The sequence below is a fragment of the Pistacia vera genome, unplaced genomic scaffold (assembly GCF_008641045.1).
Source record: "Pistacia vera cultivar Batoury unplaced genomic scaffold, PisVer_v2 Contig337, whole genome shotgun sequence".
Classification (NCBI taxonomy): domain Eukaryota; kingdom Viridiplantae; phylum Streptophyta; class Magnoliopsida; order Sapindales; family Anacardiaceae; genus Pistacia; species Pistacia vera.
Window position 1 is genome coordinate 545,910 of NW_022196154.1, and position 144,179 is coordinate 690,088.

The 144,179-nt window shown below is 34.9% G+C and overlaps 6 protein-coding genes, 2 long non-coding RNA genes, 2 other non-coding genes and 1 pseudogene across 13 annotated transcripts in view; 5 read left to right on the forward strand and 6 right to left on the reverse strand.

Moving 5' to 3' along the window:
* The first annotated feature begins 13,228 nt into the window (after positions 1-13,228).
* On the forward strand, positions 13,229-29,312 carry LOC116137903 (exportin-7-like). Of its 2 annotated transcripts, none has more exons than XM_031423597.1 (24): positions 13,229-13,426; positions 13,646-13,907; positions 13,999-14,159; positions 14,314-14,379; positions 16,037-16,154; positions 16,311-16,420; positions 16,539-16,634; positions 17,772-17,895; positions 18,606-18,673; positions 20,125-20,211; positions 20,546-20,698; positions 20,801-20,896; positions 21,061-21,120; positions 21,225-21,343; positions 21,453-21,540; positions 23,544-23,648; positions 23,736-23,840; positions 23,925-23,977; positions 24,183-24,246; positions 24,362-24,496; positions 25,476-25,588; positions 25,669-25,762; positions 26,693-26,912; positions 28,769-29,312. In XM_031423597.1, exons 2-24 carry the CDS (start codon positions 13,667-13,669, stop codon positions 28,936-28,938), a joined length of 2,646 nt encoding a protein of 881 aa, XP_031279457.1. In that variant the 5' UTR covers positions 13,229-13,426; positions 13,646-13,666; the 3' UTR covers positions 28,939-29,312. The 2 variants fall into 2 exon arrangements, with proteins under 2 accessions (XP_031279457.1, XP_031279458.1); XM_031423598.1 differs by having other exon boundaries at positions 23,739-23,840.
* Positions 29,313-30,959: 1,647 nt separating this feature from the next.
* LOC116137884 lies at positions 30,960-59,398 on the forward strand (annotated as a pseudogene).
* An 11,477-nt stretch (positions 59,399-70,875) lies between these two features.
* LOC116137897 lies at positions 70,876-71,558 on the forward strand. The gene is made up of 4 exons (XR_004129244.1): positions 70,876-70,931; positions 71,067-71,132; positions 71,343-71,411; positions 71,532-71,558. It is a non-coding gene; the product is annotated as an uncharacterized LOC116137897 (long non-coding RNA).
* Positions 71,559-71,805: 247 nt separating this feature from the next.
* LOC116137895 lies at positions 71,806-72,478 on the forward strand. Of its 2 annotated transcripts, none has more exons than XR_004129243.1 (3): positions 71,806-71,889; positions 71,963-72,054; positions 72,159-72,478. It is a non-coding gene; the product is annotated as an uncharacterized LOC116137895 (long non-coding RNA). The 2 variants fall into 2 exon arrangements; XR_004129242.1 differs by having other exon boundaries at positions 71,806-71,866.
* Positions 72,479-95,358: 22,880 nt separating this feature from the next.
* Positions 95,359-97,277, reverse strand: LOC116137885 (zinc finger MYM-type protein 1-like). Its single transcript, XM_031423585.1, has 2 exons — positions 96,284-97,277; positions 95,359-95,528 (listed from the first exon to the last, which is right to left on the reverse strand). The coding sequence occupies exons 1-2, from the start codon at positions 97,275-97,277 to the stop codon at positions 95,359-95,361; spliced, it is 1,164 nt and encodes a 387-aa protein (XP_031279445.1).
* Positions 97,278-104,176: 6,899 nt separating this feature from the next.
* LOC116137920 (protein LAX PANICLE 2-like) lies at positions 104,177-111,626 on the reverse strand. The gene is made up of 4 exons (XM_031423616.1): positions 110,532-111,626; positions 110,333-110,383; positions 110,061-110,133; positions 104,177-104,455 (listed from the first exon to the last, which is right to left on the reverse strand). The coding sequence occupies exons 1-4, from the start codon at positions 111,290-111,292 to the stop codon at positions 104,294-104,296; spliced, it is 1,047 nt and encodes a 348-aa protein (XP_031279476.1). The 5' UTR covers positions 111,293-111,626; the 3' UTR covers positions 104,177-104,293.
* Positions 111,627-119,777: 8,151 nt separating this feature from the next.
* Positions 119,778-125,859, reverse strand: LOC116137924 (putative pentatricopeptide repeat-containing protein At5g13230, mitochondrial). The gene is made up of 4 exons (XM_031423619.1): positions 123,060-125,859; positions 122,682-122,744; positions 122,505-122,555; positions 119,778-120,413 (listed from the first exon to the last, which is right to left on the reverse strand). The coding sequence occupies exon 1, from the start codon at positions 125,663-125,665 to the stop codon at positions 123,170-123,172; it is 2,496 nt and encodes an 831-aa protein (XP_031279479.1). The 5' UTR covers positions 125,666-125,859; the 3' UTR covers positions 119,778-120,413; positions 122,505-122,555; positions 122,682-122,744; positions 123,060-123,169.
* Positions 125,860-126,058: 199 nt separating this feature from the next.
* LOC116137929 lies at positions 126,059-126,140 on the forward strand. The gene has a single exon (XR_004129250.1). It is a non-coding gene; the product is annotated as a small nucleolar RNA SNORD36 (small nucleolar RNA).
* A 3,312-nt stretch (positions 126,141-129,452) lies between these two features.
* Positions 129,453-131,615, reverse strand: LOC116137908 (protein TIFY 9-like). 2 transcript variants are annotated; one of them, XM_031423603.1, is made up of 7 exons: positions 131,334-131,615; positions 131,065-131,239; positions 130,863-130,950; positions 130,660-130,771; positions 130,502-130,559; positions 130,169-130,203; positions 129,453-129,924 (listed from the first exon to the last, which is right to left on the reverse strand). In XM_031423603.1, the coding sequence occupies exons 1-7, from the start codon at positions 131,440-131,442 to the stop codon at positions 129,920-129,922; spliced, it is 582 nt and encodes a 193-aa protein (XP_031279463.1). In that variant the 5' UTR covers positions 131,443-131,615; the 3' UTR covers positions 129,453-129,919. The 2 variants fall into 2 exon arrangements, with proteins under 2 accessions (XP_031279463.1, XP_031279464.1); XM_031423604.1 differs by lacking the exon at positions 130,169-130,203 and having other exon boundaries at positions 131,334-131,612.
* Positions 131,616-135,933: 4,318 nt separating this feature from the next.
* On the reverse strand, positions 135,934-136,006 carry TRNAV-UAC. The gene has a single exon. It is a non-coding gene; the product is annotated as a tRNA-Val (tRNA).
* Positions 136,007-142,182: 6,176 nt separating this feature from the next.
* LOC116137891 overlaps positions 142,183-144,179 on the reverse strand; it is a 2,232-nt gene continuing 235 nt past the window's right edge. The window contains 1 exon segment of the mRNA XM_031423586.1: positions 142,183-144,179. This exon segment is cut by the window's right edge and continues 235 nt beyond it. Within this exon segment, the coding sequence (XP_031279446.1) occupies positions 142,293-144,179 (1,887 nt within the window). The 3' untranslated portion in view covers positions 142,183-142,292.

The following is a 144,179-nucleotide window of genomic DNA, read 5'->3' on the forward strand; positions in this document are numbered from 1 at the left end:
GTAAATAACATCATAACTCATGTAATGCAACTAAATGCATATGAAGCATTTAACGTGTAGCCGATCAGACTTTTCTTAGTGTCCTAAGCACTTCATATCATCTAGCCTCAAATTCATCTAGAGCTCATATCATCAGGAGGCATGCTTACACGTTATTTAGCATCTAAAGCATATATTCATCTTTCCTTAACCGGGATATGATGATATGTTTACGCAGTTTCCATCATGTCTATATGCATCTCTAACATCTTATGGCATGGAAATACATATTTTAGTGAGCTTAATACTTTTAATTCATCTAGGGATTATCAATCCATTTACATTACCTCTTGCTCACATTCATCATTTTAAAATATATATTACATTGCATCTTCAAGCCATTTCATAACATTAATCATGCATTTGCATCCATGACCATGTATATCTTTCAAAGATCATCTAACTAATGGTTCAACATTAGTACATGGCTTAATTACAACAATACATTAATAATCAATTCATAATCATAAGAATTGATCATGTTAAATCTTAAACTTTAATAACCAGAAGTTTATTCTTCAGGTCATTTTGCATCTATTTCTCAAACGAATTGGCTCTTGGCATAAACATAAAAGTTATAAGGTTATGTCTTAAATTTCTAATGCTTCAAGAATCATCTCATTTTGATTTTTATAACTCAAGTTATGTTCGAAATACTAAAGCATGTTTAACATAACCCCTAAGCTTACCAAATCTGAATTTTCATATTAAACTATGCCACATCAATTCCTATTGACAAGTAACCAATAGGTCAACTTATGGATCAAATAAACCTCCTCGTAATAGTCTTTAACATCTTAAAGGAAGTGTAAAATCTCATTCCCATAATCATCCATTATTGTTATAACATTGTAAGCTAATGCAAACAACACATCAACACTTCTAATAGCAATCATTCAATACCATGTGGCCTCCAATACTACAATTTTTGCCACAATCAGTATCCACACTTCATTTTCTTCAATCAAACATCACAACTCATAAAACATAAATAGCAATAACTTCATGTATAATGAATTCAAGGCAATAAGTAGAATAAATGAGTTCAACTACACTTGCCATCAACTAATTCTATGCCTTAAAGCNAGGGCCCTTGTAATTATTGTCCAAATATGGGATATTTTGGTAATTTAATTTTTCTGTAACTAATCATAATAGTTACTAATACATTCTCAATTAATTGCAACTAATTTAGCAACTAAAGGATAGTTGCAAAAAAAGGTTTTTTTGTAACCAATAATGTAGATGCAAAATAAAATATTTTAGATGCAAATTGTCAAATTATGGAGGGAAAAATGGTCAACCAAAAATTGTAACTAAATTTATTAGTCACTAAAGCAACTTGTTCTACAACTAACAAAATAGTCGCAAAACATTAACTTTAGACGCCAAAAGTTGGAACATGTGGACCCCAAAATTGAGTTGCTCTTTGTCCGACTAATGGCAATTCAGTTGGTAAATGTAGCCTTTTTGCAACTAATTCTGGTTAGTTGCTAAAAAAATGGTTGCAGAATGTCATTTTTCTTGTAGTGAATAGATTTGTTTGTTTACGGGATGATTTTGCAATGAATATTACTTTGCATACTAATGGATTTTACTAACCAGTGTACTAATACATAGTACCTGTACTATGCGTATGGTACCCGTACTATAATTAGTAAAATCTGTTAGTGCACATAGCATTACCCTTTTGCAATTACAAAATAAAACTGCTCTCTATTTTCAGTAAAGGTATAAAGTAATACTGTATACACAAACTTTTCATACAAACTCATCCATACAAATTGATGTGTCTATTTTGCATGTTTGACTTCTATTTAATTTATTCAATTTATCTCTAATTTAAAATCACCTAATTATGTTTTAATACATTAGTTTGTATGAATGAGTTTGTATATGTAATATTATTCTAGTTCAATAACACTACTCTTACAAAGGATTATACAAAGAAACTCTACAAAGTGACATGGCAGGTGACATGGCAATGCCATGTCATCTGCCACATCATCACTTGCCACGTCATCAGAAAATAATTTAATCCAAAATGTATCAATCTTCTTCTCCACGCTTCTCTTTCGCGCTCTTTCTCCATTACCGTGTTCAACTCTGCTCTTCTCCAGGTCCATCATTGTCTTCATCTTCATCTCTCTTCTCCATCTCCTTCTCCATCGCTCTCTTCATCTTCGCGCTCTTCTCCATCTCCTCTCTTCATATTCATCGCTCTTCACCATCTCCATCGCTGTCTTCGCGCTCTTATCTCCATCTCCATCGTTGTCTTCGCGCTCTTATCTCCAGCGAGTGTAATGCCTGAAGCGAGCCATAGAACTGCTTCGAGGGGATAAGCGAGGTTGAGGTTCGCACGCGGTAAAGACCATACAGGGGTTTGATGCTCACGAAAAGTCTTTAGTTCGCAGGTCCTTTTGATTTCCCACTTGCTTTGTGGGAATTGAAATCCCTGTTTGCTGTGCTACCTCGTGACCTGTGAGTGAGCCTACACTCTCTCTATTCAATGAAATATTTCATATTGATTTTTAGATATTCTTAAGCCAATGGCTGATTTGTTTTTGATTGTAAACCTGATGTAGAGTAGGTCTAACAGCAGAGCAAACCATGTATATTATTTGCATTATTGCTCAATGAAGTTAGACCATTCCGGTAGTTTCAGTTTTACATTTTGTGTGCCAACTTCTCTGCAGTGCTTTTCCTTAGAATTCTGCAGCTCAAAAACCATAACCAATTATATATATTTAATCTAAAATAAACAAAAAGTAGGAGCAAATTAAGTTTGAAACGTTCAAGGATGTATTAAACATAGTTAATAAAACCTTCATAATCTGAGAATTTTTGGGTTGCTTAGGATTTTGTTTTTATCCTCCTTAAATGGTGTTTGTATCTGTAAGTGTTTCGTTGCACATCATAGTTGCTTGTTATTGTTCATGTTGGCCTATAATTGTACTTCCACTAGTGAGAGCTAAAACTTTTGTTCCTTTGTGGGACAGTTTTGCTCCTCTGAGTTTTGTTCTTCTTCTTCTTCATGTTTCTGCCACATATTTTGTAGAATGACCTTATATTGATGTCTAAGTATGTTGTATAACATCTGAAGCAGATAGATTTTCTTTGTCTATGACATTACTTGCAGCTCAATTATGGTCATATGCCTTAATTCAATTCTCTCTTACATTTAATATATTTATTAAACAACATAAACTTGTAAGCCATGAATCAATTTCAAACATCTGAAAATGTGGTGGTGCAGCGATGTTTAAAGTGGTGGCAGTGGGTAGAATGTTTTAGAAACTGAAATTACTTTTGCTCTAGGAATTGGGTTGAATGTGGTTTTGCTCTAGAAGATCAATGAAGTACTAATATTATTATTTTTTAATTGAATGAATTTTACATATTTATAACATAGAATTTTTGTTTTTTCGTATTTTATTTAGGGTAATCTGTTAACATCATAATACTAAAGATGGAAGAATGCAGTAAAACTAAATCAGAGAACTCTTCTTCTCAATTCAATGCCGTTGAGGTAATTTTCTTTGTAATCTCTTTTTATTGATTAATATAATAATTTTTTTATGGTATTATTTCTACCTTTTTGTTAAGTATTATTATATTCTAATTCTGGCTATTATAATATCTAATTAGGAAGAAATAGAAAATGCAAGAAATGTAGAAGAGGAATTGGAGCTTAAGCCTGGAATGAATTTTGATTCATTTGATAGACTTTTCCAATACTATAGAAGCTATGGGAATAAAATGGGTTTTGAAGCTATTATAAGATCTTCAAACAAAGGAGATGATGGAAAGTTGAAATATGCAACACTTTCTTGTGCTTGTAGTGGGAAGTCGACATGTATCTCTAGAAATGCTTTTAAAATGCATCCGGTGACGAAAACTGATTGTAAGGCCCGGATTGGTGCAGCTTTACGTTCTGATGGAAGTTGGCAAATAAGTTCAGTTGTCCTTGATCATAACCATGAACTCAGCAGTCCTAGCAAAACTAGATTTTTCAAGGCCAATCGAATAATAAAACCATACGTCAAAAGGAAACTCGAAGTAAACGATAGGGCTGGGATTAGACCCAATAAAAATTTCAATTCCTTTGTAGTAGAAGCTGGTGGTCCTGAGAATTTGCCTTTTCTACAGAAAGATTGTAGAAACTACATTGAAAAAGTTAAGAGGCTACGACTTGGTGTTGGAGATGCTTCTGCAATTCAAAAATATTTTTTGAAAATGCAAAATGAGAATTCAAATTTCTTCTACATAATGGATTTAGATGAAGAGGGTTGATTAAAGAATGTTCTATGGGTGGATGCAAGAAGTAGGGCTGCATTTAAAGAATTCGGTGACGTTGTGACATTCGACACTACATATTTGACCAATAAGTATGATATGCCGTTTGCGGCTTTTGTTGGTGTTGATCATCATGGACATTCAACATTATTTGGTTGTGGGTTAATCTCTAACGAGGACACAAAGACATTTGTATGACTTTTTCAATCTTGGCTTGCATGTATGATGAATTATGCTCCAAAGGCAATAATCACTGATCAAGATAAGACAATGCAAAATGCGATTGAGATTGTGTTCTCGGGTACACGACATAGATGGTGTTCGTGGCAAAGTTAAAAGGTTATACCCAATATGATTCTATGAAGTTTTCTTTAAAAAATGCAGTGTATGATTCATTGACACATGAGGAGTTTGAAGAACGCTGGAATAGGTTCATTGAAGAACACAACCTTTAGGCCAATGAATGGTTACTTGGATTGTATAATGAAAGACGACGTTGGGTGCCAGCATTTGTAAAAGATACTTTCTAGGCATGTATGTCTACCACTCAACGTAGTGAAAGTATGCATGCATTCTTTGATGGATATGTTAATTCAAAAACCACCTTAAAATAGTTTGTGGAACTATATGAAAATGCATTGCGTGATAAAATGGAGAATGAAACGAAGGCTAATTTTAAATCTTTCAAATCATGGATCCCTTGCATAAGCAGTTATGGTATTGAGAAACAATTTCAAGATGCATATACCATTGCGAAATTCAAAGAGTTTCAACAAGAGCTTACTGTTAAGCTCTATTGTGAAATATCTTCTTTCAAAGAGAATGATTCCTATATGGAATTTATAATAAAAGAAGATGTTCAGGTTGGAGAGACTCATCGTCGTGTTCCTTTTGTGATATGTTTTAACGAAGCAACTTGTGATGTTTGTTGCAATTGTTAATTGTTTGAGTTTAAAGGAATCTTATGTCAACATGCAATTGTGGTGTTGATTCACAAGGAAATTTCTCATGTACCAGAAAAGTACATTTTAAGGCGATGGAGGAAAAATATAAACAGATGTCACACCAGGGTTAAAATAAGTTATAATAATTGGAGAGTCGATTGAAAGTGATGGCTCTAATGACAATAACGATGATGATGATGATCAAGAGATGAATTGTGAAGAGTTAGCTGATGATGGTGATGATAAAGTTGTACCCCAAGTAGAATTCAAAAACGATGATGAAGGAGGGAAAAGTGAGGAACAACCACCTAAAAAACTCATGAAAGTTATAACAAAGGCACGACCGACCAGAAGGGATTCTGATGCTGAAACAGTAACAGAGATGACTGAAACCCTAAAATCAACAAGTGATATGATAAACCACCATCGAATTGTATCAAGATTTGGTACACCAAATAAATTAGATACAACAACTTCTTTCCTAATGTAGCACCCAAATTCTTTACCTCTTACTAAAATCTTCCCTCTGTATTCAGAATCTATGGCAGCTATGCTAGTTCCAAAAAGCCATAATTTTATTATTCTCGATCTTAAGTTTAATAATCATCATCATCCATCTGTGGGGTAGTTTAAAGTAAGAGTTTTTGGTAAGGGTTCTTATCGTGTGGTCTATCTTGCACTTCCCAATATCCATAATCTACCTTATTTTGCTATGAAATCAAAAAGATTGGAACATTCTTCTTCACTCATNAAAAAAAAAAAAAAAAAAAACACAAAGGCAATGACTGAAACATTAATTGATGTTTTGTAAAAAGTTGGATGAAGCTAAAGCAAATATTAAGAAATAAAATAAAAATAAAAAGAGCTTTAACTTTTTTTTTTAACAAAAGGAGAGAATAGTAGGCAAGAGAAACACCATTCATGAACTTCCAAGATAGTATACATTATTTCTTTTGATGAACATATAAAATTTGGTTTCTTTAGAATCTCTTTTTTCCTTATTAAGTTTAAGTTGTTTAATAAAAACCAAGGTGTTTTGTAATACATTTGCAATGATATCAAGTGTAGAACTAAAGCATCAAGAATATCTGATGTGCTTCCATGTCCAACAACTACAAGAAGTCCAGACCCTCTGAAATTTTATCAATACACGATTAATAAAAAATTAAATAGAAACCAAACTAGGAAAACCGAAGTAGTTAAGGAAACTATCACCGAAACTCCATTGGCTTCAGGCTATATATATATAACATATAGAAACTCCAAACTCACTTTCACGTTCTCTTTTCACCTCGCATTCTTTTCCTTAGTGTATATATATATATAACATATTAGAAACTCCAAACTCACTTTCACGTTCTCTTTTCACCCCGCATTCTTTTCCTCAGTAAATTCGATTGCCAAAAAATAGTAGTTTTCATCCAACACCAAATAAATTAGATACGACAACTTCTTTCCTAATGTAGCACCCTAATTCTTTACCTCTTACTGAAATCTTCCCTCTGTATTCAGAATCTATGGCAGCTATGCTAGTTCCAAAAAGCCATAATTTTATTATTCTCGATCTTAAGTTTAATAATCATCATCATCCATCCATGGGCTAGTTTAAAGTAAGAGTTCTTAGTAAGGGTTCTTATGGTGTGGTCTATCTTGCACTTCCCAATATCCATAATCTACCTTATTTTGCTATGAAATCAAAAAGATTGGAACATTCTTCTTCACTCATAAAAGAAAGGAGAATTATTAAAAAGCTTTCTGGTATACCAGAGATTGTGCAATGTTTAGAAACGAATGTATATTGTGAAGACGGGCTTGGGTTCGTTTACAATCTACATCTTCACTATGCAACTGGAGGTACTTTGCAAGATTTGACAAGGAGGAATGGTCGTAAGTTAACTGAACTTGAAGTTCAACACTATACTCGTTTAATGTTGAAGGGCCTTTACAACATTCATGAAAATGGGTATGTGCATTGCGATCTTAAACCAGCCAATATTCTTGTTTTTCCTCGAAAAGATGGGATAAATAATGTTAAAATTGCAGATTTAGATTAACGAAAGAGCCTAATGAAACACTAGATCCAAATTGTTACAAGTTTAGGTTTAGAGGTACACCTATTTATATGTCTCCACATTCTGTTGCATTTGGTTAGATTGAGACAACATTGGACATATGTGTAAGTGGACATATTTGTAAGTGGCCCAGTAACTACCACTTAGTTACGAGCAGTTTCAATCCACTTCCATTGGGAAAGACAAAATGTGAACTTGATTCATCATCTATTGTGGTTTCCAGGGCATGTTGCATGCCATTCCTTCATTTTATGGCTCGCTTCTCTTGGTCGGCTTCGCATCATGGATCATCTTAGCTCTCACAATGTCATTGCATCTTCTATGTGCCTTTTGTGTGGGTCTATTGTAGAGACTTATGAGCATTTGTTCTTTAGTTGTGACTTCTCTTTTTATGTTTGGCAAGAGGTTATTATTAGGACTCTCATTGCCTATCTATCTTTCTCTTGGTTCTCTTTGCTCTAGTGAGCTAGCTTGCATCTCAACTTCAAAGGGGACTTCGGACACCTTCTTTTGCGGTTAGTCCTTTCTACTACAGTTTATTTTATGTGGTATGAATGGAATAATCGTGTGTTCCATCAGTATTGCTGTTCTCGCAGAGATATTGTGTCGGCTATATGCGATTTAGTTCAGGCCAAGGTTTTGGGTTTAGCGCCCAAACATGAGATATCGGCCTAGCTTCGTTTGATATGACACTTACCTACTTAGTTTTTTGTGAGGAGCTTACGTGCTCTTTTTGTGCCGTTTGTGGCTTTTGTGCATGTTTCCATGTTTTGATTGAGACTTTTTGTCTTCACTTGGGGTATGCCCCTCGTATCTTTGTATATTGATTTTGTCTCATTTATTTAATTCTTACATTATCCAAAAAAAAAAAAAAAAAAAACATAAAGACACCGACAGAAACATTAATTGATGTTCTGTAAAAAGTTGGATGAAGCTAAAGCAAATATTAAGAAATAAAATAAAATAAGAGAGCTNAAAAAAAAAAAAAAAAAAAAAAAAAAAAAAAAAAAAAAAAAACATAAAGACACCAACGGAAACATTAATTGATGTTCTTTAAAAAGTTGGATGAAACTAAAGCAAATATTAAGAAATAAAATAAAATAAGAGAGCTTTAATTTTTTTTTTTTTTTTTTTAACAAACACCATTCATGAACTTCTAAGATAGTATACATTATTTCTTTTGATGAACATATAAAATTTGGTTTCCTTAGAGTCTCTTTTTTCCTTTTTAAGTTTAAGTTGTTTAATAAAAACCAGGGTGTTTTGTAATGCATTTGCAATGATATCAACTGTAGAACTAAGCATCAAGAATATCTTATGTGCTTTCATGTCCAACAACTACAAGAACTACAAACCCTCTGAAATTTTATCAATACACGATTAATAAAAAATTGAATAGAAACCACACTAGGAAAACAGAAGTAGTTAAGGAAACTATCACCAAAACTCCATCGGCTTCAGGCTCTATATATATAGAAACTTCAAACTGACTTTCACATTCTCTTTTCACTCCACATTCTTTTCCTCGGTAAATTTGATTGCAAAAAAATAGTAATTTTCATCCAACCCCAAATAAATTAGATACAACAACTTATTTCCTGATGCAGCACCCTAATTCTTTACTTCCTACCGAAATCTTCCCTCTATATTCAAAATCTATGGCAGCTATGCTAGTTCTAGAAATCCATAATTTTATTATTCTCGATATTAAGTTTAATTAGGCTCAATGCTAACCAATTGTGCCTCCATCTCTGCTAGCTTCTCAAGACCATGTCACATAGAGGAAGGACATTTCTCCCAGTATCATATCTTTTACACTTTTGAGCAGCTAGGTTGTAAAGAAGGGTGACAGTAGGTACGTGGCTTTGTTATATCACGTACCTACCAAACATGCTTTGGTTTGATGAACGAGGGACCTCAACAATCTCTAGTTTCTATCCGCCCTTCTAAGGCTTCGGTGCATGCTCTTCGGTCTTCATCTCATCAATAACGACTAGTAGGTTGTTGTTAGGGATTGTAATTGGTTTGTGTGCGAAAGATGGAGTAGGTACCTACATTAAAACATGTGATAATCAGTACAAGATTGTTATCGTTAAAGAAAATGAGAATTTAAGTAAATGGAAATTTGAATTTTAATGTCTTACCGAATCTCCCTTCTTTATAGAATCTTGAATTATTTGCACTTCTTGTGGAATGGAACTAACACCTCCATGGAGTGTATGAAATTCGATAGTCACATCATCCCTAAACTCACGGGCCTCAATGCGGACATCATTCACCTTAGTTGACAACATGTCAACTTCATCCCATAGGCCGCGTAACATTGGGCCGGTAGTAGCATTGACATGTGCATGAAAACAATGAAGTGTTACATTGGATCCGAATAGCACAACAAAAACATAACAACGTGACAATGAATAATTTAAAAAATCAAGGGTGTATGGAGAATAGGAATCTAATGTGGGGGCCCCATGAGTTAAATAGTATTGATAGTGTTAGAATGGTATCATTTTGGGCGAGGCACTCTGAAACAACCAAATAAGTTAGGCTCGTGGCACAAGTTTTATCATTGTTTAGCTTTTTTCAGAATTGTTTAGATGGGTTTTTGGACGTTTTTATTATTTTTAGGGGTGTTTTTGTAAGTTTTTGGACTTTTTAGATTTTCTTGATAATTGTTTAATTTTGCTTTTTCTTTGATTTTTTGGATTAGGTTTCTTTAGGGGAACTATTTAAAGGTTGATTCAATTGTAATAGGAGGTCGTTTTGATTATTATATTGAATGAAATATTAAGAACCTTGTGTGGTTTTTTTTATCCACTCTAGTATCCAAATCTTGTACAATTCGATGATGGTTTATAATATCACTTGTTGATTTTAGGGTTTCAGTCATCTCTGTTACTATTTCAGCATCAGAATCCCTTCTAGTCGATCGTGCCTTTGTTATAACTTTCATGAGTTTTTTAGGTGGTTGTTCCTCACTTTTCCCTCCTTCATCATCGTTTTCGAATTCTACTTGGGGTACAACTTTATCATCACCATCATCAGCTAACTCTTCACAATTCATCTCTTGATCATCATCATCATCGTTATTGTCATTAGAGCCATCACTTTCAATCGACTCTTCAATTTTGTCGATGATGTGTTGACCTATGTTGTGGTCGTAATATATTCCAACCTCTTGGTACCACTGCTCCTCACGTTGCATTCAAAACAAGCTCATTTGAACCTTGGAAAGTATCAACACTTAGCATCATCAATAATGCTATGACAACTATTCAGATTAAAACAAATAAATATTTAGCACATACACATTTCTTTTGATTGACCTTGCTTAAAACCTCTTCATTATTGGGTTCTTGACTTGAGCTCCACTTCAGCATATAAGGAATCTCTTTATCCGTATGCACTTGGGCAAATTTCCTTGCATTAGACAAAACATCGTAAATCTAGACCTACAAAATTAATGACAAAAAAATCAATAAGAATTAAAAAAATACATGTAAATACAACATTAAAAAGCAAGGGTTGTGCATTACATACCTAAAAGGTGTATACCAAACCGGTCAAGTTGTATACCAAACCGGTCAAGTTGTATCTCTTCGTGCCATGATTGTCTTTCTTACTTTTACGCTCTTCAAACATATTGAAACAACCTCTGGTCACTTTTTCGAGACTCTCTAGGGTCTCCTCCCATGCAATTCTATCCCACATATATGAGTTAAAGTAACCCAAGTCGCTGACCCATAACACTTTCTAATACCTAAGAACCTTCCTTTTAGGTCTACACAGTATAAAACACTCCAAAACATATATAAGAACCAATTTTACTGCATCTTTGGGTGGGACTTTGGTGAAGTCTTCCCTTTGAACCACTTTTCATAATCCTAATTTTCCATGACATAAATTTTATGTACTTGTCTCTAGTTGTATTCTTCGTTTTAGGGTCCAAGTTAGGTGGTTCTCCAAACAACAACCCAATCACAATTGCAAACTCATGGGGAGAAAATTAATTGTCCTCCCACCAACTCTAAACCACATCTCATTAACCAATCCAATTATTTTTACCTCCCTCAGGAGTATGTTGTGGCATAACTTCCCCAAAAACTATATCTCCCTCATGTCCAACAACTTCCCTTTTTTTTTTTTTTCCAGTGGAAAAAGGTAAGATATATAAAAGGAACCTAAAAAAATGTACAAATATAAGGGGCATACCCCAAGTGAAGATGTACAAACGTGTTTGCCTAAATAGGTTCAATTTCGCATCCATTAACTTTGTCCTAATGTTTTCAAACACTACAAGAATGCATTTGTTTGTAAGTATTGCCTGATAGTGGTGTGTATCCTTCAAAGTAACCAAATTCTTACTAACATTTACCATCGTAAACTTGCATCATCATACATTGCAATATATCACAAAAAAATCCCTCAATAAACCTTAACCTATAATTGACCAATGCCTAGGTGTTAGTCAGGTTACATTAAGGTACCAGTGACAGTATTGGTCAGTTCACAATTACGTATCACTAACCGATACTCATGTGTCGGTCAATTTGATCCACGGAATCGGTGATTGTATCCAAATGTCGATCATTGGTACCTTGAAGTGAACTAACTGACAGATAATTGTTGATAACCGATAACTAAATGTAAATTGACTGACACTAAGGTATCGATTAGTTATAGTTTAATGTAACCTGACCGACACCTAGGTGTCGATTGCTATCAGTGATTTTGGGCATATGACTCTTTGATCGAATATCACTAAGAGCACCTTGGTGTCGGTTAAAATATGCAAGCAGTGTCTCTTACCACCCCATCCGCCATCATTCAACAAAAACCTTCCACAACCACCACAACAAATCATCCAAACCAACCCAAACAGAGGAGAACTTCACCATAATCTCTAAATCTACAATTTCATGATGAAATTAAAAATTAAAAAAAAAAAAAAAAAACTGACTAGCCTTCAGATTTTATGATCTAGAAACTTTGGCCAAGCTTTAAACGTCAAATACCAGATTTGGATGAGATACGCTGGGTTTGGGATTGATTGATTTGAATTTGGTGAGGAGGGAAAGATTTTGCAAAGGGTTAGGAAGGGATAGGGTTTGGGTTTGGTTGAATATGAGTTTATGTATGTAGGGGCATTTTTGTCCAAAAAATATGGAGAATTTTGGTTGGGCTAATCCATGAGATGATTCCAACACTTGGGCTAGTTTTCATTACCAACCCCAATTTTAGATCACTTTCTATAATTTCTTTAAATCACTAGATAGTTTTTTTAGAGCATCCCTAAATGACTCTTTATATAACCCAAACTCTTTATTATAAAGAATTTATCCATAAAAACAAAATCTAACAAACTCTTTATTCTTTAAATATAAATTAAAGAGTGAGTTTGACTCTTTACATCTAAAGAGTCAAATTTCCTTCTCTATTCTAATTTTAATTAATAAATTACAAGTTTCTATATATTTTATTTATTAATTTTCTCTTATATTAAGTTTTTTTTTTATGCATTGACTCTCCACATCTAGAGAGTCCATTGAATTTAAATAAAAAATTTGTTCTTCATATTTAAAAATAAATAAAAATATTTTTTATTTATATAAAATATATTCTTTAAAATAAATATCACCATTAAACATGTCCTTCTTTCGTTAAATTATTGATAGTTCTATGTTAGATTGACGACATGGGCTTTATATTATTTCAACCCAACAAAATTCTAAGGAAGTCAATTTAATGCTTCCATAGCGTGCACGTCCGGTAATCTCATCAGACGGTGATTAAACAAAACAACACATACACCCTTCAAACGGTGATTAAACAGCGTCACACATACACTCGCGTCACACACAGCTCAAGATTCGTCACTCCAAGAAAGAAAGAAACACAAAGAACAAAGCAACACGTTGCTCGCCATTGTAGTCTCCCCCTTGTAATAATAATAACACAAAAAATCTTTAAAAAATTAAAAATTAAAAATCAGTGCATATATTATTTTTATTCTTCTCAAAATCAAAATCAAAATCAAACTCAAACTCAAACTCTCTGTGTTGATCTCAGATCCGAGGTACTGCTCCGCTCTTTTTTTTTTTTTTTTTTTTTTTTTTTTTTTCTGTTTTCTTTTTCTTTACGACAAGATCAACGTTCACAAATTCATCTTCATCATTTCTCGAGACTTGAAATCAATTCTTTTTGTTTTATTTATTTTTCTGTTTTTAGATTTTTTTTTCTGCAATTTATTGATATTTGCGATATCGAAATGAATGATTAGTTTGTGTTGTTGTTAGATTATACAATTGGTCTTGGATGGAGAGCCTGGCGCAGTTAGAGGCATTGTGTGAGAGGTTATACAATTCGCAAGATTCCGCGGAGCGAGCACACGCGGAGAACACTCTGAAGTGCTTCTCGGTGAATACGGATTACATTTCACAATGCCAATACATTCTTGACAATGCATTGACGCCGTACGCATTGATGCTCGCCAGTTCGAGTTTGTTGAAGCAAGTCACTGAGCATAGCCTCGCCTTGCAGCTCCGTCTTGATATCAGTAATTGATTTAACTCATGTTAGTTTACTTGCTTAATTGAACGCGGAATTTTGTTTTATTTTGTTTAATTTAATTTGTTGTGGGGTTGTAGGGAGTTATTTGATAAACTATTTGGCGACAAGAGGACCTGAATTGCAGCCGTTTGTGACGGCATCGTTGATTCAACTCTTGTGTAGACTTACCAAGTTTGGTTGGTTTGATGATGATAGATTCCGGGACTTGGTAAAAGAGTCCACGAATTTCTTGAGTCAGGTGATGTACTACAACTGGAAGTATGCAAGCAAAAAATGTTCACGAGCTGTTTTTACTTCTTATCATGCCAGTGTTATTTCTGCCATTTTATTTCAGAATCGAACTGTTTAAGTGTAGAAAATGATGCTTACAAGTTTTTCTATTTTTTGGCCAGGCGACATCAGATCACTATGCCATTGGTCTGAAGATATTGAATCAGCTTGTGTCTGAGATGAATCAGGTTACATTTTCCTCTTGTGTGCTATGTATCCCTAAGGTGATATGGTTAATTTATATTGTTGGGTCACTTGGGTGGTGTTAATATGTTTGTGACTGTCATGAATGATTTCATGGAAATGGTAAGGATGCTGGAGAAAATGTAGACCATACTTTTTTTTTTTTTTTTGTCCTTAAATGGAAAAGATGTTGTGGGTTGCCTATAAATATGTATTCTTCTTAATCATTTTGAAATCAAGTAACTCCTATCATCTTTTGATTCTATATGTTAAAAATAATAAAAATTTAGGTATTAAAATATCTTAAGCTAAAGCATTGCTTTTCTGCTAAGGTCAGATTGGTTGAAATCAACATTCCTTTGGGCATCAATGAGAAAAGAATCTTGAGATTGTTCCTTCTTCTTCGTTCATTTAAATTGGGACAAAGTTCTGTGATATGTTTAGTTTTGATAGTTGGGGGCATTGGTTTTTTTTTTTGGCCTTCATTTGTGGTTGCCATTTTTGGGCTTTCTAGTATACACCATATATAGCCTCTTCTTGTTTTCTCGTGTTTGTGTTTCTTTAGTGGATTGCTTGTCCACTTTACTATAGCTCTTTTTATTAATACAACTTTCATTTTTTCTTATTAAAAAACAAATTAGATTAATTGAAGTCAACACAAATTCAATCAACGAAGCAAAGAAACTAGAAAGTGTGCTATTCTATATAAGCACAAATCTGATCAATGCAGCAAATCAAGAGGGGTGACAGACACAAAGAACATAAACGTAATGGAGGCATTCTCCCCAAAAAATGCTAAAAATGGACGAAAATTAAAATCACCACAAACATGAGCATAATGTATAAGCTTTTAAATTTTGTGGGTCACACCCCTTACATCATTTTTTCTCTATCACCCAACACAAAGGGAGAAATACATCATTTTTTCTCAATCACCCAACACAAAGGGAGAAATGGAATTCCATTTTTTCTCTAATCCTCTCTTTCTTCTATAAATTCTCATCATTTGCCTTCTTAACTAAATATGTCAAACAAAGTATCAGGTTTTTTGTCTTGTTATACCATAGATTTTTGAGTTTCAATCATAGTTGCATTCTATAGAATGTAAGAACCATGATCATTACTATCAATGAAATCCTTTTTTATAGTTTTTATTGATTAAGCTTTTGATCCAAAAACCAGATTAAACTTCTTATAGTCTTTATAGAGAGCTTTGCAGCATTTGGGGAAGGAAGTGAAGGTCTTATGGAGTTGTTGTGTGATGATACTCTTTTGGGTTATTTGGTTGGAAAGGAATAGAAGGATTTTTGATGAAGCTAGGAAGGAAGATGCTGAATTTTTCTGGGGGTGGGGTTCATCTCCTTGTTTATCTTTGGGTGCTGATTTCTATTGCTTCTAAGATATTTAACTGTTTTTTATTCATTAAAGCTGGAAAGCTGTGGTTAGGTAGTTGGTTTTGGTTGTTCCTATATTGCTTGTAATGGGATTTTCAATCTTGTGGACTGCTGGTCCACCTGTTTGTACTGTTTTTCTAGTAATGATATTGTTTTTATATATACATCATTCTTCTATTTTTCTTTCAATTATTATTGTTCTTGTCTTGGTTGTGATATATTGACTTACTAACATCTTTTTGTATATTTCTTGATACCTAAATGTCAGCCTAATCCAGGGTTACCTTCAACACATCATCGACGGGTTGCCTGTTCCTTTAGGGATCAATCACTATTTCAAATATTCCAAATATCCTTAACATCATTGAGTCAACTGAAAAATGATGGTATTTTGCTAATTTTTATTCTTATATTGTTATTACTCTCTCTCTCACTCTCTCTATAACCTTTCTGTCATTCTTATTTCTACTATTATGTATATGTTTTATGCTTCTTTGTTGATAAATTATCATTTTGACGGATTTGCATTATGTATTACACAGTTGCCAGTCGATTGCAAGAGTTGGCTCTTTCGCTCTCTCTTAAATGTTTATCTTTTGATTTTGTTGGGACATCTATTGATGAAAGTTCAGAAGAGTTTGGTACTGTTCAGGTATTGATTGCATAACTTCTCTATTCATTTGTTTTTTATTAATTGCTTAAAGGCTCTCCACTTTGTGCCTTGTGCTATGGAGTTTACAGTTTAAAGTGATATGGTGATCAATTTTCAGATTCCGTCTTCTTGGCGACCAGTCTTAGAGGATCCTTCGACACTGCAAGTATTCTTTGATTATTATGCTATTGCAGAGGCTCCTCTTTCTAAGGAGGTTAGTGCATATCATATTTGTCCTAAGTTTTAGTGCTTTGGAGAGATCATGAAACTACATACTAACCATTGCTGCTACTAACCACTGAACTATTTTACCTGGAACTCTCATATTTTACATTGATCCACGTACTTTGCATTTTATTTACACTCATCCCTTAATTCACAAGCAGTCTAGTAAATTTTAAATACTTTGCTTTATGTGTGTTACACATGAAGGCTTTTGCTTTAGAAATTTAAGGGCCCATATGGAATTGGCATGGGATTATCAGATACAGATTTTAGGAATTTGATAGATTGACCTCTCACCCCCCTTTTCGAATATTGTTTGTGGACAATTTGGTGTTTTTAAACTGTATAGCCTTTTTGTCAGTTTTTTTTAGCCAGGAAAAGGGAAAATGACACTACTGTGGTATATTATTTTACTTTTCTGTAAATGACTTTTAAGGCTAATAAGCGAAGTAGAAAGTGATGCAGCGAAGGCCCTAAATATGTGAATCATATTTACAAGTTGCTGCATGTCAGTTAAGCTCTAGATTTCTCCCGTTCATAAAAAAATTTTGATCCTTCACCAGAAAGTTAGAAGTCCATCCAACCTTTGTCAGTTTTGTATTAGAATTATATGATGGGAGTGAAGCTTTTCTTTGGAAACTGCCATGCGATCTATATCTCATAGTCTACTCCTTAGAGAATCCATGTTTATCAGTGACACTAACATATTGCAGTTTTTCTTATCTAAATATTTTATGGACTACTTTCAGTGTCTTTTGGGTACTAAAAGTAAAATAAAAAATAATAAAAAAAACTGTTGTACAGGGGAAGGATATATTAATGATCATCCTTTCATAATATAGGTTATAGATGTTTGATGTTCGTTTTGAGAATTTCCAGATGTAACCTCTTTTTGGGCATATATATCCTTCTTGTTAGTTTGAAGCATTTATAATCACTTGCAGTTATTGTATATGTTGTTGCAAAATGGTGGATTGTCATTGCATTGGTCTTGCTGGCCTGCTTTTTCTGTAATTAGAATGTATACTGACCTGTAAATTATAGAATGTATATTTTCTTTTTACTGTTCATGAAGTTGCTTCTTCAGAGTTTTATAAATTGGGAATTGTCTAAATTATCTTTCCAGGCATTGGAGTGCTTGGTTAGACTGGCTTCCGTTAGACGTTCTTTATTTACGAATGATGCAGCTCGCTCTAAGTTCTTGGCCCATTTGATGACAGGAACCAAAGACATACTTCAAACAGGGCAAGGTAATTTTGGATTGTTGCATCGCTTTCTCCTTGTTGTAGTGTTTTCTTCATTTATGTATATCTTATTCTTATTCTTTATTCTTTAGCATTTTCTTTTGATTACCCTGATTGATATAACAGATTCTTCCTTGACTAAAAGAGAGGTCTTAAATCTTGGTTAATACAGTTTCCTTATTTGGAATATCATGAGACAGTTTGCTTCATACTTATTGCTTGTGCTAATGGGTCTTAATGATAATTTGGGAGACATTGAACTGGATATCATCTTACCACTTCCTGTGTCAAAAAGTATAACTAAAGCTGGGTAATAGTCAGCAGAGTTTGGATCTATTTAGTTTGCACATATAAAGTTATAGACAAGGAAGTTCGATCCTAAATGTAATATACTTGGCAAATTTTTCAGGCATGGAATCTGTTCCACTGGTGCTTGTTTTGTGTGGTTGAAATTTGTTGGTTACACAATTTTATCATGTTTAATTAGTACTACGCTTTGCAGTAAAACAGGTTTGAACAAATCAACTAACTTTGGAAGAGTTTATGGTAACGGTTGAAGTTTTCTGTTGTAAATTGTCACCTATTTCTTAGGTCATGGATATAATTTTTGGTACTATGAATACTTGGTGTAGTATTTAATCCATTGTGCTATTTTTTCCTTTTAATTATATTCAATTTTCTCATCTTTCGTAAATGGTGCCCATGCTGCGACTCAGGTCTTGCTGATCATGATAATTACCATGAGTATTGTCGCCTTCTTGGACGTTTCAGAGTGAATTATCAGGTAATTGTTGTATGACCTTTTGATGTTAGTTTCTTCATTTCCATATGCCATAGTATCCAACTGATCTCAGTGTGTGCATGTATATTTCATGTGTTTGTAGTGAACATTTTTGTTTAATAAGTGCTGACATTTTACATATGATGAGTATCTGCAGATGCATATTCTGGGTAGTTCTATTTTTATGTTGACTAGTTTCTTTAAATAAATTTATTACCTTGGGATATGAACCTGTATGCATGTGTGTGTGTATATAATACCATTTAGTAGTCCTAATTGCTACATCTTAACCTTCTTCTCTCGATCATTGGATTGGATCAGATAGAAGATTATTAAATGATGTGAAAGATTTAAGTGAAAATTGTTAACATTTAAGTGAAAATTAAATTGCAGTTCATGTGTCTACGCACATGGGTTAGGTTCAAGAACCTCATTTTTTTAACTAAAGTTTTGACACAACCTTTGAGTCGTTAGATTAAAGCATTTGAATGGTTGAAATTGAATCAAAATTGTGTCATTTCCAAAGTGCATTAAATGAGCAAGTTGCATTGAATCTCAACCATTCAAAGTTCTTAGATCTAATGGCGTAAAAATTGTGTCATAACTTGTAAAAAATGTGTGTATATGAATATAATAGCACAATAGGAAAATAAGGTGATAAGTGAAACTATGGAAGATGTTATTAATAAATAGGAGAAATATGGTTATTTCATAGAAATTGGACACTTTTACTTCAGCTCACAATTACATATGGTTAAGCTTTTTTTTCTCTGAATTTTACAGCACTTGCATGGGCTTTTTATAACTTATAAATCGGCTTATCATAACAACTAAAGGGTAGACACAACTATGGACACGGCATTCATTACATTAAATGTCATTTGTTATTGTCATTAATTACTCAACAATTCAATATATTAACAAGACTTCTTTCTTAGTGTAAGAACTTGTATGAAATGCCACGTGTCCATTAGTTGTGTCTACACCTTAAGGTACAGGATTTTATTCCTTAGAGATCACCAACTGGCAAAAAGAAAGGAGGTTCTTACTTGTCAAAGATTGTAGGGTCTGTGGGAGTCATGATTTGAGCTCAAGTTCACTAAGCGGGTTAGCGAATTCTGGAATATCATAAAAAGTCCCCCCCCATTATGCCTCTTTCTTAAGATTTCTGATTGTAATCAGACTATTAGTATTGCCTTTTATTTATTTATTTTGATGCACATATTATAATGCATTGTAGCATTATTATGGTTGTTTATTGTTTATTTTATAATATATTAAAATTGATAATTGAGTTATCATATCAATTTGGAGATGCTATTGGTAATTAATTGTTTCTCTGCCTCACTTACTGGAACTAATTAAATACATAAGGTATGATGGTTTTAGTTGCCTGTCTCTGATTTATCTTACTTGATTGCTTAAGTTTGTTGAATTTTGAAATTGTGTTGCAGTTGTCGGAGCTTGTGAATGTGGAAGGCTATAGCGATTGGATACAATTAGTAGCAGAGTTTACTCTAAAGTCCTTGCAGTCTTGGCAGGTTGACTGGTGTTCATAACTTTTAAAGAATTTCCTAAAGATTTGATGTCTAACTGTATCAAATTTTAATCTGATGGGATGTTTTGAAACTTGAATCCTGTTAGAATCTTGAACTTTGTATAGCTATTGGTTTTAGAAATGGCTGGTTCACTTTCTTTGTATATTTCTTTTCTCATTAATAAAATCTGTTTCCTGCTTCTTTTTTTAAATAAATATTGCCTTGAACATTTATCTGGTGTTTTGGTAAATTGTTCTGTGTTCCTAAAAGGAAGATGTTAGGGACCATATTACCCCTCTTCAACTTGAAATCTAATCAAATTTATGTCTTCTACTAGTGGGCCAGCAGCAGTGTATACTACCTCTTGGGGCTTTGGTCCAGACTGGTGACATCTGTACCTTATTTGAAAGGTGATGCACCAAGTCTGCTTGATGAATTTGTGCCCAAAATTACTGAAGGTTTCATCACTTCAAGGTTTAACTCAGTACAGGTATAAAATTGCTTTTCTTTGGGACTGACACTACTTTTCATGATAAAGTTAGTTTATTAATGAGAATCTGTCTTTATGTTTCCTTTTCTATGTATCCTGTAGGCTGGATTCCCAGATGATCTTTCAGAGAATCCACTGGACAATGTTGAACTCCTTCAGGATCAGCTAGATTGCTTTCCTTACCTTTGCAGATTCCAGGTTTGAAATCAATATATATTTAATCTTCTTTTAACTTTTACAGCCAAAAAGATGGTCAATGCAACTTTTTTTTTTTTTTTTTTTGATATGATGTGTTCAGTATGATTTACATTTTGTTCAATGTTAACGATGTTTATGATGCCTCTGTTTGTCTGGGGTTGCAGTATGAAACCAGTGGCTTGTATATAATAAACATAATGGAGCCTGTTCTGCAGTCATATACGGTATGATTATTTATCAGAAAGCCTCTTTTTTTGCATCTAGAGTATCCATCAATGTCCTTAATTGATAATTGAGTCTCAGTATACTTTTTACTTGACATATATAGGAAAGAGCACGTGTACAGACCAGTGATAACAATGAACTCTCCGTCATTGAAGCCAAGCTTGCTTGGATTGTTCATATCATTGCTGCTATTCTTAAAATAAAACAATGCACTGGCTGTAGGTAAAGAGCTTCTTCTGGTTCTTTTTATTTATTTATTTTTTCAACATGATTTTGTTAGAAATTTAAGGGATGTTATGGATTAATCCTCTAATTACCTTCTTCTGTGCAGCATGGAATCACAAGAAGTGCTTGATGCAGAACTTTCAGCTCGTGTTTTGCAAGTAATAAATGTCACTGACAGTGGGCTGCATACCCAGGTAGATCAGGAGGAAGCACTTCTTATTTAGATTGCTATTCTTAATTAAAATGAAAGTTTAACTTCCATTTTCTCTCCCCTAGAACTCTGTGCAGTGGTGCATTAGTGTAGTAAGTATAAAGAATTTAAAAAAACTTTGATCATGGTTGAATGGTCTTAGTGCCNATTTATTTTTTCAACATGATTTTGTTAGAAATTTAAGGGATGTTATGGATTAATCCTCTAATTACCTTCTTCTGTGCAGCATGGAATCACAAGAAGTGCTTGATGCAGAACTTTCAGCTCGTGTTTTGCAAGTAATAAATGTCACTGACAGTGGGCTGCATACCCAGGTAGATCATGAAAGTTTAACTTCCATTTTCTCTCCCCTAGAACTCTGTGCAGTGGTGCATTAGTGTAGTAAGTATAAAGAATTTAAAAAAACTTTGATCATGGTTGAATGGTCTTAGTTCCAAAGGTTGAAGAAATCACCAAGTTCTCAATCTATTTGCATTATTCTGATTTATCTCAGATTCTAAGCTTTGTGTTGAGAAACAAGTTGAAGCATTGTGGAGATTCTCTCTGGAGGGAAGGGATCGATTTTGGAGTTTCAAAATAAGAGCTGATTGATCATGAGGGCACAGCGGCCAAGATTGAAATTTATGGTGCCAACAAATTATTGTATTACAAATATCTGCTCTTAGGTATTTGAGATTTATTAAATGGATATTGACATGGTAGCCATGCTTGAAGCATAATTGAACTGTTATAGTGCAGTAGCTGCATATGAGTGTTGGAAAATGTCTTTGGCATTATTAGGAAGATATTTCTTAAGTTGCAGGTTAGTACTCTTGGGTTGTTAGGTGGAGTATATCTCTGGGTTTTTTCTGATGTTGTGTGGGAAGACTATTGGCTTAATTCAGGGGAAAGTTCTTATTAGATTTAGCCGATGAATTGTGTATGAATTTTGCATTTGAGGTTATAGTATATCTCTGGGTTTTTTTGGATATGGCTTTGCTTGTATCTTTTATAGCCAAAATTCAGTTTATGACCAGTTCTTATTGGTACGAGGGATTGCTTCATTTATGAGCAGATTGTTTAAATTTGATTCTCAAGGATTGTTACCCGAAGAACCAAATTTTTGCTGCTGGTGCTGTAATAATCATAATTGCTCCTTTCTCATGTTACAATTGAAAGGATTGGTTGATTGGAGGTTGGAATTTGGTTGGCGTCTGAAGATCTGTATGTTGATTTATTGCATTGCTTTTAGGTTAATTACATGGTTTTCCTCACATTGGAAAAGAGGAGTCCTATACAATTGGAGATAGAATGGCGACACTCTGCAGTATTTTTTGTGTGGGTATTATCAAGTGTTGCTTGATTTGCTTCAGATATCTTTAATGTGGGGTGGCTTTTGTTTCTTTCTTTCAAGTGGATTTATTTTAGACAGTTTGCACTATTAATTGGTGGGGAGTTGAACTGTTGACAATTTTGTACTGCCAAAATTGTTTTCATTCTTTTATTGTTTGCTGATGTCCAAATCTGGTCCTTTATTTATTTGTCAATATATTAAAATTTTATAGTAAGGGATGAAGACATCTCTTAGAACTCTGTAACAAGGGGAAAGTTCTGCTCTCTTCATTGAAATGAGTGCTTATTGGTGATTATAGATACTTTGATCCAATTGTTTCCTTATGCTTCTTCGGTTTTCAATTTAGACGAGTCCATTTATCCTGCTATCTGGATTTTGATTAAATTAGTACTGAATTTTTGTTTCTGCTTAGAGATTATTTCCTTATCTTTCTTTTTGTGACTGGCTAATCTTCTTCTTAATAGTTGTAAACCCATTTCATGATGGTTATTATCTTTGGAAATGTAAGAATATATGTCCTTTACTGCAGTGGAATACTGAGATTTCTTCTAAATTTAGCAGAACATCACATGTATTTAAATCTTGGGACTAAATTCTACACAATTTTTGGAGTTACTTTTGCAATAATCATTCCATCATCTTTTTGTTGGCAGAGATATCGTGAATTGAGTAAGCAGAGACTTGATCGGGCAATTCTTACTTTTTTTCAGCATTTCAGAAAGTCTTATGTAGGTGATCAAGCTATGCATTCCTCCAAGGTAATTAAGTTTCTGAACATTTTTTTTTTTATACATTTTGTCTCTACATGTCTCGTATCTTTTGAGGCTCTCTTTTTTTGGTTGCAGCAGTTATATGCACGGTTATCTGAGCTTCTTGGACTTCATGATCACTTGTTACTATTGAATGTCATTGTTGGGAAGATTGCTACAAACCTCAAGTGTTACACTGAGGTGATTGTTTAACTTTTTCTGTTCATTAATTATATTGTTCTGAAAGTTTTTATCACATCTAAATTTGTGTATGCCTATTTTCAGAGTGAGGAGGTTATTGATCACACATTAAGTTTGTTCTTGGAGCTGGCATCAGGGTTAGTAGTACCACCTTATTGTACTGTTAGAAGTATCGGAAACATTAGCATTTTTTGTTTTTAAGAATTCATGTAATCCCCCTGATAGTAATTTCTTGTTTGACTACAACTGGTCCACTTCTTTTTCTCTTCTTATACAGTAATGCAAATCTTTTTGTTTCCTATAAAAGAAGGTAATTTTTTACTACTGTATTTCTTTTCGCAGATATATGACTGGCAAGCTTCTTTTGAAGTTGGATACTGTCAAGTTTATAGTAGCAAATCATACTGTAATCCACTTATAAAATTATCCCATTTGTTCTGTTATTGTTAGTTTGATTTTTATTTGTTTGAAATTTAATCAATCCTTGACATAAAGGCCCTGGTTTGAATTTATCTGTTCAGAGAGAGCACTTTCCTTTCTTGGAACAATACAGATGCTCCCGCAGCAGGACAACTTTCTACTACACCATTGGTTGGTTGATTTTCATGGAGGATAGCCCTGTGAAATTTAAGTCTTCAATGGATCCCCTTTTACAAGTAAACTAACTCTCTTTCTCCATATTCTTTCACACCATTCTCAGCCTTTTGGCAGATAACGTTAATGGGCTTTCTGAATCTCATACTGTCTTAGAAAGAGGATCTTGCTCCTTCCTTGAGATTGTAGGTGTTTGTTTTATTTATTATTATTATTATTTTTTTTTTTTTTTTATGTGCGGGTTTGGAAATGGTTGATTAAGGCACCGTGGGCCATATAATTTTTCAAATCCTATAGGTGATTATGATATGTTAATAATACACAATGATCTTAAATGTTATATCTTTTGACAGGATTTGAGGTAATCTCAAGATATTTAAAGTGGAGAAAGCATCTTAGTGCATGTGGATATGGAATACTTTTGAGTTTTTTGTACTATGGAGCCAAAGGACTAACCTTGATTTTCTGATGTACTGATCCCTTTTTGTTTAATTAAATGGTTTGTTTCAAGAGAGAGCCTCTCTCTCTCTAATTAGCTCCCATTTCTTTTTTCTTTTTTTCTGTATTATATCCCTCTTTTGCTCCCTCCTTCTTCCTCCCTCTATCCTACATCAATTGATTTAGGTAGATTGTCTTCCATTGCTTATAAAGATGCTTCTTATATTAGTCACGGGGGGACTGGAAGACAGGATTTCATAATTAGGCTCTTATTTTTATTAGATAGTGAACTTTAATGGGACAAGATTGTTTAATTTAATTCTGTAAGAATTCTTTTAATGATCAAAGCTATTAGATTAGAAATGCAGTGGATTATTTATTTGCTTATTTTCATATACTTATCATATTGTTTCTTGCATTTACATGTGGTTATTGTTACTGGCATTTGTGCTTATGTTGCAACTGCCATTTCCTGTTGGTGGTTAGTTTGTAGATGACGTTTACATAATCATTGCCCATGTTTACTCTTGAATGCATTAATGCTTTCTTTCTTTTTTTAATTATTGTTATGTGGGTATTAAGGTGATGTTTATGGTGCTTTAGGTTTTTATCACTTTGGAATCAACTCCTGATTCAATGTTTCGTGCTGATGCGGTGAAGTATGCTTTGATTGGGTTAATGAGGGATCTCCGAGGAATTGCAATGGCCACAAATAGGTTGGTACACACACAATTTCTGAAATTGTTTATTATTCACAACTCAGTAATATGGTTTTCTTTTTCCGGACCTCTTTCAGTCGCAGAACATATGGGCTTTTATTTGATTGGCTATATCCAGCACACATGCCACTTCTCTTGAAAGGAATCTCACATTGGACTGATACACCTGAGGTATGGAGATACTGTTAATCTATCACTATGTTGAGATCTGAGGTCTCTGACATGCCAATATTCTATATTATTAAGCACTAACTTAACGGGGTCCAAAAACTTCTTAATGTTGGAATTCTTTTGGTCAGTTAGTATTTTCATAATATACCTTAATCTTTTTTTGAAAAAATAATAATAATCACAAACAATTGAAATTGTATAGATCTCTAGAAAGGGGAGGAACAGAAACTAACACAAATAATAAATAACTATATTAACTAACACAAAACAGGACATAAAGAGAAATATGTGATTATTGCTCCCTCCACTGTTTCTACATTTCACAAACCACTAGGGGATAAACATATGTAAAGGCATGTTTTTTAAGGGTAATACTACACTTCTCAAATGAAATCCCAAATTTTCCTTCCCAAGTGATGTGCCGTCGTATGTGGTGTTGACATATCATTTACGACATTAACTATTCATTTACACATCAAAGCCACATAAGATGACACATATTTCGGGATGAGAAATTTGATATTTTAGTTGGGAAGTGTAGTATTATTCATTTTTTAAACTGAAGTCACAAGTATCATATTGCAATGTTCTACTGTTAAGAAAAATTGAAACTTACTGGGAACAAAGGCTATCCAGATCATCCAGTAGCCAACTGTAATATGATTTAGATGAAAAATAATCTGAGGGATGAAAACATTCCGTATACTGCTTTTTCATTCCAATTTTTTTAAAGAAAATTTCTCCAAAAGAAAAAATAAAAGATGAAAATTGTATTTTATATTTTCTTTTTACTCTTGTTAATTGGTATCAGTTATATTATTTCCTGTTGGTTATTAATAACATTGTGTGGTATCTTTTTAGAGCCCTATTGGGTGACTTGAACTGTTTGTTGCCAAAAGGTAGACTTTATGATTTGACTTAATATTGCAGGTTACTACACCTTTGTTAAAATTCATGGCTGAGTTCGTGTTAAACAAAGCCCAGCGTTTGACTTTTGACTCATCTTCTCCTAATGGCATTCTTCTTTTTCGGGAAGTTAGTAAACTAATTGTAGCTTATGGATCAAGGATTTTAGCTCTTCCAAATGCTGCTGATATATATGCCTACAAATACAAGGGAATATGGATTTGTTTAACTATTCTCTCAAGAGGTTAGAAAATGAACCACTTTTTCCTTTAAAGTATAAACTATGTGGTGGGTTTCACCCATTGTTGTTGAAGACTTTCTGAATGAATTTTTAATAACAAATGTCCATTAGTTTTGAATATGAGTATTTAAGCTTTTACTTAAACAAAATTGTAAGAATAACTAAGTTCTTTGAGAAGTTTTATACTTCAATGTGCCAAAAAATCTAGACAGCCACACACTTTTTGCTCATACACATTTATTTCTTGTTTGTGACAAATATTGTTGATTATTTCTTTTATGTATGAGAAATATTGTTTTGCATACACCTGTTATTTTTTATTGTCAATATATTGGAATGTATATTTATCTTTTGCTTCAATCAATTTTCCTTCTTTTACTGTTCTTTTCATTGGCTTATGGGGATCACCTTTTTGCTACTCGAAGATGTCACTTAAAAACTGGCAACTATTTATCTGAGTAGCCTTGCAAGTATCTTATTTCCGTCTGCTACTTGGTTTAGGGCTTTGTACTACCCTAAAAGGATTATGCCTCCCCTTAATAGCTTAAGCTTTTAGGAGGCTTGCTAGTGCAATTTCCTATTAAGTGGTGTCAAAGCAAGGTCACAAATTCGAGTCCTAAGCTCTTCTGGCGGGTGGGAATTTTAGCTTATGAAGGCCACCTATGACTCTATGATGCCCTCGAAAATAATCAGGCTAGCGTCTAAGGATTAACTGTTGCTCCTATCAATGCTATATAGCTAGCATTATGAGCAATTCATCTCTATCTATCGTTTTGTGTGGGGCTTTGCATCACCCTGATGGATTAAATTGTGTTTCTCCATAGCAACTTAAGTGTTTACAAAAAAGTTAGTACCCATGCCCTTTTCTAACACTTATCTGATGTTAAAGCTGTCTCGTAAGTGGTAGTGCTATATTGTGCAAGTAGTGAGAATCATATGTTACGATTCTGTATCAGGTAGTGTAGAGAAATATATAAAGCATGAACTAAGATGGCTAAGATGGGCACTGGATGAAATATTTAAGGGTGTGTTTGTTTTATTATTTTGAGTAGTATTTTTGAAAAAGTTGAATTGGATTATTATTACGAGGAGATGATTTGAATTTGAAATTTCATAAGATTATTTTGTAATCCGCTATATTTGTTAATTTAGTGAAATATCCCTACAATAAAAGTTTTAAAATTAACAAAAACACCTTCACCCATCCATTAAATGCCGGTAGCCGGCCACCAACTTCCGGGAATATGTGAGTGGGTGGGTGGGTGGGGGTGTTTTTGTCAATTTATAAACTTTTTTTGTTGGGGGTGTTTAGTTAAATTAACAAACCTAGGGGGTTTCAAAATAGTTGAATAGAATAAAATTGGATTTTCAGAATAGGAAAACAAATATGTATTTTGGGTAGGATAGGAATAGGATATGGTAGAAATATTAAAAAAACACAGCCTACGATTTCAGCTACTTCTTAGTTGTTCATTTCTCTGGTTTACCCATGTTTTTCTGTGATAGTTGGAAATCATATGATCATGGATCTAGGACTGATCTTACCCCTTCCTAGCCTTTTCATCCCTTCATCTAATGCTAGTGACAGTCTTATACTCGTAATGTGGAAAAGGGCTGTGAATTCTTTTGCTATTGAATACAGTAAAACAAGAAAAGAAGATCTGCTATTTAGAGTGTGGTTGGACATGAAATATCTAGTTTGATGTTATCTGGCATGGTACTATTGGTTTTAGTTTTCGGTCTCTTACTATCTAGGGGTAGTTTGATTTCTATATTAGCATTGTTTCATTAAACTAAGAGTTTTTCATATAAATGTATTTTGGGAGCTGATTTTATTGTGCTTTCCCACCAAATTGCAGCTCTTGCAGGAAACTATGTCAACTTTGGTGTGTTTGAACTATATGGTGATAGAGCTCTCTCTGATGCACTTGACATTGCTCTTAAGATGACACTTTCAATTCCTGTGGCTGATAAATTGGCCTTCAGAAAGGTATGTAGACCACTAATGAATTTTTGGTTTTTGGGATAACCATTCCATTGTATCACGTGGATTATCTTCTAAATTTGTTTAAACTTTCAAGCTGTTAGGTTGTTTCTCTTTCTTTTCCTTTCTCTATTCTTTTCAGTGGACCCCTTTTCACTTTAACTATGGTATAATCCTTTCAATAAAAAATTTCTTCTGTTTCCACCTAAAAAAAAAGATGCTTCATGCATGTTTATTATTAACAATATTGCATATCATTGTAAAAAGTTATCACAGTGCTTACTAAGGGTGTTGTCATGTGACATTCTGATGGGACCTGGATAATGAGGGTGTAGGAAAAGTGAAATAAGATAGCAAGTAGTGGATTGAGGGGATGTTGGCAGGAAACTTCCATGGGTTTAGGCTAGGACAGGTGGTGATTGGGGGTTGGGACAGCAAAGGAATTCGGTTAGGGGGAGAGAGAGAGAGCTGGAGGATAAAAAGAGAGGGAGAGAGCAGATTAGGGCAGAGAAGAATATAGGAAAATTTGGGAGGAGCTGGTCCTCGAAGTCCAGCATGTCTATGTCCATTTTTGTTATCCTTTTACTGTTCTTTTGGTTGTGTTAATTTTCCTTTTTGGATGTTCTTGTCTGATACAGTTCTTGTATATATCAATATACTTATCATCTTTCCGGGTTTTGGCTGTACCTTCTACTGTTTTGCTGGTTTTTTGCTATTTTGTTTTGCTGTGGAATTATTGCTTGGTTCAGTTGTGGAAGAGGGTTCCATCAATTGGTATCAAAGCAGACGATTGTGGGGTATGGATGGTACTAGAATGGAGGTAAGGACTAATAATATTGAGAGGAAGTTGATGGGTGTCCAAAGAGATGTGTCCAGGTTATCTGAAAACGTGGGTGTCATGAGAGAAATGTTGATTGAGATGCAAAATTGGATGAGAAGAAAGGATGAAGAAGAAGAAGTTTGTAGAAGAAACTTATCTGGAAAAGCAGACCAGAATATGGGTATTCCACAAGGGAACTTTGGGAACAACAGAAGAGATGGGTCGACCGAGGCACCGAAAGCTTCAAGGGTAGTTAATGATCAGAACCTTGGAGGACAAAATGAAGCTGGAAACTCCAGCAATCCAGGGCATAATTGAGGTGAGATTGGTGGCCGGAAATTGGAGATACCCATTTTTTCCGGCGAAGATCCACATGAGTGGGTGTTCAGAATCGAGCGATACTTCAATGTTAACGGAAAAGCAGCGCCGGAGAGACTTGCAGCAACAGTTGTGTGCATGGACAAGGACGAGGGAAGTACATACGAATCATTGATGGGAAACCGACAACTGGGTATGGTGGAGGAGCATCGTCGGAGGTTGGAAGCTATCTCTGCTCCTTTAGTTGAGGAGAAAGAAGAAGTTTTAATTCGTGCTTTTATGATGGGCTAAAATCAAAATTTCGGGCCAAAATCAGGTTGGCCCAATCTAATAATTTAGTTCACTTATTAGGTTTGGCTCAACGAATAGAGGAGAAAAATTGGGCCTTGGAGGATTTAAAAATTGGGCCGGGCAAACATGGGAGATTAGTTGGGCTAAATGGGTTTAGTCATGGGCATGGGCTTGGGTCATTAGAGAATGGATTGGACCAAGGCTTTAGTTTAGTTGAAAATGGTTTGGGCAGCGGGTTTAATTCAATAGACAATGGACTGGGCAAGGGTTTTAATTCATCTGAGTTTGGGCCGGGTAGAACAATTGGGTCAATAGAAAATGGGTCTAGGGTCCAATCTAATTTAAACAAGATCACAAACAACTCCAAATCGAATTCTTTCAACTCAGTCGCGATACTCTAGAAACTCATCATCAATGCGTTCATCTTGGGAAGAAGCCGGTTTTTCCTGTTCTCTTTGTCTTTACGACAAGATCAACGTTCCAAAATTCATCTTCAATTCGTTTCTCGAGCCTTTGAAATCAATTCTTTTGTTTATTTATTTTTCTGTTTTTAGATTTTTTTCTGCATTTATTGATATTTGCGATATCGAATGAATGATTAGTTTGTGTTGTGTTTGGATTATACCATTGGTCTTGGATGGAGAGCCTGGCGCAGTTAAGGCATTGTGTGAGAGGTTATACAATTCGCAAGATTCCGCGGAGCGAGCGCACGCGGAGAACACTCTGAAGTGCTTCTCGGTGAATACGGGTACATTTCACAATGCCAATACATTCTGACAATGCATTGACGCCGTACGCATTGATGCTCGCCAGTTCGAGTTTGTTGAAGCAAGTCACTGAGCATAGCCTCGCCTTGCAGCTCCGTCTTGATATCAGTAATTGATTTAGTTTACTTTCTTAATTGAACGCGAATTTTGTTTTATTTTTTTAATTTAATTTGTGGTGGGGTTGTAGGGAGTTATTTATAACATTTGGCGACAAGAGGACCTGAATTGCAGCCGTTTGTGACGGCGTCGTTGATTCAACTCTTGTGTAACTTACCAATTTGGTTGGTTTGATGATGATAGATTCCGGGACTTGGTAAAAGACCACGAATTTCTTGAGCAGGTGATGTACTACAACTGGAAGTATGCAGCAAAATGTTCACGAGCTGTTTTTACTTCTTATCATGCCATTGGTATTTCTGCCATTTTATTTCGAATCGACTGTTTAGTGTAGAAAATGATGCTTACAAGTTTTTCTATTTTTTGGCCGGCGACATCAGATCACTATGCCATTGGTCTGAAGATATTGAATCAGCTTGTGTCTGAGATTAATCAGTTACATTTTCCTCTTGTGTGCTATGTATCCCTAAGGTGATATGGTTAATTTATATGTTGGGTCACTTGGGTGGTGTTATATGTTTGTGACTGTCATAATGATTTCATGGAAATGGTAAGATGCTGGAAAAATGTAGACCATACTTTTTTTTTTTTTTTTTGTCCTTAATGGAAAAGATGTTGTGGGTTGCCTATAAATATGTATTCTTCTTAATCATTTTGAAATCAAGTACTCCTATCATCTTTTGATTCTATATGTTAAAAATAATAAAAATTTAGGTATTAAAATATCTTAAGCTAAAGCATTGCTTTTCTGCTAAGTCAGATTGGTGAAATCAACATTCCTTGGCATCAATGAGAAAAGAATCTTGAGATTGTTCCTTCTTCTTCTTTTTCATTTAATTGGGACAAGATCTGTGATATGTTTAGTTTTGATAGTTGGGGGCATTGGTTTTTTTTTTTGGCCTTCATTTGTGGTTGCCATTTTTGGGCTTTCTAGTATACACCATATATAGCCTCTTCTTGTTTTCTCATGTTTGTGTTTCTTTAGTGGATTGCTTGTCCCTTTAGTATAGCTCTTTTTATTATACAACTTTCATTTTTTTCTTATTAAAAACAAATTAGATTAATTGAAGTCAACACAAATTCATCAACGAAGCAAAGACACTAGAAAGTGTGCTATTCTATATAAGCACAAATCTGATCAATGCAGCAAATCAAGAGGGGTGACAGACACAAAAGAACATAAACGTAATGGAGGCATTCTCCCCAAAAAATGCTAAAAATGGACGAAAATTAAAATCACCACAAACATGAGCATAATGTATAAGCTTTTAAATTTTGTGGGTCCACCCCTTACATCATTTTTTCTCTATCACCCAACACAGGGAGAAACATCATTTTTTCTCAATCACCCAACACAAGGAGAAATGGAATTCCATTTTTTCTCTATCCTCTCTTTCTTATAAATTCTCATCTTGCCTTCTTAACTAAATATGTCAAACAAAGTATCAGGTTTTTTGTCTTGTATAACCATAGTTTTTGGTTTCAATCATAGTTGCTCTATAGAATAGAACCATGATCATTACTATCAATGAAATCCTTTTTATATAGTTTTTATTGATTAAGCTTTTGATCCAAAACCAGATTAAACTTCTTATAGTCTTTATAGAAGCTTTGCAGCATTTGGGGAAGGAGTAAGGTCTTATGGATTTGTTGTGTGATGATACTCTTTTGGGTTATTTGGTTGGAAAGGAATAGAAGGATTTTTGATGAAGCTAGGAGAAGATGCTGATTTTTCAGGGGGTGGGGTTCATCTCCTTGTTTATCTTTGGGTCTGATTTCTATTGCTTCTAAGATATTTAACTGTTTTTTATTCATTAAGCTGGAAAGCTGTGGTTAGGTAGTTGGTTTTGGTTGTTCCTATATTGCTTTGAATGGGATTTTCAATCTTGTGGACTGCTGTCCACCTGTTTGTACTGTTTTTCTAGTAATGATATTGTTTTTATATATACATCATTCTTCTATTTTCTTTCAATTATATTGTTCTTGTCTTGGTTGTGATATATTGACTTTCTAACATCTTTTGTATATTTCTTGATACCTAATGTCAGCCTAATCCAGGGTTGCCTTCAACACATCATCGACGGGTTGCCTGTTCCTTTAGGGATCAATCACTATTTCAAATATTCCAATATCCTAACATCATTGAGTCACTGAAAAATATGGTATTATGCTAATTTTTATTCTATATGTATTACTCTCTCTCTCACTCTCTCTATAACCTTTCTGTCATTCTTATTTCTACTATTATGTATACGTTTTATGCTTCTTTGTTGATAAATTATCATTTTGACGATTTGCATTATGTATTACACAGTTGCCAGTCGATTGCAGAGTTGGCTCTTTCGCTCTCTCTAAATGTTTATCTTTTGATTTTGTTGGGACATCTTTGATGAAAGTTCAAAGAGTTTGGTACTGTTCGGTATTGATTGCATAACTTCTCTATTCATTTGTTTTTATTAATTGCTTAAAGGCTCTCCACTTTGTGCCTTGTGCTATGGAGTTTACAGATTAAAGTAATATGGTGATCATTTTCAGATTCCGTCTTCTTGGCGACCATCTTAGAGATCCTTCGACACTGCAAGTATTCTTTGATTATTATGCTATTGCAGAGGCTCCTCTTTCTAAGGAGGTTAGTGCATATCATATTTGTCCTAAGTTTTAGTGCTTTGGAGATCATGAAACTACATACTAACCATTGCTGCTACTAACCACTGAACTATTTTACCTGGAACTTCATATTTTACATTGATCACGTACTTTGCATTTTATTTACCTCATCCCTTAATTCACAAGCAGTCTAGTAAATTTAAATACTTTGCTTTATGTGTGTACTCATGAAGGCTTTTGCTTTAGAATTTAGGGCCCATATGGAATTGGCATGGGATTATCAGATACAGATTTTAGGAATTTGATAGATTGACCTCTCACCCCCCTTTTCGAGTTGTGTTTGTGGACAATTTGGTGTTTTAAAACTGTATAGCCTTTTTGTCAGTTTTTTAGCCTGGAAAAGGGAAAATGACACTGCGCGGTAATATTTACTTTTCTGTAAATGACTTTTAGGCTAATAAGCGAAGTATAAAGTGATCAGCGAAGGCCCTATATGTGAATCATATTTACAAGTTGCTGCATGTCAGTTAAGCTCTAGATTTCTCCCTTCATAAAAAATTTTGATCCTTCACCGAAAGTTAGAAGTCCATCCAACCTTTGTCAGTTTTGTTTAGAATTATATGATGGGAGTGAAGCTTTTCTTTGGAAACTGCCATGCATCTATATCTCATAGTCTACTCCTTAGAGAATCCATGATTATCAGGGACACTAACATATTGCAGTTTTTTCTTATCTACATATTTATGGACTACATTCAGTGTCTTTTGGTACTAAAAGTAAAATAAAAAATATAAAAAAACTGTTGTACAGGAAGGATATTTAATGATCATCCTTTCATAATAGAGGTTATAGATGTTGATGTTCGTTTTAGAATTTCCAGATGTAACCTCTTTTGGGCATATACCTTGTTAGTTTGAACATTTATAATCACTTGCAGTTATTGTATATGTCATTGCAAAATGGTGGATTGTCATTGCATTGGTCTTGCTGGCCTGCTTTTTCTGTAATTAGAATGTATACTGACCTGTAAATTATAGAATGTATATTTTCTTTTTACTGTCATGAAGTGTCTTCTTCAGAGTTTTATAAATTGGGAATTGTCTAAATTATCTTTCCAGGCTTGGAGTGCTTGGTTGACTGGCTTCCGTTAGACGTTCTTTATTTACGAATGATGCAGCTCGCTCTAAGTTCTTGGCCCATTTGATGACAGGAACCAAAGACTCTTCAACAGGCAAGGTAATTTTGGATTGTTGCATCGCTTGCTCCTTGTTGTAGTGTTTTTCTTCATTTATGTATATCTTATCTTATTCTTATTTCTTTGACATTTCTTTTGATTACCCTGATTGATATAACAGATTCTTCCTTGACTAAAAGAGAGTCTTAAATCTTGGTTATATACAGTTTCCTTATTTGGAATACATGAGACAGTTTTCTTCATACTTATTGCTTGTGCTAATGGGTCTTAATGATAATTTGGGAGACATTGAACTGGATATCATCTTACCACTTCCTGTGTCAAAAGTATACTAAAGCTGGGTAATAGTCAGCAGAGTTTGGATCTATTTAGTTTGCACTATAAAAGTATAGACAAGGAAGTTCGATCTTAAATATAATATACTTGGCAAATTTTTCAGGCAGGAATCTGTTCACTGGTGCTTGTTTTGTGTGGTTGAAATTTGTTGGTTACACAATTTTATCATTTTTAATTAGTACTACGCTTTGCAGTAAAACAGGTTTGAACAAATCAACTAACTTTGAAGAGTTTATGGTAACGTTGAAGTTTTCTGTTGTAAATTGTCACCTATTTCTTAGGTCATGGATATAATTTTTTGACTATGAATACTTGGTGTAGTATTTAACCATTGTGCTATTTTTCCTTTAATTATTTCAATTTTCTCATCTTTCGTAAATGGTGCCCATGGCGACTCAGGTCTTGCTGATCATGATAATTACCATGAGTATTGGCCTTCTTGGACTTTTCAGAGTGAATTATCAGTAATTGTTGTATGACCTTTTGATGTTAGTTTCTTCTCATTTCCATATGCCATAGTACCAACTGATCTCAGTGTGTGCATGTATATTTCATGTGTTGTAGTGAACATTTTTGTTTAATAAGTGCTGAATTTTACATATGATGAGTATCTGCAGATGCATATTCTGGTAGTTCTATTTTTATGTTGACTAGTTTCTTAAATAAATTTATTACCTTGGGATATGAACCTGTATGCATGTGTGTGTGTAATAATACCATTTAGTAGTCCTAATTGCTACATCTTAACCTTCTTCTCTCGATCATTGGATTGGATCAGATAGAAGATTATTAATGATGTAAAGATTTAAGTGAAAATTGTTAACATTTAAGTGAAAATTAAATTGCAGTTCATGTGTCTACGCACATGGGTTAGGTTCAAGAACCTCATTTTTTTAACTAAAGTTTTGACGCAACCTTTGAGTCGTTAGATTAAAGCATTTGAATGGTTGAAATGAATCTAAATTGTGTCATTTCCAAAGTGCATTAAATGACCAAGTTGCATTGAATCTCAACCATTCAAAGTTCTTAGATCTAATGGCGTAAAATTGTGTCATAACTTGTAAAAAATGTGTATATGAATATATAGCACAATAGGAAAATAAGGTGATAAGTAAACTATGGAAGATGTTATTAATAAATAGGAGAAATATGGTTATTTCATAGAAATTGGACACTTTTACTTCAGCTCACAATTACATACGGTTAAGCTTTTTTCTCTCGATTTTACAGCACTTGCATGGGCTTTTTATAGCTTAAATCGGCTTAGCATAACAACTAAAGGTAAACACAACTATGGACACGGCATTCATTACATTAAATGCATTTGTTATTGTCATTAATTACCAACAATTCAATATATTACAAGACTTCTTTCTTAGTGTAAGAACTTGTATGAAATGCCACGTGTCCATTAGTGTGGTCTACACCTTAAGGTACAGGTTTTATTCCTTAGAGATCACCAACTGGCAAAAAGAAAGGAGGTTCTTACTTGTCAAAGATTGTAGGGTCTGTGGAGTCATGATTTGGCTCAAGTCACTAAGCGGTTAGCGAATTCTGGAATATCATAAAAAGTCCCCCCCCATTATGCCTCTTTCTTAAGATTTCTGATTGTAATCAGACTATTAGTATTGCCTTTTATTTATTTATTTTGATGCACTATTATAATGCATTGAGCATATTATGGTTGTTTATTGTTTTATTTATAATATATTAAAATTGATAATTGAGTTGCATATCAATTTGGAGACGCTATTGGTAATTAATTGTTTCTCTGCCTCACTACTGGAACTTATTAAATACAAGGTAGATGGTTTTAGTTGCCTGTCTCTGTTTATGTTACTTGATTGCTTAAGTTTGTTAAATTTTGAAATTGGGCTGCAGTTGTCGGAGCTTGTGAATGTGGAAGCTATAGCGTTGGATACATTAGTAGCAGAGTTTACTCTAAAGTCCTTGCAGTCTTGGCAGTTTGACTGGTGTTCATACTTTTAAAAATTTCCTAAAGATTTGATGTCTAACTGTATCAAATTTTAATCTGATGGGATGTTTTGAAACTTGAATCCTGTTAGAATCTTGAACTTTGTATGCTATTGGTTTTAGAAATGGCTGGTTCACTTTCTTTGTATATTTCTTTTCTCATAATAATAATCTGTTTCCTGCTTCTTTTTTTAAATAATATTGCCTTGAACATTTATCTGGTGTTTTGGTAAATTGTTCTGTGTTCCTAAAGGAAGATATTGGGGACCATATTACCCCTCTTCAACTTGAAATCTAATCAAATTTATGTCTTCTACTAGTGGGCACGCAGTGTATACTACCTCTTGGGGCTTTGGTCCAGACTGGACATCTGTACCTTATTTGAAAGGTGATGCACCAAGTCTGCTTGATGAATTTGTGCCCAAAATTACTGAAGGTTTCATCCCTTCAAGGTTTAACTCAGTACGGATAAATTTGCTTTTCTTTGGGACTGCACTACTTTTCATGATAAAGTTAGTTTATTAATGAGAATCTGTCTTTATGTTTCCTTTTCTATGTATCCTGTAGGCTGGATTCCCAGATGATCTTTCAGAGAATCCACTGGACAATGTGAACTCCTTCAGGATCCTAGATTGCTTTCCTTACCTTTGCAGATTCCAGGTTTGAAATCAACATATATTAATCTTCTTTTAACTTTTACAGCCAAAAGTGGTCAATGGAACTTTTTTTTTTTTTTTTTTTTTTTTTTTTGATATGATGTGTTCAGTATATTTACATTGTTCAATGTTAACGATGTTTATGATGCCTCTGTTTGTCCGGGGTTGCGTATGAAACCAGTGGCTTGTATAATAAAATTGGAGCCTGTTCTGCAGTCATATACGGTATGATTATTTATCAGAAAGCCTCTTTTTTTGCATCTAGAGTATCCATCATGTCCTTAATTGATAATTGAGTCTCAGTATACTTTTTACTTACATATTAGAAAGAGCACGTGTACGACCGTGATACACTGAACTCTCCGTCATTGAAGCCAAGCTTGCTTGGATTGTTCATATCATTGCTGCTATTCTTAAAATAAAACAATGCACTGGCTGTAGGTAAGAGCTTCTTCTGGTCTTTTTATTTATTTATTTTTTTCAACATGATTTTGTTAGAAATTTAAGGGATGTTATGGATTAATCCTCTAATTACCTTCTGCTGTCAGCATGGAATCACAAGAAGTGCTTGATGCAGAACTTTCAGCTCGTGTTTTGCAGTATAAATGCACTGACGTGGGCTGCATACCCAGGTAGATCATGAAAGTTAACTTCCATTTTCTCTCCCCTAGAACTCTGTGCAGTGGTGCTTAGTGTAGTAAGTATAAAGAATTTAAAAAAACTTTGATCATGGTTGAATGGTCTTAGTTCCAAAGGTTGAAGAAATCACCAGTTCTCAATCTATTTGCATTATTCTGATTTATCTGCATTCTAAGCTTGTGTTGAGAAACAGTTGAAGCATTGTGAGATTCTCTCTGGAGGAGGATCGATTTTGGAGTTTCAAAATAAGAGCTGATTGATCATGAGGGCACAGCGCCCAGATTGAAATTTATGGTGCTAACAAATTATTGTTTACAAATATCTGCTCTTAGGTATTGAGATTTATTAAATGGATATTGACATGGTAGCCATGATTGAAGCATAATTGAACTGTATATGTGCAGTAGCTGCATATGAGTGTTGGAAAATGTCTTTGGCATTATTAGGAAGATATTTCTTAAGTTGCAGGTTAGTACTCTTGGGTTGTTAGTGGGAGTATATCTCTGGGTTTTTTCTGATGTTGTGTGGGAGACTATTGGCTTAATTCGGGGAAAGTTCTTATTAGATTTAGCCGATGATGGTGTATGAATTGCATTTGAGGTTATAGTATATCTCTGGGTTTTTTTGGATATGGCTTTGCTTGTATCTTTTATAGCCAATTCAGTTTATGACCAGTTCTTATTGGTACGAGGGATTGCTTCATTTGAGCAGATTGTTTAAATTTGATTCTCAAGGATTGTTACCGAAAACCAAATTTTTGCTGCTGTGCTGTAATAATCGTAATTGCTCCTTTCTCATGTTACAATTGAAGGATTGGTTGATTGGAGGTTGGAATTTGGTTGGCTTCTGAAGATCTGTATGTTGATTTATTGCATTGCTTTTAGTTTATACATGGTTTTCTTCACTCGGAAAGAGGAGTCCTAACAATTGGAGATAGAATGGCGACACTCTGCAGTATTTTGTGTGGGTATTATCAAGTGTTGATTGATTTGCTTCAGTTTTCTTTAATGTGGGTTGGCTTTTGTTCTTTCTTTCTAGTGGATTTATTTTAGACTTTGCACTATTAATGGTGGGGAGTTGAACTGTTGACAATTTTGTACTGCCAAAATTGTTGTCATTCTTTTATTGTTTGCTGATCCAAATCTGGTCCTTTATTTATTTGTCAATATATTAAAATTTTATGGTAAGGGATGAAGACATCTCTTAGAACTTTGTAACAATGGGAAAGTTCTGCTCTCTTCATTGAAATGAGTGCTTATTGGTGATTATAGATACTTGATCCAATTGTTTCCTTATGCTTCTTCGGTTTTCAATTTAGACGAGTCCATTTATCCTGCTATCTGATTTTGTTAAATTAGTACTGAATTTTTGTTTCTGCTTAGATTATTTCCTTATCTTTCTTTTTTGTGACTGGCTAATCTTCTTCTTATAGTTGTAAACCCATTTCATGATGGTTATTATCTTGGAATGTAAGAATATATGTCCTTTACTGCAGTGACTGAGATTTCTTCTAAATTTAGCAGAACATCACATGTATTTAAATCTTGGGACTAAATTCTACCGCAATTTTTGGAGTTGCTTTTTTGCAATAATCTCCCATCATCTTTTTGTGCAGAGATATCGTGAATTGAGTAAGCAGAGACTTGATCGGGCAATTCTTCTTTTTTTACAGCATTTCAGAAAGTCTATGTAGGTGATCAAGCATGCATTCCTCCAAGGTAATTAAGTTTCTGAACTTTTTTTTTTTTATACATTTTGTCTCTACATGTCTCGTGTCTTTTGAGGCTCTCTTTTTTTGGTTGCAGCAGTTATATGCACGGTTATCTAGCTTCTTGGACTTCATGATCATGTTACTATTGAATGTCATTGTTGGAAATTGCTACAAACCTCAAGTGTTACACTGAGGTGATTGTTTAACTTCTGTTCATTATTATATGTGTCTAAGTTTTTATCGTATCTAAATTTGTGTATGCCTATTTTCAGAGTGAGGAGGTTATTGATCACACATTAAGTTTGTTCTTGAGCTGCATCAGGGTTAGTAGTGCCACCTTATTGTACTGTTAGAAGTATCGGAAACATTAGCATTTTTTGTTTTTAAGAATTCATGTAATCCCCCTGAGGGCAATTTCTTGTTTGACTACAAGTGTTCCACTTCTTTTTCTCTTCTTATACAGTAATCAACTTTTTGTTTCCTGTAAAAGAAGGTATTTTTTACTACTGTATTTCTTTTCGCAGATATGACTGGCAAGCTTCTTTTGAAGTTGGATACTGTCAATTTTATAGTACAAATCATACTGTAATCCACACTTAAAATTATCCCATTTGTTCTTTTATTGTTAGTTTGATTTTTATTTGTTTGAAATTTTATCAATCCTTGACATAAAGGCCCTGTTTTGAATTTATCTGTTCAGAGAGAGCACTTTCCTTTCTGGAACAATACAGATGCTCCCGCAGCAGGACAACTTTCTACTACACCATTGGTTGTTGATTTTCATGGAGGATAGCCCTGTGAAATTTAAGTCTCAATGGATCCCCTTTACAAGTAAACTACCTCTCTTTCTCCATATTCTTTCACACCATTCTCAGCCTTTTGGCAGATAACGTTAATGGGCTTTCTGAATCTCTACTGTCTTAAAAGAGGATCTTGCTCCTTCCTTGAGATTGTAGGTGTTTGTTTTATTTATATTATTATTATTTTTTTTTTTTTTATGTGCGGGTTTGGAAAGGGTTGATTAAGGCACCGTGGGCCATATAATTTTTCAAATCCTATAGGTGATTATGATATGTTAATAATACACAATGATCTTAAATGTTATATCTTTTGACAGGATTTGAGGTAATCTCAAGATATTTAAAGTGGAGAAAGCATCTTAGTGCATGTGGATATGGAATACTTTTGAGTTTTTTGTACTATGGAGCCAAAGGACTAACCTTGATTTTCTGATGTACTGATCCCTTTTTGTTTAATTAAATGGTTTGTTTCAAGGAGAGCCCTCTCTCTCTAATTAGCTCCCATTTCTTTTTTCTTTTTTTCTGTATTATATCCCTCTTTTGCTCCCTCCTTCTTCCTCCCTCTATCCTACATCAATTGATTTAGGTAGATTGTCTTCCTTCTTATAAAGATGCTTCTTTATAGTCACGGGGACTGGAAGACAGGATTTCATAATTAGCTCTTATTTTTATTAGAAGTGACTTTAATGGACAAGATTGTTTAATTTAATTCTGTATGAATTCTTTTAATGATCAAAGCTATTAGATTGAAATGCAGTGGATTATTTATTGCTTATTTTCATATACTTATCATATTTTTTCTTGCATTTACATGTGGTTGTTGTTACTGGCATTTGTGCTTATGTTGCAACTGCCATCCTGTTGGTGGTTAGTTTGTAGATGACGTTTACATAATCATTGCCCATGTTTACTCTTGAATGCATTAATGCTTTCTTTCTTTTTTAATTATTGTTATGTGGTATTAAGGTGAGTTTTATGGTGCTTTAGGTTTTTATCACTTTGGAATCAACTCCTGATTCAATGTTTCGTGCTGATCGGTGAAGTATCTTTGATTGGGTTAATGAGGGATCTCCGAGGAATTGCAATGGCCACAAATAGGTTGGTACACACACAATTTCTGAAATTTTTTATTATTGACAACTCAGTAATATGGTTTTCTTTTTCCGGACCTCTTTCAGTCGCAACGTATGGCTTTTATTTGATTGGCTATATCAGCACACATGCCACTCTCTTGAAAGGAATCTCACATTGGACTGAATACCCCTGAGGTATGGAGATACTGTTAATCTATCACTATGTTGAGATCTGAGGTCTCTGACATGCCAATATTCTATATTATTAGCACTAACTTAACGGGGTCCTAAAACTTCTTAATGTTGGAATTCTTTTGGTCAGTTAGTATTTTCATAATATACCTTAATCTTTTTTTGAAAACTATAATATCACAAACAATTGAAATTGTATAGACTCTAGAAAGGGGAGGAACAGAAACTAACACAAATAATAAATAACTATATTAACTAACACAAAACAGGACATAAAGAGAAATATGTGATTATTGCTCCCTCCACTGTTTCTACATTTCGCAAACCTAGGGGATAAACATATGTAAAGGCATGTTTTTAAGGGTAATACTACACTTCTCAAATGAAATCCCAAATTTTCCTTCCCAAGTGATGTGCCGTCGTATGTGGTGTTGACATATCATTTACGACATTACTATTCATTTACACATCAATCCACATAAGATGACACATATTTCGGGATGAGATATTGATATTTTAGTTGGGAAGTGTAGTATTATTCATTTTTTAAACTGAAGTCACAAGTTCATATTGCAATGTTCACTGTTGAGAAAATTGAAACTTACTGGGAACAAAGGCTATCCAGATCATCATACGCCAACTGTAATATGATTTAGATGAAAAAATATCTGAGGGATGAAAACATTCCGTATACTGCTTTTTCATTCCAATTTTTTTAAAGAAAATTTCTCCAAAGAAAAAATAAAAAATGAAAATTGTATTTTATATTTTCTTTTTACTCTTGTTAATTGGTATCAGTTATATTATTTCCTGTTGTTATTAATACATTGTGTGGTATCTTTTTAGAGCCCTATTGGGTGACTTGAACTGTTTGTTGCCAAAAGGTAGACTTATGATTTGACTTAATATGCGTTACTACCCTTTGTTAAAATCTGGCTGAGTTCGTGTTAAACAAAGCCCAGCGTTTGACTTTTGACTCGTCTTCTCCTAATGGCATTCTTCTTTTTCGGGAAGTTAGTAACTAATTGTAGCTTATGGATCAAGGATTTTAGCTCTTCCAAATGCTGCTGATATATATGCCTACAAATACAAGGGAATATGGATTGTTTAACTATTCTCTCAGAGGTTAGAAAATGAACCACTTTTTCCTTTAAAGTAAAACTAGTGGGTGGGTTTCACCCTGTTGTTGAAGACTTTCTGAATGAATTTTTAATAATTGTCCATTAGTTTTGATATGAGTATTTAAGCTTTTACTTAAACAAAATTGTAAGAATAACAGTTCTTTGAGAAGTTTATACATTCATGTGCCAAAAAATCTAGACAGCCACACACTTTTTGCTCATACACATTTATTTCTTGTTTGTGCAATATTGTTGATTATTTCTTTTATGTATGAGAAATATTGTTTTGCATACACCTGTTATTTTTTATGTCAATATATTGGAATGTATATTTATCTTTTGCTTCAATCATTTTCCTTCTTTTCTTTCTTTTTTTTTTATGGCTTACGGGATCACCTTGTGCTACTGAAGACGTCACTTAAAAACTGGCAACGTTTACTTAGTAGCCTTGCAAGTATCTATTTCCGTCTGCTACTTGGTTTAGGGCTTTGTACTACCCTATGACAATTCATCTCTATCTATTGTTTTGTGTGGGGCTTGCATCACCCTGATGATTGATGGGTTTCTCCATAACAACTAAGTGTTACAAAAAGTTAGTACCCATGCCCTTTTCGAACACTTATCTGATGTTAAAGCTGTCTCATAAGTGGTAGTGCTATATTGTGCAAGTAGTGAGAATCACATGTTACGATTCTGTATCAGGTAGTGTAGAGAAATATATAAAGCATGAACTAAGATGGGCACTGGATGAAATATTTAAGGGTGTGTTTGTTTTATTATTTGAGTAGTATTTTTGAAAAAGTTGAGTTGGGTTATTATTACGAGGAGATGATTGAATTTGAAAATGTGTTCGTAAGATTATTTGTATCCCTTATATTTATTAATTTAGTGAAACATCCTTACAATAAAAGTTTTAAAATTAACAAAAACACCCCCACCCATCCATTAAATGCCGGCAGCCGGCCACCAACTTCCGGAATATGTGGGTGGATGGGGTGTTTTTGTCAATTTATAAACTTTTTTGTTGGGGTGTTTTAGTTAAATTAACAAACCTAGGGGTTTAAAAATAGTTGAATAGAATAATACACAACAAATCATCCAAACCAACCCAAACAAGCTCCATATAACTTCAAACAAAGGAGAACTTCATCATAATCTCTAAATCTACAATTTCATGACGAAATTAAAAAAAAAAAAAAAAAAAACTGACTAACCTTCAGATTTTATGATCCAGAAACTTTGGCCAAGCTTTAAATGTCAAATACCAGATTTGGATGAGAAAAGCTGGGTTTGGGATTGATTGATTTGAATTTGGTGAGGAGGGAAAGATTTTGCAAAGGGTTAGGAAGGGATAGGGCTTGGGTTTGGTTGAATATGAGTTTATGTATATAAGGGCATTTTTGTCCAAAAAATATGGAGAATTTTGGTTGGGCTAATCCATGAGATGGTTTCAACACTTGGGCTAGTTTTCATTACCAACCCCAATTTTAGATCACTTTCTATAATTTCTCTCAATTAAATCACTTAATCACTAGAAGTTGTTTTCTTAGAGCATCTCCAAATGACTCTTTATATGACCCAAACTCTTTATTATAAAGAATTTATCCATAAAAAAAAAAAAAAAGATCTAACAAACTCTTTATTCTTTAAATATAAATTAAAGAATGAGTTTAACTCTCCACATCTAAAGAGTCAAATTTCACTCTCTATTCTAATTTTAATTAATAAAATACAAGTTTCTATATATTTTATTTATTAATTTTCTCTCAAATTAAGTCTCTTTCTATGCATTGGCTCTCCACATCTAGAGAGACCATTAAATTTGAATAAAAAATTTGTTCTTTATATCTAAAAATGAATAAAGATGTTCTTTATTTATATAAAATATATTCTTTAAAATAAAGATCACCATTAAAAATGTTCTTATTTCGTTAAATTATTGATAGTTCTATGTTAGATCGGCAATATGGGCTTTATATAATTTCAACCGAACAAAATTTGAAGGAAGTCAATTTAATGCTTCCATAGCGTGCGCGTCGGGTAATCTCATCAGACGGTGATTATACAAAAGAACACATACACCCTTCGAACGGTGATTAAACAGCGTCACACATACACTCGCGTCACACACAGCTCAAGATTCGTCACTCCAAGAAAGAAAGAATCACAAAGAACAAAGCAACACGTTGCTCGCCATTGTAGTCTCCCCCTTGTAATAATAATAACACAAAAAATCTTTAAAAAATTAAAAATTAAAAATCAGTGCATATATTATTTTTATTCTTCTCAAAATCAAAATCAAACTCTCTCTGTTGATCTCAGATCCGAAGGTACTGCTCTCGCTCTTTTTTTTTTTTTTTTTTTTTTTTTTTTTTTTTTTTTTTTTTTTTTTTTTTTTTGATAAGTATTCATTTATTCTCTTAATCTCTTGTTATCAATTTGCTCGTATTTTAATTTTTATAGTTTTGCAATTTTATTTCATATTTCCAATTTTCCAAATTCCAATTCTCTTTCTTTAATTTTTATTCTTCTATATCAAATTTTTTTTTTCAACTACAATGGATAGATATTTCTCTCCCATCAATTACCAATGAAAAGAAAACTACTATCCTAGTCCTAGTCCCACTGATTTTACTAAAATAATGAAGGAGGAGATTCAATCGTCTGCTTTCGCATTCTAGAATTCGATACACCTCAAAATATGCCCCGATTCCAACAACTCCGGTGGTTCTAGAAAGTCGTCTTGTAATCGTCGTCCCGTCCAACTTCATCTCAAACTGAGGCGGGTTCATCAACTTGTTGAAAACGAAGACAGCCAACATCAGATGTTTGGGCGCATTCGACAAGTTTTACAAGACAGAAAAGGCGTTCAAGTCAAGAAAGCTGGATACAATTTGTGGAAATATTTAAAAACTGATTCAGGTAATGGTACTAGTACTTTAAAAAGCCTGCTAAAACATATTAATCAACATGGAAATAGAGAAAGTAATCAAACTCAAATAACTAATATGGACTACTTGGCATTATAATTCTGATGTATATAGGGAACAATTAGCTTTATATTGCTGCAACTGATTAACCTATTAATATGGCTAAAGATAAATATTTTGAAAGATTTGTTCAAAATTCATTTTTTCCAGGATTTAAAAGTCATTCTAAACGGCAACTAGAAATGATTTAATAAATTGTTTAAAAAAATGAAATAGAATTAAAATAAAATAACATAGTTGTCATGTTAGTGTGGCTCTAACTGCCGATATTTGGAGTGTAGAGCTAAAAAGATTATATGTGTGACTAGTATTATTTGATAATGAATTTAAATTAAATAAATCTTTATAGATTTAGATAATGGATGTGGATTATAGTGGTCAACAAATTTATAATAAAATTGTTGAAGTTTTAGAAGATTATGTGTTCTTGATACAGTGATAAGTTAATTTAGATATGCAAGTGCTAATATACAGCTATAGATTTTTTTTTAAAAGTAATTATCGTTTGTAAACGTTGAAGTTTTTTCACCAACGTTGTGCATGTCACATATTAATTTAATTGTGAAAAGTGGTATAAAAACAATTAAAGAAATATTGATAGAATTAGGGCTACTTTAGCTTGGATTACTAGTAGTAATAAAAGAAATGCTGAATTTCAAGGACTTGTATAAAATCAAATATGTTTCCTAGAACTTTTGCATTAGACATGCCTGTTAGAGGAATAGTACTTATTTAATGCTTGATTCATGTTTACCTTATGCTAATATAATTAGTTTTTTGTAGCAAATAATAGAGATCCTCATTATTTGGTAGAAAATGATTGACAAATAGTTAAAGTATTTTATTATTTTCTTAAAATTTTTTACCAATCCACTTTAAACTTTCTGGTGTGTATTATCATACTAGTCCATTGGTAATACATACAATTATAAAAATTTCTGAGTATTTATAAAAAACAAAGACAGAAATTTTAAGGCACAATAAAGGCAATGAAATTTTTTTTTTTTAAATATTGGGAACCCATTCCATTCTTTATGTTAGGTACTATATTTGATCCTAGAATTAAATTAGTAGGTTTAGAAAATTGTTTTGACAATTATGTGAAAAATTACAACCGAAGTATATGCCAATCAAATAGGAGAGGTAAAAATGACTTTTCGAAGTTATTTCCAATATGAAATAGGTATGAGAACCCGCAAGAGGTGAAACATCAGGGAAGCTGCACGAAGAAACAAATGAAGACTTTACTCTTGGGGTGCACTGAAAAGGCCGAAGAGGACCCGAATCCGAAGCACAGCCTCCTCTTCAGAAGCACCACCACCACCACCACCAACAACAACAACTATGTACTGTCCTCCATGCCGTCACAGAGTAATGAGCTTCAACAATATTTGGCAACCCCTGAAATGTTACCAGTAGATCACAACAAAGAGCCAACATTGATCTTTTAGACTATTGGAGAGCCAGAAAATGTATTTTTTGGGTATTATCAAGACTTGCCTTGGATGTTTTCATTATTCCTGTCTCAACCGTCCATCGAACAAACATTTAGTGCAAGTGGAAGAATTTAAATGAAAGGAGACTAAACTTTCTCCAAAAATGATTGAAGTCCTCACATGTTACGAGACTGAGAACGGTCGCGCCATCAAGATCAATACGAGGTTGTCGACGATACTTTAATAGAATCATTTCAATTTTGTAATATAGAGATATGGATGAGGGAGGTCCTAGTGAACCACCCCCAAATTAGTTGTTTTGTAAAATATAATTGTAAATTAATTGTCAATTATTGCACTCTTTTTCTTTACAAGTTTTTCTCCCATTTTTTTTTGGTGAGGTTTTTAACGAGGCATAATTGTTGTATTTCTTATTTTTTTTGAAATGAATAAGTCTAATTTTTCTTATATACAATTTTATGTATTAAAATTGAATTATATTTAAATGTTAACAAAAAAAAATTAATTTAATGAATATTGATATTGAAAAGTTAACTAAAAAACAATTCATTATAATTGTTATATTAATTGAAAAGTTAATAAAAAAAATAGGGCTAACCCAGCCCGGCCCGCCGCCAACTAGCGGGTTAGGGTTGGCGGGCCGCGCGGACTGGGCAACCATTTTCTCCAAAATGGCGGGCCTAACCCGGCCTGCCTTTGTTGGCAGGCGGGTTAGGAACGACGCCAAATTGTGTAACCCGCCGCGAGCCGAGCCGGGGGGTTACTTTTCCACCTCTAGTTAGTATTTAAAGAACAAGAGATTGAAGTGATGGTGATGGTACAAGGGAACCCACAGAAATGACTATTTCTTTATTTGATTGCCTATTCCGAATCACCCACAACAAAACTAAGAAACCCCCTACCAACAACAATTATACATCCATTATTCAACATGTGATATTTGATTTTGACATAACGAATCACCCGTGCAAAGTGCTAAATGGACTTAGAAATCACACGTGATAAGGAAACTGAAATGAAACAATGAATGAGAAGAATATTTAAGTGGTTCAGATGCTCAAAAGCATCCACTACTATATTAATAGATGGGTAAAATCAGGTCACGTGCGACGAGCTGAGTTATGATCTAGAGAGAATACAAAAAGAGAGAGGAAAGTGTGTAAGTTATTTTAGACTAAGATTAATCAATCCCGTAAATGAGAGAGTGTGTCCTCTTTATAGTGGGAGAGTTCAAGGTAGTGATTACAAGTCTGCAAGTGGGTAGGTACAGTGCAAATCCTTCTTTGCATCCCATTGGTTATCTGCATAAGAAATATCCTCAAATTGCGTAGGGCTTGGGCAGGTGGATAATCCATGACCACTTGCGAGCCTAACGTTCCCCTGCTGCACTGACAAGAACCATACCTCTTCCGTCAACGCGCGATGTGGCAACGCCTAGACGACAAAAAACCTTTCCGAATCCTGATTGGCTCTTACTAATGAAAGTCCACGTCAGCCTTAACTTACAGCATAACAGAAGTCCCCTAGTTTTTAAGGTTTGAGGATTGAACATTGAGAACTTAATAATTAGCCGCGACTTGACTTGTCCCGAATGACGCTGGTCGAGGTGCAAGGAGGTCGCAACACATGTCTCTAAGGGTAGCAAAGGACCTGAGATGGCCTTCTTTCAAATTCACCTTGGATCAGGCCCCACTCAGTGTTGTACGATGTGTTTCAAAATCCACCTGGTCTACGACCTGAGAATACTTAGCATATTTTTACCAAGTATAAGAAATCGCATGTCTCGAAATTGATACGCAGCGAAGAGTGTTCTGCCCCACGACCTCTTCAGATGTTATCCGTTGCGCTTGACAGCTAACCCATTTAATAAAATAATCTTTATTCTGAAGACATGTCAAGTGCACAATAAGTGTCAGCTATGCAGATTAAATGCAACCATGTTGAAACGACATTCCCTTTTAGAGCATTAAATGCGGATGATGACGCATTTAATGTAGAGGAGATATCGAGTCGTCGCTTGGTTGTTCCAATGGAAGGAAACGTCGATTGGCATCTCGAAGCATGGTGGTTACTTCTTCTCGCGGATTGATGACACATGGTCGCAATCAATGTGAGAAATATATTGCCAAGCGTCGCTTACCTTAGGGAAATCAATCATCGCTCCTCCCCCTATAAAACCCCAGGCTTGCCTCAAGCATTGTCACAAACTCAACCTTCAGAGAAAGAACAAAGCTCTCACGAGATCAATCTCCCATTTTTCCAGTTGGTGGGCACCCTTGTTTGTGACAAGAAGTCCGTTCCCGGCAGCCAAGAGATAAGGAGGATTTCTCTTTTGCTTTCTTTTACTATTTTGTAGATAGCTTGTCTTGAGATAATGGGTGGTGTTAACTGTTTGGTAAACCTTTGGGTGCGTGTGTATGTCATACCAATTGGGACGAGTTCCCACCAGGCCTGAAGCCATTGGACATTTTTTAGTCCCCTAGTGTTAGTATTACAAGGAACCAAGAAATAAAATGATGGTGATGGTACAAGGGAACCAACGATAATTATATATTTTATCATTCAATACAAACTCATCAATAATTTCGGATAATTAGTTTTGTGGTCAAAGACTTTTATCTCCATTTCAATGGACGGAAAGCAACAATGGAGCTGGCACAGTTTATGAAAACTACGACTGTTAATGTGAATCATTTATTATTCAAATCAAACGATACTTTTCTAACATATTTAATTTCTAAACTTTACCAAGTTAGTCAAAACATTTAACGATACTTTTTTTTTTTAAAAACATATTTAATTTAAAAATAGTCACCATTAAATGAATTTGCCTTGTTTATATGTAACTTGAAATAGAGAAATCTCACAAATTTAATTTATATAATTAAATACTAAATTAGTCAAAATAGCCAATCTGCTACAAGTTAAGCACAATGACTAGTAACAGAAACATTCAGCTCTCGACCACATTTTGGTTGAAGTCCATATATGTTAATGTCCAAAAAAGACCAAATTAAATAAGTTTTAAGTTCACTTTGGTTATATTTAAATCAATAAATTAATGAAGTGCCATATGATTAATTACTTGAATAATGGGATCTCACATTATTAATATAGTAATACTGTATATCCTTGATTTTTAACACATTTTATTTCTAAACTTTACCAAGTTAGTCCAGTCAGGGTTGCCAGCTTGTTTAAAATGAAAATGATGGTTGCTTTTCAATTCCTTTTTGTTCTATGCTAGCTTACAACTCTTCATGCGATCTAGTGGTGTAATATTAAAAATGTGTTCCATGCAGTTCAACGTTTCATCTGGTCCCCCAGACAAAGACACTTCTTGACAGAACAGAACATGGAATTTGAGCTTCAATTTATATGCACCCATTCATAACTCATCCCCGTAATTTTTGGTTACATAATTGAATGAGATGGATACAGATGAAGATTGGGTCCAGTGTAGGCTGACTGATCCGAGTAGAACTCTCTCTAAGCTTTCTCTCTATCCAAACACGTACATGAAGGGAAATTAGCAATATAATTCATGCTACAAAATGGTTTAAACCTATAGAATAAAGAGACTGCGTTTGTGTTCTCTACGTCATGCATGAGAACATAAAGAAATATGAAGGTTCTTGGAAGCATTATTTTAAAACCCAGGCGGAGGGCCATTTTGCTGTCCGAATCATGGGTCAATCGGTCCTATCAGTTGTACCGATGGCATCAACAATAATTTAATTTTTAAAAAATTACATATGAATCCCTAAAATTTTAATATATTACAAAAATATCCTTAAAAATTTTAAATTAGTCCCTAAAATTTTTATTTATTTTAAAAATACCCCAAAAAATTTACCAATTGATCCCTAAACTTTTGATATATCTCAAAACACTCTTATAATTTGAAATATTATAATACCGCCTAAACCCTGAACCAGACCGGAGAAGCTACCGGGTCTCAGTCGAACCGGTCTGGTTCGGGTTTTAATGCAGAGCTTGGAAGTAAAGAGACTGCAACTGTTTTTGTTTTGAGAGAGAAATTTTTTGATCAATTGTCCCAAAAGGTCAATGAAAGACGAAATTCTAAAAAATGGGACCCTCGTGCTGTCTGTCTTTGTCTAGTTTGAATGCAGGGAGAGCTACAGTTGTTTCGTTTTGAATTTAATAAACACGTTATTCCAGTCCCACGTAATTTAACAACTCCCCAAGTCGTCGCTTTAGAAAATTTTGGCAGGAGTTATTTGCTTACAAGTTAGTGTATATGTTTCTATGGGGCTAATTAAGGACGTGGTTAAATTTATTAGCCTACAACGATAATGATTTTAGAAAGGGAAATGCTGACCTGCTGGAGATGGAGGGCATGCAGCTGGACACCATTCTATTCACCTGAAATTGGTGTCCTCTAAAATAATATCTTTTAGTTGAACCCGTTGGACATTTTCTAGTCCCCGAGTGTTAGTATTAGAGGTGGAACAAATATGTCAGGTTAGGCGGATCAACCCTAACCCAGCCCACAATGAAGAGGGTTGAACCCGAACCGCCAATAAGACAGACCGGGTTGCAAAATGGCAACCTGCAGGTGTTTTGTCCTTTCTAAAAAAAGGACCGCCAACCCGCGGGTTGTCTGTTGTCAACCCGGCGGGTTGGCTGTTACACACCAACGGCCAACCCGTCGGGTTGACCCGCGGGTTGGCCGAAAAAAATAGAAAATTTTATTTGTTTTTTCAAATTACCCCTTTACCCTTGAAATATAGCCGTTTTATAGTCATTAGAGGGGTCTTTTTCGTCATTTTCTTTTCCCATTTTTTTCTATAAATTGGCCATAAACTGTCACAATTCAAATTCTCTCATTCTCTCATATTCTCTAATCTCTCAATTATTCATTTATTCTCTTAATCTCTTTGTTATCAATTTGCTCGTATTTTAATTTTTATTAGTTTTTGCAATTTTTATTTCATATTTCCAATTTTCCAAATTCCAATTCTCTTTCTTTAATTTTTATTTCTTCTATATCAAATTTTTTTTTTCAACTACAATGGATAGATATTTCTCTCCCATCAATTACAATGATAAAGAAAACTACTATCCTAGTCCTAGTCCCACTGATTTTACTAACATAAATGAAGGAGGAGATTCAAATAGTCCTGCTTTCGCATTCTCAGAATTCGATACACCTCAAAATATGCCCCCGATTCCAACAACTCCCGGTGGTTCTAGAAGTCGTCCTTGTAATCGTCGTCCTCGTCCAACTTCATCTCAAACTGAGGCGGGTTCATCAACTGCTGTTGAAACCGAAGACAGCACACATCAGATGTTTGGGCGCATTTCGACAAGTTTTACAAGACAGAAAATGGCGTTCAAGTCAAGAAAGCTGGATACAAATATTGTGGAAATATTTATAAAACTGATTCAGGTAATGGTACTAGTACTTTAAAAAGGCATGCTAATAAACATATTAATCAACATGGAAATAGAGAAAGTAATCAAACTCAAATAACTAATATGGGTACTACTTGGCATTATAATTCTGATGTATATAGGGAACAATTAGCTTTATATATTGCTGCAACTGATTAACCTATTAATATGGCTAAAGATAAATATTTTGAAAGATTTGTTCAAAATTCATTTTTTCCAGGATTTAAAAGTCATTCTAAAACTGCAACTAGAAATGATTTAATAAAATTGTTTAAAAAAATGAAATTAGAATTAAAAAATAAAATACATAGTTGTCATGTTAGTGTGGCTCTAACTGCCGATATTTGGAGTGGTAGAGCTAAACAAGATTATATTTGTGTGACTAGTCATTATTTTGATAATGAATTTAAATTAAATAAATCTTTATTAGGATTTAGATTAATGGATGTGGATCATAGTGGTTTAGAAATCTATAATAAAATTATTGAAGTTTTAGAAGATTATGATATTATTGATAAAGTGATAAGTTTAACTTTAGATAATGCAAGTTCTAATAGTAAAGCTATAGAATTTTTTCAAAATAATTATCTTTTATATAATAATTTGAAGTTTTTTCACCAACGTTGTGCATGTCATGTTATTAATTTAATTGTGAAAAGTGGTATGAAAACAATTAAAAAAAATATTGATAGAATTAGGGAATCTTTAGCTTGGATTACTAGTAGTAATAAAAGAAATGCTGAATTTCAAGAAGCTTGTATAAAATCAAATATGTCTCCTAGAACTTTTGCATTAGATATGCCTGTTAGATGGAATAGTACTTATTTAATGCTTGATTCATGTTTACCTTATGCTAATATAATTAGTTATTTTGTAGCAAATAATAGAGGTCCTCATCATTTGGTAGAAAATGATTGGAAGATAGCTAAAGTATTTCATTCTTTTCTCAAATGTTTTTACCAAGCCACTTTACAACTTTCTGGTGTGTATTACCCTACTAGTCCATTGGTAATACATGCAATTATAAAAATTTCCGAGTTATTTACAAAAAACAAAGATGATGAAATTTTACATGCACCAATAAAGGCAATGGAAAATTTTTTTTTGAAATATTGGAGACCCGTTCCTTTTCTTTATTGTTTAGGTGCTATATTTGATCCTAGAATTAAATTAGCACGTTTAGAAAATGGTCTTGACAATTTAAGTGAAAATTTACAAAACGAATCATATATCAATCAAATAGGAGAGGTAAAAAATAGTCTTTTCGAAGTATATTTCCAATATGAAAACAGGTATGGGAACCCGCAGTCGCAAAGAGGCGAAATATCCAGAGAAGCTGTAGCAGAAGAAACAAATGAAGACTTATTCTCTTGGAATGCACTGAATAGGCCGAAGAGGACCCGAGTCCGAAGCACAGCCTCCTCTTCAGACGCACCACCACCAACAACAACAACAACTAATATGCTGTCCTCCATGGAGTCGCAGAGTAATGAACTTCAACAATATTTGGCAACCCCCGAAATGTTTTCAACAGGTCACTTTGATCTCTTAGAGTATTGGAGAGCCAGAAAATGTATTTTTCCGGTATTATCAAGACTTGCCTTGGATGTTTTCGCTGTTCCTGTCTCAACCGTCTCATCCGAACAAACATTTAGTGCAAGTGGAAGGATTTTAAATGAAAGGAGGACTAAACTTGCTCCAAAAATGATTGAAGTCCTCACATGTCTTCGAGATTGGGAACGATCGCGCCATCAAGATCAATACGAGGTTATCGACAATGCTTTAGTAGAATCATTTCAATTTTGTAATATAGATGATACAGATGAGGGAGGTCCTAGTGAACCACCCCCAATTTAGTTGTTTTGTAAAATGTAATTTGTAAATTAATTGTCAATTATTGCACTCTTTTTTCTTTACCAAGTTTTTCTCCCATTGGGTTTTTTTTGGTGAGGTTTTTAACGAGGCAATAATTGTTGTAATTTCTTATTTTATTTTTTGATAAATGAATAAGTCTAATTTTTCTTATATTACAATTTTATTGTATTAAAATTGAATTAATATTTTAAATGTTAACCAAAAAAAAAATTAATTTAATTGAATTATTGATATTTGAAAAGTTAACTAAAAACAATTTCATTTATAATTGTTAATTATTAATTTGAAAAGTTAAATAAAAAAAATAGGGCTAACCCAGCCCGGCCCGCCGCCTAACCTAGCGGGTTAGGGTTGGCGGGCCGAGCCGGACTGGGCCAACCATTTTCTCCAAAATGGCGGGCCTAACCCGGCCTGCCTTTGTTGGCAGGCGGGTTAGGAACGACCCGCCAAATTGTGTAACCCGCCGCGAGCCGAGCCGGGCGGGTTACTTTTCCACCTCTAGTTAGTATTTCAAAGAACCAAGAGATTTATGAAGTGATGGTGATGGTACAAGGGAACCCACAAGAAATTGACTATTTCTTTTTATTTGATTGCCTATTCCGAATCACCCACAACAAAACTAAGAAACCCCCTACCAACAACAATTATACATCCATTATTCAACATGTTGATATTTGATTTTGACATCAACGACTCACACGTGCAAAGTGCTAAATGGACTTAGAAATCACACGTGATAAGGAAACATGAAATGAAACAATGAATGAGAAGCAATATTTAAAGTGGTTCAGATGCTCAAAAGCAATCCACTACTATTATATTAATAGATGGGTAAAATCAGGTCACGTGCGACGAGCTGAGTTATGATCTAGAGAGAATACAAAAAGAGAGAGAAAGTGTGTAAGTTATTTTAGACTAAGATTAATCAATCCCGTAAATGAGAGAGGTGTCCTCTATTTATAGTGGGAGAGTTCAAGGTAGTGATTACAAGTCTGCAAGTGGGTAGGTACAGTGCAAATCCTTCTTTGCATCCCATTGGTTATCTGCATAAGAAATATCCTCAAATTGCGTAGGGCTTGGGCAGGTGGATAATCCATGACCACTTGCGAGCCTAACGTTCACCTGCTGCACTGACAAGAACCATACCTCTTCCGTCACCGCGCGATGTGGCAACGCCTAGACGACAAAAAACCTTTCCGAATCCTGATTGGCTCTTACTAATGAAAGTCCACGTCAGCCTTAACTTTACAAGCATAACAGAAGTCCCCTAGTTTTTAAGGTTTGAGGATTGAACATTGAGAACTTAATAATTATGCCGCGACTTGACTTGTCCCGAATGACGCTTGGTCGAGCTGCAAGGAGGTCGCAACACATGTCTCTAAGGGTAGCACAAGCGACCTGAGATGGCCTTCTTTCACAAATTCAACGACTTGGATCAGGCCCCACTCAGTGTTGTACCGATGTGTTTCAAATCTCATCCGTGGTCTACGACCTGAGAATACTTAGCATATTTTTACCAAGTATAAGAAATCGCATTGTCTCGAAATTGATACGCAGCGAAGAGTGTTCTGCCCCAACGACCTCTTCAGATGTTATCCGTTGCGCTTGACAGCTAACCCATTTAATAAAATAATCTTTATTCTGACAGACATGTCAAGTGCACAATAAGTGTCAGCTATGCAGATTAAATGCAAGCCATGTTGAAACGACATTCCCTTTTAGAGCATTAAATGCGGATGATGACGCATTTAATGTAGAGGAGATAATCGAGTCGTCGCTTGGTTGTTCCAATGGAAGGAAACGTCGATTGGCATTCTCGAAGCATGGTGGTTACTTCTTCTCGCGGATTGATGACACATGGTCGCAATCAATGGTGAGAAATATATTTTGCCCAAGCGTCGCTTACCTTAGGGAAATCAATCATCGCTTCCTCCCCCTATAAAACCCCAGGCTTGCCTCAAGCATTGTCACAAAACTCATACCTTCAGAGAAAGAACAAAGCTCTCACGAGATCAATCTCCCATTTTTCCAGTTGGTGGGCACCCTTTGTTTGTGACAGAAAGTCCGTTCCCGGCAGCCAAGAGATAAGGAGGATTTCTCTTTTGCTTTTCTTTTACTATTTTGTAGATAGCTTGTCTTGACGATAATGGTGGGTGTTAACTGTTTGGTAAACCTTTGTGGTGCGTGTGTATGGGTAGTTATGAGGAGAAGGCTTTTTCTTTCATAAAGAGTAAGATTTTAGGGCACGAATCCTTGGGGGTGGTCCCCAAAGGTTTTTAGGGTTTTTTCTAGGGTTTAAGGAAGGTACATTAGGGTTTCTTTTGTTCTTCCACGTCATCGTATGAAATACTGTACGAAGACTGAGTTATCTCTGCGTGTTGCCCTTTTTTCAGACCTCAAGAGCAATGGATGCCTCAACGACCAGGACAACCGAGGGGACGAGCTCGCAAGAGTAGGATGCCCCAACGGGTCCCGTGCAAGAGATTCTATCAATAGCCACTTGAGATGAGATACAAAAGGCAGTGGACCGATACGCACTTAGCGTGGAATGGCCGCGATCTTCGAGACAATTTTCAAATGCGAGGCGTTGATACCTTTTCACACCTTCATTAGATCGATCCTTGATCACTTCGAGGTTGCACCACTACAACTGACGCCCAACGCATATATGATAAATGTTGCTATGTATATGTATGTGCTGAGAATGACCTTGGCCAGCTGACTGCGCTGGAGCTTGCATGCTCCTATTACTTGAAGAAGAGCAAGGACAAAGACTCTTTTTACCTCTCAAAGCGATCTACGATTGAGGGAGGCGTATTTGGTTACCCCAGTAATGTCGGGGTCTATGAAACCAAATTGTTTCTTTTTTCAATGTGATGACGTCTACCAATTTAGGGACCCAAGTAGGTTTTCCCCTCTTTTATTTTGTGAATTTTTTTCTTTTCCTTCAGCCTTTGCTTTCTAATGGACTTTTCTATCTCTTTGCAAGAAATAAGATGATCAGGTTGTTGACTCTGATTGATTTCAACCGAATCGTAGCATTCGGTAATCTGCCTGAGCAAAGTGGTGACTCGAGACAGCTCTTGACTACCGCCAACCTGAGAAAATACAGTTTCTTCAATTCTAAAGCGTCTCTGGAACCTTTAGTTCGTAAGTGTTTGCGTACTTTAGAAATTTTTTCTTTTGCATGCAATGACCTTTTTCACTAACCATGCTTTCATGCAATGACCATGCCACCCAGAGTCTTGAGACCGACGATAAGGACCAAGGGGTTCGTTTTTCCCGGGGTTGCCCTGACTGAGCCAGCCAAGGCGATCCTTACGATACCCCCATTGGAGGGACACAGGTGGGTGTGCAAACACCCATAGAATGACCAGGGGAAACTTCCCAGCCTGTGGCTGCTCGCGCGCCCAAGTAGAAAACCGTGGGCCAAAAATCTAAGAAGAGAAAACAGTTGCGGGCTGAAGAATCAGAGTCCGAGCCAGAGGGCTCAGGGGTGCAACCCAAGAGGTCACAACCTTACCAGGCCTTCCACTTGGGGATGACCCCAAGGCCTGCACTTGACATTTTGATAGTCCTGGAGCGCCCGCGTAGGGGACAAGAGGAGGCCACAGTCCCCTGAAGGAGAGCGGGCAAAGAGTCGATTAGCAAGTTGCTAGCTCTTTCAGAGGCAAACACACCTATGTTGGACTCTATTGGACAACTTCCAGAACACCTGCAGCCGGTGGTGTATACCCTATTGGAATGCCAACTTGTTACGGCTTTTGAAGAGTTCATGGCCTCTCAACCTGTGAACCTGATTACTACAGCGGTCCAACTGCAAAGCCAGGTAAGGCAGCTTATCCTCGTCGAGGATTTCCTAATATCGGTTGGTTTTCATGCCTTTTATGTTTTTCAAAACAATGGAGTTTAACCCTTTTTTTTTTCTTTCTCACGTAGTTCCTGCTCGCCCTGCACTTGGCCTAAGAGAAGACCGACCTAGACTCTGCTCAGGGGCTCCACGAACTAAGGGAAGAAAATGTGAAGTTGAAGCAGGACCTAGTGGCTATGGACATACAAGCAAAAGCATATCACATTCAGGTGAACCAATACCTGTTAGAAGGGAACTTTGTCCTTCACACAGTAGAGTTACAAAAGGCCGAGTTTGAGAAGAGAGGTAAAGAGATCAAGGAGCTCTAGAGGGCAGTGGCCAGACTCACCAAAAAGTGTGACGAGAAAGAGCAGGAGCTACAAGCAAAATCCGAACGGGCCAAGAAGGCAGAGGAAGAAAGAGCTCGGTTGTGGAAAAACACCGAGAAACAGAAGAAAGCATTGGGGAAGGACCTTGAGCTTGCCAGAGGCGGGTCACTTCATTAACTGATCAAATGAAGTGGCAAAGCCTAGAAATTAAGAGGAAGGCCGTAGACTGGACAATTCAGACCATCTATAGCTTGCGGCCAAGGAACCTAGGAATACACTTTTTCGACCTTCCGATCGAATACCAGAACATCCTCAATTCTATGGCAAACGTTGATGAGGACATTGAGGAGGATGAGGGAGCCTCCTCCATAGGACGATCGTCCGGAGGAATATGTCCTAGAGGACCCAACAGCTGACTAGGTGGTCAGCGACCAACCGAAGGATACCAAGGTCATACCCGTAGGGCTTAGAGGTGGACACTAGTGATCGTTTTTTCCTGCTTTTGCATAGCCTTGCTTTTAACTTTATTTTTGCATTTCCTAATTCTCTGTACTTGTCTCCATTACATATATAAATAAAAGAAATATTTTTTAGCCATCTGTGATAGCACTTATAATTTTACGTACTCCACAAGACTAATGTTACATAGACGAACATAAAGCTTGTAAAAACATTGCAATGAACAAGATCATACAAGATGAATTTGCTTAAGAGCAATCTTATTTCCAATGTTTACAAGAAAGGAAATTAAAAATTGAGAGCGAGTTCGAAATTACTGGTAATAGGGGCGAAGATGCTCAGCATTCCAAGCTCGCGATACTTCAGAATTGTTAAGTCTTTTGAGATGATACGTCCCTGGTTGTATCACCTTGGCGATGTAGTATGGGCCTTCCCAGTTAGGTCCTAATACCCCCGCACTCAGTTCCCTTGTACCGAGAATGACTTCTTTCAGAACTAGGTCGCCGACCTAGAAGTCTCATCTCCTGACCTTAGAGTCGAAGAACCTTTTTGCACGCTATTGGTAGGATGTTATCCTTAACCAAGCCTTGTCGCGGTGTTCTTCAACTAAATCCAGACTTGCATGCAGAAGTGCTTCATTGTCTGTTTCATTAAATAGGTCTCTCCGAAGCGAACTAGTCCCTATTTCCACTAGGATCATAGCCTCGCAACCATATGCTAGTGAGAAGGGCATTTCTAAAGTAGAGGTTCTTGGAGTTATTCTATATGCCCATAGAACTTCTGGGAGGTCATCGACCCAATTACCCTTGGCAACGCCAAGCTTAGCCTTCAAAGTGTGTTTAATGGTCTTGTTGACAACTTCAACCTGACCATTGGCTTGTGGTCTTGCGACTGAGGTGAACTTTTTATGGATCCCCAACTCATCACAAAACTGTTTGAATTCCTCATTGTCGAACTGCTTCCCATTATCAGAGATAAGTGTATGAGGAATTCGATAGCGGCACACTATATTTTTTAAGACGAAGTCTTTGAGTTTCTTGGTAGTGATCGTGGCCAATGGTTCAGCCTCGGCCCATTTGGTGAAGTAATCTACTGCAACCATAACATACTTGACCCCTCCCTTTTCGGCTAGCATGGGCCCGATAAGATCAATTCTCCACATGGAGAATGGCCAAGGGCTAGTCATGGTTACCATCCGGTAGGAAGGAGCTCGCAGTATGTTCGCGAACTGTTGGCACTTGTCACACTTTTTTACAAAGTTGAAAGTGTCTTCCTAAAGTAGGGACCAGTAGTACCTTTGGCGGACAATTTTGTTGGCGAGGGATCGTGCGGCAGTGTGATTATTGTAGATCCCTTTATGTATCTCCCTCATGACATAGTCTGCTTCTTCATTGGTTACACATTGGAGAAAAGGGGCGCTAAACCCTTGCTTGTACAACTGATCTCCTATGAGTGTGTAACGAGCAGCTTTGGTGCGCAAGATTTTTGTCTCAGTCTTGTCATTGGGCAAACTCTCATCTTGGAGATACTAAATAATTGGAGTCATCCAGGAAAATGACTATGTTGTAGTCACGGCCTGCTCGGGCGAGCTGATACTAGAAATCTCTATGTATCAAACAGGAATACTTTCCGACGTATTTGAGTCTAGCGATGAGGCTATTCTTGCCAAGGCATCTGCGATAGAGTTACTGTCTCCAGGAATTGCTCTGATCATGAAGTGCTTGAAAGACTCGAATGCGGCCTTAGCTTTCTCTAGATAACTGATCATGTTTTCTTCCTTGGCTTGATATTCTCCCAAGATTTGATTGACAACCAACTGGGAATCGCTATGAATATTGATGGTGCTTGACCTCATTTCTTTTGCCAATCGCAGGCTAGCGAGCAGCGCTTCGTATTCGGCCTCGTTGATCGTAGCTTAGAACCCAAATCGAAGAATTTCATGGATACAAGTCCCTTCGGGACTAAAGAGGAGAAGACCTGCCCTGACTCTTTTCCTGTTTGAGGAACCATCTACATAGAAGCTCCAGGTCGATAAGTTTTTAAACAGTTTCCTGGGTGACTTCACTGGCTCACTGCTCAGATTCCTGATTTGGTTGTACGAGAACTCTGAAATGAAAACGGCAACAACCTGCCCTTTGATGGTTGCTTTCGGTCTATAATGCAGATCGAACTGACTCTGTTTCATTGCCCATTTGAGTAACTTACCCGAAGCCTCTGGCTTCTGAAGGACTTGCTTGAGCAGATAGTTAGTCAAGACATGGATTATGTGAGCATGGAAGTAGGGTCGTAGCTTTCTAGAGGTGATCAGCAGGGCATAAGCTAATCACTCTATTTTTGGATACCGCATTTTGGCCTCCAGTAGTCGCTTGCTCGCGTAATATACCAACCATTGGACTTTGCTTTTATCCCAAATGAGAGTTGCGTTGACTGCATGCTGAGAGACGGACAGGTACAGGAGTAGAATTTCCTCGGGGAGAGGCTTGAACAAGAGAGATGGCTTTCCGAGGTGCTCTTTTATGCTCTGAAAAGCTTGCTCGCACTCCGGAGTCCATTCGAACTTTTTGTTGGCCCTGAGTATATTGAAAAATGGTAAGCAGTGATATGTTGCCCTTGATATGAAGCGATTGAGAGCCGCTATTCTCCCATTTAGACTCTGAACTTGTTTTTGGTTGGTCGGGCTTTTCATATCAAGGAGAGCTTGGATCTTCTCGAGGTTGATTTCTATCCCCATCTGGTTAACCATATACCTTAGGAACTTTCTTAAGGATACTCCGAAAGAGCACTTGAGAGGATTGAACTTCATAATGTACCTTCGAAGTACGCTGAACATCTCAGCGAGATGTGCTATGTGATTTGAAGCGACATGCGACTTGACCAGCATGTCATCAATATAGACTTCCATCGATTTTTTGATCTGCTTGAAAAACATATGGCTAACCAGCCGCTGGTAAGTCGCCCCGACATTTTTTAAGCCGAAGGGCATGACCTTGTAACAATACAACCCCTGATTTATAACAAACGAGGTATGCTCTTCATCCGGTGCGTACATCAGAATCTAATTATATCTCGAGTAGGCATCTATAAAACTCAACAGCTCATGTCCGGAGGTGGCATCGACAAGCTGGTCGATTCTTGACAAGGGAAAGTTGTCTTTCGGATAGGCTTTGTTGAGGTTGGTGAAGTCAACATAGGTTCGCCACTTGCCGCTACGCTTCTTTACCAAGACCGGATTTGTAACCCAGCTCGGGTAAAACGCCTCTCGAATGGACCTATTCAAAATGAGCTTATCTACCTCGATTTTCAAGGTAGCATAGCGTTTAGGGTCCATTGCTCTTCTCTTCTGGCAAACCAGCTTGACTGCACTATCAATATTCAGTGCATGGCATATGACATTCGGGCTGATCCCGATCATGTCAGCATGAGTCCATGCGAACACGTCAACATTTTCTCTAAAGAAACTTGTCAGGTCTTTAGCGAGCTGAGGGTTGAGATTACTCCTGATTCTCAACACTCATGTCGGCTCATTTTGATTGACTGATACCTCAAATAAATCCTCGACTAGCCAACTGTGAGGGCATTCTTGGATGCGAGGATCCATGTTATCCTCTAGCGGGTTGGACTGTGGCTCGATCTTACTGATCGCCATTGCCTGTTTAGGGATGCCAATTGGTATTACTCGTCCTTTGCACGCCATCTGTACTGCTCTTATGTAGCGGTCGTGAGATTCGCGTTGAGATCTGTTGACCTCCCTTATCCCCATCAGGATGGGCAACTTCATTTTCAGTTGGTAGATGGAGGTGACTGCCTTGAAATTTCTCAGTAAAGGTCATCCCAAAATTCCATTGAAGGTGGACGGATAGTCTACTACCAAAAATTTTGTTATTTTGGTCATTTCATCGGTTTCTCCCAACGTGACCAAAAGTGAGATCGTTCCCCTAGGAATCATATAATCCCCGATAAAACCATGAAGAGGGATGGAGGTAGGCTTCATGTCTGCCTCGTCTAGTTGCATTTTCACAAAAGCTCGCTGAAACAGGATATTCACGATGCTTCCATTGTCCACCAACATCCTGTGGACTTCGTACCGACTTATTTCAGCACAATGACGAGAGCATCCTCATGGGAATGATGCAATCGCATAGCATCTTTCTCAGAGAAGGTGATCTCCTCTTCTTTGCGAACCTTATCAGGTCGCGACGCTGTGTTCATTGCACTCACGGGGTCATGACGGGCTTCCTAAGCATATCTTTGTTGGGCACCTCGAGAATTCCTCGCGAGGTGTGGTCCTCAAAAGATGATCCCTACACAATAGAGTCCTTTACGACCACGGTGCTTCTTCCTTGGTTCCTCTTGATCTTTCTCCCGAACAGGAGTCGGGCTGTCAACATATTCTTTGAAGTGCCCTTGCTTGATGAGGTCTTCGATTGCCTGCTTGAGAGCTTGACACTCATCGGTGTGATGCCCATTATCCCTATAATAGCGGTAGTATTTTTTATTGTTTCTGGCTGAGGGGGGATTCTTCATGGGCCTTGGCTCTCCGAGCAAGCTGGCCTCCTCTGACTTATCTAGAATGACCTATACTGAGGCGTTCAAGGGAGTATATTATTCTTGTCGTGATCGCAACAAGGAACTGAGGCATAAGATTTCTTAGGCTCAAACCGCTGTTTCTTTTCTTTCCGCTAATAGTCATTAGCCCATCTGCGATCAGTCCTCCTATTCTCCCCTCGGTTTGGAGCACTGCTTGAGGGATCGGGGTCATGGCGATTGAAAGCAGCCACGAAATTTTCATTTCGGAGGTATTTTTTGGTGAGTTTGTAGAAGCGAGTGAGGGAAACATCGTCCTCGAATTGTAGTTCCTTCCAAAAATCTGTCTGCGAGCGAACTCCAGCGATAATGAGAGTCTAAACAGACTCTTCGAGAGTGTGAGTCACTTTGTAGAGTTCTGTGTGAAATCTGTCTATATAATATTGGAGGGATTTATCCATCTCTTATTATATGTTGCTCAGGTAACTCAACGACATTAAGAACTTCCTGTTCGCCTAAAAGTGTTTAAGGAATGATGAGCTCATTTAAGGCCATGAGCTGACTGATCCCGCGGGAAGCAACCTGAACCAGCGCTTGGCATGGGTAGTCAGGGTAACTGCTAAGCAACGACATTTGGCCAAGTTGGAGACTTGGTGGAGTTCCATGAGGTCGTTGAACTCGTACAGGTGATCCTGCAGGTCTGAATTCCCACCGAATGCCCGCATGTATGGCATTCTGAATCTTGATGGGAAAGGGGCAGCTAAAACTGCTAGAGAAAAGGGATATGCCTCTACGACCTTTCCACGCTCATTCTGTTGAGCCTTAAGCTGATCCAACACTCGTTATAGTTCCTTAATCTGAGGCAGCAGAGCCTCTTATTGATCACTTTTCGCAACGTGGGTTCGACCTTTACGGTTATGGTTGAGGAAAGACTGCAAATCAGGCTCTTCCTCAACTCGATCAGAAGTTCCGGTAAACCTTAACACACGTTGGCTGGAGCCGTGTTGTAATGCCCCACTTGAGGTACGTACTTAAGATTTGCTGTTTTGCTTAAATGTTTATTGATTCAGCTTTAATTGAGTTTGTATATTGAGTTGGTTGAGTGTTTGCCTTGAAATTGGTTGAGAGTTGAGGAAATTTTTGTTTTGCAGTCTTCGTCGTGGCGACGTTGGCTTTGAGTAAGGCAGTGTCGACTCTGTATTTTTTCGTCGGGGCAACGAAAATTTCTTCGCCGCGACGAAGGGCCAGTTGACAAGTTTAATGAAGTTTCTAGATATTTCTCCATAAGGGTTAAATGACCATTCTACCCCTATTTAGCAGGAAAAATGGGGAGTGAAATGCAAGAAAATTACATGGAGAATAGGTTAATATGGGGGTGTAAGTGTAATAAATCAAAGGATATAGATGGAATTTTCAAGAAAGAGCAAGGGCAAAGTTGGGAAGTGATGATTTTCTCATGAGCTAAAAAGGGTTAAGTGTAATAAACCCTCATTTCATCCATTTCCACCGCCATTCTCCTTCTCTACTCTCTTTCAATTTTTGCTTTCAATTATTCCAAGTTTTCTAAGGGATTTAAGAGAGCTTTTGAGTAATTTTGAGTAGAGATTTCATCTAAAGCATCCTAAGGTAAGCATTCTTGCTTTAGATGTGAGTTTTGCTAAGGTTGTATTGAAGTCTTATTTGGTTATTGTTGTTGTTGTTGTTGTTTTGAGTTGTAGAGAGAAGACAAGACAACAAGGGAAAGGAAAAGTGCTAGAGAAGTCACTTTTGCACAAGTAAATCCAATTTAAATTGAGGTTTAGGAATTCATTTGAGCCCTAGGAATTCATTTGAGTAGAGATTGTGTATGTGTAATGTTGTTGAGATGAGATGAGAAAAGATTAGTAATTATTTCTTATTGATTATGTTGAGTATGAGAAGTGTTGAACTTCTATGAGGTTGAGTTGGGTTGATAGAAGAAGTTGGAGGGAGTTTGTTGTAAACCTATTTGGAAGTGTTTCTTTGTTAGGGTTTCTAGTTATTTGAGGGAGTTTTCTCCCAATTTGGATGGCTAGAGAATGTAGTAGAGTAGTAATTATAGTTGAGATTTTGCATGCACATGAATTATTTGATGAAATGTCTAAGAGAAGTATGAGCATGAATTGTGAACCTTAATTCTTGCTACATTGCATATTGACATTTCTTAATTTCATTATTGAGCATAAACCATCCATGTGCCTTAATTGTGTATTGAGTTATAGCTTGAGAGAGAGTAGAGATTTTTTAGTATAAGCTACACTATGAGTGTTAGTTTGAGAAAGAGTAGAGAAATTGAGTTTGAGCTACTCAAATAATAGAGAGAATGAGCACTAGAGACTAAAGAGAAAGTAGTGCTAAATAAGTGAGTAAAGTAGGTTGTGCGATGGGGAACCTGTGAGTATGGGTAGAGTATTCCCGCATGTACGCCACATTGAGAAAGCGGCATGAGTATAAGAGAGAGAAGTGGTGTAGCCCGTGAGAGTGCATGCGGATGAGGGCTATACCCGAGAGTATCCGAGAAAGAGCTATACACTCACATGGCCACAGTTTCCGAATCCATACATAACCGAGTCCGATCGACTAGAAAGAGTAGAAGTCACGAAGAGTGGGAACGAGTCCCGACCGTGCCTTCGGTAAGATGAAGTCGTGACTTACTAATAGAGAGTTAGTAGAAAAGAGTTAAGAGAAAGAGCAAACAAAGAGAGTATAAAAGAGAGTGTAAATGAGAATTGTAAGGAAAGAATTAGAGAGAGAGTTACGGGAATAGATGAGTAGAGGATTTACTTACTGAGCCTTAGTTGTGCTCATCCCGTTGTTTTTCTATGTTTTGCAGGATCTAGGTGAGGATACAGTCGGATGGGCGTCGGCAAGCGAAGGGATATGACTACACTGTCCACCCTGTTATTGATGTTTTTGTACATGATACAACCTTTTGTATAAAGAATGTGTATGTTTAATAAAAGAAAATTTTGGGCCCAATTTTTATGCTTTCTTACATGTATTATTACTATGTATATTTTTAAAAGAATATGAGTAGAATGGAGTCGTTACACGTGTGATGACATTGAATGATTCGGAGAATTTTCCCAATCCTGCGGTGGTCCGAACCAACCTGTGGACGATGGGGATTTCTTGCATGACGACGATCGAGTTCGTTATTTTGGCGATATTGGGAATCTCCCTGCCTTGCACTTTTGTGGGAGTGGCCATGCGACGTGGCGTGGGACGGCTCATGCTTTGACATGTCGCCAAGTCGCAATGCCACTGGTATTCTACCCGTTGCGCCACCGGTGGTCACTAGTCCCTTGAAGCCCTCTGGTCTACTGTTTGACATTTGCTTTCCCTTTCTTTGACACACTACAGTGCGCGTGGTACTGGCTTTCGCCCTTTTCCGCGCTTTTGCGAGACCTGCAGATGTTTTTTGCGGTGGCATCGCCTTATTGGATTCTGGTGGCATGACCCGATTCAAATGGTCTAGACTTTGGCTAACCGTTTGGAGAGTATTATTGAAACTCTCCAGGTAACTCATAACAGTTGGGTCGAGCCGCGAGCCTGAAGGAATATCTGCCATGATACTCTATTAGACTGACAATACTTCGGGAGAAATGTCCCCTTGTACCTGGGGGATTTCCTTATTGTCATAGTTGGTTCGCTCAGATTCAAAACTGCGAGTCATTTGCTGATTGGTAGGACCGATTAGTCAGAGATTTATGACGAAGAGCGGATACTAAATCAGGACCTCCTTCTAGCGCCAAACTGTTGATGCTTGATTTTGACACCAACGGCTCACACGTGCAAAGTGCTAAACAGACTTAGAAATCACACGTGATAAGGAAACATGAAATGAAACAATGAATGAGAAGCGATATTTAAACTGGTTCAGATGCTCAAAAGCGAATCCTACGTCCACTGCTATTGTATTAATAGATGGGTAAATCAAGTCGCGTGCGGCAAGCTGAATTATGATCTAGAGAGAATACAAAAAGAGAGAGAAAGTGTGTAAGCTATTTTAGACTAAGATTAGCCAATCCAGTAAATGAGAGGGGTGTCCTATATTTATAGTGGGAGAGTTCAAGGTAATAATTACAAATCTGCAAGTGGGTAGGTACTGTGTAAATCTTTCTTTGCGTCCCATTGGTTATCCGCACGAGAAATATCCTCAAATTGCGTAGGGCTTGGGCAGGTGGATAATCCCTGACCACTTGCGAGTTTGGCGTTCACCTGCTACATTGATAAGAACTATACCTCTTCCGTCACCGCGTGATGTGGCAACGCCTGGACGAAACAAAACCTTCCCAAATCTTGATTGGCTCTTGCTGACGAGAGTCCACTTCAGCCTTAACTTTACAGGCATAACACAACACACACACATTCACATCAAAAGAGTAAAAGAAAATTCCATCGTTACAAATAATTTAAGAAGGTCCCCGCCGCGCCAAATTGTTCACTGGCGCATCACAAACGCTATACTGTTGCTAAGCCGCCATGTTCACCAAACCTTGCTTTGTGCTTATGTAGGAGATGGCAGAAATAATAAGAAAATTAAATTGGGGAAGACAATGTGTGAGAAACTTAAGTTTTACAAAAGGATATATATATATATAGGAAGGGTGCCTTTGTTTTAATATTTTGGATAGTATTTTGGATATTTTTAGAGTTGGGTAAGAATAACGACGTAAGATTTAAAAATTAACAAAAACACTCCCCTAGGTTTGTTGATTTATTAAACACCTTTGTAATAAAAACATTAAAAATTACAAAAATAGCCCCATCCACCCATTAAATACCAACAACCAGCCACCACTATCGGAGGGTGGCCATAGTCGTCGTATCGGCACATGACCAGCTGGATTTAGCTGGTCGTACGCCGAGATGACATTTTTCCAGCCAGATCCACTAGAAAATGTCAGATCTATGGCCAGATCTGGCCATGTTTGGTCGTCAACGATGGCCGTTGTTGATGGTCAACGACGGCCGTTGTTGATGGTCAACGACGGTCATATCTTGGCCATCATTGATGACCAGCTACGGCCAAAGATCTGGCTGTTGATCTGGTCGAAAAATGATAGATTGGCATACTACTGGTTAGATCTAGTTGGTAATGTGTCATTATACTAGATTCTAGCCGTCTTTCAACGGTAGTAGCTGAAATCTGACAAATATGGATGTATGTGGGTATTTTTATTAATTTTTAAATTTTTTTTTTGGTATTTGGTTAAATTAATAAATTTAAAAGGTTTAAAAATAGTTGGATAAAATATAATAATATTTTTAGAGTAAGAAAACAAATTGGTATTTTAAAAATAATATGAATAGGATAGTGGAAAAGATTAAACCAAACCGACCAATGTTTTATGTTAGATGCGGTTTTTTACTCTTCCAATAAACTGAATTATCAGATGTGATTTTTCCTTTGTAATTTGTATTATAAGTCTTTCAAAAAAGATTTATGGGGATTCACATTATGCTTCTTTAATCAGAATCTGACGTAAATAATACTATACCACTCTTTTGTCAGCTATCTAATTTTATAACAAGAAAACGAAACTCTTTTGTTTCAACAGGCCCACACCTACAGTAACAGACCTAATAATTTTACTTGAAATTAAAACGACATGTTTTAATTGCAACCCAAGACCAAAACTAATCACATCAATTCTCTCTCTCTCTCTCTTAATTCTTTCAAATATTTATTTATTTATATATATAGAGAGAGCAAGCACTAGCAGCTTCCAGCTTGTAATTTATCAGAACCACTGCCATTCTGCTCCTGCAGTGTCATATCTTTGTGTATCATCTCATTTTCTCCCTTAATTAATTCCAATCACTATCAAATGGCAGCCTTTTCTTATAACCAGCAGCAGTTTGTTCTTGACTCGTTTCTTGTGCCAAACACCTCGAACAACATGCATAGCATATCTCATGATAATCATAATAGTACTCAGACTACAACCTTTACCACCGAAACTTGTTTTCCTCATATTCCGCCTAATCATCATCATCAATCTCTTCAGGAGATTCCTTTGCATCCTCAAATCCATGAAACTTCCACTGTTAAACTTTCTTCTTCATGTACTAGTACTACTACTACTGACCTTTCTTTTATTGTAAAACAAGGTTCAGTTTCATCAGCCATGGTGGGTGAGCTTGCTGGAGGTGATCAAGTTTCTCAGGTGGGTTTCAGCTCAATGGATAAGAAGAGAAAGAGCATGGAAATGAAGGTGCATTATTATTAGTTACAACTTCAAAATTACTCTTAATTTGCGTGAACAATATCTGAATTTGATCTTTTGGTTTCATTTTGATTATTAGGTGGAAATGGTAGGCAAAGGTGATGAGAAAGAAAGAAAGTACAGTGGTAACCCAGGAAAGGCTGAGGACAGAAGGGTGAAACGTGCTCCAAAGAAACAGAAGAAAGTTCCTGAAGAAGTTCCAAGTGGTTTTATCCATGTAAGAGCAAGGAGAGGTCAAGCAACAGACAGTCACAGCTTAGCTGAGAGGGTAATTAAGTGATTAAACAACTCTTTAATTAGTGTTTTATCCCCTTAAAAAGCTTATTTTCTTCTCAATTTGCCGGTCCATTTACTCTCTCTTTCTGTTCAATATCTGTATCTCTTTTTACAAATGAATTTGCAGGTGAGAAGACAAAAAATTAGTGTGAGGATGAAACTATTGCAATCACTTGTTCCAGGGTGTGATAAGGTGACATTCTATTTTCCGGAATATTAAGTTTATTTCATTTAATTTCCTATGAATTCCAAAATTTGAGTGGGCCTGGCAAGAGAAGAATCCCAAATTGATGCCTGGCAGACGTCTTTGACTCTGTGGACAAGGGTCAAGGATTGGCTGGCATGTTTTTCATTCCTTGTTTGAATACCAAATTTGATTCCTTTGAATTACATATATTAACAGGTAACAGGCAAGGCTTTAATATTGGATGAAATTATTAAATATGTCCAAACCCTACAGTCTCAAGTAGAGGTAACCCTTCAACACATATATACCTTAATTAAACAATGATTTTTCATTTAGTTAAACTTAATTTATTGTGTAATCAACCACTAATCATTCTCATCATCATCATCTTAATCTTATTTTCAGTACCTGGCTGCAAAACTTACTTCTGTAAATCCCACATGTAATGACTTTGGCCTGGACTTCGATACATACACACTTACCCAGGAGGTAACCTTTACAATTTCTTCATCTATATACAGTATGAATGTATGATAGATCTATCTTCTGATGTGATAACTTTATTTTAATTTACTTTTCATATGATAAATTTTCAGAAGACTCGTTGTTTGGATTTTCAATTGCCACCTGTTCTAGAATCCAACTCCACCCAGCTCACATCTTTCCCTGAGAAAATAACTACTCTAAATTCCCAGCTGTTACCTCTTGATCAGGAGCAAAGATCCAACATTTCCTTTCAGGTACGCATATTTTGATTACCAATGTAAGATATTATATTCATAAGAATATATATTATACAGTTCTAATTAGCTTTAATAATTAAATATTACTTTCAGGATAATGATAATCTGCTGTGGGGCACAGACAGCAACCGGAAACATGAACTGGCTAATTACTGTGGATTAGACGGTTGGAGCTCTCTCTAGCGGTAATTGGGGGAAAAAAAAAAACAAAAAAACTTACAGAAACCTGTAGCTATAAGGTCTTGCTAAATCATATGTCTTACAGAATTTTTGGTTAATTTCTTTGCAGGAAAAAATATCACTGAGGAAACAGAAAACAACTGAGAAAAAGCCAGGCAAAATAAATGCTGATCTACCAATTTATATCCAAGGATAGGAGTTACGCACATAATCTCCTGTAATTTGAAGAGAACTTTCTGCTTTTCATTTCATTCGTTAAAAGAATAGAGTCGCATGCATGTTATCTTCCGGATTCTAAATTATGATGAGTTCATTATATTGCTGCTGAGAAGTAGTTGCCATTTTGTACTGTAATGATCCAATGTTACTTTTTTGGACTTATCGACCTGTTAATTATCTTTTACCTCTTAATTATCTGAAAAAATAAAATTAAACGTCGCTCCAATTCGATGTTTGAGAAGATAAATCCTGTCGTTGTTCACCCTTCAATTTCTTTTATATATATTATATGTTGATTTTTTTGTTGTTACTTTAATTGTCAACTGTTACAATTTCAAATACAAAATTGGACTAAAATAATAATGCCAAACAGTACTTTTAATGTTGAATCTTGCGCATGAAATGGACCCTCCCCCGGTGTATTTGTCAATCAATTTTAGTGCGTCATGGAAAAACTGCATTCGCAAATATTATGATTGAGGGTTTGTAAGGGTACCGATTTGATGTTTCAGTAGGGTTTGTAAGGGTGGGTACCGAATTGATTTACTATATTTAAACATATAAATTAAGACTTTGATTTGATTTAATCAACGGTACTGAAGCATAAAACCATAAGAAAAGACCTTTGATTGGTCAGTAAATTCTACATATTAAACTATAATAAATTGGTCTTACTTTTAACGCTTATCATGATGTTTAAATATTGTAGAAGTGTTAATTAATTAATATTATATTGAGTCAACTGATTATTATTTAGTTAAAAATAACCAAAAAAAAAAAAAAAAAGCTTCACGTTGTTCAAGAACATGAAACCACTATCATTTCAAACGGTGGTTAATTGGCTTCTGAAACTGTGGTGCTTCGACTGAATTAAAAAAGATGGTTAGTTGCTTTCTTGCATTTGAGGTTTTGGACGGCGATGCTTCTCTGAGAGAAGGAGATTGTTGAAAAGTAAAGAAGTAATTTGAAAATGAAAACAGAAAAAAGCCTGCGTAGAATACTTTAGATCCCATGTAAACATTGACCAAGTAAAAATTATTTCAGTCCAATTTTCCTTTCCCATTCCCCCGTCTAATCAAAGTCTAAGAAGGAACTTGCCGGTCCAAATCTTATTCTTAAGGGTGTGTTTAGTTAGGGCTCAGGAAAGATAACTCCCAATCTATCTTTAATTCCGAATATTTTCTTGTTTGGTTATCAAGTAACAAAAGATTTGGGTGAAAATCATATTTTCAATAATAAAATATTCTCTGAACCAAACGCACCTTAAAAGACAGATTATCATCGTCATAACCATATATATATTCTGTTTGTTTTTATCTATCTTCAACAACATTTGGTTAGAATATTTTGAATCAGTTGCTTTAATTGAAATCTTCGATTCATTCAGCATCAGCCTTGTACAATATTTCTAACCAAAACCTAAGTCTACGGAACAAAACACCAATAATGAAGATAAATGTGAAGCTATGGAGGCTTCAAATTCTTCGTGCATGTCTCTTCAATTCCTTGTTTTGACGTGAATGCCGCCTTTTGCAACAAATCAACAGTAGCAGCCGCCCATGACAAGCACGCAAAAAACAATCGCATCCGCAGCTAAAGATCCAACAAGTTTCAAAAGTCTTGAGCACCAGTAACCTAGCTAGAAAATTCTTTTCCAGTTTTCCTGTAACTTATAGCAATCCAGCTGCATCCCTCGCTAGCTTTTCATCGTATTCCTAGGATCACTTTAAAAAGTGTTTAATTAATTAATATTTCTTTTTTCTCTATTCTTTGATAAGGGTACTTACTCTATTAATGACTCAAAAGTTTACTATAAACCAAGCCCTTTTGATGAATTATAATATCCTATTTAATTCTGATCCCATTTTGTCATCCATAGATATATAAGGTAGTTGAAAAAATAATCATGAATATTTTTGTATATTAGTTTACATTCTTTCAATTTGAAAATTAAATTATAAAGATTTAAATTTACCATTTCTTATATTTTTATTTCTCTAATTTTCTATTATCCCCTTAATTAATAAATTCTAAAACATATATTTATTATTTTCTTTTCTAATATTTTAGTTTTGAATAATAATATGTTTTTTTTGTTAAATTGTTTTTACTATATATATATTATAGCACGATATTTGTAGCTTAAAAGTCGCTTATCAAAAGTAAAAGTTGCTTATCAAAAGTAAAACTTATAATCATGTGAATTGTACTCATTTTAATATCTAATATATAAATGATAAGATTATTATAAAACAAAATTTTGAAACATATTTATGACCACTAATTTAATATAATTTTGTGATATAAAAGCTGTCGAATTGACATAAAAAATATCGATTTTAACTTTTCTTTTAAGTTAATTAGATTTTAAGTTCATTAGGTTAATTGTATTAAATTAAATTTAATAAATTAATTATGTTACGAATTTGTGTTACAATAATATAAGTCATAAATGTAGGAATTCTAACATGAATTCCATTCAATTCTAACAATTAATCCGAAGGTTTGCATATTAATCATAGAATACTGAATTTAAACTTTAAAGATTAGAAAAACATGATTCTGCCATGATTTTTGAATTTTTTGAATTCCCTGTGAATAGTGACCGGTCTTCCTTTACAGAAACCCTCCAAAATGACAACTTTCAAATAGGGTTCAACATTCAATCACGTTATGGGAAGGAAACCTAGCCAATTTAAATCAACCTATTGGGTCCTCCCATTAGAAGTCCAATAAACTCTAAAACCCATTAACACATACTTGTCATCAACCCATATTATTCAAAATGGAGTGTACTATTCAAATTCTATAATGATCACCAGGCACGTAGCCACATAGTGGCTTGTGGGTTTAATTGAACCCACTAAACTTTTTAAAAATTTCAAAAAAATATTAATAGTTTATAGAATTTACAATTTTAACCCCACTTAACTTCATATTGCCCCACAAAATAAATTATTAATTAATACTTTTTAAATTTTTCTCTTTTCTTTATTTCATCTCTTTTGCTCTCATATTATATTTTTCTTTTGGTTGAATACTCAATAAATGTTACTCCTTTGGATTACAAGGTAAGATGATACTAATTTTATTTTTATTTTTTTAATTTAAAATTAATTCTATTTTTTTTTTATTTTCTTAATTGATGAAAGATCATGAGTTATGAGTTTTTATTGAGTTTAATAAATGAGTTTGAAATAATTCCTAGATTTTGATGTGGGTTTTGATTTAATCTTGTTTATGTTGATGTATGGCTTAATTAATTGCTATTTTAAGTTGGGTTTGATAAATTGTGGTTAGTTATTGAGTTAATTTTGAATATGGTTTAAACAATTAATGAAATCCTAAGTTGTAGAGATTTAGGGATTTGGTTTACTTTCGATATATTGGTTAGTTGTTTGATATTTAGAGTTAGATTTGATGAGTTTTTATGGGTTTATAAGTTGAATTTTATTTAGTTAGTAGAAATTGTTTGAAAAACCTAAGTTATGAGTTGAATTTTGATGAATTTGTGTGTTTTTTTTTAATTGTAATTGCAAATAAATTATATTTCTGATAATAAAAATTCTTTTATTTTTTTAGTTATGGACAAGTTTTTTATTAAAAGAAAGTTTTCTAATGAAGAACCATCAATTGAACAAAACATAAGGCATCACGATAATGTTCATAATGTGTCTATGGAATCTAGTTTAAGACAAACATATGTTAAGCTTAACTTGAGTAGTCTTCTTGGAGATCCTGGATCGAGGATTAAAATTTTAGAATATCATCCTAATGATAGAGATAAAGTGAGAAAGACATATTTGCAAAAAGGACCTTGCCAATCACACAATCATAATTTTAAAAAGCAAGCAATTGAGAATTTATTGCGTCATTTTAATCCTATTTGGTTTAGAGAATATGCAAATTGGTTGGAGTATAGTGTAGAAAAGGAGGGTGTTTTTGTTTGTATTGTTATCTTTTTAGACATGAAATTAGTATTGATATTACCTGTTGCAATTGCAAGTGTTGAAAGAGCATTTTTTGCGATGAAGATTGTGAAAAATCGACTACAGTATCGAATGAGAGATCAATTGTTAAATGATTGTCTTATTACATATATTGAGAGAGAGATATTTGATGGAATTGTCAATGAAACAATTATGCAATATTTTCATAATATAAAAAATCGTCGAGGATAATTATACAATTAATAATTTGGTATATATAACTTTTAAAAATATATTTTTTATTCTTATTATTTCAATATATATTTTATTGTAAATTTATCAACTTTAATATTTTAAACTCATTGACTTAGAATCCTGACTACGTCCCTGATGATCACATAAACCCATAGAATATATGATGATTATGTATTTACTCGGTTTTATCAAACCCAAAAAAAATTAATGTTGGTCCACAATTAAAAAAAATTCTAACAGTATATAGATATAATATTTTATGTGGATATTGATCCATAATTAAAATAACATAAATATTTTTTATACTTAAAACATAATATATAGTTGCCGACAATGCCTTAGTTAGAATCTTAATTACGTAACTGGTTAAAATATGAACGGAGTTCAGAGTGGTTCTTTTTCTGTCCTTGGAGGCCGAAAGATTGAAAATGATATTAAAGAAATTCTTCAAAGCAGAAATTTCAAAGTCTCGTACTTTATCATAATTCTAAATAATGACATACTACGACTTCACGTAAATTAACATGTGAATTTAATCACAACGCTAGAGAGAGACAAAAGGGAGAATAAGACCAAATTTGCGTGTCATAAGTTATCAATTAGGATTTATGATAAAGATTTTTAATCTGGGAATTATTCCTTTGCTTTCTTGACTAAAACATAAAATTTGTCTTCACCTTATCGTTAATAGGTTTTTAATTATCTCTTATGCTCATTTCGTGTATAAAGTTGACAAACCGATTAACACTGGCAAACTATGACTTTGTTTGTTATACGGGAATACTATTATTAGTATTTCCAATAAAGTTAAAAATATAATTGACTTTTTCTTAAAATATTATTCTATATTATTCAATTTCTTTTAAATCCTCGTAAATTTGTTAATTTAACTAAACACTCTTAAATATTTTTTTAAAAAATTACAAAAACACCCCAGCAACCCTCCGACGGTGGTGGCCGGCTGTCCGTATTTAATGGATGGGTTAAGGGTATTTTTGTTACCTTTTACTATTTTATTATAGGGGTGTTTAGTAAATAAATAAACCTAATGGGTATTTTTGTTAATTTTCAAATCCTACATCCTAATACCCACACAATTTAACTTTTTTCAAAATATTATTCTAAAAAGTATCAGAATAATGAACCAAACGAACCCTGTAACTCTGTAACAGCTGCCTACTTGGGACGAAGGATGAAGGGTTTGAAGATGTTGATGCTTGATTTTGACACCAACGACTCACACGTGCAAAGTGCTAAGTGGACTTAGAAATTATATATGATATGGAAATGTGCAATAAAAGAATAAATGAGAAGCGGGTTTTAAAGTGGTTCGGATATTCAAAAGTAAATCCTACGTCTACTATGATTGCATTAATAGATGGTTACAGGCAGGTCGCGTGCAGCGAGCTGAATTACAATCTCGAGAGAATATATATATATATATATATATATATATATATAGAGAGAGAGAGAGAGAGAGAGAGAGAGAGAGAGAGAGAGAGAGAGAGAGAGAGTGTGTGTGTGTGCTTTTGAAAACTAAAGATAAGTCAATCTCGTAAATGAGAGAGAAGTCATATATTTATAGTCGGAGGATTCAAGATAGTAATCATGATTCTGCAATCGAGCAGGTGTGTGTGTGTGTGTGTGTGTGTGTGTGCGCTTTTGAAAACTAAAGATAAGTCAGTCCCATAAATGAGAGAGGAGCCATATATTTATAGTCGGAGGATTCAAGATAGTAATCATGATTCTGCAGTCGAATATGTATGGTACAATTTCTAACCCACTTCCCATTGGTTGTCTACACAGGAGACATCCCTACATCGCGTAGGCTTGGGCAAGTGGACAATTCCTAACCACTCACAAGCCTGGCTCTCACCTGCCACACTAACGATAGTCTTATCTCTTCCGTCCTTGCACGACGTAGCTTAGATGACACAATGCCTTTCTGAACTCTGATTGTCCTTACTGGCATGAGCTTATATCAGCTTTGATTTTTTAGGCATAACAGAAGACATGGTGCAGAGGATTTAGAATTATCTATCTATCGATAATTTAAATTATATTCTATAAATAATTTTCAGCTTTGTTATTGATCTTACTGATGTTATTTTTTCATTGGGTTTTAAATTTTGATAAAAAATTGCTGAATGAAATTTGTGGTGATGAAATAAAAAAATTCGGGGGAATTAAGATGATAACATTCGAGCAGCCATGGCTGCTGCAACGCCAGCAGTTTGGGCCGCATGCGTGACAACAGGTCAAGCCGATCGAGCGGCCCAAACTGAAAAAATATTTAAAACTTAAATTAATTAAAATTTAACAAGTGATATTGACGCCAAAATACGAAAGCAGCATTACGTAATGTCAGATTTTTTTCCTGGCGAACCCAAGTGGGGTATGTTCTTTGGATCCCCGTCTTTTCCAAGTCCATGCACAGATCCAGAGCGTGATATTTTATTTCCACATGACTAATTTCCGTGTGAGTGTGAAACTTGCCAGAGCAAAGTTCCATCTGATAGACATAGCGTGATATTTTATTTCCACAAGACTAATTTCCGTGTGAGTGTGAAACTTGCCAGAGTAAGATTATGTTATGTTAATCCCTGAAAAAGTAGGGTTGATACAAAGCTCTGTCAATATAAGTAATTAGAGTTTAGGTAAATCCAGTAACTATTTAGATACAGCCACGTAGCATGATTGATGCAAGAGGTGCATTTTTGTCAATGCATTAAGTGTGCGTCAGGCTGGTGAAAGGCTGGAGGTGATCTATGTGTTTAATCTCTGTAAGAATCGAGTAAATCACTCGAGCAGGTGAATAACGTGGCACAAGGAATGATTTGGATGACAATCTAACCTACATTTAGTAATCATTACCTCAATTCATCCCACTATAAATAGAGGGTTCCTCTCCCATTTGTGGGATTAGCAAAAATTCTCTCTAGAATAGCATACATATTTTCTCTTTGTAATCACTTGTAAATCTGCTCGCTGAACGCGACCTGACCTCAATACATTAATACAATATCAGTAGACGTAAGAGTCGCTTGTTTAAGCATCCGAACCACTTTAAACATTGTTCTCTATTTCTTATCCATTTTCATACCCCCATTCACGTGCCTTATGAATGTATTTAGTTAATATCAAAATCACGCATCAACATGTTTCATGGAAGTGTAGTTTGTCCGGACAATCTGAGAGGGACAGTTGTCACAGTTCTTGACTCAGCTTCACTTACTTCCGATTCTGAATTCTGTATTAGCCCCACCCACATGACAAATTGAAAAAAAGGAATGGGAAAGGGAAAGATAAAGGCTTCAAAGTTTAAGAGAGACAGAACAGAAGGACGGTACATGCATGAATAAGAGCTCAATTTGGTTTCGTGTAGGTTTAGTTTTAAGCAGAGGAAGTATGCTGGAAATATCCTACAAAAATTAATAAACACATTGCCATATTTTATTTGTCCGACAAAGAGAGATGCAAGCCACCGACGACCCTCACTCAAATTGAGATGCTCATATGAGAAATTGAGCATTTATTCATACTATTACTAATTTGTTCTATTTATCTGGGTTATCTTAAATATATTACATATCTTGAGATAAAATAAAATTTTGGATTTGTAACATTGAGTAGAATATAAATTTGAAGTAAAATTCAACAAATAACTTGAATAAATAAATAAATCTCATGGTGTTACATGAGGAATAATCCTTTAATCTATTCTGTTGTACTATTTGTTTCTCTTATAAGTTTTTATATTGTGATAAAATCTTCTTTAAGAATGGCTAATTAAACTACCAAACAAATGAATGGGACTGGATACATATGTAGTTCTTCTTGACAAGATATGCACGCAGAGATTCATCTATTGTCTATTTGATGGTAGATTATGTTGCTATAATCAGGAAATGATGTGAAATAACATTAAAACATTTTTTTGTCAACTATCTCTAAATTATCTAATTTCATGACAAGATAAGAAATTCCATCCTTCCCGAAAAATCCAAAACACTAGTAATTTTGCTCGGAATAAATGGACAATATTCCTAAAATGCAAGCCAAGACAAAGAGAAATCACATCAATTAATGTTTTTTCTCTAAACTCTCTTCTCTCTCTATATATATGTTGACACGATCCTGTCACAGACATGTTATTGACCATCTCCTGCTCCTTCTACACTGTGTTTATCATCATCCATCTTATTAAATTTTCTCTCACTCACAGCTTTTCATTTAATTCCAATCAGTCAAATGGCAGCCTTTTCTAATGATCAGGATCCTGCTTTTGTTCTTGGCTCGTTTCTCGGGCCAGACTCCTCGAACAACATGTCTAGCTTCAATGAGGAAGGAACCTTTAATAGCTGTTTTTCTGAAACGATGCTGCCTAATAATCATGAATATCTTCAGGAGATTCCTTTGCATGCTCAAATCCATGAAACTACCCCTCTTTACGAAAACTCCATTCCTTTTTCGTGTATTTCTGATACTTCTTTGTCAACAGTAGTTGTAAAACATGATTCAAATTCATCAGCCATGGTGGTTGACCAGCTACTTGGTCCCCGTGTTGATCAAGTTACTCAGGGGGAGAACCGAAGCCCAATGGAGGAAAAGAGAAAGAATATGGACAGAAAGGTACATTTTAAAACTCGAATAATCTTTTTGATTTCACGAACCTGCTTTGAAACTGAGTGAATTTGATCAGCTTATTCTGTTTTCGTTTCATTTTTTATTTTATTTGGAAAAAGACCGATGAGAGAAGGACCAAACGTGGTGCAAAGAAACAGAAGAAAGCTCCTGAAGAAGCTTCAAGTGGTTATGTTCATGTGAGAGCAAGGAGGGGTGAAGCCACTGACAGTCATAGCTTAGCTGAGAGGGTAGTTAACCTGTAAACCCTACAAATTAACCTTGAGACCTCTTGTCTAAAGTCATCCTCTTTAATTTTCAACCACTGAATGAATTTTTTCTTTATCAAATGAATATTTTTCAGGCAAGAAGAGAGAAAATCAGAATAAGGATGAAGCTACTGCAATCACTTGTTCCAGGGTGTGACAAGGTGAAATTCTATATATTTTTACATGATTTTTATGTCCTACTTACGAAGAGAGAAGAATCAAAATCTCTTTGTAACACCAACTTAATTGGTGCCAAGATCATATTGGCCTGGTACAAATCATAAACGACTAGTAGTTTTGAGTTTTTGGTCGGGTTTAATTGCCAATTTGCTTTTTTTATTTTTCTTCACCAGAAAGATCACAGGAGTTAGTTGTAATGGAAACTTTTTCCTTCTTAATTAATTATAACAGATGATTGGAAAGGCTCTCATACTGGATCAGATAATTAAATATGTCCAAGTCCTACAGACTCAAGTGGAGGTAATTGAATTGTGATTTCATTTACTTCAACTTATTTTGGTACCCCACTGCCACTAATATTCATTCTCATCTTCAGTTCCTTGCAGCAAAACTTGCTTCTGTAAGTCCCATATATGACTTTGAAGTGGACTTCGACTCAAACACACTTGCCCAGGAGGTAATTAAGTATCCATGAATATCAGTGTACGGTTCTGTCATCTTATCTTTAGTTAATTTTCATTTAGTAATTAAAGTCATGAATTGATTTCAGAAGACTCGCAGCTTGAATTTTCAATTACCAGCTGTTCTAGAATCCAGCTCCACCCAGCTCACATCTTTCCCGGCAGAGAGTTCTACACGTATTGGACCAAATTTCCTGTTACCTAATCAGGAGCAAACTTTGATAATCAATCAGTTTCAGGATAATACCAATCAGTTATGGGGCACAGATGACAGCCAGAGACTTGACATTGTTAATTACTTTGGTTCAGACAATTTGAGCTCTTTCTAGTGGCAAATTAAAGTGAAAAAAAAAACTAACTTCCCACCTAGGTAAGGTTTTCTTGATTCCAAATTTCACTGACAGATATGATATCTTTGCCTTTACTAAATTATATACAATCTTACTATATTTCATTTGGCTTCTATTGGCAGACACCTTGATCAACAACATTAAGAGAACCAGAAGAGATCATGGTGACAAAATTAATGCGACGACAAAATTTCGATATACTGTGCGCTGAAGGGTCTCGATGATCTCTACTATCTCTATCAAAGGATTAATTATGATTTCATTCTCTTAATGCTAAGATGTAGTCGTTTGTTGTAATGTAATTGTCATATTTTCTTGTAATGGGGAGTATGATTTTGTAATTTCTAGCTGTGTAATCTAATTGTAAGAGGATTGCTTTATTTGTTGAATTGTATTCCACTTTTCCTAAAAGGATTTCTGATGGCTTTGTTATCTTATTTCTGTTATTTCTCTTCTATGTATCTGTCATTGAAATTACTGTAGCATGGATTTAAATTAACACTGAACTGAAAATAGTTTTTTTATAATCAATTCATAGCGCTTTGGTCCATTCCAATCCAATATTGTTTAAGATGTAGACTTCTCCAGATATCCCCCCATTTAATATTAGAGTAGTACTTTTTACTATTACGATCCCGTTTGGAACCTCCATATGGTGTCAAAAAAATTCAAGTCATAGTATTTTAACTTATGCATATAAAACTTAAAAGTGCAACATATTTTATAATTATCCATCATTAATTATAATCCACCGATGATGTTTTGACGTAATAAAAGAGATTTTAGAAAAAAGGTGAACTTTGTTATTAGCCAATTGTATTAGGTAATCGATCCCTCTAATTAAAACAGAAAGAACGCTCCAATCGCTGCTCTTGCTCGATCAACTTAATACAGTGCAATTGTTATGAATCTCGGTAAAACTTTTTAACTACAATAATTGGAGGGTAATAAGTCAAACTGGAGTTAACAAATTTAATTAATAGAATAGAATCCTTTAATAATTATGTCTCACATCTAATCTATATAGAGTTTGCGTGTAGAAAATTAGCATTAATCACGTTGATTTTGAAGAATGTAGAATCCATGTTTGTTTATAATTCTAAGGAGAAATATTCAGGTTCACGTTCGGTGGACTAGTGGACTTCACGTTTATTAAAATTATTTTCAACGCCTATAACTGTTGTCGGAAAGATACTACTATACAAGCACAGTAACCTTATATTTGACAAGTATAATGCATTGAATTTCAAGGAGAAGAACAAAGAATGAATTTCTTTTTAAAAACAAATAAAACAGAAAAGAAATGAAAAGAAAATACTGAGAAAGAGTACTCATAATAAATCCTGAGTATAATCATCATTGGATTGTTGATAGTAAAAAAGCGAAAAGAGATTCTATAAGTTTCTAAATTCGACTTTTCTCAGTATTAACGAAAATAGTGAAACTCTTATCTGATTAACAGTTTTAGGATTCTGAAAGATTAATTAAAGTGTACACAAACTGACCCAAATATCTCATATGATATATATATATATATATATATATTTTGTGAGCACCCACAATTTATTATGTAATATAGCAAGTGCCAACCCATCCCAACTTCCACAAGGTTAAGGTCAGATCACATTCTGAGATAGATATGTTGTTAAGACTTAAGACTGGACTGTGGAGAGAGCGATCAAATGTCTCACGTAAGTCTAGTTTTCCTTTGGAAATAGGAATTTTACTACGATACAGCTAGAAGCGCATGCCTAGCTCACCTTTTTCTATGTTCCTGTATTTGATTTTTCACTGGTTATAGTTGTTGTTGGAAACATACTACTATAAAGCTACTGTAACATTGCTTACCAGTTAATTTCTCTTGAATTAGTATAAGTTTTATATATATATATATATATATATATATATACCCAAAAAATATTAAGCCTTTAATAGTTGTTGCACTGTATCCACATTTTGTCTGGAAGCAAAAACTATACGCAAAAGTTTCAAAGTCTTGAGTTGAACACGAGTGTCTGACCCGGCCTACATAATAGTTTTAGTTGTTTTGTTTTTGAGATGCATCGCCTCAAAAAGCATGTTAATGATAATCTCGTTTGACGGTAATATCTTAAAGATCACCATCCTTGTCTCTTAAAGTCAGATTACAGACGGCGTATTAAGCTTTTGAAAGAATCCAACAACTTCATGGATGACCTGTTACGTGGAAACTAATAAAAGGAAGTCCATCATGTTAATTTCAAATCGATATATTTGCATGATTAAAAACATGTACAAACTAAATGAACTCAATATTCTTATCACTATAATCATATAATTTGACTTTCCCCCTGTTTTGAGAAGCCAATGAAAAACAGCTGCATGCTTCGCTTTCGCACAATTTTGAATATCGAAGATCTCCGATGTTGATAATTGAACTTGTAGGCCTCCACCTCTTTTTAATTACATTTTTCATGCCTTAGATTATACCTCGTATTAATAATTTCCATGGATGGTGCAGGAGAATTCGAGGAGAAGTGAAAATATGTAACCAGGGGCGGAATCTGTCAGGAAAGAGAGGGTCGAAACAGTATCACACAACAGAGTAGAAATTGAGACACGAACAATTTACATGGAAAACTCTCAAACAAATTGAGAGAAAAACCACGGGCAAATGTATGAGGATTATACTAATTCAAGTACTAACAATTTAAATTTTGAATTTTTTTTTTTCTTTTGGGAACTGACGTGACAATAAAAGAGGTTTGCCACGTTAGTATAGTTTTGATTAATACACATAAGTATTATAACACCTTCTTTCTAAATATAAAGAGAATAACAAATGACACTTCTCTCTAAAATTGGAGAATGCAAATTCTTTCAATTTTGGGGTGCTTAAAACCATAACCAATGCCCCGCTATTTATAGCCATTAAGAGTGAACCCTAGCCATCCACTTCTCTTGGCCATGAAGTGACCGTTTGGTTGAACCATGACCACTCATTCAAAACTTGACTACCATCTAGTCACTTTGCTAAATCTCCGCCACTCATTCCGCTTGGCCACTTGGCCATTTGTCTACTTGGCAACTTGGCTCAAGAGGTTTGGCCAACTCACTTCTTCTACCATACTTGGGTTTTGATAATAGATCTAATCCAACATAATCAAGAGGTCATAATATATTTTTAAGTTAATTTATAAAAGTTTTTATATTTTTATATTAAAGTTCTATAATAGTTGTAAGCATTTTGCTTTATATATTATAAGTTTTAAGTTATATTTTATTACAATAGAACGAGGGATAAGAAGTCAAAAGAAAAGGAGAAAATATGACACAAGAATGTTGAAACAATATGCATGATCCTAATTCCTAAGGTACATTTTTTAAAATTGGATCAGATTTTTCTTTTCTATTCATCTTGGTCACCAACTTTGAATAAAGAAGATTGCAGATAAATTAGTATTACTCAAACGTTAAATTAGAAAAGTTTCAATCATTCTAGTATTCGTAATTTTAGGCACAAAAATGCAGCACCAAAGCTTTTCTTAATTAGTGCAAATATTTGGAGCATACTTGGCCGTTGTATTGACGTTATTAAGACTTTATCCAGCTTTTTGAATAATTGTCATATGTTGAAAATTTCAAGGTGAAAAGTGTCACTTTCTTAAATCTTTGGGTTAAATGAATTTGTCCAAATCTGAAGGGTGAAATAATCATAATTCATAACCCCCAATATATATGACACTTAAGGCTCCCACTGGTTCACTATTCCAATGTTTATTAAAATAGTATTTTAGAAAAAGTAAAATTGAATTGAGTTTAGTTATTTTTACGAGAAAAATAATTATTAATATTTTGAATTGAATAAAATAAAATTAGATTTTAAAAATATTAAAATAAATATATTTTAAGATTTTTAGGATACGATAATGGAATAGGATAGGATTTTTCAATTGTAACAAGAATTGACCTTTATTGATTACGTTTGTGTCTGTCAACGGAATTGACCTCACGTTCAGAGTGAAGCCCATAATAACCAAACCCAACCCAACTACGATCCATGACTTGTAGCCAAAATCCAATTCTACAGTAGGATGTCTCTCTCACCCTGGTGATGGAGTTATTCTTCAACGGCTTAAAACCCCAAATCAAGATCAACGTTACCCATTGGATCAATTGGGCTTGTTTTGGACCAGGAAAACCCTTTCCAAGTATAAAAAAGAATATGGGCCTAGAGGAGGAAATCTAAGGCCGTTAACCGTCCAAAATGGTCTCAGTATGGTTCAGCAATCATCTTATACTGGGCTTTGGCTACAATGCAGAAATGTATTGTAGTTTCCCATCTAATCTGAATCTGACCACAGACCACTGGAGGAAATTTTTCTAAGCAAATACTGATTATTCTTCAACCGGCCATGTTAAACAGTTCCGTTAGGGATAATATCATAAACTACCCTTTATAGTTTGCATCTATTATACATATGGAGAATGACTTTATCATTTTCATCAAAATTACCCCTTATAATGTTAAAAGCATAAAATTATAAAAATGAATTGAAGAAATGTTATTATACACGTGCCAATTAAATAAATCATATAAATTTAAAAAATAAAAAATGAATTTCCGTTGTTATATTGATCCTAGCATTAAAGGAATAAAGTATTATAATACGCTTGAATATTATTGTAGATGTGCTAAATGAACCATTACGCCCACATAATATTTGTTATACCCAGTCTAACAAATATTATTATAATTAATAACTAAACACTTAGTTGATTAATTGGAAAGAAAAAATACATAGATTCAGTTTTAAAGATTAATTCATATATGGGTATCAATCTTCTTGAATGAACCTTTGTCTTTGTTTCGAGTATGCAATTCAAAAGTAAAACAAGAGATTGAGAGAATGAATTTTTTCACAAACTGAAAATATTATTGATTATTCTTCAAATAAAAATGTACATAAGCTTCTCTTTATATAGATAAGTCCGGATTTCAAAAGAATTGAATCTGTAAAACAAAATGAAACAAAAGGTCTAATCAATCGCCAACTAAAGGTGACTAACTATTAACAAAGACTAACAAACTAATAAAAAATAATATCTATCTCAAAGATAATGACACTGGGGTCCATATATCTCCCACGTGTCTTACAAAGATATAATTATTACATTACATGTTTTACACATTAAAATATAATTATTACAAACGACAATATACAACATCTAATGCCTTCTTTTAATCTGGATCGTTGAATTCTGTCGGCAAAATCCTAGATGTCCACGCATTATCTTCCGCTTGTTTGATACACGTCAGCGTATTTACGTGTTGGACATTTTTTATTGTCCAAATCTCCATTCTCTAGATTTTTATCAATCTTTGAAGTTATCCACTTCTACAATATCAATAAAATCTTTCAGAGTTTCATCTTCTTGAGCCTTTTGGTTGTGGGCTAAGACCAACCTCAGAAGATCAATAGTACCTTCCATTAAAGTTTGTTTTGATAGATGGGCTAAATTAAACCCTTCTAGTAGCGTTTTTAACTGGGCTTGGTTATGTTTGAAAAGTGTATCTTGGATTGTCGCAAACCTATCTGGTAAAACTACCACTATCCCATTATGGATATAGACAGTAGCATTTGCTTTAATAAGCTCTTCCAGCTTGGATTTAACTAATAGCAGTTTTGCAATATGCAACTTGGTCCAATATTCCTCTTCTTTCCTTTGAATTTCTTCTAGTGCATAAGATCCCATTCTTACCTCATTATCTAACATGATTCGATACCATGGTTCTCCTACAAGAAATTATCATATCTGTACAGGTTGAACATTATAGTTCTATTGCAATGAAGAAGTAATCATGCAAGTGAAAGTATCGACCTTTCTATTCAATACACAAAGCGTTTGTTTAACTGCGTTCGACATATTCGGGTCCACCATTGCTTCTTGTACATCAATTTCCATTGTATCGATCCATCTTCAATTCAAAAGGTTTCTGCAATAACCTTTTCTAAAGGTTTTCCATGGAACGTACAATTCCATAATGCCATTAGGATAAACTGCTAATCCTTGGACCAAATCCACCAAGTTAGTTTTTCCCAATTTCACTATTAGATCATTTAAATTCTTGAGTTTGAGATCTATCATGTCAAACAAATGACATTTTCTCATTACCTCGATTTTTTGAATTCCTGCTTCATAAAGCAAAGCAGTTCTCTAAACTCTTTGTCTTCATAAAACAGTTTGTCAGCTTCCAGCCAAACTATCCTTCTTGCAAACTTTTCTAAACGCCTTTGGAGTTGTACTTTCCCTTGACCTGTCACCAAAGCGATTCTAATTTGGGTTTCCAAATCCTCCCAGAGTGTTTGACTAGTCGAAGTTAATCTTAAGCCTTCTCGAAAGCTAAACCTCTCACAAATATTCGCATCAATTAACAGCTTTTGTGGAGTGTGGGGATCACCACGCTTGTAGCGCCTGATGATGAATCCTTAGAAGCTTTTGTCTTTTTCCATTTACAATAAGCATGTTCATGTCCTTCTTGATTATAGGACCAACAAACTATTGCTTTCTTCGGAGTTTTTTGTTTTTCCTTCTTAGGAATAACCTCATTTTCAAAAGTAATTTCCTTCGTAGAAGTACCTTTCAGGCGTTGAAATTTTGGGTTTCTTTTTTCCGAAGTATCAGAGTCATAATCTCGACTCTTTCCTTCTTTAACTTGCTTTGCTGTAGTAACCTGCTTAGGAGTAGAGATCACCTGCTTATTCGCAGTTTTTTTCCTTTTTAGCAATAACCCTTGGAGCCGAAGTTGCCTTCAAGGGACAATTTCTTCTCAGTGTCCTCATTATCTTGTAATTCTTCAGAGAAATGTCTGGGTAAAAAGTCAGATTTACCAGAAATATATTCAGATTTGATTCTATAATTTGCAAACCAAATTTGCCATCTGATTAGTCTAGCTTTGTCATCCTTTAAAGACAGTTTCATAAAAGTTTTTAAATATTTAGAGTTTGTCCTTAAAATAAATTCCTGACCGATTATGAACAATCGAAATTGGTCAATACATTCTTTCATTGCTAAAACTTCCTTTTCATGAACATGATAGTTTATCTCAGCAGGAGAGAATTTTCCTGACGCATATCCAACAATCCGTTCAATATTATCAGTACCCTTAGCCTTAAGCACACCTCCCCACGCATCACTTTCTATAATAAGCGCATCCTCATCTTCCGGGAGTTTTAAAGGTTTTAATTGCTTTGTTAAGGCTTTGGTCCACTTAACACAGTTAGTATATTCAAGTGTCCAAACCTAGGGCACTTTATTACTAACCTTAAGCGTCAAGCCATTGATTACATTAGCGAGATTAGGAACATACTCGCGCATATAATTGGCTAATCCAAGAAATTGCTGTAACAGTGCTTGTCTTCCAACACATCTGGGAATTCCAACAACTTCTTCGAGATATGTTCTTGGAGTTGAATACCTCCTTCCCCTATTTCAACGCCTAAAAACTTCACCTTGTTCTTAAACTATTCTACATTTCTTTCAGATAGAATCATTCAATTATCAAGGAACCTTTTGATCACCAGTTTAAGATGATTTACATGCTCTTCTTTGGTCTTACTAAAAATCAAAACATCATCAATATAGACTACACAAAAGTTAGATAAGTCTCCAAAGACTTTATCCATTTTCCTTTGGAATATTGATGGTGCCTGCTTAAGCCCAAAAGGCAGAACCATCCATTCAAACAATCCTTTCGGACAGGTGAAAACCGTCAAAGGAATGCTTGACTCCTCCATTCTGATCTGCCAGAAACTTGACTTTAGATCGCATTTTGAGAAGATTTTTCCAAATCTAGCTTTATTCCAACAAGCTAATTTGTTTGGTATCTTATAGGCATCATCAATAGTTTTATCATTTAATTGCCTATAGTCGATAACCGTTCGTGTCTTGCCTTTTTCTCGCTCAGCTCTATTCATGACCATGAATGCTGGCGAAAAGTGTGGGCTTTCACTAGCGCTTATTAATTGCTTTTTCAACAATTCCGGTATTTGCTTGCTAAATTCCTCCTCTGCATGAGGAGTATAAGGATAGGATTTGGTAGTTATCGTATCATCATCCTTTTTTAATTTAAGCGAAGCATATATACCGTTCCTTTCGCATAGCTTTAGTGGTTGATCATCAAAGCATGGAGAAAGTTCCTCTTTAAAGGATTTTACAAGTTCCTCTATCCTTAAAGAGTTCTTTTGGCTCTTGTTTTCAACCTTCAAGATTATCTCCTTATCTGTTGATTTATCCGTGCTCTCAGGGCATGCACCAGAGGGACTAACCTCCTGCGATATACCCCGTGCGATCCAGTTTATATGATGACTAGGATACAATCTCTGAAAGAAAACATTACAAGCCTCATCAATTCCTTCTGCTTCAGAAGCTTTCAACCACCATTTTTCTTTTTCCAAAATTGTGATCTACTTCTTGCCTTAGTTTCACCGGTCTATAACCGTTTCTAACTTTCAAAACTTCAAGATAAGCAAGAATAGGGATTTTATGACCTCCTAGGATAATGTGGTCGTTATCCTAAGTAAATGGTCTAACTTCTGCTTGCCCTCACAAAAAGCTATTTCCGAGAATGAAATCTGCTTCTAAGTAATCCACTATTAGGACTTCCCTTAGAGTAAATTTTTTCTCGTTTAACAGTACAACCACGTTTTCAACCACATTCGTGATCATACTTTGACCTCCATCTGCAACCGTATTTAGGATTTGTCTTTCCAATGATTTCCAAAGCTCCTCTAGAAAACATTGTTTTCTTGCAATACATTTGGTTGCTCTAAATAGAACTACGTTGGGCTAGTGTCAAACTACACCAATTGGTGCACAAGGTGCTCCGGTGATCTCAAGTCTAAGGATCACATGTACCACCATCCGTAGACACTGGGGTTATCATCCATATGGAATCCTCTGATGGGTCTGTCTAGTGAACTTGCCTCTAGTAAGCACCCATGCGTTGCACCAGGTTGTCGGCAAACAACCTTGACAAGTGAGATCAATCACTGCCTTTCGACAGGGTCATTTAACACTATGATAGCCTTACCGTATTATCTATGTCTTTGGTCAGAATAATACTGGGGCTACGGACGTTTCTAGAATAGCCACCATATGTGATCATAGGATTCTCACTATTAAGATTTGAAACACTTGATACTCTCGTCACGGTTCTACCATCCTAAGGACATATATCATTGCATATAACTATGATTTACACGATATAAAAGAATATGCCTTTTATTGATAAATAAACATTTATTACAGAGTCAATTTTTACAATAATAGATTGACTCTAGGGCACCTACTCCAACAATCTCTCACTTGCATTGTAGCCAATCATTCATGTATTTAACATCGAATGACCCAAGTGCTCATCATGCTTTTGCTCCAATAGAAACTTTAACAGTGGGTTAGTAGGTATTCTGCAAATCTACACATTCTCTTTCTGATTGACTTCTCAAATCAAATTGAATTGACTAAGTAAGTGTTTGGATTACTAGTGAGATCGTGATTCCTCAGCCACAACAATGGTTCCATTGTTATCACAGTAGAACTTTACTGGATCAACAATGCTTGGAACCACATCAAGTTCAGTAATGAACTTCTTGATCCAAACCGCCAATATGGCTGTATTAAACAATGCGTTATACTTAGCATCAATCGTAGAATCCGCTATAGTACTTAACTTCGAGCTCTTATAGCTCACTATAGCTCTATTAAGACAAAATATAAACCCAGATTGTAAGTGAAAATCATCTTTATCTATTTGGAGATTAGCATCACTGTATCTTCTTACAGTAAGCTCATCTTCCCCTCCATAATCCAAGATCATATCTTTAGCCCCTTTTTGGGTATTTAAGGATGTCCATTGACACTTATCCAGTGTCACACTTGGATTTGATTGATATCTTCTACAAATGTTGAATGCACATAAGACATCAATCTGAGTACATAACACATTGCTCACTAAGATCCTATTGATATCTTCTGCAAGTGCTTAATGCACATAAGATATCAGTCCAAGCATGCAATCACAACATCACTCTCTTGGATCCGATTGATATCCCCTATAAGTGTTTAATGCACATGAGACATCAATCTGAGCATACAAGATGGATCCACTTGCTGAAGCATGTGGGATCCTCTTCATTCTATCTCCCTCAATGTGTGGTTTAGGACACATATCCCCAGAGAGATAAACACTATGTGCCACCGGAAGAGATTCTTTCTTTGATTCTTCCACACTGAATCCCTTCAGTACCTTGTCTATATACTCCGACTTGGACTAAGCAAACTTCCTAATCTATTACGATAGATCTTCATTCCGAGAATGTAAGTTGTTTCTCTTAAGTCCTTTATGGAGAATCACTTGGATAACCAAGTGTTTACTGACTGCAAGTTTAATATATCATTCCCGATCAGAAGTATGTCATCGACATACAACACTAGGAATGTCATTGTGCTCCCACTCACCCTTTTGGAAACACATGTCTCATCTTCGTTCTTGATGAAACCAAAGTATTTTATGACTTCATTGAAACAAATGTTCTAACTCCTTGAAGCTTGCTTGAGTCCATAAATAGACCTCTGCAACTTGTATATCCTTTTAGTTTGTCCATCAAGAATGAAACTACCGGGATGTGCCATATACACATCTTCTTCAAGGTTTCCATTAAGGAAAGCATCATTTACATCCATTTTCCAATCTCATAATCATGATATGCAACAATCGCAAGCATAATCCGGATGGATTTAATCATGGCAACCGACAAACGGTTTCTTCATTGTCAATACCAAGAATTTATTTGAAACATTTGGCAACTAGTCGTGCCTTATAAGTATGCACCTTGCCATCCATGTCAGTCTTTGTCTTGAAGACTCATTTACACCCTATGGGTTTTACCCCTTTAGGTGAATTCACCAGAAACCATGACTGGTTCCGGTACATGGAGTCTATCTCAGATTTTATGGCTTTAAGCCATTTAACAGAATCTAGAGCCAATACAGATTCATCGTAGGTTTTGGGTTCATTGTCTTGGTAGATCAGTACGTCACCATGTTGAGTCACGAGAAAACCATATATCTCGTACTCATGACGTACTCTCCCAGATCTACGTAGCTCCTGTGCTACCTGAGGTGGTTCATTTTGATCCACAAGTTGTGGAGTAACCTCTTCCTGATGTTTAACCACCTCCTGTGGCACATCATCTCGTCCTTCGTCTAATGTATCTTGTGGTACTAGAACTTCATCGAGTTATACTTTTCTCCCGCTAGTACTTCTTAGAAAAAATTACTTTTCTAGGAAAATACCAGTATGAGCAACAAAAGGTTTTGTGCTCTTTTAGACGATAGAAATAGTATCCTTTGGTCTTCTCAGGATACCCCACAAATACATTTTCGCAGGATTTCGAGCGTAACTTGTTCGAAGTCAATTTATTGACATAAGCTTCGCAACCCCAATTTCTTGGCATAACCCTAGAATTATGTGGGTAGATCACAAAAACCTCATCATGGACCTAACTCCCACATTCCTTCAGGTATGTTTAAATCAACTTGTCACATTCGGCGTAGACGTGACTTTGAGAATATTCTTATTATCCATTTTTGAAAACATATTATTATGAAACAGTTCCATAGAATATTATTTATACTAAAAGACAACAATCCATTAGTAAATCAATATTCTTACTTGTCCAAAGTGGACACAGAAAAATTATTTCTAGAAACTGAACAAATATCATAACAATTCACAAGTTCCAAGTAACAAGCCCGTAGGCAAAATCAGACAATAAGATCATACAGCTAATGCAACACCATATGCTCCATGTCTAACTAGTAGGTCTACCTCTCTCTCGGTGAGCAATCTACTCTGCCGTAGTCACTGCACATTAGAACAAATGTGAGTAGCACATCCTGTGTCAATGACCCAAGATGTTGACGGGAGAAGTTAATCTCAATCAAGAACATACCTGACGAAGAAGTAACATTCTTCTTCCTTTTTGCTAGAAAGGCCTTGCAATGTTTCCTCCAGTGGTTGGGATTCCCACAGTGAGGACAAACGCCCTTTCTATCTATAGTAATTCCTTCCAACGACTTCTGAGCCCTTACCTTCTTACTTGAGTTGGCTTCAACCAACGTCAATGTTTATGACATTCTCATGCCTGACTCAGTAGCATTCAACATATCCAGAAGCTCGAAAAGGGTATTTTTCTTATCAGTGGCGGGCCAGGATTTTTGCCTGGGGGGCCTCCACGGCTCGGCCATTGTTTGCCAAACAACTAGTGAAAACTTTTAAAAAACCATCAAACTTTAAGCAAAAGAGTTTACAGCAACCACAATCCATCAAAAATATTCCACACAAATTTAGAGTTTAATTACAACTCTAACACAAGTAAAATACATAAAAGTTTACAAAAAGATAGATTAAAATCACCAAAGAAGCAGTCAAACTTCATGTTGTATAACTCCAAATCCAGACGTTAATATCAAAATTCAACCGTCTAGATTAAAGATCCACACATCCTCTGCGTATTGACTAAAAAATCAAGTTAGAATGGTATACTTAAAGATTTGAATATATGAATATTGATTGTTTAAATATGAAAGCAAGTTAGAATGGTATACCTGAAGATCTTCAATTTAACACGATTTTCCGCTTCGATATATTCTGAAAGTGTTCAATGATATCTTCATTTTCAATTGTAGCAAAAACTTCATTTTCAATGTAAACCACCAAGCAATTTTCATCCAATCGTCTCCCATTCGATTACGCAAACTATTTTTCACAAGATTCATTGCAGAGAACACCCTTTCAACTGTTGCAGTAGGCACAGGCAAAACCAATGCTAATTTAATAAGCAAGAAAACTTTGTTGTAAGCAACATCCTTCTTAAACTCAACCATTTTTTTAGCAAGGTTGGGAATCCCTTCGACATGAGTGAAATTGGCATTGGTGCTAGCATCCTCATAATAGTTTTCAAGTTGATAATCGAGCAACTAAATATCGTGTTGAGGAAAATCGGTAGGATAGAACTTTGCAAATTCAAGTAATCTATCTTTGTTAAATGCAACAAAAGAGTTACTTGGATCAAGAGATGACATACATTGAAGCAACCTCATATTTACGTCATCAAAACGATTATTGAGTTCTTGAATGTTATCCAAAACTGCATACATCAATTCCACCTTAAAATGATGTTTATTCGTAATTGGCGCAATCCCCCATTTTGTCCTCCCAAAGTTATCTTCCATATTCTCCAAGATTGGTATGTCATTATCTTTACACATATCAGAAGCTTCTTTTAACAATATGTCGAAACAAGTGTCTTCATTTCTCATTTTATGCAATTGACGCTTCGAAATTGTACAAATTGTATGGCATTAAGAAGATCCTGATCTTTTCTTTGTAATGCTTGTGACAGTTCATTTGTGATTCCCAATACTCTTTTCATTAAGAATAACAAAAAGAAGAATTCAAATTTCTCCATGATTCGTAATAAACTCCTTGCTTGACTTTTGTTTTGCTAACCGTCTCCTTCAATCTCAATCACCCTAAGCACATCAACAACAGAAGAAAATAAATTTATGACACTATGAATTGTCCCTATGTGTGAACCCCAACGTGTATCTCCTGGTCGTTTAATAGTGCATTCTTGATTCAAACCTCGTCACATATAAAGATCACTATTAGAAATCAAAGATATCACATTTTCATATTGTTTATCACGTAGAAGATCTCTACGCTTACAAGATGCCACTATAGTGTTTGATAACATAGAAAGAGATTGAAAAAATTCACCCAATGTCGAATGGTTACTTACAACTTTGACTAGTGCCAATTGGAGTTGATGAGAGAAACAATGAATGTAGAAAGCTGATTTATTTTCTCTCAATATCAAAGTCTTCAAACCATTGAACTCACCTCTCATATTGCTTCCTCCATCATAACCTCGCCCCCATAAACTTTTCAAACTCAATCCATGCTTTACAAAAAAAACATCTATTGCAATTTTCAAGGACTTTGCAGAAGTATTCTTAACATGTACAACCCTGATAAAACGTTCAATAACACAACATATTTTGTCCACATAGCGAAAAACAATAGTCATTTGTTCTTTCATTGCCATATCACGAGATTCATCAACCAGTAAAGAGAATAATTGTTTATCTCTTACAATTTCTGCAATAATTTTCTTGGTCGTCAAATGAGCATAAACACTAGTTAATTCCCTTTGGATGTTGGGGGCCGTCATTTGATGGTTTTTCAGAGCATTTTCCAACACAACTTTTTTTATGTCGTCATTATGATTGGATAGAAACTTCAATAGTTCCATAAAGTTATCTTGATTTTCAGATTCAACCGACTTGTCATGACCACGAAATGCTAATCCTTGATGTAAAAGAAATCTAATGCAATCAATTGATGTATTCAAGCAAATGCGATAGTCCAATTTGGCCTTTTTCGACACGCAAGCAAGATTTACATCGATGTGTTGCCTTTGGTTTATCAAATCAACACACTTGGCATGACATTGGTTATGAGTACTAGAATGATCTCCAACATGTTTTTTCACTTTCGCTTTATCTTTCCAATTATTAAATCCCTTACTCACAAAAACTTCACCACCTGCTTGGTCACCATAATCAGTTTTGAAAAGATAAGAATTTAAACAAAAGATGCAATCTTTTGCCACATTATATTCCATCCAACTTGGACCTTCTTTGTACCACTCTAGTGTAAACCTACGCTTTTTATCTCCAAAAAGAGTGAAAAGAAAGTTATGATCTTTAGGTTGGCAAAGACCTTTCAACAAGTATGCTCTTTGAACTTCCTCATTTTGCTTGTCAGTACAACAAATCTTGTTAATTGGTATCCTCAATCCTGGATCAATTTCAAGCTCATCTAAATTGAACATCCCGATCGAAGGTTGAGCTTCTTTTACTTGGTGTTGTTGTTGTTGATGTGGGGCTTCTTCTTCTAATGGGATTTGATTAACCTCAATATCAATAGAGTCTCCATCAACAATTTCTGTTGGAATTTTCTTTAATCTCTTGAAATAATTGGATATCATAGCTATCAAATAAAAAAAAGATAATATGATACATGTAAAGAATGACCGATGAAACTTTAATTAATAAAATTACAATGACTGACTTATCACGTTTATAGATGTAACAATTAGATCTAATTAAAATATTGTTTTAGCAATTAATTAATCATTTTATTGTGTTAATTTTCTTATATTTAAAATCATTTTAGTGAAATTTAAAAACTTATATAATTTGCTAATCAATTTTTTGACTTATTTAAATTATTGGCATAGATCAACTAGATTTAATTTAATTACTATTAGAGCACACTTAGTCAACTAATCACATTATAAAATAATAAAAATATTATTATTAATATATTAATGATTGGGGCAAATCAAGTTGTCCTCTAATTATATAAAAAATTAATTTTATAAATGTATTTGTGATATCTAAAGTCACAAATTAATAATAATGTTTTCAACCAATTACAAAATCAAACAAACACAAAACAAACTCACAAGATTTATACTTTTTTTCATCAGAATAAAAAACCTCCATAAAAACAAATATGATTTAACCCTAAAATAAACTAAACTAAAATAAGTAATATACATACCTAAAACTGATAAAGTAGAAAATAGTCTTCAAAAGTTGTAACTTCAACCGAGCCAGTAAGACAAAGAGAAAGAGAGGCGCACTCACTAAATAAAATTAGGGATACAAAAGTTGTGGTCTTATAGAGATTGGCTGCATATGGCATATATATAATATATTTATACTAATGAAACTAGTGGGCTAGCGCATAGCCGCAATATTTATGATGGGTGAGCCTACTACATTAACATATTATAACATTTAGTTTGATTGTAGGCCATATATATTTGTACCTTTTTGATATAAAAATCATTAATTATAAATATTTGCAATTTTTTTTCAAAATCTGAGGGTAGGCCCTCAAGGATACTAGATCCGCCCCTGCTTCTTATCATCCTCAATGAAGTCATAGACAAATTGAGAGTAAGAATCTGACAAAGACTGTAATATTAGGTCTATTGTTAAACCTTCATTAAGTCTACATCCCAAAATCTCAAGTTTGTTCATATACTCGGTCAACTTGAGCATATGATCGCCAATTTTGGTACCCTCTTCTATCATAAATCTGAATAATGACTAAGACACCATATGTTTCTCATTTCTTTGAAAAAAATGAAGAATAGAAGCCAAGTCCATTCTTTGGCACTGCTATCGCAGTAATGGTGTCATTGATGCAAGCACAATGTATCTAGTCATTTTTGCTTTCGCATCATGTGTATGCTTCACATATACATACCCAGTCTCATGGATAAAACTATCAGCAGGCTCTGGTGACAAAGCCTGCTCAATGGTGTATAATATATCGCTTGATTGAAGTATATCGTTCATACTTCTATACCAGTCAATGAAATTCTCACCATTCCATTTCTCTCCTAGTTTGATGATTTATTGCAGTGATGTTGGGATCATTTTGCTCAATTAAGTGAAACTACAAGTACAGAATAAAGCAAAATGATTATCATGTTTATTTTTATTTAATAAGACCTTTTATTAAATAATCACCCATTATTTTCCTCAAGCCAATAGCCCTCACTATTAACTTCGGAAAGCTTGCTGGCTTTCCTAATGGACTAAGATCCCATCTAGCCCATTTCAAACCTTTGCTTTGGCGAACAAGCCAAAATGGGTTGATTAGGTAGGCCAACAAACTTAATCCACACCAGTTGATAGCTCCCACTACCAACCTCAAATATGAAGCAAGCCAATCACACAATCCAACAACCTAGCCATCATCCTCAAATCTGATTCCCAGTATCAGTAGAGTGGACACTACATGTCGCCACGTACACATAACGAGTGTACTTCTCTACTATGCCTATAACGTATTTATCAACCTTCGCTTTAGCGAACAAGTAAAACTGTCATTTTAAGTCGACTCATCACCATTAAGAAAAACTCCAATGAATTTTAACCTCCCACTGGTAGAAGTGTACCATTCGCTTTGGCAAACAAGGTTCTGACGAACAGTGGTTTGATTAAAACCATGATGATAGAAGGCATATGTCACTTAATATACTCAAGTTGAGGGTTTTTTTATTTAATGTCTAACCAGATTATTATCTTTGTTAGAATGTCATTGTTTGACATGTTATTGAACATTCAACATTAGTATGCATTCTAAACAAAATAAAACGTACTGGTATATGGCCCACTAAAATCGATTTCCTTAAGCCTAGAGGAATCGGTGGGTCAACCTAGGGGTTTAAAAGTAAATCTTGAGTCTTCAAGTTATTCCTCTTTATAGCTCCTTTGTTTCTTCTTCACGATCATTACAAAGTATTTTATAATAAAAATCATATTCTAATTTACATCGATAAAATAGAAACCTCGCGTTACATATGAGGGGAGTGAGATGAGAAGAAGAAATACATGGAGATATAAGAGAGAGAGAGAGAGAGAGGCAGGAGTCGCAGGTCCTTTTTCTTTATAAAATTACAAGCAAACCCAAAATTACAAAAACATACCAAAGGTCTAAGGCTCATGTACCGGGCACCATGCAATTTCAAACAAGAACATTGCATACATCCAAAAATTAACATCTTGAATTTGGGTGGGTGGAATTATTAAATTACCCTTTTTATATGTGCAAAATTATTATTAGCTTTAGAGGTTCAAAAACTGCAATTTGGCCCCTGTGTGAAAAACGGAACAGTAGCTTTCCTGCCGCAACGAATAAATTATTCACCCCGGCGAAATTCATACACACATGGTTGTTGCGGCAAAGTTTTATTTTGCCGTGGCAAATACCATAAACTTCCAGAAAACACAAAACGTTCCAGAGACTTTGATGCCGCGGCAAAATTTTATTTCGTTGCGGCTAGATCTACTTTTCTGGTTGGTTGCAGTGGCGAAGGTTTATTTCGCAGCAACAAAGTGTTATTTCGCCACGGCTAACGCCGCAAAACGGTGAATCGCACAGTAACCCCTTTTTACAGTTTTTCACATAACGATATGGATCCAAATCGAATTGAATGCACAAGCATTCGACCAGGACATTAACCAACCAATAAGTCACTCATCAACACATCATTAGTCAATTGATCAATTAAACATAATTTTACAGATTTAAAAACAATTAATTTATGCATCAACATGTTATCAATCAAATATACATGTTATCAATCAACGATTAAACATTATAATCTGGTACCTAAGGCTCTGATACCACTATGACTAACCAACCAGATTTGCGCAGCGGAAAAACATAATATTTAAAACAAATCAATCAATTACATGAACCAAGATCCGAGTACAGATTATAACGTTTTCATGCATAAACTGAAACGTAAAATAAAATTGTATTAAAAACAAATCCATACAAGGATTTAGTTCATACCGACGTTTGGAGGTTCCTCCTAATATCTCTGACTTCGGACACGAACACTGTTCACCAGTTACTGTTCACTGGATACTGTTTACAGACACTATTCATGTGATTCTTCGCTAATCTATTAAATGTAGGATCGCACTCACGGAAGTCCACACGAAGATAATCTGTAGAGCCCTTTATTATTTTGCTAGAACAATCAAAGACTTCAAGAATCAAGAAAGAAGAACAAGAAAAATTTTCTTCTTCACACAAGAGTGTTGTAACATGAGAGAGAGAGAGATAGGGCGGCTAGGGTTTTTGATTGAATGAATATATCACATTGTTTTAATTTTAAGTTACACTTATATAGTGCAACAATTAAAACCCTATTCCACTTAGGAATAGACATGGGCTCCAACCCTAGTTCACCCTTGCAACCAAACACACCCTTTATGGTATTTTAATTAATTAATTATTATTATAATTAAAATCAATTAATATATAATAATATATTAATATTTAAATATAATCTCACTAATTTAATTTTAATATTAAAATTAAATACAGGCAATAACCTCAGCAAATTTAATTGTACTGTGAGATTACCAAAATACCGTTTTCATCCTAAAAGACGAAAATACCCTTCTCACAAATTGATTCTTAAATTATCTTCTAAGTGTGTGACCCGTAGGCTCCTCATCATATCGGCAGTGTGTAGTATCGCGATTAACACCAATTAATCATTTCACTACATACAGACCAAGATTGGCCCCTCGCAAGCATCATGGCCACCCGATAGATTCGGATTCAGCAAAACCGCAGCCTGTCAATAGTATGGTTTCCGTGCAATCAAATCTTTTCATCATTTGTTATCTCATCGAAACTGAGGTACAAAAATAGTGTCAACCTCATATATCCTTGACATGTTTGTATTCGGTTAATGGACCAATGACCGGAATAATAAATTGGATTGAGCATCAACTCAATCCCATTGCGGTCACGGATTTAGTGTCATTTCCATTTACTGAATTACCCAGTGAGATAACTTCTCTCGTACCCAAGAGTGATGAATCCTTTGTCGAACTACCATAGTCTCGATATACTTCTCAATGTAGCCAATCACTACCGTATTGATAGCTCTGAATAGAACTATGTTGGGCTAGTGTCAAACTACACCAATTGGTGCACAAGGCACTCCGATGATCTCAAGTCTAAGGATCACATGCACGACCATTCGTTAGAGGATTTATTCAATAGACACTAGGGCTACCATCCATATGAAATCCTCTGATGGGTCTGTCCAGTCAAAAAATCGAGTTAATGAGAAAATGTCATTTGTTTGACATGATAGATCTCAAACTCGAGAATTTAAATGATCTAATAGTGAAATTGGGAAAAACTGACTTGGCAGATTTGGTCTAAAGATTAGCAGTTTATCCTAATGGCACTATGGAATTGTACGTTCCATGGAAAACCTTTAGAAAAGGTTATTGCAGAAACTTTTTGAATAAAGGAATGATCGATACAATGGAAATTGATATACAAGAAGCAATGGTGGACCCGAATATGCTAGACGCGGTTAAACAAACGCTCTGTTTATTGAATAAAAAGGTCAATACTTTCACTTGCATGATTACTTCTTCATTTCAAGAGAACTATAAAGTTCGACCTGTACGGATATGGGAATTTCTTGTAGGAGAACCATGGTACCGAATTATTTTAGATGATGAGGTAAGAATGAGATCTTATGCACTAGAAGAAATTCAAAGGAAAGAAGAGGAAGATTGGACCAAGTTGCATATTGCAAAACTGCTACTAGTTAAATCCAAGCTGGAAGAGCTTGTTAAAGCAAATGCTACTGTCCATATCCATAATGAGATAGTGGTAGTTTTACCAGACAGGTATGCTAATGCGACAATCCAAGATACACTCTTCAAACATAACCAAACCCAGTTAAGAACGCTATTATAAGAGTTTGATTTAGCCCATATATCAAAACAAGCTTTAATGGAAGGTACTATTGATCTTCTGAGGTTGATCTTAGCCCACGACCAAAAGGCTCAAAAAGATGAAACTCTGAAAGATTTTATTAATCTTGTAAAAGTGGATAACTTCAAAGATTGATAAAAATCTAGAGAATGGAGATTTGGACAACCAAAAATGTCCAACACGTAAATACGCTGACATGTATCAAACAAGTGGAAGATAATACGTGGACATCTAGGATTTTGCTTACAGAATTCAACGATCCAGATTAAAAAAAAGATATTGGATGTTGTGTATTATCGTTTGTAATAATTATATTTTGATATATAAAATGTGTAATGTAATAATTATATCTTTGTAAGACATGTAGGAGACATGTGGACCCAGTATCATTATCTTTGAGATAGGTGTTATTTTCTTATTAGTTTATTAGTCTTTGATAATAGTTAGTCACCTTTAGTTGATGATTGATTAGACCTTTTGTTTTGTTTTGTTTTACGGATTTAATTCATTTGAAATCCTAACTTCTCTATATAAAGAGAAACTTATGTACATTTTTATTCGAAGAAAAATCAATAATATTTTCAGTTTGTGAAAAAATTCATTCTCTCAATATCTTGTTTTACTTTTGAATTGCATACTCGAAGCAAAAAGAAAGGTTCATTTAAGAAGATTAATGCCCAGGTATGAATTAATCTTTCAAACCGAATCTATGTGCTTTTCTTTCCAATTAATCAATTAGGTGTTTAGTTATTAATTGTAATAATAGTTGTTAGACTGGGTATAACAAATATATAATAATAAAAGTTAGAATCCAATGGTGAGTAGGAGGGAAGCTACAACACATTAATGTATTGTAGCCAAAGCCCCAATGGAGATTCAAAACATTACTTTGGGTCTATTATTGGTTGTTTTCACACATGAAAGACTACAATATACAAATATATAGAAGATAGTTGAGGGCATCGTGCATATTATTCTTGTCACCAGCTTTCCAAGGCTACATATATAAATTGACTTGAATAGATATAATATTCTTCATTAATTAGGTTTGATTTTAGGCAGAAATTCCCGAGGAAATTCGCAAACCAACTAGTTAAAGTATTACTTGGGAAAATTAGATTCAATTCAATCCATCAAACTTACAATTAGTCAATTAGAATTTTTTCATTCAAGGGTCATCAAAGCATGAGTTAGAAAAACGAACAGAACAATGTGGAAGAATGAATTATCAAGCCTGCGTAGCTTGGAAATACATTAACTTTGAGTAATTAATGCATGTTATTGACCCAAAAACCATAACATCATTTGGGACTATTCCAAACTATTCTCTCCATCAATCAGAAACAAAATAAAAAAAACAAAACCCATTAGCGATCGAGAAGACAAGAAGAAAGAAAGGGTTTTCATCATAACTTATAAATAATACATGTTGGAGCAAATAAATAAATTATGGGATTTTTTTTTTTTTTTTTTTTCTTTGCTTTGAAATTTGTTATTTAAGTGTTTTTATAATGAAGCAGTCCTACCATAGTGCAGCACCATGACATGATCCGTAGTAGAGGAATCTGGAAGCAAAGTCACTGCGTCTCTGGGACTCCATATATTATCCCTTACATGCAGCAACGTCAAGAAAGGCAGAAGCTGTTGTCCTCTACATGTTATCTCTATCTGCTTTCAATCAATCACCATCACAACAATCACACACACAACCGTGTATTCATCATCACACTTCATACAAACCATCATAATAAAAATCAAGAAAAAAAATATATAATTAATCACAAAAAATATCTACATATAAAGTTAAAAAATGATTAATCACTTTAGTTTAAGTGGGTCATTTTGTTAATTAATTTAAGTTTTCAAATTTGTCTTTGTTCATACAATTACTAATTAATGAAAAATCTACAAAGCTTAGACTTGCTGCGATAGTTCATTTCACTTAGAAGTAAAGTAAAGAAAGAAAGATGGATATATTAAATAAAATAAATTAGTAAAAAATTGAAGTCATGCTTCGTCAGTAGCTTACGTGTTATCCATGCTATCTCAATAACATAACGTCTACTTTACCCATAGAATTTCTCTCTCTCTCTCTCTCTCTCACTGACTTTGTTTCTTTACTCGCAAGAGAAAAGAGATTCGTTGCAGAAATTTTTAGGGCAACGAACAGATGAAGAAATAGACGATTTAGGGCTGCCCGATCCATTCATCAAACAGCCCGAGTTTAATGATTACAGGACCCACTTAGACTTTACTCGTAAGCCAAAATCATGATGCCATAAGACTTTTATTTTAGTAATTAGATTTTATAATCTAACCAGTGCACTGCTCTTACAAAAATTAAGAAAAAAGAAGATTTGTAATGGATCCAAAAAGCACGGCGAGGAATAGGCACTATGAAACCTAATCACAAATATATATTATTATTATTATTATTATTTATTAATAAATATAATTTTCAATCCCATCTCATGCACGTCTACTTCACGTTGCTTTCTCTTCCCTTTTCTAAAGAAAGAAAGAAAGAAAGAAAGAAAAAAAAAACCTAAAATGTAGGTCAATTATATTCTTCTCTTAACTACCAGTGTTTTTGATTAAAACTTGTTAGGAAATTGTAGTTTAAAGGGTCACTGTTGAGATAATCAAAGGGGTTAGAAGAAGAATTATCTGATGTATATTTTAATATGCATGCAGTTGCAGTCAATTTCACCAACTATATAAAAATAATTTGGATGGCTCTTATCTGTCTTTTATGCTATTATATTTGTTGTTTTTTTCAACATCTTGGCATGATTCTGTTGTTGAATTATCTCTCATGCATTGCTTTCCTCCGACGTAAAATATATTGGGCGGGTGTATTTTATATATATATATTTCTTTCTTTCTTTATGTAATTATAGGTGGTTGGTTGTGGAAGAAGAGAGATGATGAAGTGTTTTTAAAATTCAATCAAAGTGCAGCACTTAAAAAGTTTTTTTTTCCTTTCAGCACAGGGAGAAGGTAAATAATAAGAAAGGACCTACAATACAATATTAGCTGTCAGGAGGATGAGCTGAAAGAGGCGAAAGCGTGACGAAAGGAAGCGATAACGCATGCAAATGAAAGAGATGAGAATGACAGGGTCCACGTGTGATTTTCAAGGCCCTACGATATGATGATTTTGATTTGATGTGTTAATATCAACTTTTTTATTTTTATTTTGGTTTTTTGTATGTATATTAATATATTATGTTGGCCAAGTTAATCCAAGTTGAAGATATGTATGTATATATATATGTTTTTATTTAATCTTAAAGTCAATGCTCACTTTTAAAAATAAAAAAAAGGAAACGAAACCCTCCCCACCATCCAGACATCTTTTTACTTTTCCAGTTTTCCTCCTCTGATTATTGCTCTAAGACTCTTATTTATTCATGTCCATGTAAAATCAATTCTCTATCTTCCTCCCTAGATCTCAACTAATCATGACATAATATTTTGTACAATGTATGTGTCCTCGGTATGAAAATTACACATAATTGAAGACAGCAGCCGGTACAAATCCTATAACCATGAAAGAGAAAGCACTACTACTATAAATATACGTATTCGGGACGGCATGGAATATTAATGAATCTTAAGGCTAAGAGAAGAAAGTTTATGTGATAAATGATTTGTATAATAAGCTGGTTCGTTGCTCCAACGCTAGTTCTCTACAAAGAATTTGACAAATCCATGGCATATTTGGTTGACCTAGAGAGATTTAAAGTATAGGGAAAACAATTTGATGATAGGAAAAATGCCAGAAGAATGTTGAGGTTGACATACATCCTAAATAGTGAATATATATTTTATGATTCAATTGACAGTTTTGTGATTAGGTGTATATATTTTAGGTGAAGAGTACATAACAGGCCATATATTTTTAAGTATCTGCTAAGAGAGAGAGAGAATTTTGTTATATTTGGGAATATGATTTGATTAAATAATTTATTCTACGTCTAAGTCTCATCCATATCATGGTTTATTAAAGGACCGACCTAACCCCCAACTTATTCGTAAACTTCATTAAACTAAATCAAAATGGAATGTCGAGTGATATACATGCCAACAACCAAACATAATTTATTGCAAACAAATACAAATATACGTCGTATGAGGTATGACATTCCAAGCACCATTTTCGAAGGCACACGACTATTTCAACTAGTTATTTGGATTTCTAATTAATGGAGCCGCCCTGGTTTGAGTTTTGACTCTTAAAAAAAAAATATGCATGCCATCGATAGATGAAGTTAATTAAAGGAAACCCTATGTGTCATCGTTATTCGTGTAATTTTTGTCGTTTTATGTTACTAATCGTCCCTACACATATCTAACGATACAAAAACTAGCAAAAATGCAATTCTAAGCGCTAGGTTAAGGGACTTATAACTCTAAAAAACTTATTGTTTGGCCACAGCATAAATTTTCTTCTTCCTATGATTGACCCAATTAAAAAAAACTAGGGTTTTTAACACTTCTAACAAATCAACAGCTGGAAAACCACAGTTTTCTTCTTCCTACTGTCACATCTTTCTATACCGTGCCAAGCGTTGTCTTTTAAAAGTTTCCCTCTTAATTCAATATTTTAGTGCTTCTACACCTGCAAGTAGTACATGGTGGCACATGCAAGCAATGTAGAATTGTTTTATATCTGTAACAAATACAATGAATCAAACCACACAGCAATATCAAGATTTTCAAGCTATCTATATACTACTAGCACTCATAGTACGGTTTCCCCTAGTTAAGAGTATCGACCTATAATGCAATCGGTTTAGAAAATTTTCTTCCAATTGTAAACACTTAAGATACATCAGAAATGTAAATGTTAAGACATAAATTAACAATATTTTACCATTCCACAATATTGATTTTATTCTCCAATACTGTAGTGTGGGTGGGGTAAAAAAGAAACACACCCACACTCCAAATCTTTTTTTATGTAACTATGTGAATGTTAATATTACTGTATCATTGGTTAATCTCGTTAAGTTTTAATTCCTAAACTTTTAAACTACACACTTAACATTTTTTTTTTTTTTTTAGTAAACTTAGTAATTGTCTTACCCGTGACTCAAAGACAAAGACCCCACAGGTATAACTAAGCTCAGTGACTAAAAAGTTTGTCATCCGATCACAAGGGGAAAGGTTAAACACTTATCTTTCAGAAAATACCTAGCTAGACTAAAGAATGTCTTGGAATATCAATTGTAGTGTATAGGTACTCGTGCGCTACGAAGGGTGAAAAATCATTTATCAAACTATCCCAAGATAATTAAAGGATCTTGATGACATAACATACAAATTCATAATGTTTCAGAGGTTTATAAATATATTAGATCACTAAAGTAGTATAAAAAGAAACTTTAGTATGCAATTATTATTAGTGAAAAACATATATAATGGTATTTCATAATGAAGAGTGCAAGAGAAGCATTGTTGTATTGAATGATGGAGAAAACAATGATGTGAATTTGATTTAGCACAAAATTATCTCTCTTCATGAATGTGTGTATATATATACATCTCGTGCACCCATTATTTTCGTGTAAGACTAATTTTTTTACTGTAATGACTACATGCAAATTGAAATGAATTATGGTATACTTTCACTCATAAAAAATAAAAAATAAAAACCTTGTAAAAACTAACTTTACTATGTACTTGATTCATCCAATAATATTTATCGTGCATGCCTATTCTTTTATCATCACTAATAATGACTGTAAGCTAATTTGAAGTCTATAATATCTAAGGCCACGACAAGAAAATCTGATCAATGCCATTACCATGCATGCATGCTGAAAATTATTAAGCAAAGTGCCAATGACTAATTTGTCCTTACTGTTTTCATAATATTAGGGTTCTGTTATACTCAAGAACATTTTTAGATTAATGTATATAAAGCATCTTAAAAATGGTTTCAAGGATATGAATATGTAGTTAGAAGGAAATATCTAATTTCGTGCAATATGGAAAGTAAACCCTATTTTCAGGCTAACTTAAGGTCTTGAGTGCAGTGTAATACATGCTAATGTTGCTGAATGAGATGGTGAGGAAAATTTCTATTTCCCTCTCTCTCCTTCTAAAGAATACCGGCCCCTTTAATCGTTTCATGACTACTAAAGACATCCAAAGCACATAATTAACCTCCAAGAACATATTAGAAATCTAGACTTTAACTGAACTTTCATTTTTCCTGAAATTAGAAACTATATAATGCTTTTGCTTGAGCCAAACTCCATCACCGTCATGCTGCATGTTCAAAACTTCAATGATACTGGTTTATTATGATTCTAGAATTCGAAAAGAGATTTCATATGGCTTAGACTAACACAAACACACACAGTGTTAATCTTTTAATATACGAAAATAAGATTTTTTTAGGAGAGGAAACGAAGACGTCGATAATGGTTTGAGGTTACAGTGGCTAGCTATACGACCATAGTACGCGAAGACTCAGCTAGCCCAGGATTCTACTTTAAGGTTTTCAATATTAGTTATAAGTACCACGCATTTGCTTTACATGTATACTTTTCTGAATATTTTGATATGAAACTTCGACATCATTATACTTTACGTTTACTTACGGGTTACTTTTATAAATGTTTATGGTCTAAACAGTGAAATCATGTGCATAAGGACGAAACGCTACACCTTTAAACAGTAAACGGTAAACCCTCATCCATCTATTTTGTGGACGAGAAAAGAGGGTGGTAGGTAGTTTTCTATATAGCAGCGGCAAAGATCTACATTTGAACCTTACACTTTTAAACTTGGTCAGTAAAAGCGTTTATAACTAACTAAAGACAGAAGGTTATGGGCATTTTGGAAGAGTCATTACCTTGACTAGACATGCAGTTTGCTGGAAGACCAACAATGCAGCAATAGATTATGGGGTAAAAGGCTAATGATACAGAAAGAGAAGATGGCCATCTAGAAATATACTTCCCACCTAAATCTGATGTTATCAAAAAAGAAATAAATACCACTAGAGAACGCATTTAGTTCTGATGTTTCCATCATGTTTCTAACACCAACCATGACCGTATTTATGTAATTAAGTGGTGGACGAAAAGGTTTTGGTTTTCTCTTTTTGGCTTTTCTGTATGGAGCTAGAGCAACTTAAATAAATTAAATGGGATGTGGAACATTAAAGAATGATAATGCACAGCATAAATATAATCAATGAACTACTTTTTGGTAAGCATTTGAAGGGAAAATAAGTAGCAGAAATAGGTTTAAATACCTCTGATTCGCTATCCAATTTCAGCTTATTAACCAGATACTTTATTAATAGTCGAACTGTCATCCTCCCGTCCCTGAAGGTTTGAGAAATCAATATTACACAAATGAATAAGTTAAAAGAAAAGATGAATAAATACAAAAAAAAATAAAAAATAAAAAAAAACCGTCAACGATTTCACGACCTTGAAAAGAATTTTTTTTTTTTTTTTTTTTAATGAAATAGAAACACAGTATAAAGGATTAAACGTAGAGTACAATGATAAAATAAATTACTTGATTCTTAAGTAGCTCTTTTGTATCTGCGGCAAGAACGGTTCTCTCGCTCTGCATTGAGAAATGAATAGAATTTGATTAGAAAGAAAGTAAACTGAGCGTCTTTTAAAATATTAAAAAATCATGACAAAGAAAACAAGAAAATTAAAGAGCAGAGGGGGCTATAGCTATTGTTTTGAACATCTTGTTCTGCACTTACTGATTTTGGGATGCTAATAGCATAAACCAAATGCCAGACTGGGGTCTCCGAGGAGGATCAATAACTCTGAAATCTGAGCTCGGCCCAGCAACATCTATTCCCGTATGCACTTGAAATGGTCGTGCAAAGTAGGACCCGAATGGCATCAAAGAAGAAGAAGACGAAGACGAAGACGAAGAAGCCATCGCAAGATTTTGTGGGATGGGTCTAAATGCCCAGTTAATCTCTTGATGAGAAGGAAATGTTGAGCTACTTCCTTGGTGTTGAAAGAATAAAGATGAGCTAAAACTATTGGCACCAGCAATATTCATAACCGGCCGTGGACCTCGAAACTCAGGCACTTGAAAAGTAGGGGCTAAAGGCCTCGTTTGTGGTGAACTACCACCTCCACCTGGTAATAGATCAAGCTCGATCAATCCTCCTCTTCTCGCCGTTGGGTCCACCTGATGATGCTTGATGTCATGGTTGCTTTTGTGATGACTACCTATACTCAATTGTAGCCATCCTTCATCTCTTTGATCTTCTTGGTTTTCTTTCGAGCTTGAACCAGCTTCGTTAAGACTGTTAGTTCTTGATTCATCTTCAGCCATGGGATTAACAACTAGATCAGATCCTAAGCAAGCTTCACTACTATAGTCATAACCTTGTATTCGACTCATAAGACCAAAACTCTCTGTACAATTATTACCACAACCACCATAACCAGAATAAAGATGATGATGATGTTGTTTAGAGAGATTTTCAGCAGGAACCATGGTCATATCCGAGAACAAAAAAACCCGAACCAGCAGTTTGGATGATAATTGTTAGAGTTGATATCAACATGAGCCATGGATTAAAAAGTTATGGAGGGGCAAGTTATACTGGAAAAAGGGATCTATAGTTATTGGTATAAGCATGTTTTGAAATTGAGGAATAAAGAAAGAGAGAGACACCCATTAACCAGATAAGGGTTATTGTTTTCAGTTTGATCATAAATATGTCATACGACAAGAGGGAGAACAAACCTTACAAATCTCACTTTCCATTAATTCTCTTTGTTTGGAAGCTTGTGGAGATGAAATAGTTGCAGGAAAGGAGAGAGAGAAAGAGAGATGGTGGTCAGTCAGTCAGTTATATTAATAATCTTATTATTGTTTATATATATATATATTCTTAGGGAGGTCGAACAGTAATATTTTTTGACTTTATTAAGAAGAAATATATATTAAGTTCCACTTGTTTTCTAATGGAAAAAGTATTTAAGGGTCTTCCAGCTTACAACTTTAGGGCATGTTCCAAGGAGAAAATGACTGTAAAGTTTCTTTCTTTTTAGAATATCACAAAAAGGTCCTTTTTAGCTCTTCTCTAATAGATGATGATGTTTAAATTTAATCATATTGCTGTTGGAGTTGGATTAATCAATATACAAAATCGGACAACAAAGCATTAATCACGTCTTGGAATTGACCTTATTAATTAGTTTTAAGATCCCACGCGTCTCATGTTCTTTGATGCTGTTGATTATATATATATATATATATATTCTAATAAATCCATGTTAATGGTAACATCAAAATCCTAATACAAATAAATGAATTTGGATACATATATAGCATATAGCATATGAATAAATTAATGCCTCAAAATGAGACAAGGAATTCTTTTGACCTGGCATAATGACATTACCTGTCAATTAGGAAAAATAATATAACATAAGAAGCACATTAGAGTAAGTTATTAATAGGGTAATTATAAACAAATAAATGGAGAGTTAGGCATGCATGATTGTGTTTCCCCACAACCCAAGAATCAAAACACAGCGACGTGGGCTTTGTTTTTGTAGGACATTCCTTGCTTAAGCATGTGCCTCCCACCCTCCCTGCATTAACTTCTGATTTGTCAAATATATTTCCTCTTTTAATTCTTTTCTCTTATGCTTGCTTTTTCGGTTATAACTTCAAACTAAGTCTTTTTTTTTGTTCTAACTTGAACGACAATGGCTGCTGTTGCCTTCCTGAAAAGCTGCTCACCTTCTTTCCAGCCCATCAAACGTGGTCTCTATCTAACCTATCTTATATTCTTATATTCTTATATTCTTATATATATAACACTATTGATTATATGTTTATAAGATCCCAGGAATATGAATCACCTGAGACTCTGGCTCCATGCCTTCATCACTTTTCTTCGCTATTTGTGATGGAATGTTGCAACTTTATTTTACTGTGTTGAGGAAAACTTGTTGGCAAATAAAGAAATTGAGGAGCGTCTTATGAGTCTAAATAAAGGAGTAGTAAAAGATGGGAAGCGTGGCCTCTGGTGACAGTGCATGGGCATGGAATAACTTAAGCTTGGAATTAAAGCATGAAAGCAAAGGCCACTGATGGAGATATCTTTCTACCAAAAATTGTCCCTAAAGATTCTAAGAAGTGGGCACCCCGCCAATTCTCTCTCTTTCATACACAAACAAACAATTCAATTAGGTGATGCCCTTGCCCCCAATTTAATTATCTCAAAAATATTTTACTTTATACTACAAAGATTCAAGAATTATGGCTTGCACTAATTTTTCTTAATTCATCTTGAAATTAATGGAAGAGATTTCTGCTTACTCATTATAGCAACACTTTATATGATATAATTCAGCTAGGTTGACATTTATTGCAGGTGTATTTATGTGTGAAATCTATGCACAAATTAGCCAATAGAGATATCAATTGCATTGTCTTCAAAATCAAGCAGAATTCATTAATCATAATTCATAAAACTATGTCAGATGTCAAAATTGTGCACTGAAGATCATAATTAAAAGTGATTTATAATCTTTGCTGTACAGTATACTAAGCTGAGAAAGGAAAGGACTCAATTAAACGTGTGCAGATCCATGACAGCAAAGAGTTGAAATTCAATAACTTATTGTTGGGGCCCTAAAGAATATACTTACCGACTCCACAGTAACTAAAAGCCCAATAAAATGAAAAGTAAACCAACTAATCTCTAAAGCCAGAACTAGAAGCCAAGGGGAAGAAGAAAATATGAACGCATGTATTGGTGTATACGTAATAATCATGCATGGAATTGAATGGTTTGATGACTTTTGAAAGAGATAGAGATTTCATGTATCAGAGTCCAGGGAAGTTATATGAGTACCGTACCCAAGGGGGACCGAATTATAATAGCTTTTTAATGTGCATGTTCCCATTAGAGCAAGTGGGGTTCTTTTTCTTTTGCCCACTAAATAGAATTGGGAGGTGAGAAAACAAATACCCCTTTAATCTCGTCATCATACCATCATCAATGCCATCATCATCACTTTCTCCATATAAATCACGAAGTGCAAACCCAAAACAAACACCAAACTAGCTATGTACTGGATCCTTCTTCTGTGTAATTCTTTCAATTTGGAGTTGGAGGGAGAGAAGAAATTTGAGAAGAAGAAGAAGAAGAAGAAAAATAAAAAAGTCTATTTGCATGTGCATGTGATATAATGAGTGGCAATGTCAGTCCATGCATGTGATACAAGTGGGGGTTTAATTTGTTGAAACCGAGAGAGAAAGAGAATATAATGCATGGGGTATGGACGGAGTTCTCTCTGTCAGGATTTTGAGCACACTACACACCTTATCTTGGGCTTTGAATTGAATGCATGTGCCTACTTTCTATCTACTTGATTCAGTGCTGTTTGGTCAATTTCAGTCAACATAAATTAAATTACAAAATTCAAGATTAAGACAACAGAAAGATGGATCTATATATGCAAATGCATGGACTTGCTCATTCGTTTCCGGGTTTTTGTTTTTTTTTTTTTGGTCGCCTTTGAGTGTCTTATGGTTGACCCCAATTACTCCGATTGGAGTAGCAAAACCAAAAAGAATTTCAACAAAGGCGTCCCCTTTTCCTCTAATCCAAAAGAAAAAAAAAAGTCATTATCAGCTCATAATCGGGATTTTACTACCTTTGCCGATTATTGGTTGTGGGCATTTAGAATAGTCGATCAAGCGCTTCTCCATATTTGAAAAAAAATTGCACTTTTTATTCAGAGACATCATTAATTTAGAAAATACATTAATTTATTGATAAACTATGTTAGATCATAATAGGGTTGTAAGTTGTAACCGACTGAAAACCCTTAATTAAACCTATAAGAGCCTCTTATAAGGAGGAGACATTATCACATGATTGTCTTCTTTTGGTTAATTAACTTAATTCCAAATGAAGAATGGAGTTGGAGTTGTGTAGTTTCTCTTCAATGGATTTCTTACAAAAGAACCTAATTGGGCAATTAAACTCTATGAATTGTTCATATATCCATGACTTTATCCAGAAAGCTTTATATTATCTATTCGGAAATGGGTAATAAAGGTTAAAATGTTTAGAACTAAACCATAATTAGGAATTATGAGATTCATGTGCCCTAAAAGGAGACGAGCCTTGCTTACGTTACGTGGACATATACAGTAAATGTAAATATAGGTTAGAGAAAATAGAGCAATATGTGGTTCATCCCCAGGATGGTCAATTGAATTAATTTTTCATTCTGCAAAAGGAGACCAAGTTATGATGAAACTTAACAGCAGGTGCCTGTGCCTGCGCCCCCCTATTGGTAATTGGGGCTCTTGTGCTATAAGCAATCTCGGTACTTTATTTCATGTTTAATCATTCCATGTAGCTTAAAAAGTGAGAATATAATGGGCAACCGCAACCTACGTCCTCTTATCTGTGTCATCGTCATAATTCTCAAGTTTAAGGTAATCCCATCTTTCTGAAAAGACAAACGTATTTTTTCACTTTTATACAGGAAACTTAGATTCTAACTAAAATTTGCCAACGAATAACGTTACAAAAATTTTATTGATCAGGGAAATTTCAGTTAGACTAATTGAGCTCTTTAAGGCAAGGGAAATAAGTAATAATAACCAGATCTGATGTTTAAGATGAAAGGCTAATAAGCTCAATGGGGCTGAAATCCTGAAATTATGTTTATATATATATATATGGATGAGAGAGTTGAGAGTTGTTGTAATAAGTTCAATGAAGCTAGGTCTTAAAAGAAAGAGATGTTGCATAAATCACTCTGTGATCACATTCACACGCACTGAAAGAGACAGACACTCAATCTCTTTCTATTCTCTCGTCAATTTTTGTTTCAAGACACAACTGTTCGAAAACTTTAATGGTGTTGGAATGTGATTATGTGACAAAGATACAGTAGTGAAGTGTGTTTGGATTCTCTCTCTTTCCACAAATTCGATTTCACACAAACAAAAACACACACAACATGGTTTCTTTTTGCAATCTTGTGATAGAGACGGGTGTGGTAGTTGTGTCCTTTTTTTTGGTGGAGGATTTTTAAAAATAAAATGAAAGAAGGAGATGAGTTTTGTAGTGTTGTTGGATAGTTTGGCATGGCGCTAGTTTTACATAGTGGAATGTGGGGTGATCATTCCAAAGTGAAAAGGGGGCCAACTTTCTATGAACTCTTTGCTTTTTGGATTATCACTTTGCATTGCATGTCCCCTTTCTAACCAAACAAACCCTTTCACGTCTACAGAATATTTTCTTATTTTTTACATGAAAAAACTGCCTTTGAGCACTCCATGTTTTTCACACATAGGGCGCTTTTCCAATCTGAATAAGCTCCTTTATCCTTTATCCATAAACCTTAAACCTTAATTTTAATTTATTATGAAATTTGAGTTATGGTTGTCAAAATCTCCAGGTATAATTGATTAATTTTATTTTATATTTATATATACTAAACTAAAAGATCCTAAATCTTACTAATGAGTGCCGTATTATTGTGAAACGACCTTACGCTTGGCTAAACTCTTTATTCATTCATTCTAAAATTATTGTATAGTTGAACATAATTAAAGAGATTTGGAGAAGTGCTCAACACATTCTCCGATTCAAGTCTATAAGAGATTTTCTACAAGCTGTCTTTTAAGATTGAAAAAAGCTGCGATTTGGCACGAGGATAAAGAAGTATATATATATATATATACTAGTCCAATAGAAACGAATTTTCTATCTGGGATAAACGTATATATATATAGAGGTAGCAGGAGGCAGAGGTAGCAGCCCAATTTGACAGAGTTTATTGTTCATTCATCAATGAGAATTTCAGGCACGCTTGGTTGACACATGCATAGGAATTTACGAATGCAGAGAGCACATAATTAATAATTTTATAAAGTTAAACAGAAGCAAACGCACTGCCTGCTGCAATGCATCCTTTGCATGTCACCAAACCCTAAATATTCCCCTTTCCTTTATTTCATCTTCACTGCTTCCCACTCACCATCATCACCAACACCTCATCATTTCCTATTCTTAGTTTTCTTTTTAATTACATTTATATATATATTTATTCTCTCTCTCTTTTTCACGGCCGGCTGTGGTTCAGACTTCTTTCTTTACAAACCTACCACTTTCTTCCTTTCGATCATTATTTTCATCCATCTGTTATTATTAGTTTTACTACCAAAAGGGTACTTGCAATTACACTCAAATTGACTTAGAGTTCACCTTTTGCATTCTCTTTTTCTCTCTCTCTCTCCCAGATACCCATGTCTTTTTTTTTTATGTTTAGCTTCTTGGTCAAGCTCTCAAATCTATAATTGGATAGCATATATGAGTTAATATTTAATAAGCCAGGCTCAGGTACTTTATTTCTAATCCACTTACAACCGCAAAAGACTGAATCTTCAATAATAGAGCATCGGAATCAATCAGTTTCTTTCCAGATCAACCAATTTCTTCAATATTAGGCAAACAATACCACGCATACTACTTCATATACATCATTAAGCTCACATCCGCATAAATTTATACCCTATATTGACTCTGTATAGGCAAGTTAATTATAAGCCCACCATCACACAGTAGCCAGTTTCGCTGATGTAAACGTCTACACACTCGAATACATGTTAGCCAGTAAGAAAAAAAAGCGACAAATTTTATATTCATATGAGCCTTGCAAGGCAAACAAAGCTTTTATCTTTCCTTTCTTTTCACTCAATCTAGATGGTTTTCATTTCATGGCCGCTTTAATTAATTTGTGCATACACGGAATGATATGATAATCAATATGCTATAATAATAAAAATTATAAAAGGAAACCCATGGCTTTTACTGGGTAAACCCAATTCATAATTTATTTGAGTGGCAAACACAACATGAAATCAGGGATATACCATAATGTTGTAGATATATTCATATATAAATTTATCATAAATAGAATAGCACCATAATAGCCACGAGCACACAAAATAATTTTCTATGATCTATGAGCTGTTTTGTTGGCTGTTTGCATTGAAAGTAAAGGCAGGCCAAAGTGGATATATGCCCTACAGAAAATTATTAATCAAAAGTGTTAATATATATTCAAGTAATATAATCTCCCACCACATAGGAAATCATTCTAATTCTTATTGATGATACCCACGAGTTCTTTCTTGCATGATCTTCCCTACATAACATAGTTCCCAGCATCGCTTACTTCCAATTAGTAATTGGCATGCATGTTACCAAACCCCTTCCTCAAATATGCCAACTATGTTAATATTCTCCACATTATTCAATTAACATCTCCAAGGATTTTCTTTGGCTCTATGCAAACCAACCAATCACTTTAGGGTTTCCCTCTTTAAAATAATATTACAAACCCGCCAAAATTTCCCCTTATAATAATGTGAATACGACTCAATTAAAGCACCCATGAAGCCCATGGAATTGTCAGTATTTAGCCCATTTTCAAGCTGCTGCTGTTTACCCTAAGTCTAAACCTAATGAAAGACAATCATAATGTTTCATTTCCGTACGTGTAAATATAGAAATTAGCTATAGCTCTCTGTATAGTGTAGGTATATTAATACCTGCATGCACATTATATTTAATACCACGTTTAGGTTTAGGGTTTTCCATGAAATGCTTTGATTGTCTATTATACGAACATGATTAATTAAGAGCAATTAGTTCCTCAAAAAGCAGTTACACAGAATTTTATAATAAACCGACCAGAGGTATTGAGGTTCGTGCCACCGCGTTGACACGTGGACGCTGATTACGGAGTTTAGAGAAGAACAATGATGATGATCAGAAATGCGCATGAGGCATGAACATGATAGGTGAAAAAAAAAGAAAATTATTATATTTTAGTTGAGGGTTCAAGATAAGAATGGTACGCTCTCGAAATTCTGAGACAAGACATGGGGGACTTTTTGCATGGACGTGCGTGGGTTTGTGTTTGTGGAAGAAGTGGACCCCAATCTCCTGACTGCGCGTGCAAAGCCGAACTTCATGGGGGGCTCTCCTGTGGACCCCCCACTAAACACCCTTTAAATTTTAATCAACACGTATTATATTAACACCATCATGATCATCTTTTACTAATCAACAAAAATTAATAAAATAATCTCGCCCCCTTAATTGATTGTTAATTGTAGAGAGCGTCATGTAAAACAAACAAATTAAAATTCTTTTTTGTTTCTTTCTCCATGAGAAATAAATATATATATTATTTTTTAATTTGACTTTTTTCTTTTTAAACTTGAGAGAACATGGAATGGGTTTGTCATGGTTGTGTCACGTCGACGTTTGATTTCTCATATCATCCAAAAACACAAGAAACAATGCAACGTCAATCTCGCCAATTGACCACCATAAATTCTTAAAACACATGCAGGGAAAGGCCCTGCCGGTGCTCATTTATCTTTTTCTGCTTTTGCATGGCGGTTACACGTTGTGTTTGTGGGTAGGCTCAATTCATACCCTCCTGTGCTGTAATTCGTATGAACACACAAAAGTCTCTAGTGGGCTTTGTGAAATGTGTGAATGAAAGTCAAATGTAAAAGAAAATTAATGGGGTACGTAATGACTAGTTTGTTGATTGAGTTGAGAGATGATTTTAGCTGTATAGCAATAATAAGGACGTCATTCTGATCTAACGTAATTAGGCAAGAATTCACAACTTTTTTGTTTTTTTCCTTTTTTTTTTTTTTTCTAATTTCAGTTTGGTTCACATAAAAATTACAGGTAAATGGTGCCTAATAATTGGACTATCGAAGTAGGTATTTAGAGAAATATCACATGGGGCTACACACTACATGTCGCCCATAAATGACTCATTCTCAATACAGATTACGACCCTTGCGTTACTTGAACAAAATCCCTTACCTAAACTTTCTCCATCGCCATCAACGCAACCAAATTGATCCTCAGGCGTGACTTATAAGATCATGAAGCTTAAAATTGTAGCAGTCAACTATCACTTATAACGAATTTCATTGGAGTATATTTCCATCAAGCAGTACAGGCTCAAAAGGGCTGTTTATAAGTAGGTGAGAATCTAACTATATTGTATAACAAAAATATTAATCTAAATATAAATGATCTCATGAAAACATTGTGGATGTAAATGAATGGAACCTTTAATAAGTATAACTAGCCATTTCTAGTGAAGCACATAGGATGAGTGTATGGTAGCTGCAGGGCTGAGGTAAAGACAGAGCCTTGTTAGGATGTAGGAGATGTTTTTGCTTCTGTTTCGCCTGAATCCTCAAGTCTTAGGCCGATCACATGGTTTTGGTGTGGCTTTTCTTTTAACCAGATACGTCGTGGATAAAAAGACTTCTGTAACAGCTTTCCTCATTCAAAGGCAGCTTGCCAGAACTACCTCATAAATCATGGTTCCATGCAGTATAACAGATAAACCAATTGCCAATTTTCGTCTAATGGACAATTGAAAAGGCAACTAACTACATGATAATATGGAACATCATAGCTTTTAGAAACTGCGACCACATTCAACAACAGCTTTCTCCCATAGGCAAATGCATTCCCCTGGCTCTAGTTACTTCGTGTGTTTACAGCCTCGCCAGATTTAGCTCTTGATAATGCCTGCACTCAAATCATTTTTAAGAAAAAGAGAACAAATGTCACCAGTGAAACACCAAAGATAAACAAAGAAAAGAAACTGTAGGACTAAAAAAGGGAATGTCACTAAGAACAATTTGTTCATGAAAAGTAAAGATGAAGAGAAAACATGTCACTACCTAATACACATACAAATTCAGCCTTAATGTATAAGCGACATCTAATCCTAGAAATTGTGTAGGCTTCACAAAACTATAAGTGCAAGATACTGAAGAGTTTCGACTTTTGTGTATGACTTTAAACTGCTCTACAAGATTAGAAGAAAGCTTAATTAAACAAAACTTCTATCTCAGTAGCATCTGCCAAATTCCTCATGAACCACTGCTAAAAATGATGTTTAAAAATATCATGAACTTAAGTAGAGTTGCATTCTAATAATTATTCAAGTCCACTTCACACCCTGCCTAAGCTGACTTCACGACACTATGTCTACAACTGCAGAATGTGTTTAACTGCACTTTATCTTTATTTTTAAGTTATAAGTTTTAATTTAGAAACTAGAGAGAGCTGCAAGTGGTAAATATTGTCAACCTGAAATACAATAATCACTGAAGCAAATTTAGAGAAGATTTAAATTTTTTTAGTGTGTGACCAAAAATAGTAGTTCTATAGATCTGACTAAATTCTGACAAGAATAACGAATTTCCATTAACAACTAAATTCTGACAAGAATAACGAATTTCCATTAACAACTAAATTCTGACAAGAATAACGAATTTCCATGAATGTTAATCTTACACATTTCGTTGGTCTTTTCTCATTTCATAAGCAAGCAGAAGTCATTTTCAAAATTCTCTAACAAGGACAGGTTCCTACTCCTATGATTCAGCAAGTTCCTAAGAAACAGGGACAGTGTGACGGGGCACCAAATGTTATTCTTCAAAATTCAGGATTTTATTCAAATTAGTGCTTCATATGAGGGTGAATTAATCCTAGATGTTACTTTCAGAGGCATAGAACAAAAAATAAGTCGAATGATAATTTATAAAAGATTGAATAGGCTTAAATTAAGAGATGGCTGATGAAGCAGCAAGGTAATATTTAGTTGGTTTGCACATTCCTTTATGAGGACAATCTTGCCAGGGAAAGCAGATTTGTAACCTCATTGAACCCCTTTGAAAGAGAGAATTGGAACTATACAGCGAAGAAGTTGATGAATAGCATAACATTTAGGCAAGTTAAATCCACAATGAAAACTAGCAGCAGTAAAGTTGATGATAAAAATAGTAGTAACACTATGGTAGTTAGGCAGCTGTTTTACATAGGAAGTCTATACTTGTAAATCAGCCCTAGTTCATAATATAATTTGAAGTCCGCCGACCTAAGGATTGAAAACCTTCAGTCCGAATACTAAAATAAAAATAAAGATATCATATATGGTAATCTTCGTGATTTTGACTTTTCTCCGTCCACTACCACCTAAAATATTATCCGTGTACGAGAAGCAATCTCCTAGTCAAAAAGTTGATCATTTTGTAAATCTGATTTTGAATGATTAACAATTCAGAAATGCAAGGAAAGGCTATTTGTGCAATGTATTGGATGTTTCAGGAAGTGCAATATGATGCTGACACAACGTATGAATGAAAATATGAGGCAAGTATGGGGCAAACTATATCTCTGATACCTGTACACTATTGTCATATATATATAAATACTACACATGCACCCAATATCGAAAATATCAACATTAAAATAACAATCATAATCTAGACATGATCCAACAGGACTGGGGATTTGATCGGATAAAGATCACATCACGTGAAACATCTTGATAGTGACAAATACAGTGCGCGCTGACAAATTCATATATTGCATATTTTTCAGTAACTATAATAATAAGCCTCATTATATGTTCATGACCGAAAGAATTACTAGAACAGCATCATTATATGGAGTGCCTTTGGTTATACTGGTCATGATATGAATGATTATTCTGAGCTAGGAGTAGTTGGTTATTCTTTGATCCAAAGTTTAAAACTGCAGATTATATTTAGGAACAAGGATGGTAGAGAAATAAAAAGGATTGTAAGAAGAAATACAGAGAACATCTACCTGCAGTAAAAGAGCACATAACAAGAAGACTCGGAAAGCTTGCAATCCAACCTATGTTCCAACACAAGAAACCATAGTTCATATGCAACTTATATTTCACACAAAATAAAACCTAGTGACTTAAAATAACCACAAGAGTATTATAGGATCTCAAAAGATATGTACACAGAATTCAACCTTCAAATCATGTGCAGCTCATCTTGTTCAGCGGAAAAAATGACCTCTGATTATATGACTAGCCTGCAAACCATTCATGCTAAGCTTAGTATTGAACAAGAATGAATTTTTCCATTTTTTTTTTTTTTTTTTTTTACTATGAAGGCAACATGAAAGATGTACAATAGTATGTGATAAAATAGAATTACATGAGTGGACCATGTATATACTATTGCTTAAGAAAAATGAAAATTTTCCTTTTAAGTCAAGTTCTGCTTTTTTCTATTTTTTCCAAACTTTAATTTGCAAAATAATTTAATATTCATTAATCAATCAATAGCAAACTAGCACAAATATAAGTAGAATGCACTCGCATCATTGTTCACCGTTTTGAATTACCTAAGCGCAGCAAGTTGAGGCCTGCTTCATGGGTATATTTAACTTTGTGGAGAAGATTAAAACTTTTGTTGAAAAAAGGTAACTGTCAATAAGGAGCATCAACGAGTCAATCACCAGTAATCACCACAAGAGCAAAGTCCATCCTGAAAGTGATGGAATCGGTTCATATCTCTGATAATAATATCTCTTCGGACTATCTTTGATATCAATTTTATTGCAGCATGACAATCCACACATATCCGGAGATTCTTAATGATACGAATATTGCTCCCAGGAGGACTTTTAATTAGTGCAAAAGCTAAAGCTAATCTTTCACTGTGTACCCACAAGTGCCGCTCCTTTTCATCTTCTTCTACATCACGCAAAACAGCACGATGATCAGGAACATAACCAGCTTTCCTGGTTCTCATGTTCAACCACTCCAACATCCCATAAATCACTTTCATGTCACAATGTGAGGTATCCCCCACAGTGAAATAATGAACTGTTCCCTGGTTCTCAATCCAACTCAGACCTGGTTCCTTTTTCACTCCTTTCCTTTTCATGCTCTTTCTAATAGAAGCAACATCTCTCCACCTCTTTGCATTGGCATAAATGTTTGATAACAACACATGAGTCGCATCATCTTCGGGTTCCATCTCTAAAATATGTTGAGCAGAAATTCTTCCAAGCTCAACATTGTTATGAATAACGCAGGCACCAAGTAAGGCACGCCACAACATGACACTGGGCTCAAATGGGATTTCTTCTATCAACTTTGCAGCCTCATCAAGATGCCCTGCTCTGCCCAAAAGCCAGACCATATTAGTGTAATGCTCTATACATGGTTCAATGCCATAGTCCTCCACCATAGATTTAAAATAAGCTTGCCCTTCATCTAGGAGTCCGGCGTTGCAACAAGCCGATAGCACACCAATAAAAGTCAAATTATTGGGTTTACACCCTCTTTGCACCATAATTTCAAAAACCTTTAAGGCCTCGATACTTAGACCATGCATGGAGTATCCTGAGATCATAGCATTCCATGTAATTTTATTTCGCTCATTCATCACATCAAAAACTAATCGAGCATTGTTAATGCTCCCACACTTTGCATACATATCTATCAAAGCATTAGCGACTACAACATTCATGTCATAATTTGATTTGACAGTCAAGGAATGAATTTGAGTTCCCGGCTCCATCGCTGCCAAACTAGCACATGCACGAAGAACACTAGAGTATGTCACTTCAGTTGCCAATACTTGGTTCTCAAGCATTTCCAGGAACAAACTCAGTGCCTTGTCCCCAACCCCTAATTGCACGTAACCAACAATCATTGTATTCCAACACACATCATTCCTATTTGATGTTTCCTTAAACAGTTCCATAGAGTTCTCCATCCTTCCACATTTAGCATAGACATCCATGAGGGCATTCGAAACAAACACATTAAAGTTAAGACCAACCTTGACCACGAGGCAATGGATTTGCTTCCCCAAATCCACACCCTCCATGGTAGCACAAGCTTGGAGCACACTAGTAAATGTGAACTGATTAGGCAAAACAAAAGATCGCCTCATTCTATGAAACAGCTCCACAGCGTTCATGCTCTGATCACTTTGAGCATACCGTGCAATCATGAAACTCCAAGGAATCACATCCTTCTTAGGCATCTCCTCAAAAAGCCGCCGAGCACTTCCAAGGTCCCCAGACTCGACATACAAATCAAGCAAAGCAGTACCAACATAAAGACCCATCTCATATCGAGTTTTCAAAGCACACCCATGAACACTCTTTGCAACACCAAAAGCCTCTAATCCAAGACAAGCTTTAAGCACACTAACAAAAGTAAAATTATTTGGCTTGAGCCCAACAATCCTCATTTCATTAAACAAATCCAATGCCTCTTCAAAACAATCATTCTCGGCATAGCAAGTAAGCATTCCAGTCCAAGTAACCATATCCTCACAAACAATTCCGTCAAAAACTTCTCTAGCAAAATCAACATACCCACAAACAGAGTAGGCATCAATAAGTGCAGTTCCAACAAAAGAATTAGACTCGTGACCAAGCTTATATACAGAAGCATGAATACAAGAACACAACTCTGCCCACTCCATGCTCACAAGAACCTTCAAAATAGTAGTGAACACAAAGGGGTTAAGCTCATGACCTTCCCTATGTAACCTAGAAAACAATCCAACAGACTCAAAAAACTGAAACAACTGCGAATACCCCTGAATTAAACTAACAAAAGAAACGGTATCTCTCTGGGGCATTTCATCGAACAGCTGTCTTGCATTAACCAATAAATTTAACTTTACATAAACATTGAGAAGAATGTTAGTGCCAAACAAGTCTAGGCAATTACCCTTCTTCAGAACTTGACAGTGAATGGCCATTGCCGTTTTGGGGTCTTCGTTCGGGATACAGTTTTGGAGGGAAGAGCAGTAAGCACGAGCATTGAATTCTGAGGATTTTATTGATGGTTCCATATAATTGTCCCATTGTTGGGTTGATAGGGCTGCTTGAGCTGAAAACCCACGTATCCATGTCTTGATTTTACAGTGAGTTGCAAAATTCAAACATGAAAGTGTTCTGCAAAAGCTGAATAATCTTTCCATACGCCCTCGATTTTCCAGATCACTCAACAAACAAAAAAGGAGCTAAATTTGAATTTTTTTTTTTTTTTCCCCTCAAAACGGTGCAATTTACTGTTTCAAGTGAACTGAAACGGCAGCTAAATTCGCATTTAAATATTCCTTCAAAACTGTGCGTTTAGTTGTTTCAAGTGAAACGGCGTCGCTTTTATAGCTAATGTTGGAGCTAGGGTTTCTGTGGGTTTTATCAATAGTCTATATAAAGGTATCTTGTGGCCGCTGAAGTTTCATGTTCCACTGTACTGACTCTGAGTAGAGGAACAATATTGCTTTCAACTCACTTATTTTTCTCTGTTTATCCTTTTCTTTTATGTGTTAATTATCTTTTGATTTAAGAGAAGTTGGGTATCTGGGTCTGAGCATATGATGAAACATTTATCATACATAGCTGATAAATCCATGAAGCTTCAAAATTCGAGCTTTTTAAAACTGATGCTCAGTCCTTCACTTAACTCACTTCTTACCTCTCTTATATTGTATTGTATTGTTGTGTGTTTTTCATGTTCAGTCTCAACTCGTCTTTAATCTGTTTTACTTTGATTAATGTCAAACCATTCCCATATCTGTTTACTTGATGGTATTTCGTTTGGTCACAAAAAAAAAAATCTCTTATTGAAAGCGTAAGTTAATTTTATCTTCCCGTGTAAATCTGGTTAAAAAATTCATAATTCATATCCGGCAGTTTGGATAATCCGATCCAATATTATTGGTCTAGAGATTTGAAATCCAATCTTGATGAAATGGTTTAAAATTGGATTTTGAACACCCCAAAAAGTTTTACAGTGACTTAAACATAGAATTAAGTAGTTGAATACTTGTACTTACGATGATGCTGAGACAGTGAGAACATGAAATTGGCGTTGTGGTTTTGTGTTTCTGGAGACTACATCATAATAAAGACCAGTGATACCATGGGCTAGCTATAAAAGAAGTGGCCCAACTCTTAACTTAATGATGATTATTGGGCCGAAGCCTGGATTTCCTATCGTGTTTCGTAGATGAAATACAGAGTGTGCTATGGGTTTACTCTCTTTCAGTCTTCGCTCTAGAATAACAGTAGGGTTGCGTTTTATGTTAAAATTCCATATTAATTTTAAGTAATGTTACGTCAACAATTTTTTTTCACAAACTTCTCTTATAACTTGATAATTGTTGGTGGGCGGGTGGCTGGAAAGGGTGGAAAGAGTGGAAGGGCTACCGAAGGGCTACCGAAGGGCAGCGAAATTACGGTGAAGATGCCGACAGCGAAGGAGGGGCAGATGAAGAAGATGTCGTTTTTTAATAACATAATCACATTTACCATCTTATCCTTTTAAGTTAACGGACATAACTAATAGCTGGTGGTTAATTGTCGTTTTCAAACTGTTTGGATAATAAATTGTCGTCAGGGCAAACTATTGGTGGGAAGATGTCGTTTGGCCTTTTTCAAGAGTCCCAAAAATCGTATAGTAGCATAGCAGTCTAAAGCCGAACAAATCACGCAAAGTGTTGTTCAAATTTGGTAAACAATAAAAGCAACTGATACTGTTAAAAGAAAGGAATCAATGTACAGTACATTTAAACATAGTGCACGTTTGCAAAATTCATTACTCAACCTCCAAACTCATCTACCACAATTAAATCCTACTCCCACTCAAACCTAACTTTTAACCCATTCATGTTAAATTGTCTAACCACGACACCTCACATTCCTTTCCATTTTGCAGATAAAACATTATTTTACTAACAAGTTTTGAATGAAGAATCTTATGACACATGGCGTTAAATGGTCGGCTCCATTAATTTTCTTTTTCTTTTTTATTAAGCTGAAATTGTGTGGCTTAAAGCATCTTCTTCTGTTAATTACGTCTGGTACCTTTTTCTTTTTTCTTTTTTTTGGTTATGGGGAAATTAGGTTTTCATTTATCAGGAGATGGATCTTTTGCTTTGTTCAGCTTTTAGTCTCACCTCTTTTCCTCTGGCTTTTGTTTTGTTGCATGTGAGATTCAAAATTCTAAGTTAAAGTCACACATCACCCTAAGAAAAAATAAGAGTCAATAGTGGAGGTTCAAATTAAAGGTGGGAAAACATTGATTAAAGATTAGAATGCAGAAACAAATAAATGAATAGACTTTACCATTAAATATTATAATTATCTTTGGTAAAAATAAATAAATAGATATGACCAGTATAATTGTCATAAATTCAACCAATTTTCGATTGAAGGAATTCCTAAAAATTTATAGTCCCTTAACAAATGGTTATATTATGATATCCTACCATTTGATGTATGTGCTGCACAATCTTTTAATAATTCCTTTTCTAAACATATTAATACATATTTCTGTTAACCATCCCCTGAGTAGCCGAGTGATTGATTTAATAGAAACTCTTAGGTGTATATCTCAAGAGGTTTTGAGTTCGAATCCCTCTTTGGTTACTAATAAGAGTGGCTATTAGAACTCTTATCGGACCGAGAGTTCTAAGGTTCTAGGAGATTTATTGAGATGCTAGTAAACTAGCTCGGACACCCACGTCATAAAAAAAATATATACATATATATATATAGAGTAAAACTTCTCTATAATCATAATGGTGGGATGAACTAATTTTATTACTATGAGGATATTATAACTTAATAGAGTTGTGGTTACAAAAATTATTATTTTGATTTCTTATTTTATAATTTATGTTTTAGTATTACAATATTAGGATTTCAATTCATGTTTTAATAGTATTAGGATTTCAATTCAGTGCTTCAATTGTCTACTTTTGAAACGGATAGAAGATCGTGTCTTGAAACTAGCAAAAATAAATGTCATTGATGAAACTGTAAATGCAGTTGATGCATGGTCAATTGATGTGAAGCCACAGACAATTATCAATAGTTTTAAGCACTGCAAAATTAGGACCTTCGATGTCTCGATGAATTGCAAATTATAAATAAAGTGGATAAAAATAATAAAATAGTCATTATAGAATTGAGTGATCAAATTCAACAACTTCATTGCACTAATCGAATGGATATTAATGTCTTCCTCGATCATCCAAATGAGCAACAAATCATGTATATTTTAACTAAAGAATAAATCAATGCTGCAATTTAATAAAAATAGAAAAGAAATAATATTGAGAATGATAGTATGAAAATACAAAAAGTTTCATGCGACGAAGATCTAAACATATTTGAGAAGCTAAAAATATTTTGGCTTCAACAAGAACTTTAAAGCATAAATCATAAATCATAAATCATTATCTCAAACAACTATTGATAAATATTTTGTTTCATATTAAACCTTTAATTTAATATAAAATATATATTTTTGTAATATAAAAAATTATTACTACGTAGAGTCGGCTTTTCTTAAGGTAGGAATTAAAAAAATTATAACTTATTATAATGTGAAGTTTATTCTTATTTATAACTATCCCAAATTTAAATTTAAATTTTTTATGATTATGTAAAATTTATTCTTATATAGTGTATCATTATAGGGAGATTATATATATATATATATATATGGAGAGAGAGAGAGAGAGAGAGAGAGAGAGAGAGAGATTTCTGTTGCATAATAAATATACCATCTTCACATGACTTACCTATTTACTTTAACTGCATCATCCATCTACATCATTCTAAATGCATTTTATCCATTATTAATATTCACATTTTTTATCCGACGGCTAACAGTAGACGACCCACCGTATTTAAACTTATTAATAAACAAACGCATCCCCCATCAAACAAGGCGATGAAGACAACAACACATGCTAACCCAAATAACAACAATATTATATATGATTCAAAAAAGAGGTCAGTCGTATACATGTGACTTCAAACTTACATAAATAAACAAATAAAAAAAGAAAAGACAAACCTCCGTAAATTAAACGAATGGTCTAAGTCCACATTAAGACCCCTTAGGAAAGTGCAAGGAAGGAGACATATTTAAAGCCAAATTTCGAAACAACATTAATACTATAAACGTGGGTTGAAACCACAACACGCCGTCCCTACTTATAATAATAAAGCTTCTATTGCACTACTAGTATTATATTTGTATCTACCGAGTCAAAAGAGGCAGGCTAATACAACTATTTTTGCCTCACCTCCTCATCAAACAACATTACAAAGTTATATTTCTTCCTCTGTGCTGTTCCAGTCCAGGTCCCACGATGCTATTTTTAGGCGGTCCCAAACCGCGTATTAGGTTTAACAGCCATAAGGCGACACCGAAGTCAACCTGCAAATAGTTCACCGCCGCGTGTTATTTAGTATACTTTGAAAAATCTTGTGATTTCTTTGTCAAACACTTTTATTTGAAATGAAATTCAAAGATTACAAACACAGGTAAGAAGAAACACAAGAAAATCACTCCGACTTTATTGGGATTCAACATTTACTTGATTACTTTAATCTAAAAAATAATAAAAACTAAACGGGATTGTTGTTTCCCATGATTATCGCACATTGGGGATAGTATTTACCGCTACGTTGATTCGGATCAGAGTCCATGTCATTCCTGGTTTCCATGAAGCGAGATTTGTGTAAATAAATGGGATTTTTCAACTACTTAAATCTACAGGATTAATCATTCTTACTCGTGTCTATCTATGGCAACAGTTTTGATGGTGTTTTTGAAATTCAAAAGTTTCAGAGAATTAAAAATAAAAACGTAACCATGTACAAATGAGAAATCAAAATAGAGAATTAATTTCACAATATTCAAACAAAGAAAATAAGGCTTTCGAATGTGACATTTAAGATCATATTTACCCATGCAGCAAATGAAAGAAATTATTAGAGACTTGAATTATTACCTCTCTCTGCGTTTCTCGAGAAATCTCTGCAATGACTTTTTGCGAGCAATTGGGAGATCTGCAAATCACACCAAATTATTTCAAAAGTTCAATTAATCCTTCTCCTCCATGATTAAGAAAGAATACTAATAAGAATAATCAATGTAACAGAAACTAACCTCCGGTATTAAGAGTCTCTAGCAGCTGTTGTTGGTCGGTAGCAGTTTTTGAGTTTTTTGATTCTTCAGTTTTGGAGTTTCCATCAACAGCAAGTTTCAGAATGCATTCAGCCTGTAAAATTATTCCACTAACAATAAGAAACAACTCTTAACAGACAAAAAATAAATAAATTAAACAATTGAACACTCTTGTTTAGACAAACCTTGTCTCGAGGAACATCGTAAACGGTGACCGTTCCATTGTAGAAAATAGTCAGAGGAGCAGTTTCCGGAAGGTTCTCTGTAGCAGACCTGAGATACATATAAAACTACAATTAAATAAAAATATTTTTTCATGGAAAATAAATCAATTTTTCTTTATGACACAAACAGAAAGTTCTTCAACGAAACATTTTATTCAAGTACCTGGAAACGGAGATATGTTTAAAAAGAGGCAAAGCAGGAAAAGAAGCTGGCTCTTCTTTGGGAGTCGTCGGCATAGAAACCGGTAACTTCTTTGAATCAACAGTATTCACGGAACCGGAGGCAATAACAGATTTGAGTATTTCAGGATTAATCTTAGAAATGGCGCCCTGAAGGTCTGCAAAAACACATAACAATAAGTTCTAAACACAATTAACACAAAGAAAAAACAAATTAATCAGAAAGGGAGATTAGAAGGAGAAGGCACGTACCACGAAAGCTTCGTTGACGATGAAGAAATTTCTGGAACTGAGATTTAGAGGAAGCCATTTCTTTCCTCTCCATGCCAAAGAAATCAAGTTCAACTGTAGCACGCGACATTATTTTGTTGTTGCGGGGAAGAGAGAAAGTATGAGAATGGAATTCGAATAGTTAAATTGTGTGTTTTTGGGTTTGAAAGAAAGAGGACGATAACAACTTAAATGGGGAAGCGGGACAGAGAATAAAGAGACACGAGGTACACATGAGATGGTAGAAATGTTTTTGAGAGAGGCGCCTAGGGTTTGGGTTGGGTTTGGTTTGGCTCGTAAAAAGCACACGTCTTCCATGTGATGTCCGTGGCAACATCCAAAAATGTAGTCGGTCCCACTTGACTTTAAAGACGCAAGAGTTTAACTCAAGTCTTGTTTATCGGTGTTGGTCTTTATCAAATATTATAATATTAATTTTTTTCTCTGTCTTGGACTCAAATGTGATCGGCCAATTTTGTTCAGCATTGTTTGACGAAGTCGACGTCGTTCAGTTGCATTGTTAGACAATTCTATCCTTCAAATCTTTCACGTTTTTTTTAACTAAATAAAATAATGAAATTTAAATTTACAATATAATTAATAAATTTATTGATCATTTACTTTTTATACCAATCTTATGAATTTGGTTGCTTTAATTTTTGTTAAAGAAATGTTAATACGGAAAATCACACCAATTAAAAATACGTAAGATATGTGGGTAATCCTAATAGATTAATAATGGGATAATAAAATAATATTTTCACAATAATTAACATAAAGTATTAAAGAACAAATGCAAAACCTACTTCTATTGTCAATTTGTCATGTCATGTTATTGAATTTGCTTTTAAAAGTGAGTTTCTAATTAGAACTTTCTAACCTATTTTTGTCGACTCTCAAAACAGATCATAATTGAATTTATATAATGTCAATTACATAATTGAATCGAAGATAAACTCGAATTTAATTAAACAAGAAAGAGTAAGATCTTTGACTTTAAATCATGGAGTCTAATCGCAAGATATTTTTGTACCAAAGAAAGATTTATCCACTTCCAATTTGACACACAACAAGAAGATAAAAGGTAATTTGAGATTATCTACCAGTGATTCAAGAGTGATATTATCCATATAATCATATAATAATCAATTACAGCTAATTGCATCTCATATAAAATTTAGATTATATAATATTATTTATTCGAGGTACTATTTCGAATTTTTCCAAATAAAATAAACCTAAACAATTCTTTAGTTCATGGTATTATTCTGTCATATTCACTATAATGAATAGGTATAGGAATTAGTACTGTATCACAATAATTTTAAGAAAAGTTGAGGTATTATTCTGTCATTTAATGTATAATATATATATTCTAAAAAAATGTGCCGAAAACAGTAGGTTCTACTCCAGTTGGCATATGTTTCCATTAAATTTTTCCTTATAGTTAAACGCGGAAATTAAAGATTTGGCTCAAATTTGTGTTGTTTATTTAATATTGTTGAAAAAAGGACATTATTGTAAAATCTCAAAGGACAGCCTATTTCCTTAATTAATTAATTGATTAAACTAGCGGAATTGGAAACAGTGGGTTGTTAGGAAATAAGGGAGTACGAAAAGGATATTTTTGTGTTGCATTTGGTCCTCGTGCCACAGCAGGTAACGTGAACCAAACGAAAAAACTCAAAAATCACGTGATTAAAAACCTCTCAGATGCTTTTTCTCACGTGTTTAAATTCAAAAGGTCATTCTCGCTTTAATTTTGTAAGCGTGACGGCAAAAGTTGTCGCACCGCCAACGCCAAGTCCATCTCGTGAATCCACATGAAAACATCTCCTATCTTATATTTCATCATTGAACGGCGCCGTTTCAATTCTAAAAAATAAATAAAAAAGCACCGCAAGACGCAAGTCCTCAACATTTAATTTAAACGTGTACGGGAAGGGACTCACGGCGTTAGTGACCCCACCGTCAAGTTCGTGATGTTTACCTAATCTGATTGTGGGGTCCATGGGGAAGCGAACCGACGCTTGTGCTATAAATTCTGTTTTTCTTGGGTAGGCGATTTCTTTGAAATTTAAATCGAAAAAATAATATTTATGAATTTAACGTGCTCTAACGGAAAACGAAATAAATGCCAAGTGATATTATCACGAGTTGGTGAACTCAAATTTGTATTTATTTTTTTCCACAAATAAATTTATTATTATTTTATGAGTAAACAACATATTTTCACATGAGGTTCAACGAAATCCTTAGTTAATACCTAGTGTCATTAATTCCAAATACCCACCTTTAAAGTAAAATCAATTCATTTATTTTAAGAGTTAAGGGCTAAAATGGTCTTTTTCTATCTTCCCTACCCAGTTTTTTTCTCATATCCCCCTCCTCCTCCCATCTTCTTCTTTTTCCCTCCACTACTGTCGGCTTCATCCACCCACCTTCATCAAAACCCCATCACCCCTTGACCGCACCAGCTCGTCGTTTGCCGGTCGTCCTCGACTGTTTTCTGGCACTTTTCGGGGACAGAACCCCTACCCCATTTTACGACTACCAGACAGCTCAACATCCCAACCCACTACCCCCCGACCACCTTAACTCCCCTTTTTTCTGTCACTCTTCATCTCAAGTGTTACACTCCACCAACTTCTTTTCGGCCAACTCTATCACCAAAAATCTTCATCAAGTCCACCATTCGACTCATCGAAAAGCCCTCTCCAATAACCCCACGCTTTTTGTCCCCCATTTCTCACATTTCAATGCTGATTGAAGCCCCCTCTCCCTAGGGTTTTTAGTTTGTATTTTTTTTTTTATTGAAATGGTGTGATTTTAGGTGGTGGTTGTTGGATTTGGAATGGGGTGGTTTGGCCGATCGTAGTGTTGTTTTGGACAATTGTGTGGTGATTTTGGGATGGGGTGGTTTGGCCGATCGTAGTGTTGTTTTGGACAATTGTGTGGTGATTTTGGGATGAGGTGGTCTGGAATCGACTGTGGTGGTGGTTTGGAATGGGTTGTAGTAGTGATTTGGCCGACTATGATGATGGTTTGGAATGGGGTGAAGGATAGTTTGGTAATAACATTCGTCATAACCCAACAGTCACTAACTGTATTACTTTAAAGGTGGGTTATCAACTTAGGTTTTCGTTAAACCTTGGGTGGGAATATGTTGTTTACTCTTATTTTATTAAAATAATAAATACATTAATGGATATATTCAAACGGCGTGATTTATGTGAGATGGTATTAAAATTTATCTTAGTTATAGTCATAGCTATGGTGCCTATTGATAAATTATGTACTTGTACTTAATTCAAGGTTCACTAATAAGTCCACAACTTGTTATAATATAAAAATTTCATTTAATTAATTTAAATTTTAAAGTTGGTGATAAAGTGGGTGTCTAAATAAAATATTCAACACTATATAAATCTTTTAAATAATTGAAGGAAAAAGCATACATAAGAACAATTTTTTTTCCTTTTTATTTTATAATACATATAATTAAAAAAAGGTGATGGGAAAGCTAATGTTTATTATTATAGTTTGAACATGATTTGTGTATAAACAAACATAATACTCGGATCTTTGATCAATGATCATGTTCATGTTGAACATTATTCATTTCACTTTTTTTTAAAGATTCACATGTCTCTAGCATTTTTCTTGTGTTTTCTTTAATTTTCATAGGTATTATACCAAACATCCTCAAAAATCACGTCGTCCTTACTTTGACTCATAAAAGTATTCAAACAATTTTTCTTTTTAAATAAATAATTGTACTCTAGAACCATATAATGTGACTAAATTATATCCACAAATAATCCTATAAATGTTAGGCACTATGGGATTCTCGTATGTCATTTTCCTAAAAATAAATGTATTATAAAATCTACACGTGTTAGGTATAAATATAATATATTAGAGCCCCTCAATATTGTTATATTATGATTATTCATGAATTATGATATAAGAGAAATATACTATATAATTATGTTACATTCGTGAAAGTTGTCATTGAAATTCGGTGTTACATATTAAGATTCTTATTCTGGTCAATATAAGTTAGTGAATTTAATTTGCTTTTAAATTATGATATGAAAATGAATAATACTACATTTAAAAAACATGTATACAAAGTAATATATTATTTAGTACCATTTAATATGCATTTATTAAGTTGACTTTTATATTAATACATTCAATTATATTTTGACACGTCACTTTGTGTAAAATCTTTGTAAATGTAAATATTACTCTATGTAAATTCACATCCTAATATATATTCATGCTTGATACATATAGAACCTAGAAACACTGCTAAAGTGATGTAGTATATAGTTGATATATATTCATGCTTGATATATATAGAACTTAGAAACACTTCTAAAGTGATGTAGTATACTAGTATATAGCTCGTAAAATAAGATCATGATTATTTAATTTAATTTATTAATTTATAAGATAATCTTCAATTTAATTGCTTAAGAAAATAATTACAACACTATTTAAATGTGATCATTTTGTTTCCTAAAAACATTATCATCTTATTAATTATAATAATAAAGATGTTTAAAAATAATCATGTTGCTGCCCAGGATCGAACTAGGGACCTTCAGTGTGTAAGACTGACGTGATAACCACTACACCACAGCAACTTTGTTGTTCAAAAATTGATCCAAATATTTAATATTGTAAAATGTGATCCCATTCTCCCATGAACTCACTAATGAATATTTAATAGGGTTAAAACTTAAAACTATTCAAATCGCTGACAGATAGGAAATTATGAAACACAGCTTATAACTAAGAGGATTAGAATAAAGAAAAATTTTCACAATAAAATAAAAATAAATATTTTAACTTATGCTGTTTCTTGTGTATAAGTAAAAAGTTAAGGGTGCGTTTGGTTTATTATTTTAGATAAGATTTTGGAGATAGTATTGGATAGTTGAATAGAGTGATTATTACGAGATAAAATTTAAAAAATTACAAAAAACCCTATAGGTTTGCTAATTTAACTAAACACTCAAATATAAAAAAATTTTGTAAAATAACAAAAACAGCCCCACCTACCAACAGTGCCAGATTTCGGCCACCACCGCCAGAATCTGGTGTTATGGCGTAAATCGGTCGGATCTGGCCGAATGTGCGTGGATCTAGCCTTTTCTGGCAAGATCCACCACAGATCTTGTAACGCCCCATTTGAGGTACGTAGTTAAGATTTGGTGTATTACTTAAATGTTCATTGATCCAGCTTTAATTAAGTTTGTATGTTGTTAGTTTTGGTTGAAATTGGTTTTGATTTGAGGAATCTTGGTAGTACAGTCTTCGCCGCGGTAACGTTAGCTCTGTGTTGCGATGTCGATTCTGTAATTTTTTGCCGGGGCGACGGAACTTTCTTCGCCGCGGCGACGAGACGGCAGAAAAGTTTTCTTGAGGTTTCTAAAGCATTCTCCATAGGGAAAAAATGACTATTCTACCTCTAATTAGCAGGAAAAGTGAGGAGTAAAATGTAAGGAAATTTAGTAGAGAATGTGTTGGAGTTGGGGGTGTGTTTGTATGAATTAAAGTATAAAGATGGAATTTTCAAGGAAGAGCAAGGGTAAAATGGGAATGTTTGTTTGTAAATTGAACTAACAAAGGATTATCCCTTCGTTTCACCCATTTTCCACCGCTATTCTCATTCTCTACTTCCTTTCAATCCTCCATTCAATTATCCAAGATTTCTAAGGAGTTTTAGGGAGCTTTTGGGGTAATTTTAGTAGAGTTTGAATCTAAAGCATCCTAAGGTAAGGATTCTTGCTTTAGATGTGAGTTTGCTCATAGTTGTATTGAAGTCTTATATTATTGTTATTGTTATAGTTGTAGAGAGAAGACAAGACAACAAGGGAAATGAGAAGTGTTAGAGAAGTCACTTACCCACAAAGTAAGTAAATTCAACTCAAGTGGAGATTTAAGAACTTTTTTTAGTAAAGATTTATGTATGTATGTGTATATCTTATGTTCATTAAGAAATTGTGATGAGATGGATGGTTATTTCTATTTATGAGTTATGAGAAGAGTTGAGATTTTATGATGTTGAGTTGAGTTTGATGGAAGTTAGAGAGAGTTTTGAGCCAAATTCTTTGGGAGTGTCTTTCTTTGACAGGAACTTAGAGAGTATGAGAGAGTTTCTCCCATTTTGGGATGATTGGGAGAAGAGTTAAAGAGTAAGTAGAGTTTTATATGCACATGAGTTGTATGATGAAATGCTTAAGTAAGACATGAGTAAGAGTGGAGAACCTTAATCATTGCTACATGGCATAATTGCATTTCATGAGTGCATTAATGAGTATGAGTCATTCATATGCATTAATTGCATTAGAGAAAAAGAGTAGAGCATTTTGAGTGTAAGCTTTATTAAGAGAAAAGAGAAAAAAAAAAAAAGAATAGAGTAGGTTGTGCGATGGGGAACCCGTGAGTTATGGGTAGAGTATTCCCGCATGTACGCCGCATTGAGAGAGCGGCATGAGTATGAGAGAGAGAAGTGGTGTAGCCCGTGAGAGTGCATGCGGATGAGGGCTATACCCGAGAGTACCTGAGAGAGAGTTTATACACTCACATGGCCAAGGGTTTTGAATTCATGCATAACCGAGTCCGATCGGCTAGAACGAGTAGAAGTCACGTAGAGCGGGAGCGAGTTTCGGCCGTGCCTCCGGTAAGATGAGGTCGTGACTTACTAAAGAAAGTTATGAGAAAGAGGAAATAGAGAGAAATATAAGAGAGAGAGAGTCAATGAGTGTTGTAAGGAAAGAATCAGAGAGAGAGTTACGGGGTTAGACGAATAGGGGATTTACTTACTGAGCATTGTTTTAGTGCTCACCCCGTTGTTTCCTATGTTTTGCAAGATCTAGGTGAGGACACAGTCGGATGGGCGTCGGCAAGCGAAGGGAAATGGCTACGCTATCCACCTTGTTTTTGATAATTTTGTACATGATACAAATTTTGTATAAAGAATGTATATGTTTAATGAAAGAAACATTTGGACCCAACTTTTTATACTATTTTATATGTATTTTATTATGTATATGTTTTATGAGTATTTGAATAGAAAGCGGCTATTACACTTTTGGTATCTAAATGTTTTATGAGTATTTGAGTAGAAAGCGGCTATTACAGATCTGGCTGGAAAATGCCAGATCAACGGCCAGATCTAGCCATCAACGGCTGCAAAAGGCCAAATCTTGCCGTCAGCGACGGCTAAAGATATGGTTGTCGTTGTTGGTCAACGAAGGCCATTTCTTTGGCCGTCAGATCAGCGAATTATCGACAAGTTCCGATCGTTTGTAGGTCATTGTGACAGATTCCGACTACCACCGACGGTGGTTGTCGGAATCTGGCAACTATAGGTGGGTGTGGCCGTGTGGGTGCTTTTTTTTAATTTTTAAACCATTTTTCTGGGGGCATTTAATGAAATTAATAAACTTAAAGGGTCTAAAAATAATTAAAAAAATATAATAGTATTTCCTAAATAATTAAACAAAAAAATATTTTGAGAATAGGGATAGAAATATTAAACCAAACGCACCCTAAAATATTTTACTTTTATCTAAGTATAAAAACATATTAATCAATAATAATTTTCTTTTGTCAACAATACCCCTATAAAATTTATATAATTTCAATTTTAACAAAACCCTTTTGTATTATGTATTTTTGGTCTTCTTTTAATTTTTTTTAAAATACTGATAATCAAATATTCACCTTTAAGTTTGAGACACAAAAACAAAGACCACGTAAGAAAGAAACAAATTAATTAATATATTTTGGCTATCCAATTTCTTAATTGGCATATTGTTTAAGGTCCTCATAAATGAGATTAGAAAGTATCAAACGAGGGGATATTTTAATTTTTATCTAATCTCTTAAGAGATAATGAAACATATATTAAAACACCCATGATTTTGAAAACTATCGTATATCCCCCTTGTCATTATTCACACCCTTAAATTTATCATTTGTTCCTTAAAGATTCATTTACGCTCTCTTAAATAAAAAATTAAAAAAAAAAAACTCTCTATGGACATCTTTCAAAAAATTAATGTTGATGATGATTATTATTTGAAAATTATGAAGTCAAAAATGGTGTTAGTTATTGTTTGAAGACTTACGCACTAAGCATGATGCACGTTTCTGAATATTTGACATGTGTTAAACTTTGAAATTACATGAGGTTGATTTTTCTATTTTTATTGGCATTGACTGGTGTAAAAACTAAAAACAATAGTTCAAGTTTGGAAATATTACTGTTGCCTGGCACAAACTAGATTAAGAAATTCACCATGAGAAAACAAAATATAAACGTTGATTTTTACTGTAAACTCCAAATTAAATATGATTTTATTATCAATTCGACGACGGTTGGGCATAGCAGTGCACTACCATGAAAAAAAGAAAAAAAAGAATGGTAAGAACTTCACATGCCCATAAACATCATTGTCAATATTAATCAGTCCACGACAACTAGTTTCTCATACTCTTCTCCAGAGATGGCAGCTTCCATTGTAAGCTCCGGGTCAATGGCTCCATCAAAGAATAATGTCAGCAATTTTTTTGAGAATCCACTCACAAGCCCAACCCCTTTCTGTGTTGCAGCCACCGGTGTACCTCTAGAGTCTCTTAAAGAATAATGTCATCAAAGAACATTTTTTGCACACGTTCCAAGTCTTCATTGTGATTGCCCTGGCTATCTCTGTTCAACCTTACCTTGAGTAAGTGAGTTTGCTAGTCTGTAGCTTGTGAACCCCTTCCATTACGCGCATTGATGCATAAGGTTGAGTCCTGATGGCTCAGTTGATAAGTGCTATCGTGCTCGTCAATGCGTTGCTCATGACGTCGGTTATAACCGGAACGTTGGTCATTGCCAAATTGACGCACATTACTCGTCTCGCGAGCTTACGAGGGTTGGGCTTGTCTTGGGCGTGGGTTAAGACTAGCACAATGATGTTGAGGATTCTGTCGGGTAGGTCGAGCGTCTTGTGGGCACCATTACCTTCTCTTTCATCCATTGGTTATTTCCCCGGCCGCCTCCCGGGGTTAGTTTGTCTGCGAGACTCACGCTTGTGGGCGGAGTGCACCCTTTGACGTCGGGGGTGTAGGTTGCCCTTTGGCATCGATGAGCTAGACTGGTCCTCGACTGAAGTCCGACCCATCGGGGTGGGATCAGTGAAGCGTGGTTGGTCGAGGTTCTGGGCGGTTGGTTGCTAATTTCTCAACTTAGCCACGTGCTGTTGCACCGCCTGTGTAACCATAGTTCTGATCATTTCCACCAGTTGGCTGTTTTCGGGGTTTGATGTTCCTGCCACCTGGTTATTTGTGGCATGCTGAAATGGCGGCAACGGTGGTCAACGCCCAACGACGTCCTGTTTCACCTCCTAATGGGTGGTTTCCACATCGTCGTGGTTTTCGATGGTGATTTTTGATCTTGTACGCACCATCGTGGGCCTGAAGTGGTTAGATCGTTGTGGTTGTTTGCCAGAATTTCTGAGATGTTGGTGGAGGCCCTCCTTTTAGGATCAAAATGTTGATATGAAAATTCGCACCAACCCGAGCGATCTGATTGACCTTGACAGAATCGGAACGGAGACCTTCCTTCTAGCTCCAAAATGTTGGCAGAATTTCTGAGATGTTGGTGGAGGCCCTTCTTCTAGCGCCAAAATGTTGATACGAAAATTCGCACCAACCTGAGCGATCCGACTGACCTTGCGTGATTAATGATAACCAACAATGGAAGAACAATGAACGTAGTAAAGTAAATGGCAAAAGGGATTTTAAAGTGGTTCAACGAGATGAACTCTTGAGCCTACGTTCACTGTTCTTTGTATTTGCTGTAAGAGCTTACAATAGTAATTCTAAGAATATTTTCCAACCCCTTCCTCATCTTTTAAGGGGGTTTATATACAAAGTTTATACAAAGAAAAGAGTGAAATTAAAGGGATTACAATTAAATTGAAATAGAACTTTGATATTCTCGCGATTGGGCATTGTGATTGTCCAAGGATTATTGCCAATCTGATCATTCCCGAGATATCTGGGATCTAAAGTTATCTGGGAATTGGTCGAACGATCATTCAGATTGTTTGCGATTAGCTTATGCTGGGTCGAGCTATATCTCGATGAGCTTATGCTGGGTCGAACAATCAATGGAGTTGAGCTGGTTCTGGATCGAACTATATCCTCGCGATTCTCTGAGCTTGGTGGAAAAATCACACATAACACATATCATCTCAAATTGAAATAACCCATTATTTAAATATATTAATACATTACTTAACTTTTGTTAATGTTTTTCTTGATATTTTATATTTTTAAATGTACACATTATTTAATAATATTATAATAAAATAATCTATTATAATTATAATTTTATTTGACGAATATATAATTTATCTAAATAAAATTATTCAATTATCTTAATATTAATCTTCTGAATTATATTATCTTATTTTCACTAATAATTATTTAAATTATTTATACTAATATTTTTGAGACTTGTATAATTAAATAATTATAAGAAACTTGAAAGACGAATATACAAGTTATTATAATATTATTTTTAATTAATGATTTAATATTTTAAATTATTATTTTCATAATATGGATAAAACTATTTATTATTATTCAATATAATGTTAGTTTAGATAATAAATTAAATAAGTATTCAACATTTTAATAAAAATATTTCACTAATATTATTAATGTGAATATATGAATTCTTATCAATATTAAAAATAATATTTATTATACTATTTTGATAATAAAATATAAATATTGATTTTTACTGTAAATATAAATTAAAAATGATTTTATTGTCAATTAATGCTAATAAAATATATTTTAACAGTGCTTTGAAGATGGTTGGGCATAGCACTTCCATGAAAAAAAAGACTCATATTATTCTAATCAGTCAACGACAACTAGTTTCTGATACTCTTCTCCAGAGATGGCAGCTTCCATTGTAAGCTCCGGGTCAATGGCTCCATCATTGTCTCCAGAGATGGCAGCTTCCATTGTAAGCTCCGGGTCAATGGCTCCATCATTGTCAAAGAACAATGTGAGCAAATTTTTTGAGAACCCACTCACAAGCGCTACCCCTTTCTGTGTTCCAGGCACCGGTGTAGCTCTAGAGTCTCTTAAATTCCAAAACACTATGTCCGGCACCACCGACCCGTATCCCTTCTCTGTGTATTTTCTCACAATAACTTGATAATCTGTTTCCCAAGGATTGATCCCAGCTTGATCAAATTCCATATCACTAAACACGAACAGTCTTTTTATCATCTGTTCTGGTTTTAAGTTCCCATTCACAGCCACTTTTAATATCAAATCAAACACTTTCTGAAAATCAGTATTAGCACCCCAGTTCATGTTCCTCACAAACTCTGTTTTGGATTTCAGATCATCTCCTTCCACCATTTGAAGCTCCGGGTTTTCACTGAAAGTAATTATTTTCCCCTTCCATGGCTCTTCACTTAACTCAGAAACCAGAACACCCAATGCTACTGACACCTCCATCGGTATTCCTGTCATGCTGCCTGAGACGTCACTTACCGCTAAACAGTTCCTCAACTTGCCCTTCTTCAACAAATCATCCACCATTCTCTTCCACTGAAGCTCTGCCACTTGTCCACCGTCAAGATCGTCCAAAGAGGCTATGATCTTATGCGGAAGCAATGCACCCGCTGCAATTTTCGCTTTCCCAGATTTTACTTCTTCCAAGTATTTACTGAATCGTTCTTGGTCATGTTTCAAGAACTTCTCTTTATAAAACTTCATGGCCACAGAAGCTACCCTATAGTACGGTATCGAGTCCCATCTATTTGCACCTATGTACACTTCTGGCAATTCAAGAACCTTCCTCAGTGGCACCAACACTTGTTTTCTCAACCGATCACGAACTCTATAAGCGTAATGAGCCTCTTCGATCCCTTCATATTCAGGATAAGACTCTCTGGGAAAAACTTTTCTTGCGATACTCTCGCAAATCAACGTCGATCGATCAAACGATGAGTCAATAGAGGGGCACCACTTAGCCGCTAGACTTACTTTCCTAAACTTTCCGGCTTCATAAAACTTCATGTCGTTTTTCAAACACTCCGCGAAATGATCTGAAACTCGGTCGTACAAGAACCGAAAATCCGGATCATGTGAATATCTTTCCACGACTTTCTTGGCCATCACGAATCGTTTTTCTTTTCTTAACTTGCTCGCTTTTTCTTTCTCAATTTTGTTCCTTTCCTCTGCGTTCTTGATTCGTGTATCTATTGGAAGCAACGATTATTTGCGGCCTTTTCTTCGTTGTTTGCGGCCTCCTCTGCTTCTGACTCTGTAGCCACGTTTTTCGTGAGACTTTCTTCTTCCGCTTCCCTTCCTCTGCATCCACTCGGCTTTTTGTATTTTCCTCACGTCCAGGCCCTCTATAAGTCGGTAGATTATCTCTGGGAGATCCTTAAAATACCCGAAATCCGCAAACGACGCCACGTTGCAAGCTAAGGTCTTGGGGTGGAGCGAATGTAGCCAAAGCGCAGCCGCGTAGAAGCCTTCGTTGTCGGACTTGCCGGTCCCACGTACACCTCTTAGATTACAGATAAGTTTGAGGGTGGTCAACGGGTCGTGGGCCCATGCAGAGCTAAGTCGGTGGGTCAAAACGTGAGGTGGAGTATTGGGGACGACGTGGAAGAAGAAATCGAGACAAGGGTTTCCTGAAGAAAGAAAAGTGGGTGAAGCATTCTCGGTGAAGCCCATGGGAGGCGTTGCAGCCACCGTCTTTTTGTTGAAATCGGCCACCAT

Excerpts from the sequence above, each read along its gene's own strand:
- LOC116137903 (XM_031423597.1), top strand. The coding sequence starts at position 13,667 with ATGGAGAGCCTGGCGCAGTTAGAGGCATTGTGTGAGAGGTTATACAAT. Across the intron at positions 13,908-13,998 it reads GCAGCTCCGTCTTGATATCA|GGAGTTATTTGATAAACTAT; the intron begins GTAATTGATTTA and ends GTGGGGTTGTAG. Across the intron at positions 16,635-17,771 it reads AGGCTCCTCTTTCTAAGGAG|GCATTGGAGTGCTTGGTTAG; the intron begins GTTAGTGCATAT and ends TTATCTTTCCAG.
- LOC116137885 (XM_031423585.1), bottom strand. The coding sequence starts at position 97,277 with ATGTTCAATTTAGATGAGCTTGAAATTGATCCAGGATTGAGGATACCA. Across the intron at positions 95,529-96,283 it reads TGGAGGAAGCAATATGAGAG|TTTTGGATAACATTCAAGAA; the intron begins GTGAGTTCAATG and ends TGATGTATGCAG.
- LOC116137920 (XM_031423616.1), bottom strand. The coding sequence starts at position 111,292 with ATGACCATGGTTCCTGCTGAAAATCTCTCTAAACAACATCATCATCAT. Across the intron at positions 110,384-110,531 it reads CTATTAGCATCCCAAAATCA|AGCGAGAGAACCGTTCTTGC; the intron begins GTAAGTGCAGAA and ends TTCTCAATGCAG. Across the intron at positions 104,456-110,060 it reads AATTGGATAGCGAATCAGAG|ATAGAGATAACATGTAGAGG; the intron begins GTATTTAAACCT and ends GATTGAAAGCAG.
- LOC116137924 (XM_031423619.1), bottom strand. The coding sequence starts at position 125,665 with ATGGAAAGATTATTCAGCTTTTGCAGAACACTTTCATGTTTGAATTTT.
- LOC116137908 (XM_031423603.1), bottom strand. The coding sequence starts at position 131,442 with ATGTCGCGTGCTACAGTTGAACTTGATTTCTTTGGCATGGAGAGGAAA. Across the intron at positions 130,772-130,862 it reads ACGATGTTCCTCGAGACAAG|GCTGAATGCATTCTGAAACT; the intron begins GTTTGTCTAAAC and ends ATAATTTTACAG. Across the intron at positions 130,560-130,659 it reads AGAGACTCTTAATACCGGAG|ATCTCCCAATTGCTCGCAAA; the intron begins GTTAGTTTCTGT and ends TGTGATTTGCAG.